This window comes from Miscanthus floridulus, chromosome 1 (assembly GCF_019320115.1).
Source record: "Miscanthus floridulus cultivar M001 chromosome 1, ASM1932011v1, whole genome shotgun sequence".
Classification (NCBI taxonomy): domain Eukaryota; kingdom Viridiplantae; phylum Streptophyta; class Magnoliopsida; order Poales; family Poaceae; genus Miscanthus; species Miscanthus floridulus.
Genome location: NC_089580.1, coordinates 89,010,532 through 89,154,710, shown reverse-complemented (window position 1 = coordinate 89,154,710; position 144,179 = coordinate 89,010,532). Strand labels below are relative to the sequence as shown.

At 44.2% G+C, this 144,179-nt stretch overlaps 1 protein-coding gene and 1 pseudogene across 1 annotated transcript; one reads left to right on the top strand and one right to left on the bottom strand.

Moving 5' to 3' along the window:
* Positions 1 to 46,243: 46,243 nt before the first annotated feature.
* Positions 46,244 to 47,428, bottom strand: LOC136460140 (uncharacterized). The gene has a single exon (XM_066459963.1). It carries the CDS (start codon positions 47,426 to 47,428, stop codon positions 46,244 to 46,246), a length of 1,185 nt encoding a protein of 394 aa, XP_066316060.1.
* A 26,361-nt stretch (positions 47,429 to 73,789) lies between these two features.
* Positions 73,790 to 140,227, top strand: LOC136460130 (probable clathrin assembly protein At4g32285; annotated as a pseudogene).
* The last annotated feature ends 3,952 nt before the right edge of the window (positions 140,228 to 144,179 follow it).

The following is a 144,179-nucleotide window of genomic DNA, read 5'->3' as shown; positions in this document are numbered from 1 at the left end:
TGAGGTGTCGTCCGCGGTTACTGTTCCAGGTAATTACCGAATTGCCACTCGATTTAAATCACAAATTACTCCCAAATTTGTATGGTAAGTCAATGTCGACGAAATATGGTCGGCTATCTACCTAGGGGTATGCCCAAGGTAGTAGATTATTGGCAGACAGATGCGCAAGCAACAAACAAGATGGTTATGCAAGACAGACACAAGGTTTTATCCAGGTTCGGCCGCCGTAAAGGCGTAATACCTACATCTTGTATCTGATTGTATTGCTGTATGTCAATGAGAGATGTTTTTTAGAGGGGTCCCCTACCCACCTTATATAGTCCAGGGGGCAGGGTTATAGATCTGGAAACTAATCCTAGCCAGTTACAATTGCCATAGGTGGCCGGATAAGGATTCCTATTCTAACCGACTAGGATCTTGCTTGATCTCCAAATCTGCCTTGGTTTCTTGCGCGGGATTCCGAACAGGTTGGTTGGGCCACGTGTCGTCTTCTAGTGGACCGGACCCCCTGATCTGGGCCGGCCCAAGCCTAGTAAGGGTATAGGGGTTAATACCCTCATAGCTAGTCCCCGAGCACCATGTATTATGCTACAACACACCGTTTGATCTCCTTCGGCTAATGCGATCCGTCTTCATGTCATCTCCAACTGATTGAAACATTGACCAATCGAATGTGCTAGCATTCTAGTTAGAACAGAAAGTAGTAGGCCACGATTATAGCCAAATATTCCGGTTGTCCGAAGAATGCATGGTGCTCTTAAAGAAAAAAGAAAAAGATTTCTTTCCTTATCAAGTGTGCCCACTTGTATTTCTGAAAAGAAATGTAAGTGACCCTTGGGCAATAGTAATTCTGGCAATCAGTCAAAGCATAAGGGTCGATAAGATAAACACATTCACCGCAAGGTGAAGTGTGCCCACTTAGTCCCTGAGCCTGGTAGTAGGTGACGTAGCACATGGTGCCAGGGTCTAAAAAGAATTTCAACCGAAGTTAAGAATCCAATCGTCGTACAAGCAATACGAGATGCACCGGCAGGCGCATCGTAACGATGTAGTCCCCGAGCTTGCTGGAAGGCGAAGTATAAGCCATGTAACTAGGTCCAAATAAATGCCTCTCGACTGTATGTAAGTACAAATCACATGTAGCCGAGGAGAGCGATCTCCAAGCAGTGGTCGGAACAGTCCCCGAGCACGGTAGTGGTCGGAGCAGTCTCCGAGCACGGTAGTGGTCTAGGCAGTCCCTGAGCACGATAGTGGTCTGGGCAGTCCCCGAGCACGGTAGTGGTCTGGGCAGTCCCCGAGCACGATAGTGGTCTAGACCATCCCTGAGCACGAGACGTGCGGCGAAGAACCAAATAACACATGTACTATTATTTGGTGTATTTATTTATCTTCTTACTCTGTCAAGTCCAATCTGACACGTCTGGTCAAAAAAGTGGACGGGTATAGCATGTCATACTACCTTCTTGTCCTTTCAAGCAAACAGTCACTTGGCACCTGTAAGGAGGTGTGTCAGTGTGGGCCCTCTCACACTGGTAACGAAGAGGCGCATACACTGATAACGAAGAGGCGCATATATTGGCATAGATCTCGAGGTTGTGAAAACAACCGTCTGCGGTGCGTGCGCATGTCTCCCAAGAATCTCGGGCAGACGAAATAGTGGAACTCTTGGTTACATATAGTATAGAATTGGTAAGTTATTTTTTACCGAGCCCCATTACCATTCGCCGCAGTAGCCTTCTTCTTCCTCTTGCCAACCCTAATACCTCCAAGATCATCGCCAATCACTCCTCCACCGTATCTGTTTTCATTAGCAAGGCAGGATTCATGGTGAAAAGTGACGCCTAGAAGAAACTGGAGTCATGGCGAAGGAGTGGTGGAAGTCAAGAAGCAACGAGCAGACCATCGAAGACCTCGTCATCATGGGAGTACTCCACAACAAGGAACTCGCGGGATGGCGTGCGCCAGAGGGCGAGGGGTACCCCGATCCACAACTAGGTGAGATTGTGGTTTTCGAAGATTTCTTCAAGCGGGGTTTTGGGGTTCCAGTGCACCCTTTCCTTCAAGGGCTCTGTCTGTATTACGAGATTGGGATTTGCAATCTGCATCTCAACTCATTTCTTCTTGTCTCCACCTTCATTCATCTTTGCGAAGCGTATGGCGGCTTGTAGCCCCATTTCAACTTCTTTCGCCATCTTTTCTGTCTGCGAAAGAAAGGAAGCGGCGGCTCGAAGATAGCCGGAGGTGTGTACCTCAACCTTTGCAACAGGATGAAGGCCCAGTACCTGCACTGCCCTTGGAACACGTCGCTTCATGACTGGTACAAGAAGTGGTTCTACATCTGCGAAGAGCCGAACATAATTACACTGTGCGACATGGGGTTCATTCTGGAGAAGAAGACCAGCTGGTCGGAGAAGCCCGAGCACCTAGAACAGATCCCAAAACTACTTGGGATGATCTCATGGAAGAAACTGGATGGTCTGAGCAAGGTCGGGAACTTCATCAGCCGAAGGATCTAGCCCTGATAGAGGAGGGTACATCCTAGCTACGAGTACCAAGGTAGCGCAGACCCAACGAGGACCAGGTAAGAGGCGCTTGACAAGATTGAAGTCAAAGCTAGAATTAGAGAGCTATTTAACTTAGTTGATCCAAATTATGTCAGATTGAGCGACATCGAGCACGCTTTCAAGCTCGCCCGACCTCCCCCAAAGGTAAATCATCCTGCCTTGTACTCGTAGTTTTATGTTGTAACAGAAACTTACTGTGTTATCTCCTTTGTGTTTCCCAGATTAATGGTCGGGATAGGGCAACAGTGTTCGTGTCTCCACCCCTTGGTGTAGATTGGCCTCAAATTGCTGGCCAAACCGCCCAGACCAGTGCCAGGATCGAAGACATCGATTGGGCCATGCTTGAAGTTGGGGAGGAGGTAGCGGCCAGAGCTACTGGTAAGCGGCCGGCAACCAGCAAGCGTCTTCAGGTGATCTTTACACTGTCAGACGATGAAACAGAGGATGCAGACATCTTTTGACTCGTCCCTTGAAAGAGGAGGCAACTAGAGTCGACAGAGCACGGTGGCTCCTCCGTGCCGATGGGACCCGCATCGCATACCACTGCAGTGCCGAGGACAAGCGGCGGAGGGGTCGAGCACCAAGCCCCAACATCGGTGCTAGTCGTAGAGGGAGACCATGTGTCACCCGCAGAGCACGTGGAGCAAGCACGACCGAAGAGACGCGCCTTCGCCACATCATTCCGTGCTTCCAACATGTAAGTATTTGTAACCTTGATGGAAGCTTACAATTTATATTGATTACTATTGCCTTCTGAACTTATCTCGGATATAATAGGTCGGCATCCACTGAAAATCCAGACCAACTAGCCGAGAGCAGCGTGGCTCCGCCAGCAATGTCAGAGAAGACTGCCCAGCAGCCGGCCATGGAGGAACCCATAGCAGAAAGTCCGCCAGAGCCTCAGCAGACAAGCGGCCAGACAACAGTCCCCGAGCAGGTGGTTGAGGGGAGAGCCGAGCCAAGTACAAGTGCTCTGAGCACCAACCCTACGGAGGGCAACACCTCAGCACCAGGGGTAACGGGTGAGACCGAGGAGCGGCGGCCGGAGTTGAGAGCACAGAGCACGCTTGTCGATGCTGAGACCCGTGGGAAGGCCATAGTTATCGCAGAAGCTGCCAACTCTGGACCAGCACCGGTACCTGAAGAAGAGGCCAAAGAGGACGAAGTAGAAGAGGTCCTAGGATGTCCACAGGACAGGCGACAACATGTATATGTGTCACGCTGGCGGAACGACCAATGGGTTGTTCATGAGGAAATCCCAGAGGTCGAAGAGACCATGAAAGTTGAACAGGCGGCAAAACGACTGGTGACAGAAGTCCAGGTATGCTTTGCTTGACCACCTGACCTTGCCATCTAGTCATACTGTCTTACTTAGCTTTTTGCATGCAGGACTAATGAAGACCGCAAGGTACCGCAAGAAGTGCTTCGACCAGATTGTGGGGATCACAACAAGCAATAAAGAACTGGCGGCCGAAGTGGAACGCTTGCGCCACTAACTTGAAGCCACCAACCATTAGAGGACGGAGCAAGAGGCGCAGAACCAGAACCTAGTCGTCCAGCTCAGTAACAAAGAGAAGGAAAAACAAGTAAGTAGTTACTTTATCACAACGATTGCATGACAAGGGTTGTTGCGTTGTTGGTAGTAACAGCCGTAGTGCAGGCTTAGAAGCCGAAGTAGTCCGTCTCCGAGAGGAGAATAGTCATGCGGTCGTAGAGTGTGATTGCCTGAAGGAGGACAACAGGAAACTGGTGCATGACCTGTCGCAGCTCCGGGACCACACAACCAAGATGAAAGAGGAACTGAAAAGTAAGTGTTCCTGACCCCTTTGCTCACTTTTGTTTCCCACCTTATCTTGTCGTGGTATCATGTTTTAATGTCTTGTGTGGTTTGTAGTTTTAAAAGTCAATGCCAAGAAGCATCTGGAAGCCGTGATGAAAGATCGTGATGGCTGGAAGGCGCGATGCCAAGAGATCACCGAGGATCGGGACACATGGAAAAGCTAGTGCCAGGATGTGGCAACGGGCATTTTGCTGGTCCTCAACCTCATCGACCCAACGCTTACGGAGGACGTGCCAAGGATGCCACAGCTCGGACTGGTCGATAGATGTTGAAAGGCATGGGGATGGTTCCAAGAGTTTGTGAAGGAGGCGGGTGAGTACACAAGCGCACATGTGCTAAGCATGGTACGTGCTCACTAGCCCTTGATCGATCTCAAGCGCCTGTAGGCTGGATACCCAAAGGAGGTAGATCCAGACAAGGCTGAGGAGCTTCAGATGACCCAGCTGGACTTGTCGGCAAAAATAATTGGCGACATTAACCTGTGTGGAGGTGGGACAGCACCTGTATAGGGTACGCCATCAACAAGTCAGCCAGAAGCGCCATCAGTTTTAAGCCAACCGGCAAAGCCTACGGTCTCGACCAGCCAGGCAACATCGAGGCCATCCTCTTCAGCTCGACCTATACAGGAGTCCCCGAGACTCGAGCAGGATGTCAGGAGCAGTGAGCAGCAGGTGCCGCGTGCCCCGACCAGCCAACAATACAGGCTATAGCTGTAGAAGAAGATGTAGTTGTGTTATTGTAAACTTGTACCTTTTTAGGCAAGCTTGTAATAACGTAACTGTAAATCATCATAAGCTTGTTTGTTTTGTATAAAATGTATTTAAGCTTGGAACTCGTGTTGGTGTAACTAAGTGAGAACATGTTAGCGTTCTATTTAGTTGTACCAGTTTAGTCGACACGTCATCCTGAAAGGTTTGTACGGCCCTAGTTTGCCATGTGGTCGGAGTGTGATGTGCGCGACCTATGCACACGTAGATGCAGACAAGTCAAACTAGAGGGGACATGCCGATCACCCGTAGCATAGAGAGCAGATCCCATGCACGCGTTGGGAGGAACCGGAGTCAGGGCCTGCTCTAAAAACCCAGGAAGGAATGGTGGTCGATTTTGACTAGTTGAGTTAGAATAACCATAGACTTCGAAGTGACACATTAGAGTGGCCGGAGAAATCATAATAGCTTTATTGAATTAAATCGAAAGTACAAGAGGAGTACATATCTTAGTAGTTAAGCATAGAAACGCCTAAGCTTGTCGATGTGCCATGAATTGGGTACGTCCGTACCGTCCAGGTGAGCTAACCTGTAAGATATAGGTCATGTGACTGCCTTGATCATGAAGGGCCCTTCCCATTGAGTTGCGAGTTTGTGGACACCAGCCTGATTTGTCTTCCACTTCAGGACCAGGTCCCCGACCACGAAGAACCGCTCCTTAACATTCTTGTTGTAGTACCTGCACAAAATAGCAAGGTATTTGGCTATACGTATGCAAGAATCAAGCCGCTTCTCTTCTACACTATTCACTTCTAGCTCCTACGCATCATTAGCCTTGTCTTCGTCGAAGTTCTCTACACGTGCTGATCTAAAGGCTATATCTGCTAGGAGCACTGCCTCATCGCTGTAAACCATAAAGTATGGTGATACGCCGGTATTGCGACTAGGCTAGGTTCTGAGGCCCCAGACCACGGCTGGTAACTCTTTGAGCCATCTTCCAGGAGCCTTGTCATTTTCTCTGTACGTCCTCTTCTTCAATGCGTCCAAGATCATACTGTTTGCCCGCTCGACCTATCCATTAGCTCTGGGATGTGCCACCAAGACATATTTTACTACTATGCTCCTTTCATCGCAGAAGTCCCAAAAAGCGTTCCCGGTGAACCAAGTACCCAGATCAGTGATGATGCTGTTGGGTATGCCAAAGCGTTGGATGACCTGGTCAATGAATGTGACAACCTTTTCCGAAGATGCCTGTACCAGAGGCATGTACTCTATCCACTTAGAAAATTTGTCAATCACCACAAAGACACATGTGAATTTCCTAGGAGCCAGTTTGAAGGGCCCGATCATATCTAGTCCCTAGCATGCGAAGGGCCAAGAGGCTGGTATTGTCTGGATCTCGTGTGCTGGTACGTGGATTCTCTTGGCGAAGAACTGACAACCCTCACAATGGCGGACTAGCTTCTCTGCATCGGCTACAGCTGACGGCCAATAGAACCCTACTCGGAAAGTCTTGCCAACCAATGTTCTCGAGGCCGCGTGGTTGCTGCAAGAGCCAGAGTGGATTTGGTCTAGGAGATGTTTGCCATCCTCCTGGGTTATACACTTCATCAAGATTTCCTCCTTTGCGTTCTTTCGCCATAATTTGCCATCGACGAGCAGGTACTGCTTACTATGACGCATCAGGTGTTCATTTTCTGTCTGATCAGTGTAACCGCTGCCATCTATCAGGTACTTGATGAAAGGTACTCTCTAGTTAGACTCATTGGTGGTCGAAGGTGGCTCAGTGGTGCTTGACGCCGGAACCGTAGCCACCAATAGCTGGTCTGGAAGCTTGTCGACCATGGGGTCTTCCTCTTCGATGGAAGGCATGAGCAGGTCTTGAACGAATACGACATGTGGGACTTTGGCTCGGGATGATCCTAACTTTGATAGCGCATCTACTGCTTGATTTTTCTCCCGGACCACATGTGTGTACTCGATGCTATAGAACTTGCCTTCCAGCTTTCTGATCGATTTGCATTATGCATCTACCTTTTTGCTGGTCGTGTCCTAGTCCTTGTTGAGATGGTTGATGACCCGAGCCTAGTCTTCATAGACATAGAGACGTTTGACACCAAGCTCGACCGCAATGCACAAACCATGTAGGCATGCTTCGTACTCGGCGGCGTTATTAGATGCTGGGAAATAAATCCTAAGGACGTACCGGAGCTACTCCTTGGATGGTGACACGAAAAGGACTCCTGCTCTTGCGCCGTCGATGTTGAGAGAGCCGTCAAAGTACATCTTCCAATACTCATCGGGCCCCTGAGAGGCGGGTGTGCTTAAGTCTGTCCACTCGACGATAAAATCGACGAGTGCCTGAGACTTGATTGTAGTACGGCTTGCAAATTCCAAGGAGAAAGGGCATAGCTCCATTGCCCATTTGACGATGTGCCCATTCGCATCCTTGTTGCGAATGATGTCTCCCAGAGGGTACTCAGTCATGACCACCACACAATATCCGTCGAAGTAATGTTTCAACTTTCGGGATGTTATCAGTATGGCGTAGATCAGTTTCTAAATCTATGGGTACCTGGTCTTGGATTCATTGAGTACCTCACTGATGAAATAGATTGGTCGCTGTACCTTGTAGGTGTGGCCAGGCTCATCACGCTCGACCACCATGGCAGTGGAGACCACTCGATTAGTTGCTGCAATGTAAAGTAGGAGAGTTTCATCTTCTCTGGGAGTAGTGAGGACCGGAGGTGATGTAAGGTATTGTTTTAGCTGTGTGAAGGCAGCATCTGCTTCCTCTGACCACTCAAACTTCTTGGATGCTTTGAGCAGCTTAAAAAACGGTAGTCCTTTCTCTCCTAATCTTGATATGAAATGACTGAGAGCAGCCATGCATCCGGTAAGCTTCTGGACATCCTTCACCTTTTTGGGCGGCTTCATGTCTAAGACAGCTTTGACTTTCTCTGGGTTAGGGCATATGCCATCGTGACTGATGATGTTGCCAAGCAGTATACCAGAAGGAACACCAAAGATGCACTTCTTTGGGTTTAACTTCCATTGGAATGTATTAAGGGCTACAAAGGTGCATGCCAGGTCATCAACAAGGGTATGTGCTTCCTTGGTCTTGACAACTACATCATCAACATAAGCCTCGATGAGGTCATCTTTTATCTCGTCTTTGAGGTAGGCCTGTATGGTGCGTTGATAGGTAGCCCCGGCGTTCTTGAGCCCGAACGACATGGTCGTGTAGCAGTAGGCGCCGAAAGGCGTGATAAAAGATGTCTTGATCTGGTCGTCCTTTTTTAGAGCGATCTGGTGATAACTAGAGTAGCAATCGAGAAAGGAAAGCAGCTCGTAACCGGCAGTTGAATCTACGACCTCGTCTATGCGAGGTAAGCCGAAGGGGTCTTTAGGGCAGTGTTTGTTGAGATCAGTGTAATCAACGCACATTCTCCATTCATTATTCTTTTTGCGTACAAGAACCGGGTTGGCTAACCACTCCGGATGATACACTTCTTTGATAAATCCGGCTACCAAAAGCCATGTAACTTCTACCCTAATCGCCTCCTTCTTGTCGTGAGTGAACTGTCGTAGCTTCTGCTTGATAGGTTTGGCCTTGCCGTTGACATTCAAGGAGTGCTCGATCAAGTTCTGAGGTACATCGGGCATGTCAACAGGTTTCCATGTGAACACAGCCACGTTGCTCCTCAAGAACCTGAGGAGCGTGTCTTCCTATTTGGGATCCAAGTTGGCCTCGATAAGGGCCGTTTTGCTGGGATCACTGTCGACCAGCTGGATCACCTTGTGCTCCTTGGACTTGATGTTCTTGCATGGAGCCTCAAGCTCTGGGATCTCCAGGTGGTCGGCTGAGGTCTTCTTGGCGTCGAGCATGGTCTCAGCCATGCAAATAGAGAGGTCGTGAGCCTCTGCTATTTTGAAGCTGTCGTCCTCGCAGGTGTAAGCTGCATATACATTGCCCCTGAGAGTTAGAACTCCTTTCTCGGTAGGCATCTTGAGCACCAAATACCTGTAGTGAGGTATGGCCATGAACTTGGTGAGCGATGGTTGACCAAGGATAGCATGGTAGGTGCTGTCGAAGTCAGCGACCACGAAGTTGACGTAGTCGGTGCAGAAGTGGTCTGGAGTACCAAACTGCACAGGTAGCATGATCTGCCCGAGAGGTGTAGAGCTCTGACTGGGGAGAACACCCCAGAACTGTGCCTCGTATGGTTTGAGATCCGCCTAGGTTATCTTTAGGGCTGGCAGACTGTTCTTGAACAGTATATCGATGGAACTGCCACCGTCAATCAGCACTATGTCGAACTAAACCTTGTTGATACAAGGATCGAGGACCAGGGGGAAATGTCCTGGCTTAGGTATTACCACCCATTGGTCCTTTCTGCTGAAAGAGATCTCGCGATGAGACCAAGGAGGGAGCCACGGATCAGCAACGAGGTTGTCGGTGTTGGCCACATTCAAGCAGGCGCGGGCGAGCAGCTTACGTTCTCGTTTGGTCTCGATGGACACTTTGCCTCCAATGATGGCATGGATGCGATCGGTTGGCTTGACATACTTGTGATGGGGATCTACGTCTTCATCATCGTTGTCTTCGTTGCGCTGTTCCCCTGCGTCGTTAGGCTTGTCGGACGTATCCGGAGCCTATTGACGCGTGTAGATAGACTTGAGAACGCGGCAATTCTCCATGGTATGGTTTGACTTGGGGTGGAGCTGGCAGGGCCCTTTCAATGCTTTGGCATAGTCTTCTTCGTAGTTACGACATCCGCCACCTTTTTTAACGGTGTTGACCTCGTCGTCGTCTTCCCGAGCACGCTTGCCCCTATAATCGTTATGGCGGTTACGCCGCTGATTATGTTGGTCGCGGTGGTCGTGAGAGTCGTTGCGCTGGTTGTGGCGGTCCAAATTGTCGTTCTGACCATGGTTGTCGTGGTAATCGTCGCGGTGTGGAGGGTGGTTGGAGCATGGAACCCTTGCTGCTTCTTCGATAATTATCTTTTTAGCGTCGTCGGCGTCCACATATTTCTTAGCAGTGGCCAGGAGTGCTGTGACCGATTCAGGTCTCTTACGAAGGAGCTTGTCCCATAGGGCATCGTGGAAGCGGAGACCAGTGATGAAAGCCTCGATTGCCTCATTATCGGAGGTTGACGGGACCTTGATACGTATCTCCGAGAAATGCCGAACGTACTCGCGTAGTGGCTCATTTTTTCCGGTCTCGAATCCGCTGTAGATCATATTTGTTGCCGGGTTGCTCGCAAGTAGCAATGAAGTTGTCGATGAAAGCTTGCTTGAGCTCTTGCTAAGAATCAAAGTAGTTCGCCGACAAGCTGACCAGCCATTGGTGACCTGCATGGTCGACAGCGACTGGGAAGTAGTTAGACATGACGTGCTCATCAGCCATGGCTGATCTACACATAGTTTCATAGAGCATGACCCATAATTCAGGGTTCTCCTTGCCATCGTACTTCTGAAGTTTTTCGAGCTTGAAGTTCTTGGGCCATATGACTTGGCGAAGGTGCGGAGTAAACTGCTTCAAACCCGGAGGGCCGTGGGCAGTATCATATTCCATACGGCGATAGCTTTCATGGGATGCACGATCGTTGGCTCTTTGGTTGATGCGATCACGCAGATCGCGTCCTTCGAGGTAATGGCGGATATCGTTGTTGCCATCATGGCGATCTTAGTTGCCATCCTGATTAACCCTGCGACCGTGGTTATCGCGGCGATTATCGCGGCGATTATCGCGGTTGTCTCGGCGGTTGTCCTCCCGACGGCGGTTGACGCCCCGACCACCATCATTGTAACACCTCTGGTGTTTTGACCTAGCACTAAAACTTGACATGCCATCATATGCATTGCAAAGCATTCATAAAGTAGAAAATTTTGAATGCATTCACTAAATAAGCTTTATTTCATAAGTTGTTATTTTATGTGTGATGTGATTCAAAACCCTAAATAAAGATCATGACCACAAGGGCCAAATTTCATGTGATCATGTGAGGCCATGTGTCATTTGACTCAAATAACCCTAATGGGCCATGTTACTGGTCAAAAATCAAAGTTAAAGTAAAAGGTAAACAAATCAAATTTGAATTCAAATTCAAATCATAAAAGTCCTTTTTGTCCCTTTTGTCTAATTCAAAATCCATTCAGAATTTGGGGTTGTGACAAAAAGCAAAGTTGAAGCTTATTTTATAAGGATCAACTTTGGTATTCAAAGTTTTTCAAGTTTACATATAAAATTTGGAGTAATTTTGAAATGATTCAAATGCTCAAATGCACCCCAAATTCAAATTTCAAAATGGAGGCAGAATTTGAAAATATTCCTTGAAGCAAAGTTGTAGAGTTTGAAAAGTTGAGCAACTTTCATTTTTCGAGATTTTCAACTTCTTTAGAAAATTTGTGAGTAATTTGCAAAATTAACACAGTGGCAATTCTGTAAATACTTCAAACATCAAAATCAGCCGAGCGCCACCTCTCTGCTTGCCGCCGGCGCCACGCAGTTGTCACCACCGATCGTTTTGCGCCGCTTCCTCGCGCGTTGACACACAGCAAGCTCCATGGCGAGCTCGTACGTGAGCTGTCGACGTCAGGCGCGCTCTCCCCGGCTATAAATAGGAGCACCGCCGCCGTCGCTCTCTGTTTTCCCCTCTGCTCTGCTCCGCCACCGAACAGCTCCGCCGCTCACCGTAGCCACCGTCTAACCGCGTTCGTCATGCCCAGCTACACTAACGCGATCGCCTCGACCTTGCGCTCCTCTTCGGCTTGCTCGCGTCGCTTGTGTTGGCCGAAATCTCCCGGCGCAACGCGTTCTTCCCCGAGACCGGCTGGAGCTCCGCCACCATTGACCTCGCCATGGCCAGGATGTTCCAGCCCGTCTCCGTCTTCACCAAGCACACCGGCGTGATCGTGGTGAGCTCCTGAGCGTGATGCTCGCTTCGCTTTAGACTCTACTGCATCGTTGCCGGGGTTACACCGTGCACCGTCGTGCCCGCGCCGCCATGGTCAGCGTGGAGCTCCCTTCGGTGCGCCTGCTGCCGTTTTGAGGGCTGGGATAGATTCGCGGGACGTTGTAGATCATGTAGGTGCGGTCTGCCTCACCAGAGCCTCACCGCCGGCGTGTTTTGGCCGACCAGTGATGGCAGCGCCACCGTGTTCTGTGTCTGTGTCACTGACAAGTGGGGTCTGGCTGTCAGTGAGAGCAAGAGAGAGAATAGTGAATTTTGATATTTTCTAGTTTTTAAATAGTGCTGAAACTTTGGGAATTTGTAGGAAAATAATCATAGCTCCAAAAATTCTGAAAAATTGTGTGTAGCTTCTATACATGCTCTAGTATGGTTTAAAAATATTAAACTTGAAATTTTCATTAATTTTTAATGTTCAAAAATCTAGACCATTAATTGATAAATGCAATTTCCATGATTTTTGTAAGCCACTGTATAATTCCAAAAATTATGAAATTTGTTTTGGTACACTAATTTGTCATGAGGAAGCTTACATAAAATTTTGAGGTCATTTGGAACAAGTTCATTTTTGGGCTTATTTCCAAATTAATTCAAAAATAAATAAAAGCAAACCTTAAGTGTTTGATTAGTGTTTAAACTTGTTTTGATCATGTTTTGTGACCAGTAGGGTTTCAAGATAAGTTTAGTCAAGTCACATGTGTGGTTCTTGACGGTAGAATTGCAAGTTGGTTTTGTTGGCTTGCAACTGTACCGTGAAAAACGGTTGTATTCGAAGTGTTGTTATATTTCATGTACCATGACAGCATTATGTTTACATTATCATCATGTTAAAGCATATGTTATCATTTCGTGTAGAACCCGAGAGTGAAACGATTCTAGTTGAGCAAGTTCTGGAAGAATCCCCGGTTGTCACGGGATTCGATAATTGTGGTACTGATCCGAAACCTGAGATCGTCAACGAAGGCAAGCCCCGGTTTATGCATTAAACCATTACCTTGTTTACTTTGAAAAGTTTATCACCTATGTTACCTATTGCATTAAGTTGATTTATTCAAATGTTACCTACTTGATGCATTGCCTACCTTGTTAATTGTTTACCATCCTTGAAGATGATTTCATTTACAAAGGCGTAGAATGCTTAGTATGCTTTATAGTAGGCTTTTAAAGTGAAAGTTTTGATACAATCAAAGATGGCATACTGGCCAAAGAAAGAAAGAAGATAGAATAAACTAGAGACTAGTCGGGTGACTTATCTTGAATGTTGGGTAATGTTGCCGACTATGTCGCTTAAAGGCCACTCATTGTGGATCTTCTAAACGAGACACTTTGTAGTACTGGTCACATACTCCGGTAAGCCTACTTCGGCTAATTCGATACTAAGACGAATGCCCACGCACTGGGAGTGGAGAGATGGCAGGAGTAGCGTGTACCCTCGTGGCTAGAATGTGGCCGGATTTGAGGTGTGTTGTGCTCTCGGGTGGCATGGAGACGGCTTAGTATGGGAGGATCTGATAGTGAGGTTGATATATGCAAGATTAAGTTCTACATATGTCGTGTGATAAGGAATCCCCAGCTAGGGCTTGAATCAATTCGAATTGCCGGTGCTCCGCGGATATGGAGACTCGATTCATTACAGAAGCAATGCAGGACTGGTGAATTACTAAAACATGAGAAAAGAATGGAATGAGAAGGATGGGAATATGGGAAATGCACATTTAGTTTGAGATAATGAACTAAAAGGACTTAGGGGTAAAATGTGAAAATAGGATGAAGAATAGTAAGCTTTTGGCAAAGAACTTTTGAATCTTGCTACATCCTTACCTTGCCCCAACCCCTGCATCTCTAAAAGTCTTACACCCCCTGTTACGTTGGGTTAGTCTTGTTGAGTACTTTTGTACTCAGGGTTTGTTAACCCTTATTGCAGGTGAGTCGCATGCGCAGGCTTATTTTGGTCCCTGCTGCATGTCTGTGTTTGAAGTCAATGATGATGAGGAATGATGAATGGCCTTTGGACAAGGCATTAGTTTGTATGATAAATAATGTTAATGTAATATTATCCCGCTACTATGGTTGTATGACACTTATGGTATTGTAAGTTTGAAAACAACTGGTTTGTAAACCATGTTATCTTAAGACTTTCGCTATTTTTTTACTCTAATGTATATGTTTGAATAAACTATTGTAATCAACAATGTCTGTGATTAGGATCCTGTTTGAAAAGAGAATTGTGGAAGATTTGGGTTTCCCGAGGACACCCGACAGACCTGTTGAGTTGTTGGGAACTCGTGTACGCTATCCGAGGTCTGTTAAGACAACGATAGGTGCACGTGGGCCCGATTTCTTAGGAGGTTCTACCACAGCTGGTATCAGAGCAGTTCCCATCTAAGATCATTGTAGGTTACTTTGGAAAACCTTCAAATTGATTTGGATCAAAGAAAGTAAACCTAATATTTTAAAGTTCAAATTTCTTTCTTTTTGCTTTTGATCTAGACTCAATCCTATCTTATTTGAAAGTTCGTGGCGGATAATATGATTAGGTTTGTGCTATGTACTAAAAATCTAGTACTTATGATTATATAAATCTTTTGTATCTAGATTCGTAAGATCGATTCATGCATCACGCTTGAGCACCTTGCATAATAATTCCCCTTAATAGTGGTTGGGTAAGTAATGTCAATCCCATTCTTGATAACCTCCTTTATCCTCAAGCTATTCTTATAGTCCTACCTTAAATCCTACAGGCTATGGCAAAGACCAAGGTAACTGCATGTAAGTCCACGGGACCTCATGGAGTCCCTCGTCACCAGTTGGCACCACGAAACCATGAGCTTGGTGAAGGAAGTTCCAAGAAACTAGGAGATGAAGGATCTTCAAGCAATCCCACCAACATCGAGAACCTTAACAAGGAGCTCAACACTCTTCGTCGAGCTCATGCCAAAGATCAAGAAGAGCTGGCGGAAATACAAAGGGGCATCACCATGACCATGGAGCTGCGGAATAAAGCCTGGACATGAGAGGATGTGGCCAATGAATGCGTCCATGAGTTGGAGTTCTACGTAGAAGACCTGGAGATGGACAATGCCATTCTTCATGAGAATGTCCACATGTTGTATGCTCAACTTCATCCTCCTCATGGAGATGGTGAAGTTATAGATGAAGAAATGATTGTAGATCTAGGAGAAGTCGAGAAAGAAGAAGAAAAGGAGGATCCTAAGGAGTTAGTGTACTTCTCAGATGAAGATGAGGTTTCGTCCGGTATGGGCACAGACACCGATGACTGAGAGCTCGGAGTAGTAATAGTTCCTTTACTGCTTTCGTAGTAAACTAGGGTTGTCTTGTGGGATACAAGACATGTAATTTAAATAAGTAACCCTTTGTAGCCTGAAACCTTTTAAAACGCTTTCAATAAAGAATAATGTAAGTAAACATGTTTCTCTAACAGATGCCTCGTCCTATCACCTGAGCTGGTGCTAGTGGCTCGCATGATGATGATGAGTACCCAAATCCTCCACCAATGCCTTCAACTATGGCAGATGCTATAGCCGCACTCGTCAATGCAATGGTAGAGAATGCTAGGTTGTTAAGGGAATTGGCACAGAACCAACAGGCACCATACCCTAATCGTGGCCATCATAATAATGGAAATGATGAGTCAACCTATGTTGATTTTACTGACACACGTTTGCCTGTGTTCTCTAAGGCAGAAGAGCCTTTGGAAGCTGAAGAGAAGGTTAAACTCATACGAGCTAATATGAAGGTAGCTCAATCCCGACAGAAAAGCTATGCTGATAAAAGGAGATGACCGCTAGAATTCAAAGTGGGAGATCATGTCTACCTCAAGGTATCATCGATGAAAGGAGTTCATCGTTTTGGGATTCAGGGAAAGTTGGTGCCCCGTTATGTCGGTCCTTTTCAAATCCAACAACAATGTGGACTGGTCGCCTATCGCGTCAAGCTACCAGATCACATGTCAGCTGTGCATGATATCTTCCATGTATCTCAGTTAAAGAAGTGTCTTCAAGTACCTGACCAAGTGATCGACTTTGGTGATGTAGAACTAGAACCTGATCTGACTTATGCTGAGTACCCTATTAGAGTCTTAGATCAGAAAGATCGAGTCACTCGAAGACGTACAATCAAGTTCTACAAAGTACAATGGAATCAATACACTGAAGATGAAGCTACTTGGGAGTCCGAGGATTACTTAGAAGAAAACTTTCCTAACTTCTTCGCTTCTATCTAGTTGCAATACCTTGTCTATATTGTAACTTGTCTCGTTTATCAATAGAATGGAAAACCCCCTCACTAGCCTTTTGAATAAAGTTATGATGTGTTAGCTTGACACATTTGCTTTTCCATTACTTAGCCTTAGGTTTTAAATCTCGGGACGAGATTTCTTTAAGGGGAAGGGTTGTAACATCTCTGGTGTTTTGACCTAGCACTAAAACTTGACATGCCATCATATGCATTGCAAAGCATTCATAAAGTAGAAAATTTTGAATGCATTCACTAAATAAGCTTTATTTCATAAGTTGTTATTTTATGTGTGATGTGATTCAAAACCCTAAATAAAGATCATGACCACAAGGGTCAAATTTCATGTGATCATGTGAGTCCATGTGTCATTTGACTCAAATAACCCTAATGGGCCATGTTACTGGTCAAAAATCAAAGTTAAAGTAAAAGGTAAACAAATCAAATTTGAATTCAAATTCAAATCATAAAAGTCCTTTTTGCCCCTTTTGTCTAATTCAAAATCCATTTGGAATTTGGGGTTGTGACAAAAAGCAAAGTTGAAGCTTATTTTATAAGGATCAACTTTGGTATTCAAAGTTTTTCAAGTTTACATATAAAATTTGGAGTAATTTTGAAATGATTCAAATGCTCAAATGCACCCCAAATTCAAATTTCAAAATAGAGGTAGAATTTGAAAATATTCCTTGAAGCAAAGTTGTAGAGTTTGAAAAGTTGAGCAACTTTCATTTTTGGAGATTTTCAACTTCTTTAGAAAATTTGTGAGTAATTTGCAAAATTAACGCAGTGGCAATTCTGTAAATACTTCAAAAATCAAAATCAGCCGAGCGCCACCTCTCTGCTTGCCGCCGGCGCCACGCAGTTGTCGCCGCCGATTGTTTTGTGCCACTTCCTCATGCGTTGACATGCAGCAAGCTCCGTGGCGAGCTCGTACGTGAGCTGTCGACGCCGGGCGCGTTCTCCCCGGCTATAAATAGGAGCACCGCCGCCGTCGCTCTCTGTTTTCCCCTCTGCTCTGCTCCGCCACCGAACAGCTCCACCACTCGCCGTAGCCACCGTATAACCGCGTTCGTCGTGCCCAGCTATACTAACGCGATCGCCTCGACCTTGCGCTCCTTTTGGCTTGCTCGCGTCGCTTGTGTTGGCCGAAATCGCCCAGCGCAACGCGTTCTTCCCCGAGACTGGCCGGAGCTCCGCCACCATCGACCTTGCCGTGGCCAGGACATTCCAACCCGTCTCTGTCTTCACCAAGCACACCGGCGTGATCGTGGTGAGCTCCTGAGCATGATGCTCGCTTCGCTTTAGACTCTACTGCATCGTTGCAGGGGTTACGCCGTGCGCCGTTGTGCCTGCGCTGCCATGGGCGGCGTGGAGCTCCCTCCGGTGCGCCTGCTACTGTTTTGAGGGCTGGGATAGATTCGCGGGACGTTGTAGATCATGTAGGTGCGGTCTGCCTCGCCGGAGCGTCACCGTCGGTGGGTTTTGGCCAACCAGTGATGGCAGCGCCGCCGTGTTCTGTGTCTGTGTCACTGACGAGTGGGGTCTGGCTGTCAGTGAGAGCAAGAGAGAGAATAGTGAATTTTGATATTTTCTGGTTTTTGAATAGTGCTGAAATTTGGGAATTTGTAGGAAAATAATCATAGCTCCAAAAATTCTGAAAAATTGTGTGTAGTTTTTGTACATGCTCTAGTATGGTTTAAAAATATGAAACTTGAAATTTGAATAAATTTTTAATGTTCAAAAATTTAGTCCATTAATTGATAAATGCAATTTCCATGATTTTTGTAAGTCACTGTATAATTCCAAAAATTATAAAATTTGTTTTGGTACACTAATTTGTCATGAGGAAGCTTACATAAAATTTTGAGGTCATTTGGAACAAGTTCATTTTTGGGCTTATTTCCAAATTAATTCAAAAATAAATAAAAGCAAACTCTAAGGGTTTGATTAGTGTTTAATCTTGTTTTGATCATATTTTATGACCAGTAGGGTTTCAAGATCAGTTTAGTCAAGTCACATGTGTGGTTCTTGACGGTAGAATTGCAAGTTGGTTTTGTTGGCTTGCAACTGTACCATGAAAAACGGTTGTATTCGAAGTGTTGTTATATTTCATGTACCATGATAGTATCATGTTTACATTATCATCATGTTAAAGCATATGTTATCATTTCGTGTAGAACCTGAGAGTGAAACGATTCTAGTTGAGCAAGTCTAGAAGAATCCCCGGTTGTCACGGGATTCGATAATTGTGGTACTGATCCGGAACCTGAGATCATCAACGAAGGCAAGCCCCGGTTTATGCATTAAACCCTTACCTTGTTTACTTTGAAAAGTTTATCACCTATGTTACCTATTGCATTAAGTTGATTTATTCAAATGTTACCTACTTGATGCATTGCCTACCTTGTTAATTGTTTACCATCCTTGAAGATGATTTCATTTACAAAGGCGTAGAATGCTTAGTATGCTTTATAGTAGTCTTTTAAAGTAAAAGTTTCGATACAATCAAAGATGGCATACTAGCCAAAGAAAGAAAGAAGATAGAATGAACTAGAGACTAGTCGGGTGACTTATCTTGAATGTTGGGTAATGTTGCCGACTATGTCGCTTAAAGGCCACTCATTGTGGATCCTCTGAACAAGACACTTTGTAGTACTGGTCACATACTCCGGTAAGCCTACTTTGGCTAATCCGATACTAAGACGAATGCCCACGCACTAGGAGTGGAGAGATGGCATAACACCCCAGGTGTTTGTCACCAGTTAAGCAATGGGTTTGAGCTCAAACATGACATGTCAAGTGGTAATCAAGGTGTCAAGATCAAATCTACATGATGGAGCTTCAACTTAAACTTGGGCCACACACATTTGCTTATATATGGACCCTTGTTAAGGTTATGCAAGAGTAATGCTAAACATGCTTCTTCTATGTACATTACATCCACATGCATCCATCTAGACCCGTGGAAAAGTTTTATGAAGTTTGGAATCAAAAAGTCACATGAAATGATAAGTCATATCTTTGTATGAATTGCTTTATCAAGTGGATGGAAACCTATGAAGTCAACCAAACCTTGGTACCTTGCTCAAACAACTCTACTTGCACTCATGAACAAATGTTATAAAGGGTTCATGTTGAGCAGGTGGCCAGAAAATGCTCCAATGGATCAAAAAGGATAATATAAGCTTCATCGTGATCCTATTTTGGTCAAAGTAGAACAGTAGGTTATATACCAGTTTTGAGGTTGGACCTTAAATGAAAGTTGTAGTCCATATCATGTAGAACAAACTTGGTTTTTGGACTAAGAGCTAGATCAGTTTGAAAGTAAGTCAAATCGAGGTCACAAGATCGAATTTGCTGTGGTTTTCAACACTTAGAATTATTCTAAGTCAGTTTCACTAAGCAACGACGTTGACATTCCGTGTTCTCCGAAATTCGCTAAGCAACTTGAGTTGGTCCAAAAATAAAAGTTGAAGGTTATGTTATGGCGAAGAGCATGCAAAAAGTTGGAACCCGTTTGGCTTCGTGTTGATGGTTAATTCTGAGTTTTTCCTAATCACCATCGTCACGCTGACAAACCAAAGTTTGGAGCACGTTATCTGCTAAACCATAACCCTAATGACCCTAAACCCTTAAGCAAAGTTGGAGAGCATCAGGTGTAGACCAAACTTCGTTTTGGGCCCATGGACCAATTTGGACCCGAGCCGGTCCAAAACGTCATCCCACCTTCTTCACTCCGGTGCACGCCACCTGTTCGCTGGATTGGCCGAACGGCGACGCGCGTCCAGGAGCGTGGCAACCATGCGCGAGCAGGGTGCCCCTGCCGCTGCCGCGTGCCTACCTCTCTGTCGCGCCGCCTCATGCCTTGCGCCTCCAAGACCGAGCGCCTGAGCTCTCCACTTCCTTCCTCACTCACTCCCTCGACCGCTGCTCTCTCCTCGCTTCGCTTCGCGCCGTGCGTGGCCGCCATTGATGGCCGAGCAAAGCTCGTTGCCGCAGTTGTTCTCGCCGCTCCCAGCTTTCTCACTCCCCACGAGCACCACCCTCAGCTTCGCCGCCATCTCCTTCACGCCGTGCTCGTGCTCGCCGTCACAACCCGCCACCCTAGCCGTGGAAGCTCAGGCCGCCGCCGCCACAGCCGGCGCCCGCACGTGGCCAAGCCGCCATGGGCCACATTGGGCTAAGCCGAGCAGCCTCACGGGTGCGCCAGGGCCCCCTGGTGCTCCCCCGCCCCTCAGCCGCCGACGGCATGGACTCCTCCGGCCGGAGCAGCGAGACCCCGGTGACCTCCCTGTGCAAATCTACGTCAGGGACCCTGTGCTTGAATTCGACAAAGTAAAGGGGCCTAACTGCGAAGTCAGTGACTCAAATGAATAGTGCTGATAAGGACCTATTTGCAGTAAATTTGCTGAATCTTTGGAAATTCATAGGAAATTCGTAAAATAGCAAATGAGGACTTTTTGGAATCCTTGTGAAATTCTCTATGCAATAGATCTATAATATTACATGTTTTACTTTAAAGTTTTAGCTGTAAAAATATATTTATGCAGCTAGGTTTGTAATGCTAGTGGTATTTGTCTTTTTCATAACTGTAGATCTAGGGCTCCAAATGAAGTGAAATTTTTGTGGCATGCCAATCATGTGATAGTTGATGTGTGGTAAAAATTTCATGAGTATTGGATGAAGTATGAGTGAGTTATTGGTTTATCTTGCTCTCACATGATTTCTTGCTTTAGCAACTTGTCTTTTTCATAGAGGGTGCTCTACATATTAAAATGGAGTGAAATTTGGACAGTAGACTATTGAGAGGATATGTGAGCCACTGTAATTTTTGTAGAATTTATTGTATACTTTTGGTATATGTTCCTTAAGTCACCTTGTTATCTAAAATAAATTAAGAAATGCATTAAAAGAATTTATTTGGTCATGGACCCTAGGTTTTCTGGTGTTCTTTAGTCATGTGTGACATGTTGGTAAAGTTGGTTTTGCCTAATTATGTGTTTGCAACATAAGTTAATATTTATTTTCTTGCAAATGTGGTTTCTGGACAGATCTAGGAACTTAGCAAAGTTCTTCATGATAAGGCACTTTGTTGTGAAACTTGTTTATACAAAAGTTGTAGATAATTTATGTATCTAGCTGTTGTTAAAATTTGGTATCATTTGGCCAAGTAGTTTGTGAGTTATGCCTGTTTAAAGTTGGGTTTCAGAAATGGCTGCTCTCTGTCAATTGTGGACCAGTTTCTTTAAATGTATAATTTCGACCTACTTAACTTGTGAATCATGCTATGATGGTTACATATGAAATGTAGATAATTTTATAAGCTTTCCAAAATGTCTTCTTGCAAGTCATTTGGATTTGTGTAACTCCAGCTATAGCTAAATCTTTTAGCTGTTGTTTGCATGCCCAGAAATTGACAGATTCCAATTATAGTTGTTTGCTTGTATATTGCTAAGTGTGGCTCAAACCTTTGATGATGGTTGAGTTAGAGTACCTGAGATCTTGGGAAACTTGTGTCATGCTTGGTGTTGTCGTCTTCTTTGCTATCGTGGGATGATAAATTGTGCGATATTTAAAGTAGGCAATGCGAAGTGCTTGTGCATGATTAATGTAACCTTGTGCTTGTCTTACTTACTGTATGCGATGCATTGTCTATTGCACTTCCATGTATTCATACACTTGCATATTGCATCTCATCTAGGTACGCTAGATGCACCACGTGAAGGATGCGATGTTGGAACCAAACCCGAAGACATCGTTTGATGGATCTATCCCGAAGATGGAAGGACTAAGCAAGTGCTAGGACCTGAGATGTCACTAGGACGGTGCAACCTAACTGAACTGACTTATGTCGGATCCCAGGCAAGCCCCAGAGCATATTAAGCCTCCTAATTTTCGAAATGCAGTTACAGTATTATTGTTACATATATATATTGTTGCATTAAGTTTAGGTGTTGGATGCAAACACTTGCTGCATTGGTTATCCAATCCTTGTCCAGATATTGATACCCTGAATCCTATGTAGCTCAGGCTCGTGTAGTGCTTAGCTCTGCTTAAACACGGTAGAAGTCAGGTGATTTCCTATCACCTGCGAGAGATAGGAAGATACATATGGCACAGTTGGCTATATTTGCTATCATGGAAAAGAACCAGTCTTAATTTGAAATGAAGACCGGACGGAGGCTTGCCGGTTTGCAGTGACTCTGTCTGTGTCGATTAAGGACTGAATCTTGGAGCCTTTCATGTTCATGTTGAACGCATGCCTCTCTCTTAGTTGGCCGGGTCTGGAGACCGACCACGAAGCCGAGTAGCTCACCTCAGGCCGGGAGTCGATAAGTATAAAGTGCGCCTCGGAAGGGAGCCGTAGGCGTGAGTCCAAGGGCAGGTGATTTAAAAGTCCTGATCATCCTAGCAGAAGGGTAATCCCTGAGAGTGCTGGCGCTGATCGAACCCGTGAATTTGGTTCCTGAGTTGTCCCAAAGGTGACCCATGGCTACCCTTGCAAAGTATGCCAGGGTGAGAGTTAGGAATACCCCCTCAGCTGAGTTGTAATTCGATTCGAGTCACCGTCTCTCCCGGTTAGTGAGAACTTGACGGGCTTATCTCCAAAGTAGATACACTAAATAACCTAATGGTTTAGAAATGATGATATGATGATGACAGCCTCATTATACCTGCTATGGTTAATATTGATTGCTCCTAATAAGTGAGTGCTCTAGTACAGGTGCTAATCTAGTGGACAGGTAAATGATGATAAGCTTGATGCTAAGTTTAACTTGGTCACTATATTCATAAGCTCTTTTATGCAAATGTGTCAAGCTAGCCCACTTCATAAGCCTTGCATGACCCTTGGTGTCCTTTATTTCTGGTTTTGACGGGTAAGTCTAGCTGAGTACCTTCTCGTACTCAGGGTTTATCCCACCATGTTGCAGGTGAAGTTCTCGGCCTGTTGAAGATGGTGGCTAACCGCCGATGGGCTCGGTGATTCTATAGTTACTTCTCATCTATATGCTTTTGTCGGATGATGTCACTTATGCTAGCAATGTATTTGGAACATATATTAATGTAATCTTTTGAAAGCTATGTTGTTTTCACTAATCAGTTTTGAAACCCAAACTTGTATTATTATTTGTGAATTCATTTGTAATATTATTTCCGCCGCAACCCTGTGTATGTGATGTGTATTTGCTTAATCACGCGATCTTGGTTGTGATGTTGATTTACCGAGGTCTTTCGGGACACTCGGCGGACTACCGGGTTTATATGAGTGAAAGTATGCGCGTGTCAACGTGTTAGCGGGGACAACCGTACTTGATCTTGTATAAAATGGGCGGTTCTGTTACAGCTGGTATTAGAGCCGACTCTCGCGGTTTCATGGGCACGTGTGTTGCAGTTGCGCAGGCATGGTGCGCATGGCTGGTGTGGATCCGGCATGGTCACACAGCATGGCACATGCGCTGGCTCTGGACACACGGATGTGGCCAAGAGAGGACGCTCCTGGCTTGGGATTGATCGACGAGGATGTCGATCTCTTAAGGGGGTGAGGATGTAACATCCCGGCCCAGGGCTTAACAGGATTAATAGGATACTCATATCAATAAGTTGCAACTTCTTTTCAGGAAGCCCATCTGCAAATAACTCCGAGGTTAAACGTGCTTGGCCTGGAGCGATGGGTGACCGACCGGGAAGTTCTTCCCGGGTGTGCACGAGTGAGGACAAAGTGCACAGAAAAGACCTGGGTTGGTCTGTGAGGGCAGTCTATATCCTAGAGAAGCTGTCAGATGTAAACGGGCCCGGCCTCGGAGAGACGGGACGTTATAGAATGGTATCAGAGCAAGATTAAGCATAATACTGTCATGTACATTGTTTTAAAAACAAAGTTTTAGTTTTAAAAAGCCTATTTTAACTAAAACTTTAGCTACAGTCAAATTTGCCAAAACTAATTTGCAAAACTATGCTAGCGACATCCTCCTTTATGTCCAGTTAAGGACTATTAGGTGGCTATCTAAGTACTAACATGGGGTTTTTACTTTCGTTGTCCATACGGCGTGCTATTGTATGGATGCCATCCGCTTGGGTGATAATGTATGGCTCAAAATGTCTCTACGCCCAGGTAAGTGTGAGTTGTGAGAGCATGACCGTCCCACTGTCGGTCTAGGGGAGAGTTAGCTTTGGTTACTGGAATATTTATATGTTACACACATGTATATATGAAGGTACTTAATTATGGGTATATCTGTTGGGTAGCTATGGATATCGAAGTATATACATCTGGGGATGCATATATGGAGAGTATCTTAGTTTACTGCTTTCATTGTGTGCTTATTTATCTCTTGTGGGGATGGGCTGCAATGAATTTGCCTGCAGGTACGCTAACCACGAATGCGTAGATTGAATATAGTTGACAACTAGCTATATATCAAGAGAGTACGTGTTATGCCACCGACATAGAACGTGATTGCCACCTTAGGCTGGCAATTTCGTGAGGACGAATAGGACGAGCATGCATCATGATTGTGCTTGTGCATAAATATGCTTTCCTCACCTTGTTCTAATGCTAAGTAACTTGTGATCAATGTGATGTCACTATTTTCCCTATGTGAAGCTAGCCAAAATGCCTTGTCCCATGCTGCTTGAATAGCTATGCTTGAAGTTAGTGTGTGATTAGCTTTGCCTCGTATGTTGGCTTCCAAAGGAAATAGATGACGAGTTAATAGTTAACAAAAAGTTCACCCTTTTGAAAACTAAATTGCTAAATGTAAGTAAAACTTGTTTTGTAGAGATATCCACCTACTCAGTAAAAAGGAAACAAAAGATAATAGTACCTTACCACCAGGTTCGCATGTTTATGTGTAGTGGTGTTACTGTAGGTGACTGCTTATTATGTACGAGCTTTGTGCTTAATAATAGTCGCTTAAGCTAATCGGATTGAGTGTTTCGAAATGCTCGCTTAAGACCATGATGTAGGCGTGGATGCTTGTTATCTTGGTAGTGCCGTAGTTGTCACCCTTTTGTCCTCGGTAAGCATACGAGTGTCAAATAGCTTTATCCTAAAACAACGCTCAAGTTATGTAATCGCATAGTTGTTGTCTCCAATTAGGTTCTCTCTTGGGAGCCTGAGCCTGTACACGTGGTTGCTAGCTTTGAACGTTGTGCTATGAAGACTTTATCTATGCCTTTGCTTGACCTTAGGCCCAAGCTTAGTTCCCTTGAATGCTTGCATGTTTCGTGGTTGTCCCGCTCCTGTGTGGGAGGACCCTACTGCAAAAATCCTTGTTAGATCTTATTGCTCCTTCTCCTACTGATAATCTGGTGCAACGATAATCGCTATCTGCCCTGGCTTTGGAACCTTCTACTCGCAGATCATGTCGTTGCTTTATCAACTGAATCTCTAGTCACTGCAATGGCTCTGTCCCTCAAATCTCATGTATTTTGTCTCCAACTCTTTCAAGTCTCTAGATGTTTATCAGTCTTGATCTCCTATTGCTGCTCGATAGGACCAAATCTCATGTTAATCTTTATCTGGTAATCACTTTGGTGGACACGAGGCGTATATGGAAATTAAGCAAGAGTCTCCTGCTTAGTTGCCTTCGGCAATTAGGCTATGTTCTTTTGCGCTGTGTTTTGATCTTCTGATCGCCCCCTTGTTGATTCCTAACCTTGTGACTATCCTTGTTGCTATCCCTCTTTTGCACAATGCTTGTTCTTACAATCTAATTGGTGCCACTAGAAATTTCACTTTGGCTGTTTGTCCAGTAATGGTGCCACGATTAGTGATCTACGGTGCCGCGACGGAACCTAGGGCCTCCTTGTGGGCGGCCGACGCATGGTTGTGCTGCTGGGTGCGCGCTGGTATCAAGGTTTCTAGTCATGATCCATTGCCGAACTACCCCGATGTGTTATTTTCATGTGAGCTCTTCCTTGGTTATCTCTCTATATCTTATCGAAGATCCATATATCAGACCAAAAGTAGTAGAGCTTCCAGTTGAAGTCACAAAAAGGATAACCTTTGAAGAATAGGTCACCGACATAAACATTAATAGACTACAAGAGGTGGTAGACAAGTGACTCCACTTGGTTGTCCCACCAGTATTGACGTCCGTCACCTAGTGAACAACTTATGTCATCATTTTTGGATCAGAAGGGCACACAACACTAATGTTGGAAAAGTTGTTAGTCAGATAAGAATCGAACGTAACATTATGATTATGACCTGGCTATCCAAGTCTTGATTATTATGTGCATGCTGATCGCACGGTCGAGATCAACAATCTCTAGTGTGACTCCTTGTCTGCAGACTTCGATGGCAACCGTCTGTTTGTGCCTCGATTGCAATTATTGTTGTGGTCAAGAGTAAGAATTTGGAATTTTGAGTGTTGAGAGACAACTGATTAGTTACCCATAGTAAGGTTAACCTCCAGCTAGGTGACAACTTTTGCTAATTACAAAGGCTATGTCTCGTAGAGCAATGTTAAGCAATGTAATAGCAAGCCGTTTAGCAATGCAACTACTGCTTTGTTTTCCAAAACCTGTGCTATCAAGTCAATTCCATCTTGGATAATCACACAGATAGTACAAAACGTTGTATCGGCTACGTAAGGAACTAGAGAAAGCATGTGCCTAGTTTCGATCAGCATCATTGTGCCCCTAGGTACCACAAACGGATTTGTTCAAGGTTCTATTGGACCAAGTACCAGAGAATATTCAAAAACGGTTCCTTGTCTCTGTAGGAATGCCCTACCTATGGAATACTGCCTTGTGCCCTGCGAGAATAGCCCACACTTCCAATGCTTGTGCATCATCAAGTTGGTGTCTAAATCAAACGATTTAAGTTGTTTCCTAAGAACCACATATGGAAAACCTTAGTCTACATCCTCAGAGAAAAGAGCTGCTGCTGCTACTGCTATACAAAGAGATCGAGAGTATAAATGTATAGAACACACACCACAATGTGTGAAGCAAAGAAAGAGAAGAACGAGAAATCTGTCTAGATTTTAAGGTACAGGACCGAACATCTTCAAGCCAACGATTAGTGACTCAAACGAAGTTGGATTGACCCCAAACTTGGTGATCTCATTCCTTGCTTAGGACCCTTCAATGTCTTAAGTTGGTTTGAGTATTGGTTGAGTAAAACATCGGATTTGAGAGATATCTTGTCGGCTTGGTTTGCTGCCATTTCAGAACACAGCAGTTTGGTAGATGAATTGTTTGGATGGTCAAACGATGTCCGGTTGAGTTGAATTTTGGTGAGTAGTTAGAAGACCCATGGATCTACATGCCCACCAAAATTTGTGCATATTGGAGCAGTAGTTTGTGAAATATGAATAGAAAACAAAAGGGTACAGAATCTGCAATTTCGCTATGACTGCGATCATCCTTTGCATTAGATGGTTGTGTTTGTAATTCATGCCAAGAAATTACAACTTTTAGGTGTATTGCTGTTAGACAACCCTCCATACCCTTGAGAAGACTAATTGCACCCCTATGTGCCTTGCTTTTGCCCTCTTAGATCAGCAATGCGTGAGCAGTCCAGGGTTCTAGAAGTCAAATTGTGCCCTTGCAATTCGAAAGTAATTGGAAAGGTGTCAAACCATAGATTTTTGGATTATGGTTTTTGAGATATTGATGGACCTAAGAATGGAAGCCTCGACGTCAAATATAGTTTAAGAAAGCTGGTTTTGCTACGATGCAAGTCAACCCAACTTGCTGTGCAACTACACCACGAAGGCAAATTGTACTTAACCTGCTTGGTAGTGAATTAGTCCCTAGTTTTGTGATTACTTGCAACTTGTGTTGCCCTCCAAGCCTCGCTAACATCCGTCTGCATCAATGGTTCTCCAATGCTGACATGCCTAAGGTGTCTTCAATGTGTTTTACCCAAGGGGTTGCCTCAGATACAACTCAGATAACTGTTGCCGTTTGGATACGAGAATTCTCTTAAATAATGGCCGTCGAAAACGCTGAGTCAACAGAGTCAGCTATCACATTCACCGCTCACTCAACTGGCTCAGGTAATACATTATTGTTATCAGAGAAAGAGCACTGCACACATGGAACATTATGTAGCTTTTCATCAGTTGACATATGAGTGAGTGCACCGCTACAACCAGTTTGGATATTGGTTAACTAGCTTCTCATGCCCTCAAAGGATGTTTACCCTGTCTATGATCACATCCTTTATGAGAAGTTGTGCTCAAGCCACTTTAGTAGAGAACTGCTTTTCAGACCTTAGGAGCCAATATAACACCGTTGTAAGGAATATCCGTCAACCGACTGTAATCTAGTGCAAAGTCCATAGGTCTATGCCATATCCACTAGAAAAGTAGATGTTACAAGTATTTAGTCTACGCTTGAATCACTCTTTGTGCATCGAGGACGAAGTACGTAGGACAGTGCTATCTTCGATTCCTTCCAATGTAATAATGCTTTATGGATGCCAAAGAAGGAAATTCTTTAGCCAACAACTTACGACGAAGAGCAAGTATCAAAAAGTGTTGTGACCAAATTAGCCTCTCTGATACTCCAAAGTTAAGTAGCCTAATGCTATCACTGATGTTGGAAACTGGATGACATGTTTCTCTTCCCTTAAAAGTCTTTCGCACTGAATCTCGGGACGCGATTCCTTTAAGGGGGGAGGGCTGTAACACCCCAGGTGTTTGTCACCAGTTAAGCAATGGGTTTGAGCTCAAACATGACATGTCAAGTGGTAATCAAGGTGTCAAGATCAAATCTACATGATGGAGCTTCAACTTAAACTTGGGCCACGCACATTTGCTTATATATGGACCCTTGTTAAGGTTATGCAAGAGTAATGCTAAACATGCTTCTTCCATGTACATTACATCCACATGCATCCATCTAGACCCGTGGAAAAGTTTCATGAAGTTTGGAATCAAAAAGTCACATGAAATGATAAGTCATATCTTTGCATGAATTGCTTTATCAAGTGGATGGAAACCTATGAAGTCAACCAAACCTTGGTACCTTGCTCAAACAACTCTACTTGCACTCATGAACAAATGTTATAAAGGGTTCATGTTGAGCAGGTGGCCAGAAAATGCTCCAATGGATCAAAAAGGATAATATAAGCTTCATCGTGATCCTATTTTGGTCAAAGTAGAACAGTAGGTTCTATACCAGTTTTGAGGTTGGACCTTAAATGAAAGTTGTAGTCCATATCATGTAGAACAAACTTGGTTTTTGGACTAAGAGCTAGATCAGTTTGGAAGTAAGTCAAATCGAGGTCACAAGATCGAATTTGCTGTGGTTTTCAACACTTAGAATTATTCTAAGTCAGTTTCGCTAAGCAACGACGTTGACATTCCGCGTTCTCCGAAATTTGCTAAGCAACTTGAGTTGGTCCGAAAATAAAAGTTGAAGGTTATGTTATGGCGAAGAGCATGCAAAAAGTTGGAACCCGTTTGGCTTCGTGTTGATGGTTAATTCTGAGTTTTTCCTAATCACCATCATCACGCTGACAACCCAAAGTTTGGAGCACGTTATCTGCTAAACCATAACCCTAATAACCCTGAACCCTTAAGCAAAGTTGGAGAGCATCAGGTGTAGACCAAACTTCGTTTTGGGCCCATGGACCAATTCGGACCCGAGCCGGCCCAAAACGTCATCCCACCTTCTTCACTCCGGTGCACGCCACCTGTTCGCTGGATTGGCCGAACGGCGACGCGCGTCCAGGAGCGTGGCAACCATGCGCGAGCAGGGCGCCCCTGCCGCTGCCGCGTGGCTGCCTCTCTGTCGCGCTGCCTCGCGCCTTGCGCCTCCAAGACCGAGCGCCTGAGCTCTCCACTTCCTTCCTCACTCACTCCCTCGACCGCTGCTCTCTCCTCGCTTCGCTTCGCGCCATGCGCGGCCGCCATTGATGGCCGAGCAGAGCTCGCCGCTGCAGCCGTTCTCGCCGCTCCCAGCTTTCTCACTCCCCATGAGCACCACCCTCAGCTTCGCCGCCATCTCCTTCACGCCGTGCTCGTGCTCGCCGTCGCAACCCGCCACCCTAGCCGTGGAAGCTCCAGCCACCGCCGCCGCAGCCAGCGCCCGCACGTGGCCAAGCCGCCGTGGGCCACCTTGGGCTAAGCCGAGTAGCCCCGCGGGTGCGCAAGGGCCCCCTGGTGCTCCCCCGCCCCTCAGCCACCGACGGCATGGACTCCTCCGGCCGGAGCAGCGAGACCCCGGCGACCTCCCTGTGCAAATCTACGTCAGGGACCCCGTGCTTGAATTCGACAAAGTAAAGGGGCCTAACTGCGAAGTCAGTGACTCAAATGAATAGTGCCGATAAGGACCTATTTGCAGTAAATTTGCTGAATCTTTGGTAATTCATAGGAAATTCGTAAAATAGCAAATGAGGACTTTTTGGAATCCTTGTGAAATTCTCTATGCAATAGATCTATAATATTACATATTTTACTTTAAAGTTTTAGCTGTAAAAATATATTTATGCAGCTAGGTTTGTAATGCTAGTGGTATTTGTCTTTTTGATAACTGTAGATCTAGGGCTCCAAATGAAGTGAAATTTTTGTGGCATGCTAATCATGTGATAGTTGATGTGTGGTAAAAATTTCATGAGTATTGGCTGAAGTATGAGTGAGTTATTGGTTTATCTTGCTCTCACATGATTTCTTGCTTTAGCATCTTGTCTTTTTCATAGAGGGTGCTATACATATTAAAATGGAGTGAAATTTGGACAGTAGACTGTTGAGAGGATGTGAGCCACTGTAATTTTTGTAGAATTTATTGTATACTTTTGGTATATGTTCCTTAAGTCACCTTGTTATCTAAAATAAATTAAGAAATGCATTAAAAGAATTTATTTGGTCATGGACCCTAGGTTTTCTGGTGTTCTTTAGTCATGTGTGACATGTTGGTAAAGTTGGTTTTGCCTAATTATGTGTTTGCAACATAAGTTAATATTTATTTTCTTGCAAATGTGGTTTCTGGACAGATCTGGGAACTTAGCAAAGTTCTTCATGATAAGGCACTTTGTTGTGAAACTTGTTTATACAAAAGTTGTAGATAATTTATGTATCTAGCTGCTGTTAAAATTTGGTATCCTTTGGCCAAGTAGTTTGTGAGTTATTTCTGTTTAAAGTTGGGTTTCAGAAATGGCTGCTCTCTGTCAATTGTGGACCAGTTTCTTTAAATGTATAATTTCTACCTACTTAACTTGTGAATCATGCTATGATGGTTACATATGAAATGTAGATAATTTTATAAGCTTTCCAAAATGTCTTCTTGCAAGTCATTTGGATTTGTGTAACTCCAGCTATAGCTAAATCTTGTATCTGTTGTTTGCATGTCCAGAAATTGACAGATTCCAATTATAGTTGTTTGCTTGTATATTGCTAAGTGTGGCTCAAACCTTTGATGATGGTTGAGTTAGAGTACCTGAGATCTTGGGAAACTTGTGTCATGCTTGGTGTTGTCGTCTTCTTTGCTATCGTGGGATGATAAATTGTGCGATATTTAATGTAGGCAATGTGAAGTGCTTGTGCATGATTAATGTAACCTTGTGCTTGTCTTACTTACTGCATGCGATGCATTGTCTATTGCACTTCCATGTATTCATACACTTGCATATTGCATCTCATCTAGGTACGCTAGATGCACCACATGAAGGATGCGATGTTGGAGCCAAACCCGAAGACATCGTTTGATGGATCTATCCCAAAGATGGAAGGACTAAGTAAGTGCTAGGACCTGAGATGTCACCAGGACGGTGCAACCTAACTGAACTGACTTATGTCGGATCCCAGGCAAGCCCCGGAGCATATTAAGCCTCCTAATTTTCGAAATGCAGTTACAGTATTATTGTTACATATATATATTGTTGCATTAAGTTTAGGTGTTGGATGCAAACACTTGCTGCATTGGTTATCCAATCCTTGTCCAGATATTGATACCCTGAATCCTATGTAGCTCAGGCTCATGTAGTGCTTAGCTCTGCTTAAACACGGTAGAAGTCAGGTGATTTCCTATCACCTGCGAGAGATAGGAAGATACATATGGCACGGTTGGCTATATTTGCTATCGTGGAAAAGAACCAGTCTTAATTTGAAATGAAGACCGAACGGAGGCTTGCCGGTTTGCAGTGACTCCGTCTGTGTCGATTAAGGACTGAATCTTGGAGCCTTTCATGTTCATGTTGAACGCATGCCTCTCTCTTAGTTGGCCGGGTCTAGAGACCGACCACGAAGCCGAGTAGCTCACCTCAGGCCAGGAGTCGATAAGTATAAAGTGCGCCTCGAAAGGGAGCCGTAGGCGTGAGTCCAAGGGCAGGTGATTTAAAAGTCCTGATCATCCTGGCAGAAGGGTAATCCCTAAGAGTGCTGGCACTGATCGAACCCGCGAATTTGGTTCCTGAGTTGTCCCAAAGGTGACCCACGGCTACCCTTGCAAAGTATGCTAGGGTGAGAGTTAGGAATACCCCCTCAGCTGAGTTGTAATTCGATTCGAGTCGCCGTCTCTCCCGGTTAGTGAGAACTTGACGGGCTTATCTCCAAAGTAGATACACTAAATAACCTAATGGTTTAGAAATGATGATATGATGATGACAGCCTCATTATACCTGCTATGGTTAATATTGATTGCTCATAATAAGTGAGTGCTCTAGTACAGGTGCTAATCTAGTGGATAGGTAAATGATGATAAGCTTGATGCTAAGTTTAACTTGGTCACTATATTCATAAGCTCTTTTATGCAAATGTGTCAAGCTAGCCCATCTCATAAGCCTTGCATGACCCTTGGTGTCCTTTATTTCTGGTTTTGACGGGTAAGTCTAGCTGAGTACCTTCTCGTACTCAGGGTTTATCCCACCATGTTGCAGGTGAAGTTCTCGGCCTGTTGAAGATGGTGGCTAACCGCCGATGGGCTCGGTGATTCTATAGTTACTTCTCATCTATATGCTTTTGTCGGATGATGTCACTTATGCTAGCAATGTATTTGGAACATATATTAATGTAATCTTTTGAAAGCTATGTTGTTTTCACTAATCAGTTTTGAAACCCAAACTTGTATTATTATTTGTGAATTCATTTGTAATATTATTTCCGCTGCAACCCTGTGTATGTGATGTGTATTTGCTTAATCACGCGATCTTGGTTGTGATGTTGATTTACCGAGGTCTTTCGGGACACTCGGCGGACTACCGGGTTTATATGAGTGAAAGTATGCACGTGTCAATGTGTTAGCGGGGACAACCGTACTTGATCTTGTATAAATTGGGTGGTTCTGTTACAACAGTAGTAGCATGTACCCTCGTGGCTGGAATGTGGTCGGATTTGAGGTGTGCTGTGCTCTCGGGTGGTGTGGAGATGGCTTCGTATGGGAGGATCCGGTAGCGAGGTTGATATATGCAAGATTAAGTTCTACATATGTCGTGTGATAAGAAATCCCCAGTTGGGACTTGAATCAATTCGAATTGCCGGTGCTCCATGGGTATGGAGACTCGATTCATTACAGAAGCAATGCAGGACTGGTGAATTACTAAAACATGAGAAAAGAATGGAATGAGAAGGATGGGAATATGGGAAATGTACATTTAGTTTGAGATAATGAACTAAAAGGACTTAGGGGTAAAACGTGAAAATAGGATGAAGAATAGTAAGCTTTTGGCAAAGAACTTTTGAATCTTGCTACATCCTTACCTTGCCCCAACCCCTGCATCTCTAAAAGTCTTACACCCCCTGTTACGTTGGGTTAGTCTTGTTGAGTACTTTTGTACTCAGGGTTTGTTAACCCTTGTTGCAGGTGAGTCGCATGCGCAGGCTTGTTTTGGTCCCTGCTGCATGTCTGTGTTTGAAGTCAATGACGATGAGGAATGATGAATGGCCTTTGGACAAGGCACTAGTTTGTATGATAAATAATGTTAATGTAATATTATCCCACTGCTATGGTTGTATGACACTTATGGTGTTGTAAGTTTGAAAACAACTGGTTTGTAAACTATGTTATCTTAAGACTTCCGCTATTTTTTTTACTCTGATGTATATATTTGAATAAACTGTTGTAATCTGCAATGTCTGTGATTGGGATCCTGTTTCAAAAGAGAATCATGGATGATTCAGGTTTCCCGAGGACACTCGATAGACCTATTGAGTTGTTGGGAACTCGTGTACGCTATCCGAGGTCTGTTAAGACAACGATAGGTGCACGCAGGCCTGATTTCTTAGGAGGTTCTGCCACAATCATGGTCACTATTTCTGCCTTGATAGTTGTCTGATGGGTCATTGTTGCGCGAGCCACGTTGGTTGGGTGGCTGTGAGCGACTTGAGTACTAGCGGCTGTGGCTTGATTCGACTGAGACAGATGGAGCCCGGGCTTGATTTATAATCTCTGTGGTCTAGGCCATAGCAGCCGTCAGGTAAGCTTATATATCATCATGAACTGCCTATGTTTCTGGGGTGTTGGGTAGTCGTTGCATCGTCGCCATAGCAACAGCTACATTGGCGCTTGGAGTCCTGAAGACCTGCTTGTCCCCCACCCTGTCAAAAGCATTGTTAAGGTCGCGTGGCTGGACCCTTATGCGTTGGGCCTCCTCTTCTTCCTCGGCTTCGATTTGTCAGCGATTAAATCGGTCAATATTGCGTGCTTCGCGTGCAAGCCTTTCTTGTTCTGCTTCGCCAACTGTCGGTGGTTCGTCATTACTGACAACATTGATCAAGTCCCCTCGCCTTGGTGGGAAAGACGGGAATTGTGGGAACCCTGGGGCATGGTCTGGGATATCCATATCATATTCAATGCCTTCATCGTCATGATTCTGGAGCTCGGTGTGGACGGAGGCATTAGATGCGATGCCCGACGAGGAGCTAGAGCCACCCTCTTGGACTGTGTGGACGGATCCTTCTCGATAATCCTCGATCCGAACCATGTTGACGAAGTTGCGCAGGCCGTAGGGCTAGGCCTAGTAGTTCTCCGTCGAGGCTTTGTACTCGGAGAGCCGGAGACCCATCGCGGAGGCCTACCGGTGATGAGCGGAGCACCCTTCAGGAGTAGATGTGACCACGAGATCCGTACCAAGTCATGCAGGACAACTGGCCCGAGTTGGTTGGGTAGATCTGTTGTGGGTAGCAGTTACCTGCTCATTAGGTTGACTTTGAATTGAACTTACCAGAGCTAGGGTTTCAGCAAGTTTGGTGCTGACCCGATCGATGGAGTCGAGCAGGTCGGTGTTGTCGATCTGCTTCCCTTTATAGCGAGGAAGCAGACGACGGGTTGTCGGCGTGGCTAAAGATGATGTGGGCATGGTCGGAGCCAGATCCACCATGGTTAGAGCCAGATCCACCGTGGTCGGAGACAGATCCACCATGGTCGGAGCCATACCCATCGTGGTCGGAGCCGTAGCCGATGTAGGTGAAGTAGTGGTCGACGCATATTGAATCCGCACCTCCTCCGTAGTCATGGCGATGAAGTCATCAGAGCCAGTGGTCCAGGTGATCTGGCCGACGGTGAACGTGAGGCCGTTCGGCGTGGCCATGGAGCCGGAGATGATGACCATCTTGTTCGCTTGGAGAGCAGTACGCACACCCCCTACCTGGCGTGCCATTGTCAACAAAATATGGTCAGCAGTCTACCTAGGGGTATGCCCAAGGTAGTAGATTATTGGCAGACAGATGCGCAAGCAACAAACAAGATGGTTATGCAAGACAGACACAAGGTTTTATCTAGGTTCGGCCACCGTAAAGGCGTAATATCTACGTCCTACGTCTGATTGTATTGTTGTATGCCAATGAGAGATGTTTTTTAGAGGGGTCCCTGCCTGCCTTATGTAGTCCGGAGGGCAGGGTTACAGATCTAGAAACTAATCCTAGCTAGTTACAATTGCCATAGGTGGCCGGATAAGGATTCCTATTCTAACCGACCAACATCTTGCTTGATCTCCAAATCTGCCTTGATTTCTTGCGCGGGATTCCGAACAGGTTGGCCGGGCCACGCGTCTTCTTCTAGTGGACCGGACCCCCTGATCCGGGCCGGCCCAAGCCTAGCCGTAAGGGTATAGGGGTTAATACCCCCACAGTCAAAAATCTCCAAAAATAAAAGTTGTTCCAAATTCAAAGTTCTACAACTTTGCTTTAATAACCATACTCTAATTCAGTCTACATTTTGAAATGAAAGTTTAAAATAAAAAGGGGACACTTTAAGTACATTTTGCCTTTTCAAATTACTTAAAATCTTATATAACAACTTTGAAAACTCCAAAAACAAACTTTGTACAACTTGACAAGCTATACACTTTTGCTTTTAGGCTCAACCACAAAATAGGCTTAGATTTTGAATTAGGTTTTCAGGGTAGAATTTAAATATAGAAAATTAGGGTTTTTGGAAATTCCAATTCAATACAATGATTTTGAACTTGATTCAAACCATACAAGTCAACACATATCATCATAAAAACAAACTTGTTTTAGTGGATGCATATCAAAGTTTTTCACTGACACATGAATGATGTGCAATGCATATGATGACATGGCATGTTTTAGGGTTTAAAACACCAGAGGTGTTACAATTCTTCCCCCTAAAAGAAATCTTGTCCCAAGATTTAAAGTCCGAGGGTAAGTAATGGAAAAGGAAATGTGTCGAGCGAACACATTCAAAACCTGTCCATAAAATAGCTAAGGTCTCTTTACAAAACATGATTTGTAACAATAGAGCACCACTAACATTATTCTATATTGACGCAAGAAACTCCAGAAACTTTTCTATCAAGTAATCTTCAAATTCCCAAGTAGCTTCTTCTTCGGAATGTTGATTCCATTGTATCTTGTAGAATTTGATTGTTCTCCTTCATGTGACATGGTCTTTCTAATCCAGAACTCGGATAGGATATTCGAAATAGGTCAAATCAGGTTCAAGTTCCACTCCTTCAACCTCAACATTCTGCTGAGGCACTCGAAGACACTTCTTTAATTGGGAAACATGGAACACATCATGTACAGCTGAGAGATGTTCTGGTAACTTCAAGCGATATGCCACCTTTCCATACCTCGCCAAAATTTGAAATGGTCCAATATAACGAGGTGCCAACTTGCCTTTAACACTGAAATGGGTAACTCCCTTCATTGGTGATACCTTTAGATATACAAAATTGCCCTTGTTAAACACCAATGGTCTACGTCGTTTATCCGCATAACTCTTTTGTCGGGACTGGGCTATCTTCAAATTACTTTGTATCTGCCTAACCTTCTCTTCTGTTTCTTTCATAAGGTCAACTCCAAAGAACCATCTTTCCCCGAGTTCAGACCAATTTAGCGATGTTCTGCATCTATGACCATAAAGTGCTTTAAACAGAGCCATCTTAATGCTCTCTTGATAACTATTGCTGTATGAGAACTCAGCCAAAGGCAAACATTCATCCCACTTATTGGAATAGTTAAGGACACAACACCTTAACAAATCTTCAAGTACATGATTTACCCTTTCTGTCTGACCATCAGTCTATGGATGATAAGCTATACTATACAGGAGTTTGGTACCCAACGAAGCGTGCAATTGTTTCCAAAAGTTGGAGACAAACTGTGTACCTCGATCCGACACAATGGTCTTTGGTATACCGTGTAAGCTCACGATTCTTGCTAAATACATCTTGGCATATTGGATAGTGGGATATATACTCTTGACTGAAAGAAAATGTGCTGACTTAGTTAGTCGATCTACAATAACCCATATTGAGTCAAAACCTTTAGATGTCTTGGGTAGACCGACGATAAAGTCCATACTAATATCCTCCCACTTCCAAGCTAGAATAGGCAATGGCTGTAACTCTCCAGCAGACCTCAAATGTATAGCTTTTACCCTTTGACAAGTATCACACTTGGCTATATACCGAGCAATCTCTATCTTCATTTTGGTCCACCAAAATCTCTGTTTCAAGTCATGGTACATTTTATTACTTCCCGAATGAATAGATAACTTGGTTGTATGTGCCTCTTCAAGAATTGACTGTCGCAACTCAGGAACCTTCGGTACCACTAGGCGATTCTTAAACCATAGCACACCTGCATCATCTATCCCGAAGCATGCTGCTTTTCCCTTCCTGACTCTTTCTTTGATATGGGCTATACCCTTGTTTTCTTTCTGAGCAGCAATAATTTGATCTCGAATAGTTGATTCAACAGTTATATTGGTCAAACTACCTTGTTGAAATATCTATACATTCAACTTCTCCATCTCTTGACATAAAGCCAGATCCATTATTTTTACTGTCAGACAATTGCAATGACTCTTACGACTGAGGGCATCTGCAACCACATTTGCCTTACCAGGATGGTAATGCACCTCCAAGTCATAATCTTTAATCAAATCTAACCATCTTCTTTGCCACATGTTCAATTCCGATTGAGTAAAGATATACTTTAAACTCTTGTGATCTGTATAAATATGGCATGTATTACCAAGCAGGTAATGCCGCCAAATCTTCAAAGCATGGACAACTACTGCTAACTCCAGATCATGAGTTGGATAATGTTCTTCATGTTGCTTAAGTTGTCTGGAAGCATAGGCAATGACTCGGCCTTCTTGCATTAGTACACATCTAATACCAATCCCAAAAGCATCACAATAAACGTCAAAGGACTTCTCGATATCTGGCTATGCTAACACTAGTGCAGTAGTTAATAATCTCTTCAAAGTCTGGAAAGCTTCTTCACATTCAGGTGACCAGACAAACTTGGCTTGGTTCTTCAACAATCCTGTGATGGACTTGGATATTCTAGAGAAATCTAGAATAAAACGATGGTAATAACCCGCCATTCCCAGAAAACTCAGAACCTGATGAACAGTGGTTGGTGGTTTATAATCTAGTATATCCTTAACTTTGCTTGGATCTACTACAACTCCTTCAGCGGACAAGACATGTCCTAAAAACTGTACTTCCTTTAGCCAAAAGTCACACTTACTGAACTTGGCATACAACTGATGTTCTCTTAGGCAGGTCAAAACAATTCTGAGATGTTCTGCATGTTCTTTCTTATTCTTGGAATATACTAAGATGTCATCAATAAACACCACTATAGACTTGTCTAGCTCAGGCATGAATACTGAATTCATCAGATACATGAAATGAGCTGGGGCATTCATCAAACCAAAAGACATTACCAGGTACTCAAATAATCCATATCTGGTGGTAAATGCCGTTTTGGGAATATCTTCAGGCTTAATTTTGATCTGATGGTAACCTAACCTTAAATCAATCTTGGAGAAAACCTTGGCTCCTACCAGTTGATCAAAAAGTAAATCTATCTGAGGTAAGGGATATTTATTCTAAATGGTCACTTCATTCAATGGACGATAGTCAACACATAATCTTAGGGTCTCATCTTTATTTTTCACAAAAATTGTAGGACATCCCCAAGGTGATGAACTAGGTTGGATAAACTCTTTATTAATCAGCTCTTGCAACTAAGTCTTCAACTCGGCTAATTCCTTGGGAGGCATCCTATAAGCTCTCCTAGAGATCGGAGCTATTCTGGGTTTTTGTCGACAGATTATCGTCGGCAGTCCTGCGAGGGGTATCCCACGAAGGTAGATTGATCGGTAGAGGAGCGCGAGATCAAGAACAAGAAGGCAACAGAGACACACGAGTTAGACAGGTTCAGGCCATCCGTATGACGTAATACCTTACTCCTATGGTCTGTTGGTTTGTATTAGCTATCATATGATATGCTGTGATTTTAGAGGGGGTCCCTGCCCGCCTTATATAGTCCGGGAGGCAGGGTTACAAGTCAGTTAGATCTAAGAGATAACCGGAAAGTAATAACTGATTACAGGAATCTTGGGATCATACATATCCTAATAGATCTCATAGTATCTTCAGGATATCTTCCTGATGTCTTGCGGAAGGTGCCGACCAGAGTCGTGCCTCGCAAGGCTTCTTCTTGTGGGCTGGGCCACCCCTAGGGGCGCAGCCCATGTGGTCTACCGTGGGTATCTGGGGTCGTACCCCCCATAGCTAGTCCTCGAGCACCTTGTACCCGTTGTGCAACGCCGCCTTGAGCTTGTCTGAGCAGTTGCGAATGATGCTGAGCAGTCAAGCCCATGGTCCAACCACCATGCTTAACTGTTGAGCAGCATGAACAGTCACCGAGCAGTATGAACCATTGCAGAGCAACACGACCTATCGCTGAGCAGCGTGAACCGTCGCCGAGCAGTGTGAAACGTTGCAGACCAACATGACCTGTCGCCGAGCAGTGTGACCCAAGTATGGCTTGCCATAAGGGTGTAAGGAGCTCAAGTATAGAATCAAAAATTTCTTCACAATGAACCAAGTGTGCCCACTTAGAGTCCAAACAAAATTGTAGGAGTCAATCTTCCTCTATAGTCATGTAGTCTTCGAGAAAAAATCCCGCACACCCACCACGAGGTGAAGTGTGCCCACTTAGTCCCCGAGCCTGCTAGCAGATGATGTAGTCTTGTGGTGCCAGGATCATAAACTAGAAGAAAAAATAGAAAACCAGTCGAGCAGGCAACCAGTCCCTGGGCGCGGCCCAAAAAGAAACACAGCACATTCACCGCAAGGTGAAGTGTGCCCACTTAGTCCCCGAGCCTGACAGTAGGTGACACAGTCACATGGTGCTAGGGTCAGAAACAGAAAAACAACCTAAAACCAATAGAAAAGACCACCAGTCCCCGAGCTGCAGGCAGAGTTATAGGAGTAATCCAACCGTGGAGAAAAAACCGTAGTAACAACTAGACAGTGTCAGTTACTGAGCCTCAATAAATGGTAGAGAAGTCGGTGATATTTAGGTGAGGAGCAACTGAAGGCAGCGACAAATGAGCGTCGTGGGCTGTGGTTTGCGTGGAAGCCCATGTAACGGCCCATTTGGCGCATCAGAGAAATCACAGCGGCACAGATCGCGGGAATGGTTTCCCAAAAACCCTTGAGTTATAAATGTGGGGAAACCGCGTTGTAATAGTACCGCCGCCCACCTTTGCCACTCCGCCATTTCATCTTCCATCTCAGCCACCACACCTCCAGATTCAAAGCCACAAACGCTGTCGATGCCAGACCATATCCAGATCTGAGCAATGGCGCCGTAGAGGAGAGCCGTGAACCCAAAGAAAACAAGCCCAAAGAAAGCAGGAGGCGGAGCCAGCCACAACGAAGAATGGTCGCCGTCACGCACCAGAGAAGCAGAGCTCAAAAGAATGGTGATGGCGGGCGTGCTTCCTAACTGCGTCACTAGCGGATGGCGTCCAGCCATTGGTGAGCCCTTCCCAATGCCTAACACCAATGAAGTTGTAGTCTTTGAAGATTATTTTTGGCATGGATTGGGGTTCCCTATTCATCCTTTCTTGCGAGATCTATTTGTATTTTGGTCGATCAGTCTATGCAATCTCCACCCTAACACTATACTACACATCTCGATCTTTATTCACTTCTGTGAGGCGTTTCTTGGGATTCTTCCGCACTTCAACCTCTTTAGACACTTATTTTGGTTAAAGAAGAAAGGCGACGACAGCTCCAAGGTGGTCGGCGGCATATATCTACAGCTCCAGGACAGAATGGCCAGTGATTATATTAGCGTACCACTAAACACTTCCTTGAAAGGGTGGAATGCTAAGTGGTTTTACATGAAACAGAACCACCCGGCCGTCCGCTGCGACGTCCACCATATCACAGAGAACCAAAGAAGCTGGTCGGAGAGACCAAGGAGTGTTGATATGGAGCAAGTGAAGGAGCTCCTTGAGTTGATTCAAAGGGTGGAGTTGAGAGGTGAACTTGTGGCAGCAAGCTTCATAGTACGTCGTGTCCAGCCCTGCAAGGAAAGGGCCTACCCTGCTTTTGACTATAAAGGCGACGACGATGGAACCCGGGACCTGGGTGCCTATCAAGGAAAGAAGTAATATGCCGCGCCACAGAACTATTCACCTCCAGCGCCTCATTTAGCTAGCCGAAAGAAACAAAGGCCTTCAACTGTACCAACCCACCTCCTTAGGTAATAATCTTGCCCTGCATTGTTCAATTGTCGATTCACCGAGCAGGGAACTGACTTACTTATGCAAAGATCCATTCACAGGACAGAGCAGTATACTTTTCTGACATGCCAAGAGCTAAATGGCCGCCAGCGGTGGACGTCCGACCAACAGAAAACCCTGAAGAAAGTTCTGTCGGTATCTCATTAGAATCCAGAGATTCGGATGTTGACCATATGGCGTGTCCCCCCCCCCCCCCCCCCGTTGTCAGAGAAATCTTGGGGAAAACGGGCAGCAGCAGACGAGTCAGCCCGGAAGAAGAGGAAAACGGCGGCGGCCGCTCCCCGCAAACCAGGCGGTATATCACTGGGCGGCGACCAGACCAGCCATCCGTAGAGGGCCGTGGTGATGGAGTGGTCTAATGACGACAAAAATACAGTTCCCCCTCCCCCCAGCGTGCAAACAACTTCACGCAGAACATGCGTGGAGGAGCAACCAAGGGGAAGCGACGAAGTCCCCGAGCAGCAGGCGACGGGAAGTCCCCGAGCATCAAATGGAGTGAAACCCGATGGTACAGGCAGAGCAAACACCAGAACAACAGGTGGAGCATAGGCCAACTGTAGAAGAGGACAGACCTCCACCCGATAACATGGAGGTCGACCCCACAGCCGCACCCGGGGGCTCGAACAGGCCTCACCGATTAAAAAAAGCACACCGGCAGACCAAGCGGTAAGTAACCTCGCATTGTTATTGTTTTGCTATTTGATCTCTGTTTTTTGGGCGATTGACCAAATGTTCGAATGCAGCGCAAAACACATGGAGGATCCGAAGTCATCCGCCTAGACTGATAAGTAGTCTCAAGCTGATGCCGAGGCAGAGGTAGCGCCTGCCGCCCCCATGTCAGGGTCCCCTAGTGCGCGGGGATTGGTAGAACAAACAACAGCCGCTACAAGTGGAGCTAGAGATGGTGAGGGACCGGCATCAGCAGAGGCCAGCTCGGCAATGATGCCCGAAGCAACATCGGGTAGCGCCGAACCCTCAGGAGCTGAACTGTAGTGGCCAGCGAGGCAGTAGAGTCTGGGTCAGCGAGACCAGGGGTGCCCAAGGAGCTAACAGTGCCCCTTGAAGGGTCGCATGTCATGCTCGGACCCACTGTCCGACCACGGAGCCCCCCTGCGGTGAGCCCTACTATAGCGGAAGAGGAGGACAAGGTCGAGGAGATCATTTGTGATGAGCCTCGAACCCAATCCCTTCAAATCCTTTGCAAGCGTGGTGACGAAGTGGTAGTTGTCGAGGAAGAGGACACCCCTAGAGAAATGAAGAGGCTGAAATCCGCCCTCGGCGGAGTAGTAAAACAAATCGAGGTTGATACTTAATCCCAAAAATTCTTTGTTGTCATTGTTTGTTTCATTCTATCATTGTCATTGTGCATTTCCAGGGGATAACTCGAACTGCCGAGCACCGTTACCAGTTGATTAAGAGGATGGAGCCCCTCGCTGAGGAGAACAAGAAACTCAAGGAGGCGATGAACCTTTCGGAGAAGAATATTCAAAGGGCCCAGCACGAGCGAGACCTTGCGGAGTCCAACGCGCGGGACCTAGAATACCAAAAGGGGGTCCTGTCTGGACAACTAGTGACTGTGAAAGAACAACTTTGGAGCAAGTCCGAGCAGCTGATCACTGCCTCTACACAACTGAAAGATGCTTCCGAGCAATTGGAAAAGCTACAAAAAGTCTCTAAGGAGAAAAGAGGTACGTTCGATCCACAAAAATGCCTCACTTAGCCAGATACGATTACTTTTGTTGATGAATGATGTACTTGTAGAACAAGACATGGAGCTCGGTTAGCTGCGCTAGGCCCTCGAACAACTTTGGGAGGAGAAAGCGAAGGAGACAGAGCGAGCGAACAAACTAACCAAGGAGCTAGACGGTAAGTACCCCATGGTCGGGTTTGCTACTGAGGTTAATGTCTTCTCTGATGTAACTTCAAAATGCATGCAGACTACTGTCGGAGGGTCAAGGCACAATTTGATGTGTTGGAGCAAGACGCCCATACCTAGAGGAACAAATTTGACAGCGTAGTTGTCGGAATCAGACCAGTGCTCGACTGCATCGAACCGGAAACTGCTCCTCATCCCGACGGCAGGCCACCTCGCTTGGATATTACCATCGAAAGATGCAAGACGGCATGGGAAAGCTTTAAAAGCTTCAACCGCGACGCCGTTGTTTCTACCGCTACCCACTCCCTTGCTGTTGTCCGATCCCACTATCCAGACACTGACCTAGAGGCGATAGGGGGCGGGTACGTTGAAGGGTTGAGCGAAGCGGAGACCCAGCAGCTTGAAGACGAGGTGGAGGATGCGGCGAAAAAGTTCGTCGGTGATATATACCTATTCGGAGAGAATGATGGTAGTGGCGAAGCATAATGATCTCCTCGATGGACATCATCTATAATATCTTGACAGTATGGTTAGAAAGCGCGAAAGCGCAAGAAACAAATACTTATCAAATATTTATCATTAGGTGCTTGTATATACAATATATGTAGTTTGCTTATAATTTGGCGAAATAATCTTCGAAGTTTCAAACCAGACGCGGTTATGCGTAGTTCAAGTAACATCCAACCAGTGAGTCTGCTAGTGGTCCCTATGGCCTTAGCTAGCCCATAGTCCATAACGTCGAGCGCGGAGCCCGTGCACGTGTAGGAGAAAATTGGTGGCTGAGTTTTTTTCCATAAAGAACAGCGCTGAACGTGTTCTGGTCGGCTATTGTTAAACGAACTCGGAGATAAAGGCAACACAAGCGGCGTCCGAGCAATATATTCTATGTTGAAATCTCAGCCTTGGCTGACCCATAATCCATAACATCAAGCGCGGAGCCCGTAGACATGTAGGAAAAACAGGTTTGACCAAAGGACCGTAGCCGACCACCCATAACGCAGAGCACAGAGCCCGTAGCACGTGTAGGGAGAAATCAAAGATTGGGTCTTCTTCGAAGAGAACAAAGAAAAAATGTTAATCTCCGATCAAAGAATGTTTTCGCTATATGGAAAACATGCTCTGCGATTTGGAAAAATCGAGGTTGGTGATTTGGAAAAAAACGTGGTCGGTGTTTTGGAGAAATCGTGTTCGGCGTTTTGGAGAAATCATGTTTGGCGTTTTGGAGAAATCGTGTTCGGCGTTTTGGAGAAATTGTTCGGCGATTTTGGAGAAATCGTTCGGCGATTTTGGAGATTTGGAGAACTTTATTTGGCGAAATCGTGGTCGGCAATTTGGAGAAATCGTTCGGCGATTTTGGAGATCGTTATGGAGTATCGTAATACTTTGGTGACCATACGCGGAGATCGAAAGTTAAAGGAGAAAAATGGAGACAAATTATGGAGACCAAAACTTTATTCATCATAAAATGGAGAGTACATATCTGGAGTGTTTCAAGTGTAGAAACATATAAGGTGCTCGATGTGCCATGAGTTTGGAACATTAATCCCATCTAGGTCACATAAGCGATAAGATCCTGGTCGGGTGACCTCTTTGATGATATAGGGCCCTTCCCAAGGGGAAGAAAGCTTGTGCAACCCTTCGGTCTTTTGTTTTCTGTGGAGAACGAGATCACCGACGGTGAATGAATGACCTTTTACATTGCGGTTATAGTACCTTCGTAGATCTTCTAGATACTTGGCTGTGCGGACGTAGGTGATCAGGCGTTCTTCCTCGGCCCGGTCAATGTCCTCTATCCGAACAGCCGTGGCCTGCTCTTCAACATAATTTTCCACCCTGGGTGCTCGGAAGGCAACATCTGCTGGTAGTATGGCCTTAGAGCCATTGACCAAAAAATATGGAGACACACCAGTACTGCGACTAGCTTGAGTGCACAGTCCCCAGACCATAGCCGGTAGCTCTTTGAGCCATCTGCCCGGATGCTTTTCTTCTTTCTGATATAGCCTCTTTTTGAGGGCGTCAAGGATCATACCATTAGCCCACTCAACCTAGCCATTAGCTCTAGGATGAGCAACAGAAACGTATTTAACGGAGATGCACCGGTCTTCATAGAAGTCCCAAAAATGATGGCCGGTAAACATGGTTCCGGGGTCGGTGATAATGCTGTTCGGGAGACCGAACCTGTGTATGATATCTTCAAAGAGGTCGACTGCTTTCTTTGTAGTAGCTGAAACAAGCAGTTTGTACTCGATCCACTTGGAGAACTTATCAATGGCAACATATACATACCTGAAACCTCCTGGCGCTGGCTTGAAGGGCCCAATCATGTCCAGTCCCCAGCATGCGAAAGGCCAAGAAGCTGGGATGGTCTGCAATTCCTGTGCCGGTACGTGTATTTGCTTGGTGAAGAACTGACATCCTTCATAGCGCCGGAAGAGGTCTTCTGCATCGAAGATGGCCATGGGCCAGTAGAAACTAGCTCGGAAAGCTTTGCCATCCAGGTTTCTCGAGGCCGCGTAATTGCCACAGGAACCAAAATGAATTTTGTGAAGCAGCTTCACTCCTTCGTCTTGAGGGACGCACTTCTGCAATACCCCTTCCTTGGCACTCTTCCTCATCGAGTTACCGTCTACCAACACGTAATGCTTACTTCGGCAGATTAGGCGCTCGGTGTCAGTCTTGTCGGCGGGTACTTCAGAGTTGTTGAGGTACTTGATGAATTGCTCCCTCCAATCGACGACCAACGAAGGCACCACAAGTACCAACTGCTCAGTAGGGGGAACCTCCTCAACTTCCTTTTCTTCTTTAATGGATGGCACTAGGAGATCTTGCACGAAGACCCCCGACAGAACCGCGGCGCGAGATGAACCTATTTTTGAGAGCTGGTCGGCTGGTTGATTTTGATCTCGTACCACGTGGCGGTACTCGATACCGTAGAACTTTCCTTCAAGCTTCCTGATTTTGGTGCAGTATGTGTCTATCTTCTCACTAGAATAGGAGCAGTCTTTGTTGAGCTGGTTGATAACCAACGTGGAGTCTCCGTACACCATGAGGCGTTTGATGCTGAGCGCAACGGCTATACGAAGACCATGGAGACATGCTTCATATTCCGCGGCGTTGTTGGAGGCCAGGAAGTGTATCCGAAGAACATAACGTAGCTTATCCTTGGTCAGCGTAATGAACAAAATGCCCGCACCGGCACCGTTGACATTAAGGGTGTTGTCAAAGTACATCACCCAGTGCTCGGAACAAGCGGCGGCGATGGGCTCTTGGATCTCGGTCCATTCAGCGACGAAATCAACGAGCGTTTATGACTTAATGGTAGGTCTGCTTCTGAATTCAATGGAATAGGTGCCGAGCTCAACAGCCCACTTAATGATGCGGCCATTGGCTTCTTTATTGCGAAGAATGTCCCCTAGGGGAAACTTAGTGACCACGACGATCTTGTAGTATTCGAAGTAATGCCAGAACCTGCGTGACATAATCAGATTTGTGTATAACAGCTTTTGTACCTAAGGATAACGAGTTTTTGGCTCATTGAGTACTTCACTGATAAAGTAGACCGGACGTTGCACCCTGTAAGCATGCCCGGCTTCCTCGCGTTCAATGACGATAGCTGTACTCACGACGCGAGAAGTGGTGGCGATGTATATGAGCAGAGTCTCATCTGGCCTTGGTGCTGTCATTATCGGCGGCTTTGTCAAGAACAACTTGAGCTGCTCGAAAGCTAAGTCTGCCTTCTCCGACCAGGAAAAGTGCTCGGATGCCTTGAGGAGCTTAAAGAAGGGTAACCCTTTTTCACCGAGGCGTGATATGAAGCGGCTTAAAGCAGCCATGCAACCTATAAGCTTTTGTATATCCTTAACACATGTTGGTCGTTTCATATTGGTGATGGCAGAGACCTTATCAGGATTAGGCTCGATGCCTTGAGCACTGATGATGTAGCCCAGCAGTATACCGGATGGAACTCCAAAGATGCACTTTGATGAGTTCAGCTTCCATCGGTACTTGTTCAGATTGGTGAAGGTTTCTTTGAGGTCGGCGATAAGCTTGTCGGTTGTCTTGGTTTTGACAACCACATCATCGATGTATGCTTCGACATTGCGGCTGATTTGCTAGTCGAGGCACATCTGAATGGCCCTTTGATAGGTAGCCCCAGCGTTCTTGAGTCCGAAGGACATAGTTTTGTAGCAGTATGCTCCAAAAGGTGTAATGAATGATGTCTTTACCTAGTCTTCTTCCTTGAGGGAGATCTAATGATAGCCGGAGTAACAGTCAAGGAAAGAGAGTAGTTCGCAGCCAGTGGTAGAGTCTACAACCTCGTCTATCCGAGGCAAGCCGAAGGGGTCTTTAGGGCAGTGTTTGTTAAGATCAGTATAATCAATGCACATTCTCCATTCTTTATTCTTTTTCAAACAAGAATAGGGTTTGATAACCAATCTAGATGATACAATTCTTTTATAAACCCAGCAGCTAAGAGCCATTTTATTTCTACCCTAATAGCCTCCTTCTTGTCTGGCGCGAATCGGCGAAGTTTCTACTTGATTGGTTTGGCGGTCGGTGAGACATTCAAGGAGTGCTCGATCTTCTCCTATGGTACCCCGGCATGTCTGCAGGTTTCCAAGCAAACACATCGGCGTTGGCATGTAGGAAGGAGACGAGCACGCTTTCCTATTTGGGGTCAAGGTGAGCCCCAATCTTCACGGTCTTGGAAGCGTCATTAAGGTCAAGGCCGACCTTCTTGATTTCCTTGGACTTGGCAGAGGCGTGGGGAAGCTCAAGCTCTGGAATCTCCATGTCATCGGTGGGTACTGTCCTGGCTTCGGTGACCACGCTAGCCATCTAGATGGAGAGGATGGTGGCATCGATGAGGGCGAGACTCTCTGTCTCGCAGGCGTAGGCGATGGAAAGGTTGGCCTGCAGAGCCAGGACTCCTGTAGGCGAAGGCATCTTCAACACTAGATACGCATAGTGTGGTATGGCCATGAATTTAGCTAGAGCTGGCCGGCCAAGTATGGCGTGGTAGGCGGTGTCAAAGTCGACGACATAGAAGTTGATATGCTTGATGCTGTAGTTGCTTGCTGTGCCGAACTATACTGGTAGGGTGATCTCTCCAAGTGGCCTGGATGCCCTCCCAGGTACCACACCCTAGAAGGAGGAGTCCGAGGGTGTGAGATCTGATATCGCGAGGCCCAACTCCCTTAGGGCTCCGGTGAAGAGTAGGTTCAAAGCACTGCCACCATCAACAAGGACTTTTCTGAATAGCACCTTCTAGATGGTTGCATCGAGGACCAGGGGGAAACACCCTGTATATGGTATGTCTGCCCACTAGTCGGCCCTATTGAAGGTGATGGGGATCTCAGACCATGGACGATAGCTGGGGTCGGTGGTAGTTTCTTCTGAAGCGATGGCGAGCACTCGTCGAGCGGCAAGATTCCATTCCCTTCGACTCTCAGTGGAGGCGAGGCCCCCGAAGATGGTGGCGACCACCTTATCGTGGTCCTGAAAGGCGTTGTTGTTGTTCCTAGGTGGTCGGCGACCTCCTATTCCATTGTTGGCGTCGTCGTTGAGCCTCTTGTCCTAGAACTCCCTAGCTAGACCAATGCAGTCCTTCATCTTGTGTTTGGCGTTCTTATGAAGAGGGCACGGGCCGCCGAGTATCTTTTGGTACTGCTCGTCATTGTTACGCTTGGCGCGAGGTTGACTAGCGGCGGTGAAGATGTGTTCTGGCCGGCGGCGGTGATTTTGGCCTGGCCTATGTCCTCCTGTTCGATCATGGCCGCTATCGCGATGATAGCTGCGGTCGTCGAGGCAGTGGTCATTGTGATGTCGGTCGTCGGGGCGATCGTCGTATCGGTGAGGTAGTCGCTGAGTGCCTGCATCCTCATTGAAGCGCACCATGGCTTCCTCTGCATCGGCGTACTGGTTGGTGGTAGTTATCATCTCGCCAATACCCGTCGGTGGCTTATGGTTCAATTTGGAGCGAAGCTCGCGATGGTGGAGTCCTCGGATAAAGGTGGTGATGACTTCAGCTTCTGTGATGTTGGGCATAGAGATCCTCATCTCGGAGAAACGCCGGATGTAGCTGCAGAGAAGCTCGGATGGCTTCTGGTTGATGCGGCTGATATCATGCTTCGTGCCGGGTCGAGTACACGTGGCTATATAGTTGTCGGTGAAGACTTTCTTCAACTCTTCCCACGAGCCAATGGAGTCTGGCGCAAGGCTAGTGAACCAGCTCATGGTGGGTGGTGTGAGCATGATGGGGAGATAATTTGTCATAATGCTGGTGTCTCCTCCGGTGGCACGGACGATAGTGGCATAAGCCTACAACCACTGAGTTGGGTTCATTCTTCCTTCGTAGGGCTCGACCCTAGTGATCTTAAAACCATGGGGCCATCGAAGCATTAGGAGTGCCCTTGTGAAATCCAGAGGCCCCTTAGGATTGTCGACGCCATAATCTACGGCATTGTGGTCGGGGATAGGCTCGAGGGCTGAGTCTGGGTTGCCGTACTCCTTTTCGTAATCCTGGCGGCGACGTACTTCGTCTTCATGGTGACCAAAGCGACGGTGCTCGATACGCCGCCGTGCATCCCGAAGGTTGCTAAGATGTACTCTGGCATCCTGTTCGACCTCCTCGTCATGTTGGTGATGGTGTTCGGCGCGATGCCCCCCGGGTACCCCTTGGAGAGGTAATGACTGGTTGGTGAAATGGCTTTGACTTAGGCGGCAATTGGACCTCGGCACAGCTAATCGGTGAATCGTGCTCATAGAGCACGAAGGTCTCTGATCCTCGTGGATCTCATTGACCTGATAGTGAGCCGCTTTAAGCATGGTGGTGATCTTGGTGAGCTCGGGCGTTTGAGGGAAACGAGAGTGCTCGTTGGCGGCTACTGCCAAATTGGGGCTTGGAGTCTTAAAGACGTCGTGGCCGTTGATGTGGAGAAATTCTTTGTCGAGGTCATGGTAGAGTGGGAGCGGTCTTCCTTGAGAGTCAAGCCGATTATTCTGAGCAGCCTCAGCCCTTGCGATGGCTGCCTCATTTTCTCGCCGCTGTGCGTGGTTGACATTTTGGTTCTCCCAAGCAGCACGCTCCTCCTCAGTTTTGCCATTCTGAGGAGGGCTGTCGATGCTGATGTTGAAGATTGCGCCACCCCAGAAGGGTGAAAGGAGAAATTGATCGAAGAAGGTTTCGGCGAGGGTCTCCATAGAGCCCTGAGACTTGGAGCTCGGAGTTTCTTCTAGAATGGTCTAGAGGTGTGCCTCGGGGCTCTAGCCTAAGTGTAGCGTGTTGACAACCAGCGGTAGCTAGATGGCGATCTGGTCAGCGAGTCTGCCCCTTAGGGCATGCTGGTAAGCGGTGGCGGTGTTGGAGAATCCAAAAGGTAGGGCCATAGCCCTTTTAGTTTCCCGAACACCCTTCGATAGATCTGGATCAGAGGGTGGTTGGCGCTGAACTAGAGTGTCCAGTGTTGATTCGGCGATGGAGAGACAATCGGCGAGCTTCAGTCCGACCCAATCGATGGATTCGATCAGATCATCGTTGTTGATCGGCCTCCTCTGGTAGTGAGGAAGCAGACGACGAGTTGTTGCCGAAAGAGACCTCAGAATCGTCTCCGAGATCGGATCTACAGTTGTAGGTACAGGGGTGGCCGGGGAAGAACCGATCTGCTCTAGCTCGAGGAGGTATCTGACTCCGTCAGCGTCGATGACCCATGAGATGGATCCAACCATGAAGATCTGGTCGGGCTGTGGAAGGGACGAAGAGCCTGCAGAAAAAGCCATCTTCTTCGACAAGGAAATAGCACACACAACCCCTACCTGGCGTGCCAACTGTCGATAGATTATCGTCGGCAGTCCTCTGAGGGGTATCCCACGAAGGTAGATTGATCGGTAGAGGAGCGCGAGATTAAGAACAAGAAGGCAACAGAGACACACGAGTTAGACAGGTTCAGGCCATCAGTATGATGTAATACCTTACTCCTATGGTCTGTTGGTTTGTATTAGCTATCGTATGATATGCCGTGATTTTAGAGGGGGTCCCTGCTCACCTTATATAGTCCGGGAGGCAGGGTTATAAGTCGGTTAGATCTAAGAGATAATCGGAAAGTAATAACTGATTACAGGAATCTTGGGATCATACATATCCTAACAGATCTCGTAGTATCTTCAGGATATCTTCCTGATGTCTTACGGAAGGCGTCGAGCAGAGTCATGCCTCGCAAGGCTTCTTCTTGTGGGTTGGGCCACCCCTAGGGGCGTAGCCCATGTGGTCTGCCATGGGTATCCGGGGTCGTACCCCCCATAGTTTTAGATCGATGTTAAACTGAACATCCCTATCGGTGGTAGACTGGGTAAATCTTCAGGAAAAACATCCAGGAATTCACAAACTACCGGGATATCTCTAGTCTCCTTGATGGAAGTTGCACAAACTTTTTCCACTGATCTCCTTAAGGTTGGAAGTTGGATAAGAAGCTAAGAATTACTATCTGGCAAACTCACCCTTATTGTCCTATTCAGAGTATCTACAACAGTTTTATGCTGACACATCCAGTTCATTCCCACGATCACATCTATGTCCTGATCCTTTAGAATAATCATGGTGGTGGGAAAAATGTGCCCACCCAGGTTTATAGGTACCTGGTACACTGTTTCCTTACTACATAGACATCCCCCGGGCGACTATATATAGAAACTTTCCTTTGTTTTCCCAATTAGAATTTCATGCTTTATGACAAAGGTTCTATTGATGAATGTATGAGATGCACCAGAATCAAAAAGCATAACTACAGGATGATCGGTGACAAGAAACATACCCAGCATCATGGGTTCCCCTTCTAGAATCTCTCCAGCTTGAATATAGAAAACCTGCCCTGTCTTCTTTTCAATTTTGCCCTTCTGAGCATTCTGGTTGTTGTTCTTGTCCTGAGCTTGACCCTGTTGTTGATTCCTAGGAGCCTTTTGGAAATTTGGATTATACTGCTTAGGATGCGAACATTCCCTCGAGAAATGACCTGACTTCCCACAATTGAAACATGGGTAATGGTGGCCTTGGGGTGTTGGAGCACGAACACCAGGAACATTTGATTGTTGTGAGTTTGGATAAGTCATGGCAGGATGAACATTTGGTTGTTGACCGGCTTGGAACTGCGGCGGGCGATAAGGAGGATGATAGTGATTCATCGAATGATAGATTATCTTCTGTCTCTTTTGATTGTCACTAAAAGACCTAGATGGCACACTCTTTTTCTTTTTAATCTCCTTATGCTGCCGATATTTCTCCTTGGATGCAATAGCAATGTTGACTGCCTCATGATATGTGACATTGGTGTAGGTAGTCATCATGGTCTGAAGTTTGGTATTTAGGCCACGCATGAACCACTTCTTCTTCTTGGCATCTGTGTTAACATGCTCAGATGCGTACTGGGAAAGGTGATTGAACTTGCCCACATACAGCATGACTGTCTGATCACCTTGCTTCAAAGCAAGAAACTCATCAAGCTTCATGGCCATAACTCCCTCCAGAATATAATGGGCACGAAAAGTAGTGTGGAACTCGGCCCAAGTTAACTAAATACCTGCTAGTTGCATAGCCACAAGGTTTGCCCACCAAGCACCTGCTGCACCTCTGAGCTATTGGGCAGCAAAAACAGGCTTCTAGAACTCAGTGCATGGAATAAGATCAAACTTTTGCTCCATGGTACGAAGCCAATCATCAGCTTCAAGTGGTTCGTCAGCCTTGGTAAATACTGGTGGTCATGTATCCGTGAAGTCAACATATGTAGCTTCTTGCCTATGATGATTATGACCACGGTTCCCTTGCATCATATTCTGATTGCTTTGAGCTAACTCCCGAAGCAATCGAGCATTCTCCACAGTCACATTGACCAGTGCTACGATAACATCAGCCAAACTTGGTGGAACTGGTGGGGGATTAGGAATACCATCCTCATCTTGTGAAGAACCAAGAACATTCGAACCCTGAGTACGACACATCTGTTCATGATAAACCAAACTTTATTCACAACCATTTATTGAACTGTTAAAAGAGCTTGCTACAAACGCATTACATAGGGCTCACTTATTTATACACAAGTCTGCACTTAAGCTAGACTACCCAACTAGACTAGAACTCACTATATTATAACTCTACTCTTCTCCTCGATCACCTCAAACCTCATGATCGGTATCCATTCCCAAAACATTTCCACGTTCCTCATCACTTTCGTTGACCATCACTACTTCTTCTGGATCATCTTCTTCTTCTTCCGCTTCATCATCATCTGCTCGATGACACCTAGGTCCATTGCATCAGCTTGAGGCTCATGATTTGGATTCAGGAGATTATTCAGCCTATGGACTTCTTCATGCATATTGGTATAATATTCTTCTAAGTCTTCTACATAGAACTCTAACTCATGAGCTCGGGCTCTAGCTACATCTTCTCTATGCCAAGCTTCATTTCTTCCTTCCACCATATGAACTAACATACGCTCACAGTTCTTATGAGCAGTGGTGCGACACCTCAATTGATCATATAACTTGCCCACCTAGATGGCATCCAAGGTTCTATCTCTAGTAGCCTATGCTAATTCTGTTGAAAGCCACTGTATCTCAGCCTAGGGATCAGGTCTAAAGCTGCTACTGCTAGCACCATCACTCCTAGGGGCAAGCTAGTGACGAGGAACTCCTTTGGGCCAACGGACTTATGGGGCGTTATCTTGGTACGAGCCATACTGTAGAAAGCAAAATTTCAAATAGTAAGATGATCTGATAAAAGTCTAAAAAGCAGCAAGGATGGATTACACTACTCAACCCAGACTCACTACTCAACCCAAACTTAGAGGGAAAGTAAGTAACAAATGGATTAATCATGATGCATGAATCGTCCTTACGAAACTTAAACATCAAAGCTCCTATAGTACATAAACAATAGTTCTTGTTATATAGGGCATAATAAGATTACTACTCCACCATATAAAGCCTTTTTAATCAAATAAGGAATGGCGAGAATGAATTAAGATAAGTCGGAAGTAATTTGGACCAAATTAACATGTTAAATTTATTTGTCCCAAATTGTTTTGAAGTTTTGTAAAACAATACTACAAAAACCTTGCAATGATCGCTCTGATACCACTCTGTGGCAGAACCTCCTAAATTATAGGGCCCACATGCACCAGTCACTGTCCATAGACCTCTGACGACTATGCATATGTTCCCGGTAACTTAAGAAGACTATCGGGTGTCCCCAGGGAACCCCAAATCATCCACGATTTTCCAAGCAGGATCCCATTATAGAGTCATTGTAGTATTACAATAGTTTATTCATTAATATACATCAGAGTAAAATAGCAGAAGTCTTACAATAGCTTAATTTACAAAATAGTTGTTTCATAAACTAAGTACGATTATTATTACAAACCATAGTAGTGGAGTGGCATTAGTATCATAAACATAACACACAAAGAAAGTGCCCTACCCAAGGGCCACATATTTACTTGGCTTCATCGATTTGAACAACCGTCATGCAGCACGGTCCAAGATAGACCTGCCCATGAGGCTCACCTGCAACAAGGGTTAACGAACCGAAGTACAAAAGTACTCAACAAGACTTAACCAAAGTAACAAAAGATAATACTCAAGAATGCAGGCTTAGGGATTCAAGGTAAGGCTTTAGCAATAAACAAGGTTCTTTTGCGTAAAAGCTCTTTTAAAAAGATTCTTTCTTTCAACATGTAACTGTTATCAAGATCATATATGAACCTGCCATGATCCGTATTGAGATCATGACCTTCATATCAAACCCTTTCTCAAATCTTCCTCAAGTTTTATTTATTAACTACGATGATGAACAGTGAGTTGAGTCTCCATAACCGAGGAGCAACGATGATTCAAACTGATTATAACCCAGCTGGGGATTCCCAACCACACAACATATGCAGGTCCCTGACCTACATATACCAACCCACCCTCAGATCCTCTAAAACAAGAACGGGTCCGCGCCACCCGAGAATACAGTACTCCACCATTCCAGCCCATTGCCACGTGGGTACACACTACTCTTACCATCTCTCCACTCCTAGTGCGCGAGTAGCCATTCTCGTAATAGAATAGCCAAGTTAAGGCTTACCAGAGTATGTGATGGGTACTACAAAGTCTCACCTCATGCAATTCAATAACGAACGTGTCTTAATCGACTCAGGCAGAAAGAACCCGCTCACAAGACCTCCATGTCTTGTGGCTCCCATACACCGAGTCTGCCCGGTCTAGATTTATTACTCCACATGCTCATATCTCATGATAACATAAATAACCAGTCATATCCAAGAAACCATTTATATCTCACAGGTCACCGGTGATCACCTGACTTGTACCGTTCTAAGCATGGCTAAGCATAAATAAGCATTCTCGAATTGAAACAGGTAACAAGGTTGATATTGAAAAACAAGGTTGGTAATGCACCAATTAGGTTTTCACTCAACTCCCAATCACTTAATGCAGTATTTAAAAGAAAAAGCAATATAAATTTGTAAAACACAAGGTAGGTTTAAATGCATCTGGGGCTTGCCTTGGTTGTCGGAATAATCAGGTTCCGAAGACGTTCCACAGGTATCAAATCCGACCTCAACAGACGGATTAATGTCCTCAACAACCTGATTGACTACCACGTTCTCACTTTCATTCACTACACGTAGTAACAATGCCATGTTTAATAGGATGCGAGATATAAAACATGATGCTTGACGATGGATGCAGAAATTAATAACTGGAATACAACTTTCCTTCGCGGTACAGTTGCGAACCAACAACTAACTAAACCTTTTCATAAACTCAAACACTTACTTTAAGTATCATGAATTATTTTATACTAATGACTCAAGGTCATCACTCAATCCAAAACTCAAACAAAACCTAAGTCATTAAGGTTCACTATTTGCTTTTATGAATTAAATATTTAATTCAAAATTATGAAATAAATCAACTTCTTCCAATTTAGCTCAAAAGTTTTGTGAAGACTCATCATATGATAACTAAGTGGTAAAACAATTTTCATAATTTTTGGATAATTATATAAACCTAGAAAAATCATGGAAACCCATTTATTAATTAATTTGAGCAATTTTTATCACATACAAAATATACCGAAAAATAACATTTAATATTTTTCCTAAATAGTTTACATTTGAGAGAGGTCACACAAAAAATTTCATATTTTTTGGAGCTCTAATTAATTCTATACAAAAATAACAAATCACAACACTATTCATTTAATTCTGTAAAATAGAAAAAAAATTCATTTTTCAAATACACAGTCACTGACAGGGTGACCCCACCCGTCAGTCTTCGCTGACCACGGCGGTGAGCCCTCGGACCAGCGATTTCTCGCCGACGGCGAGGTCTCCGGCCACGGCGAAGGTACTGCCACGTTCCCCATCACACGACGGTTCGGTTGGTGGCACAAGCTAGACCAATTGCAGCGAGGTTCGAGCTCGACGCCGGCCATGCCGGCCACGATGGCATGGCTGCACTACGCCGGTGAAACAAGGCCGGTAGCAGTTAAACAAAGTGCTTGGGAAGAATCAGGAGCTCACCCCAAACACACTCGAGCAGAAATCAGGACCGGAGGAGCAGCAGTGAAGCAGGTCGACGGTCACAGCAGTCACGGCGACGTAGGCTTCATCGGCGGTGGTGTTCCAGTGGCTGCGGTGGACAAAAGGCTCAATCAATAGGGCACAAAGTACCACGGCAACATGACGAAGCAGGAACTATGTTGAGCAAGAGCCGAGACGCACCGTGGATTGCCCACGGCGACGCGCACACGACGGTGGTGCTGCCGGCCGCGAGGAAGAAAGGCACGCACTGCAGTTTCTCGATGGAGTCAAGCTTCAAGAGCTAGTCGGCTGGGTGCGCAAGGAGCAAGCAGAGCTATGACGGGCTTTGCTATGACTGGTTGGCGCTACGGCGACGGCGCAAGCTCGACGGAGCAACGGCAACGGCGGCGGGAAAACAGGGGGGAAGAAAAGAGAAGAACGGCGACGGCACGAGCTTTATAGAGTGGCCAGGAAGCAAGGAGAAGCCATGCAACAACCTTCTCACATTAGCACGACATCAAAGATGGCCACGGATGCGACTGGAAGCCGTCGGAAGGTCGCCGACGGTGAGGTGTCGTCCGCGGTTACTGTTCTAGGTAATTACTGAATTGCCACTCGATTTAAATCACAAATTACTCACAAATTTGTATGGTAACTAAAAAATCTCCAAAAATAAAAGTTGTTCCAAATTCAAAGTTCTACAACTTTGATTTAATAACCATACTCTAATTCGATCTACATTTTGAAATGAAAGTTTAAAATAAAAAGGGGACACTTTAAGTACATTTCGCCTTTTCAAATTACTTCAAATTTTATATAACAACTTTGAAAACTCCAAAAACAAACTTTGTACAACTTGACAAGCTCTACACTTTTTCTTTTAGTCTCAACCCCAAAATATGCTTAGATTTTGAATTAGGTTTTTAGGGTAGAATTTAAATATAGAAAATTAGGGTTTTCGGAAATTCCAATTCAATACAACGATTTTGAACTTGATTCAAACCATACAAGTCAACACATATCATCATAAAAACAAACTTATTTTAGTGGATGCGTATCAAAGTTTTTCACTGACACATGAATGATGTGCAATGCATATGATGACATGGCATGATTTAGGGTTTAAAACACCAAAGGTGTTACAACAACGGGCGAAGAAGGCCACGGTGGACGAGGCCCTGTAGGCGCTGAGAGGTAATGTTGGATCTACACCACAGCCCCATTGAAACAATAGGAAAGGGGGTGGATGCGAGCTCAACGGTGGCTGCGATGCGGATGCGAGCTAGACGGCGGCTGCGATACGGGTGTGGGAGGCTCTGGCGATTGGCAGCAGAGGTTGTAGATACCAAGGCGAGGGGGCGAAGTATGGAACCCTAGGGACACCCTGTGGTTTTTTAGGGGTGATGGATGCGAGAAGAGCAACCGCCCACCTCGATCTCCAAGCCTACCATGACACACCGCCACGTCATATCGCGGAATACACACCCGCGATCCCTATCTTTCCCACCAAAATCGCGCCAGATGGTTCGCCTTCCCTAGCGGACCAGACTCTTTTCCCATAGAGGGGACAAGGATCAAAAAGCTTCTTCTCTTGCCCGCATGGGCCTAGGGGTCCAAGGGCCGGCCCAACAGTCTCAACGGTCGTCCCAATAAGGGATGGGCCCATGAGCGACCAGGACTCAGGTACACGAGCATCAGTGGGGCCTCGATCCGCAGTCAAGCCCCAGCTAGGCTGACCTTGGATGAAATCCCCGTGAATGGGATACCAGGGTTCCCTTAAAGCTATCTAGTTGATAAAAAACGAATCTCATAGCCCTACCCACGAAGGGCCCGAAATTACCCCCGGGCGATTCTGCCTGAATCACCTGGGGGCTTGGGGGCTACACCTGATGGGTGCGCTCGCGTGCACCCTCTGGCGAATCAAAATACTCCTCGGGTGATTCTACCCGAATCACCCGGGGGCTCACGGGCTACACCCGTCGGGTGCGCTCGCGCGCACCCTCTGGCAAGACGAAACACCCCCCGGGCGATTCTGTCTGAATCACCCGGGGGCTCAGGGGCTACTATCGGGGACCTAATACTGGGGTATCCAATGAGGTAGAACTAATAACCATCGAACGTTGACACTTCTGGTTAGACAAGAACGCTACTACGCTTCTTGCCCAAACGACGAAAGATTGGTTCCGCCTCGCCTGACCACTGAGGGCTAGACTCCGCCTCGCCCGACGTCCAAAGGGTGGGCTCCACCTCGTCCGACGTCTGAGGGCAGGCTCCGCCTCGCCCGATGGCTAAGGGCTAGACTCCACCTCGCTCGACCCCTAAGGGCTAGACTCCGCCTCGCCCGACCCTCAAGGGCTAGACTCCACCTCGCTCGACCCCCGAGGGCTGGGCTCCACCTCGCCCGACGGCTAAGGGCTAGACTCTGCCTCGCCCGACGACTACACCCTGATCCTTCATAAAGACGAGCACAGGGTACAACAGGACATTCGAGTCAACCGCGGTATCGAGGGTCATGCCCTATACGCCTGTGGGAAGGCACCGCCAGGATACGATGGAACGGGCGCTTTAAGCCCTTTCCAGCCTAACAGTGCCTGAACAGTGTTGTAGGCATTGACTTTTGTCCCGCAGTGTTGTGGGCGCCGCCATTAGTCCTCGGACGCAGATACTAATACAAGCATGCGACTACCACTACGATCAAAGGCAGAATTCACATCACCTATAGTGATGGACATAGTGTCACTTCCCCACCTACTCCCCGAAGGGTCGCAGCTTGGTCCTCTGACATGCCGCACCATCCGCCGATGAAGGATAGGACGCACCCACTTGCTGATAGAAGCCAGGGCATGGCCCTATAAGGATCAGTGAATACGCCATCTCTGACACGATCTGCCATGTTAGCAGGGCAGGCACATGAGAAAAGAAAGACTCGGCTCCCCCGAAGGACCTTCTCTACCTTTGGTTTTTTCCTCTTTCTCCCATCTGTAACCCCTGCTCCCCCTTGGTCTATAAAAGGGAGGGTAGGGCACCCCACTAAAGGGACCAACTTTTTGAGAGATCAGTTCAACACACAACACATCACTCATACAGCCAAGCAGCGACCGAGCTCTTAGCATCCTTTCGACCATTCCATCAAAGACTTGGGACCTGTCCCTCTCTCGACCGTTTGTACCCCCTACTATGAACATTTTCGGTACTAATAACATGAGCAGCAGCAGACTAGACATAGGGACATTCAGCCCGAACCAGTATAAACCTTGTGCCCTTTAGTGCACCATCCGGGCCTAATGCACAATAATTATAAATTTACTATCCGGTGTTTGTTCGAAACACCGATAGGACTATTCTGGAATAGCAGAGGTCTTCGCGACTTGGCTAAGTCAAAGTTTCTGTATAATACGACAAGGAAGTAGGAGCTAGACTTCATTGCTCTTTTGGAGACCGGCAAAAAGGATTTTTCACAGTCAAAGCTGGATAGGTTTTGTGGAGGGAAGAATTTTGTGTGGCATTGGAGATGTTTGTGATGTAGGGAGTATAGAGGAGGGGGACTTCTTTATTAAATTTCATCTTAGAAATAGGACTAATGATTTTCACTGGTGTTTAGTGGCGGTATATGGAGCAGCATAGTTGGAGTTTAAAGAAAAGTTTCTGACCGAGTTGGTTCAGGCTTGCAGGAAGGTCTCTCTACCTCAGTTGGTCAGGGGGGATTTTAACATCATTAGGAATCCAAGTGAGAAAAATAATGATAAGTTTGACAGTCGGTGGCCCTTTTTATTCAACGCCATTATTGATGGTTTGGATCTAAGGGAGATCGAAATGTCGGGAAGAAAATTCACTTGGGCCAACGCCAAGAGTGTACCGACATATGAAAAGCAAGATAGGGTGCTTGCCAGTATAGAATGGGAGCAAAAATTTCCTCTTGTCACTGTTGACACACTGAACAAGGAAATTTCTAATCACACTCCCTTACTTCTAAGCACCGGTGAGAAGGTACATGTGGGCAGCCAACATGAGTTTAAATTTGAGCATAGTTGGTTCCTTCAGGAAGACTTTTTCGAGAAGGTAGCCAAAATCTAGAATAGTGTGGATCACGGATCCACCCCAATGAAGAAGTGGCAAAACAAGATCTCGCGTGCCCTTAAACCCGGCTTGATCCGCTTCTTTTTTCATCCGGAACAGTGTTTTTCTCACACAAATTCCTCTAGAATTCCTCCAAACCATCCAAATTCCTCAAGAACCATACCATCCGAATGGGGCTAATTTTCTAAGAGGTTGGGCGAAGAATGTTAATGGGAAATACAAAAAAGAAATGGAGGAGCTGTTTAGGCGAGCAGGTGAACTTAATAGAAGAGCTGAAACCCAAACCCTTAGCCAATAAGAGGTGGACCTGAAGCAAAGTCTGAATGAAAGATTAGCACAGCTGCTTCACGAAAAAGAGATTAGATGGTTCCAAAGGGCAAACACCAAGGACCTATTAAAAGGAGATAATAATACCAGGTATTTCCAAATGGCGGCCAATGGCAAGAGAAGGAAAACAAGAATTTTTCAGTTAGAACAAAAAGGGAAAGTGATTGAGGGGTAGGAAAGCTTAAAAGTTTTCATAACAAAATATTATAGAGATCTGTTTGGATCATCCCAGAGAAATAACTTCTCTCTTGATGAATCACAAACAGATGATGTGCCTCAGGTTAATGAGGAAGAGAATGAGCTGTTAACAGATGAGTTTATGGAAAAGGAAGTAAGAGATGCCATTTTCTAGATGAAGCATAATAGGCCTCCAGGACCTGATGGTTTTCCGGCGGAGTTCTTTCAAGTTTTTTTAACTCTCATCAAGGATGACCTAATGGCCATGTTTAGAGAGTTCCACGTGGGTACCCCTCTTTAATCTGAATTTTGGCATAATTACTTTAATCCTGAAGCAAAAAGAAGTCAAGAAAATTCAGCAATACAGACCTATTTGTATGCTAAATGTTAGTTTCAAAATATTTACAAAGGTTTTGGCTAACAGGCTAATGATGGTTGCTGATAAAGTGGTGAGAAAGTCGCAGACAGCCTTTTTATCGGGGAGGAATATTTTGGAAGGAGTGGTGGTCTTGCATGAAACAATTCACGAGTTGTATAGGAAGAAAAAGGATGGGGTAATACTAAAGCTGGATTTCGAGAAGGCCTATGATAAAGTAAACTGGTCCTTTGTACAACAAACCTTGCGGATGAAAGGTTTTGCACCAAAGTGGTGCAAGTGGATTGAGGAGGTTGTCAATCGAGGAAGCGTAGGGCTTAAGGTGAATGAGGAAGTCGACCATAATTTTCAGACCAGGAAAGAGCTTAAACAAGGGGATCCTCTCTCGCCTATTCTCTTTAACTTGGTAGCTGATATGTTGGCTATCCTTATCTCGAGAGCTAAGAACAATGGCCAGTTTAAGGGTCTGGTACAAAATTTGGTAGATGATGGGTTATCCATTCTACAGTACGCAGACGATATGGTCCTATTTTTGGAGGATAACTTAGAGGAGGCCAAAAATTTGAAACTTGTTTTTGGTGCTTTTGAAAAGCTAGCAGGCCTAAAAATTAATTTCCATAAAAGCGAATTATTTTGCTTCGGTGTAGCAAAGGAGCAAGGTAAGGAATATGTGGAATTGTTTGGGTGTGTGGAGGGAACCTTCCCCTTCAGATACTTAGGAATCCCAATGCACTTCCGTCGGCTTTCAAAAAAGCACTAGAGTTCTGTAGAAGAACGCTTCCAGAAAAAAAACTTAGCAGCTGGAAAGGAAAGCTTTTGTCATCGGGTGGGAGGCTAGACTTGATTAATTCAGTTCTTTCTAGCTTACCGATGTTTATGATGTCCTTTTTTGCTGCCCCTAAAGGGGTACTAAAAAGATTTGATTATTATCGGTCTAGATTTTTTTTGGCAATGTGACGAACATAAGAAAAAATACAGGTTGACAAAATGGAGTATCCTTTGCAAACCAAGGTGCATGGGGGGCTTAGGGATCTTGAATTTAGAAGTTCAGAATACCTGTTTACTAAGTCCGTGGGTGTTTAAGCTTTTAAATGAGGAAGGCCTCTGGCAAGAAGTACTAAGAAGGAAGTATGTTAAAGACAAGTGTCTAACCCAGATTGAAAAGCGTCTAGGGGATTCACATTTTTGGTCAGGTTTAATGGGCGTGAAGGATATAATGCTTCAGTATGGAAGGTTTAAAGTCAGTAGTGGTGACCAAACAAGATTTTGGGAAGATACGTGGATTGGCCAACAACCGCTAATGCGGAAGTTCCCGGACTTGTATAGGATATTAAGGAAAAAGAGGGTATCAGTAGCCAGCGTGTTAAACTCTACCCCGCTGAACATTTTCGTTTAGGTGGGCAATAGTGGGTGAGAGGCTAAAAGAGTGGCTCAGACTAGTCTCTATAGTGCTGCCGGTATCACTAAATAGTGACAAGGATAGATTTATTTGGCTACTAAAGAAGAATGGAGTTTTCTCAACACATTCTCTATATAGTGAAATGATGAAGAAAGAGAAAACTGAGGGGAAAGTGGTGTTCTGGAAAGCAAAAATACCCTTAAAAATAAAAATTTTCTTGTGGTACTTAAAAGAGAGGGATAGTTTTAACAAAAGATAATTTACTGAAAAGGGGATGGAAAGGAGATTCTAAGTGCAAATTTTGTGGCTTAGAAGAAACTGTACATCATCTTTTCTTTGATTGTCGTATGGCTAGGTTCTTATGGAATTCTCTACTCATTGCTTTCAATGTTCAACCACCAAGAAATACAGCTCACTTATTTGGCCCTTGGATGAGGAGTTTTGCTCCCGGGCTAAGAGATCAAGTAATAGTGGGGATAGCTGCAATGTGTTGGGTCTTGTGGTTGAACAGAAATGATGTGGTGTTCCAAAGGACACAGACTAACTCTTGCTTGTAGGTCATTTTCAGGAGAACTTATTGGATAAGACAATGGTCCCTGCTGTCTAAAGAGAAAGCAAGAGGTTTGTTGAAAGAAGGATGCCGGAAGCTGGAAGTGGTGGTGATGCAATTTTTTGGAGGCCATGCTTTGAGAAACCAGAGGAGGATAGGAGAATAGCTTCCTAGGGCTTTTTTTGGTTGTTGAAAGTGGTTTGAACTTTGGGCTCTTTCGTGTCCGTCTAACGGAACTTGGTCTAAGTACACGTTATCTTGTATTGGTGGCCATAAGCATTCACTTGTGAATGTGAAGGTTGGAATATTTTTTATTCCTTAATCTAAAAATAAAATAAAATAAAAGATCGATTCGAGGTTGACAGCTCTACGTATGTACGCGTCGTCAGGACATCTTATAGCAGCCTACGGAGTAGTACTAGTTTATCGAAAGGGATCGATGCAGTAGGTCGTGGGCGTGTCTACCCCAGCACGCCGCCGCCTTGCTATGCTATATGCATGCATCATGCGCTACATTGGGGTTCTCAGCTACGCGCGCCGACGACGTGAGAACATGCCCCACAGAAAGATCTATTTCGAGGGGATAAAGAAAAGAAGCTTCCAATTGCCTCCTCCTCCTTCTAGCTGTGCACTTCTCTAATTTATTCTGACTTGGCCACTTGATAATACACATGGACTTACCTGCCTACTCTCTATTCTAAATTATAAATCGTTTTTCCTTAGCTACCTAGATATATGTCATATCTAGATACATAGAAATATATATAAGTATTGAACCAATTTATAATTTAGAATGGAGAAAGTGGTAAAAATCTGGTCATGGAACAATGAAATGTAACGCTGGCAGGAAATAAACTATTATACTCTCCATTCCAAATTATAGGATTTTTTTTGGTTTTTCTGGATCCCATTATTTTTACTATATGCTTAGATATAGTTTGTGTCTAAATGCATAGCAAAAACTATGTATCTAGAATTAGAAAAGTTAAACATCTTATAATTTGATGAGTATATATTTTTGTGTTGAAGGACATGGTCGGGCAAGCCAATAACATGCTACGGAGTAGCTAGAATGCAGGTCGGCAGGTGCATGTACATACATGGAGTATAGCTGTACAGCCTGTTCGCTGGTTGATTTTTAGGCTGATAAGTCTGACTAATACTGGTTTGTTGTGAGAGAAAAATACTGTACCATGCCTAATAAGCCCTAGCTAAAACCAACAAACGAATAGAGTGGTAGGCTGCGGCTCCAATAGATCCTAAGCTACCTAGTTGCACCGTTTCAAGGCGGCGCCAATCTGATGGATGCATGGTACGCCGCCCATAGCTATGCATATGCCAGCCGTTCTTTGCATTTGTTCCGTTCCCAGACATGGAAGAACCGTTCTGTAGACCTGCGTGTGCGTTGTACGTACGCCGGCGCATACCCATCCAGGAACCCTGCACGTGATGAGTGGACACGCTAGCTAGCAAAGTAGCAGTTGCCCTAGTAGTTAGGGGAAAAAAACAGAGTACCAGTAGCACAGTACTAGGCAAACTCCGATCCGAATTCGAATAATTAACCATGCATGCCTTTGCTTTCTTAAAAGCTGAGGTAAAACTGTCGTTAAAAAAAAAGATAATTAACCATGCATGCTTATATACCTCCAAATTCGAATAATTAACCAGGCAACCTCGTGATGGAGTTAGCAGATCGAGGAATCGAGCGCAGCCGCAATGAATATGGAGGAGTTCTGTTGTGTACATGCATGTTCACCATCATATGCATGCGTGTGCACGACGTACGACGCTATATATTTGTTGCTTATATTATCCTCCGATGCGTCGCGCTAGGTGCATGCTACCCCTCCTGCAAATGATCGGGCCCGTACCCACAGAGTCACATTTGGAAGAGATGGTATGCAACATGAATGCCAGCTAGCAGCCTTGCTCTTTTCGTTTATCTTATAATCTATTTTTTTAATTTTTTTAGTTAGAATCGTATTTTTTTTTTCATGACAAATCAGTGTTTTAAGTATTTTTTTAGCGAAGCGAAACAGGCCACGTGAACCTCAGCCATTAGAAAGAGAGAGACAGAGACAGAGATTGACGTACTCTGCTAACGACGCGACGTCTCGTATTATTACGCCCTTTACAAACAGGGCTTGATCAACTCCAGAATCGCAAATCTGAATCTGATCCCGTGTCCGTGGCCCGTGGGTCTCCGCTGCCTAGTTGGGCGCCTGCCAGCCTTTCCGTTTCCCTTGCGTCTTTTCCAGTTAAAATTGTCTGCATCGGGTCAGGCGCAGCATTCCGGGTCACTTGATTTGGTCATCACGCAGCTCCCCTTTTTTATTGTCCCCTTCTCAAAACAAATAACTTTCTGAAATTTAAATTTCTTCAAAAAATAAAATTCTATAAAAACAAGGACATTGTCTTTTATTGTAGAGCTAATTATGGATGTACGCAAGCGATAACTACTAAATGTAGAAGATATCGTCCGAAAAAGAGGATACAAGAGTACATACGTTTTTTTGCCAGTTTCTTTATTTTTTTTCTAAAAATTTTCATAAACTTATTTATTTTAAGACGGAGAAAGTATATACAATGTGCTGCCTCTATTTTCACTGCCTCCATCCTAAAAAGACATAGCTTTATATCTAAACAAAATTAATTATTTTAAATTTAACTAAGTTTTTAGAAAATGCAAGAGTAAGAGCATAGCCATGCTAGGTCCTCACCGAACCATCCATGGTTAGAGGGCAACTCAGAGGGACGTATTCGGCAAGGTGAGTACAGCCGATAATGAACTCGGAGCGCAAGATCCGATGACCAGTTAGAAGTGTCTTGACTATAGGGGTTGTTTGATTTCATGGACTAAAGTATTTTAGACTAAAATCTGCATTTTAGTTGGACTAAACAGCCAACCACTTGGACTAAAAGTGGATTAAAATCCTTTAGTCCACAAAACTGGACTAAAATGGACTAAAAGATGTTGGGGACACCCATGCCTCTCATTTATTGCCCTCTCTCTCCACTTTAGTCCATTTCAGTTCAAGGAATCAAACACCACTTTAGTCCACTTTTAGTTCATGAACTAAAGTAGACTAAAACTTTTAGTCCATGGACTAGAGAACCAAACATGGCCTAACAGATAAGTAAAGGGTCGACCCCCACCCCCCCCCCCCCCACCCCCCCCCGGACCTCGGGTCTGCACTGGATCGCATGGAATCGGATTCGAATATCACCTTTTACCATATTTTAATTCGAATATAAATACAGATACATATATTTTCGAATACAAATACAAAATAGAAGTCTCGGATTCGGATTTCTATTCGGATATTTACTCAACTCAACTCAACTCAGAGTCTATATTATTAAATTCAATATAACTGAATAAAATTTTACAGCTAAGTTCATCGTTAACCAAAGTGAACTAAATGAAAGTACACTTATAATAATCTCCAATGTCAAATTAAACTAAATTATAATAGATAATATTTAATAAAATAATAGGTCAAGTAAAGAAATTCAAATAAAATGGTAGAAAACAATAGCCATTTTGTTGTATCAATATTTTTGGAATTACAAAATTATTACACAAGTAGAGATTAAAGTATGAGCTTTTTACCTGAAAAATGCATTTTCTGTGTATGACCTCTTTTTTTGAACTTACCTGTATGGCCTCAAACCGAAACTCCCTTTCTTCTATAATCCTCCGTCTGTTTTCACTAGTAGAGAAACGACTTTTGATCCACTTCGAAATTTAGCTTTAGTCTCGGTATTTTTTGCGCCCGGGACTAGAGAGACCTTTAGTCTCGGTTTATAGCTCCAACCGGGACTAAAGGTCCCTGCCCAACGGCTACTACGACAGGCTTTTGCTACAGGGGACCTTTAGTCCCGATTGGAGCTACCAACCGGGACTAAAGGTTAACTTTTACTTCCGGTTGGTCCCTCTAACCGGGAGTAAAAGTCTACTCCCGGATGGAGGCTCCGTCCGAGACTAGAAAGGAACCTTTAGTCCCGGTTGGTGTCTCTAACCGGGACTAAAGGTCTCCTCCTATATACCTCTTCTTCCTCCCCGAGCCCGAGCCACTTCGACCTCAGTGTTCTTGCTTCATCGCCGGCCTCTCTTCTTCCTCATCGTCGGTAATCACAAGATTTCTTCGATTCCTTCATCGATTCTTGGGTTCTAAAGGTTACCAACTTTATACTCTCATGTTTCATCAGTAGCATATCTCATTTTGTGAACTAGATATATGTGGTTTTTTTTGGTGGATTTTTTTTATTTGTAAGCCATTTAAGCTCAAAATCACTTTAAAGTTTGCATATTTGGATGAAGGAAGGTTAAAGTAGTTATTCAAAACTAGTATTAAGCTTTTATTTCTAGCATGCATAGCACACTTCATGGTTTAGAGATATAGAGAATTTTAGAGTTTTTTAATTTTATTTGTTTATAAAATGAGAAATTTATATTATATTAAAAATGAGTATAGAGAGTAGATGGCAACCTTCCAGGTCCTCGACCTCTCATCGGATTCTAAAGCGACTGAGGCCGGACCTCCCTCTCATTGCATGCGGCAAGTGTGAGGAGAAGATTGTGATGGAGTACCGGGTAAGGAAGGAGTGTCCCAACAAGGACCGTATCTTCTACAAGTGTTCGAATCGCAATGTGAGTTATTTTGTCGTATTTGATGATTATGGTTAATTTATACTTATTTTCATGATGATTGTGATTAAAGTTCTAATTTTTGTTTTAATTTCAGTGGGATGGCACTGGATGTTTAGGCTGGTACTGGGATAAAGAGTATGTTCAACACGTGCAAAACTCTCTTGCACAGGCGGCTGATGAGGCAGTGATCCTATAGAAGAAGCCCATAGATGTTGAACAAACACATGATCTGTATGTTTTAGTTGGGATTGTTCGCGAAATCCTTATGCTGCTGAAGTGCATTTTAGCTTTAGTTTTTTTAGTGGTAGTTGGGATTGTCTATATTATAGCGAGACTTTCATAAATTAATACCTTGTGTGGTGGCATGCATGTCGTATAATTAACTAATTATGTTCTACATTTTAATATGGTATGTATGTCATGTAATGCAGATAAGCCGACATTGGATGTACAATGCTGATTGCCGCTCCCAAGAGTTCATTGAGGGCGTGCATTCTTTTCTTACGTGTGGCCGAGGCAAACAAACGTGACGGTTTCATGTGCTGCCCATGTGCCATATGTAAGAATTTGAAGGAATATGCTAGCTCAAGGAGTCTTCATTCACACTTGTTGAAGTCGGGTTTCATGCCAAACTACATTTGTTGGACGAAGCATGAAGAAATCGGGGTTGTAATGGAAGAAGGTGAAGAAGAACAATGGGACAATGATGACATTATTGCTGAATATGGTGTCTTCAATGATACTGCAATGGGGGAAGCTGAAGAAGAGGTAGGGGCAGAAGATGAGCCCGCTGATGATCTTGGTCAGGCCATTCATGACGCACAAAGAGAATACGAAAGTGAAAAGGAGAAGATCAGGTTCGGGCGCATGCTAGAGGATCACAAGAAATTGCTATACCCAACTTGTGATGCGGGGCAGAAAAAGTTGGGTACCACACTGGAATTGCTGCAATAGAAGGCAAACAATGATGTATCTGACAAGGGATTTGGGGAGTTAATGAAAATCCAAAAGAAGATGCTTCTGAAGGATAATGAATTGCCCGCCACTACGTACGAAGCAAAATAGGTAGTCTGCCCTTTGGGATTAGAAATCCAGAAGATACATGCATGTCCTAATGACTGCATCCTCTACTATGGCAAGGAGTACGATGTCGCAGAACCGACCAATTTATAAGAATACAAGTACAATGGCAATCCGCAAGCGGTCGCACTGTCATACTTGAACCCATATAAACCCGGTAGTCCGTCGAGTACCGCGACGGGTCTCGATAAACGATTTACAACAACCAAGATCGTACAGGATTCAACATACATGCCACATATTACATAAAGTTCACAGATACGTTTCATCATCAGAGTACGAATAGAAAGTTATTACAAACTAAGTTTGATAATTAAAGCGGAAGCAAATAAGTTCGAAGATAAAGTTGCCAACATAGTTTGATACAGTGCCATGCCAGATCACGATCCACAAAAGCAAAGATAGGAATTACTAAGGAAGCCTGCCCAAGGCTTACTCCTCATCCACAGCGGGATAGAAGCAACTCTTGCAATAACCATGATACACAGTGCCATCTGCAACAATGGGAAAATAAACCCTGAGTAAGAGAAGGTACTCAGCTAGACTTACCCGTCATGAACTAGAAATAAAATGACTCCAAGGATCATGCAAGGCTGTATAAGTGGACGTAACTGGACAACATTTTGCGTAAAAGGCAATTACCCGTTGTACAATTATGATTCCTTTATCAAGTTAATTATAACTAACCATTTCTAGATTAGCAACTATCCTGTGCCAAACATGTGGTATATTATTTAGAATCATACAATAGTAACCATAGCAGGTATTGTAATTCCATATTCATCCGAACCATCATGTTTCATAACACAGTTACTACGATGTTGGAGCTAGCCAAGTTTCTCACTATCCGGGAGAGACGGCGATTCGAATCGATTTCTACCAGCTGGGAATTTATTCCTAACACAAACCCAGATCTACCAGCCACGATAGTCTTAGGTCACCTTTGGTACAACTCAGGTACACATTTCGCGGGTCCGTATCGCGCCGCACAATCTGGAACACCAGATGCCAGGATGCTCAGGCCAAGCCTGCCCTTGGGCTCAGTCTGATCGTCCCCCGGAAGGAGCGCACAACAGAACGATTCCCGGCCTGAGTTGAATTACTCGGCTTCGCGGTCGGAACGAGTTATCCGGCCAGCTAAGTGAGAGGCATGCGTTCAATCTTGTCAGAAGTTCCAACAACGGTACGGTCCTTGATCGACACAGACGGGGATAGATCCACACCCAAGACCTCCATGCCTTGTTGCTTTTCTATCGATATCCCGCCCGGTCTCCATTTACATTAACCATGGTTCTTTTCCACGATAACCATTATAACCAAACGTGCTCCGGTATCCACCTACATCTCGCAGGTGACAGGAATCACCCGACTTCTACCGGTCTAAGCATGGCTAAGCATATATTCGATCCTGGACCTATACCGGTTAAAGGTGTAATTTCTGGACAAGGAATGTACATGCATCAAGTGGTTTCATTCAACTCTTATAACCTAATGCATCAATCATAAATACGTAAGTAAACAGTTGTAAATTACTGGGAGACTTATAATGCTCCGGGGCTTGCCTCGCAGAAAGGAAGTAGGGCGATGGTCAGGGCACTCCGGAAGCTCTTCAGGGTTCTGCTCCACGCCTTCGGGAGCTGCGGCTTGCGGATCCTCCTGCGGGTTCCCTTCCTCTGCTTCTTCGAATTCCAGCAACGTGATCTCTTCCTCCGATCCTAGATGCATGAGTATGGTATAAGTATTACGAATGCATATATGTTAACAAGTGCATCACGTCGTTTGAGTAGGTGCATATCTCTTCTCGCTTACTACTTAACTTACTTCTACAAAGCATCGACTATGCCATAAACAGTATCTACTTGTTTTACTCATAACTGGAGTTCTACAATTCCAAATCTAGTGATCCTGGACTTTCTAGAAAGCTTATCAAATTTTCTACAACTTTGTTATTAACCATTTTTACAGTCTACATCAGTTTCAACATGTAACTCCTCATACTCTAGAATCAGTCCGGAAATGATTTAACATGCAATATAAAGTAATAGCACTTCTACTTTATGTAATCATCCACAAATTGACAACCTAGAACCTACCAACAGTTTAAGCATACCAAACATAGTTAAGATAATATAATGGCAAAGCCCAAACTATTTATTAAATTGCCTTTATCATTTTATTTAGATATCTAGGTTAAATAATAAATATATATCAGATGTGCTTAATAAATTCTCAAAAATTTACAGAGCCTTACTAATGCTATCAAAGGACTACTATAAAAGTTTCATGTCATTTTACTAAGTAGAACATCCTATACAAAAATGATAAGGAAGCAAGGCTTGAAATAGCATAAATGGAAAATCCTATTGAAAAGTGTCAAGCAACAGATTTCTTATTTTTCCTAACATCCATATGGTACTAGTATCACCTCCAACAAATTTCATGAATTTTGGACTCATAATTAATTTATAAAAATTCATGCAAGGATTAACTATTTATAAAAGAAAAATCTATAACTATAGATCTACACATGCACTGGTCTTCAAATTTTTATCCAAGCTCATGTATGACAAGAATAGCCTACCAAAAAAATTTCATAATTTTTGGAGCACAGGAACTCTAGATATAAAATAAACAAATTTGAATGCATTCAAAAGCACATTTGAAATCCCTATTTAAATCTCTAGAAATATCTACTGTACAAGTCAAGAACATATTTTTCCTAAATACTACACTTCCTAAGCAACACAATCATATTTATTTCACCATTTTAGGAGCTACCAAACTAAGGATACAAAAATAACAAAAGAAATCAAAAACTGGATCAAATGAGCTATCCTTCACTACTGCTGTCGCTGACTGGTGGGACCCGCTGGTCAGGGGACCCCACGCGTCATCGACACAGAGCAGAGCAGCGGCGCTGCTTCGTCACGGCGCGGCGAGAACTCGACGACGGTGAGTTCGCCGGCGGTGACATCATCACCATACGACCTACATGACCTAGCGCGTTGATTGGTATACTTGGCCGGGCCTATGGTCGACTCTAGAGCTGCCGGCGGCGACCATGGCGGAACGGCGGAGCTGAACCACGGCAAAACGCCGGTGACGACCTCAGTGGCTCGATCTAAGGCTCGGACGAGCACCAGGGTACTACGGTGGACCTAGCGCGCTAGCTAACGGAGCGGGAGGAGGACTGTGGCGGCGTGGCCACGACGACGGGGCTCACGGCGGAACTCCGGCGAGCCTTTTCACGGCGCTGACGCTTACCGAACGCGAATGGCGGGCACGGGAAGAAGCTACGGGGTGCAGGGGAGACGGTGGTGCTATTGCGGTGGCGAAGGAGCAGCGAGGACGAGCTGGTGACGGCTATGGCGACGGCGGAGGTGCGGGCCGAGCTCGGCTGTCGCTGCGGCGAGGAAGAAGGGACGCCAGAAGGGAAATGGGAGCGCGGGGCGACTCGGGCGGGTGCTGGCGGTGATGAAGGCGCGCCCAGGCGCGGCGTGGCCTGCGCGGTCAGGGCGCTGGCGACGCGCGGCCACGGCGACCTCCACGCGGCGCGCGGTGACTGAAACCGGTCGGCCACTGAAGCCAACGCGCTGGACTTGATTCAGTTCGTCAGAACGCGATGGCCGAGCCTGACAGCGCGTTTTCAACTTGATTTACCGGCTAATCGGTGGCTCCTTCGTGCAAACTTACTGAATAGAATTTGTAGACCCATGTACCAGCTACCATTGTTGTTCAATGATCGAGTTCTAATTCGCAATAGATACGGAGTAATCTCGTGCCCAACCTTGGCTGTCAGTCGGTCGGTCGATCAACTACTTAGGAAAATTTGTTAAGTGTTGAAAACTGGATTTTGCTTGTTTTTGTGGGACCCATTCAAGCATGTTAGAAGCTAAATCAGTCCATGTCATAAAAATAAAAGTTGTTCCTTATGTCAAACACTACAACTTTGCTTTAGTGAACTCCTCCATGCAAGGTCCCTAACACCTAGTTCAACTTTAGTCAAACATGTCACTTTGAAAACATGCTACATACACAAACCATGACTAAATGACCAAACTAGCCTTAGCACTTAATACCAAAGTTGTTCATGATGATACTCTAAGCATGTTTAAACAATTTGCAAGGTTATTTAAGCTTTTCATGTAGTAGTCACTCATATAGCCATCCAGGTCAATCACATGAAATATCGCTTAAGTGCTTGATCATGAAATGTGGCCTTCATGAACAAGGTTCCTTTTGTTAGTCTAAGTGTAGCTAAGGTGTTGTAGTGACCAACATTACACACTAGCATTTATTTGCACATGATCATATGCATATGTTACAAGAAACACGAAATAACAAGCAATGTTTCATATGTTTCTATCAGATGTTTCAATTGTAAATGATGATTTATGAATGCTTGATGCTCATGCTCATGTTATGCAAGTCAAGTTATGCAAGGCTAACACCCGAGGTGTTACAGCCCCTCCCCCTTATAAAAATCTCGTCCTGAGATTTGCAAGACCTACCATTCTTGGAAAAAGGCGGGATAAACTTCTTGCAGATAATCTTCTCTTTCCCATGTAGCATCTTGTTCACTATGATTGTTCCACACCACCTTATAGAACTTAATGATCTTACTCCTTGTTACTCTCTCCATCACTTCTAATACTCGAATTGGCTTTTCTTCATAGGTCAGATCCGATTGAAGCTGCACGTTGGTGGGTGCAATAGCTTCTTCCGGTACTCGAAGACATTTCTTTAGCTGAGAAACATGGAACACATCAAAGATTGCACTCATCTCCGGTGGTAGTTGTAGCTTGTACGCAACATTTCCTTTTCGTTCCAAAATTTTGTATGGCCCTACATATCTTGGTGAAAGCTTCTTCTTCATCCCAAATCTCTTCACACCTTTCATGGGTGATACTCTCAAGTACACATAGTCACCTACTTCAAAAGTTAGTGGTCTTCTTCTTCTATCGGCATAACTTTTCTGTCTTGATTGAGCTGCCTTCATGTGTTGTTGGATGATACGTACTTGTTCTTCGGCTTCATTGACAAAATCAATACCAAAATATCTCCTTTCACCTGGCTCAATCCAATTCAATGGAGTTCTGCACTTTCTGCCATACAAGGCTTCAAATGGAGCCATTTTGATACTCGCTTGATAACTGTTGTTATAGGAGAATTCAGCTAAAGGTAACCATTTCTCCCATGAACCTTTTGAAGATATTACACAAGCCCTAAGTAAATCTTCTAGGATTTGGTTTACTCGCTCTGTCTGTCCTGACATTTGCGGATGATAAGCTGAACTCCTGATTAGCTTGGTTCCCAAAGCTTGGTGCAAGTGCTCCCAGAAACGAGCTATGAACTGTGGTCCTCTATCTGAGATTATGGTCCTGGGTACTCCATGCAATTTCACGATCTGGGCAACATATATTTCAGCGTATTTACCCGCGTGATATGTTGTGTGAACTGGTACAAAATGTGCTGACTTGGTGAGACGATCCACAATGACCCAGATTGAATCGTGACCTTGGGGCGTTGTTGGAAGGCCTGTGATAAAGTCCATGCTGATTTCCTCCCATTTCTATCCTGGAATAGGCAATGGCTGAAGTAATCCAGCGGTTTTCATATGGACGGCTTTCACTCTGCTGCAGTTATCACACCTAGCAACATAGGCTGCGATCTCTTTTTTCATCTTAGTCCACCAAAAACGGGTTCTTAGATCCTAATACATTTTACTACTACCCAGGTGGATAGACAATTTGGACGAGTGAGCTTCTTCTAAAATCTGATTCCTTAGCTCACGGTCTTTCGGCACCACTAGTCGGTCCTCAAACCATAATACACCTCTTTCGTCCAATCTAAAATGTTGGGTCTCTTGCTCTTGCATTTTTCTCTTGATGTGACTTATTCCTACATCAGTCTGTTGTAGCTCTATGATTTTGCCCTCAAGCGAACAACTGATTGTGATATTGTGTAGTACCGCAGGATGTAGCAAGTTGAATCCATCTTCCAATAGCGCTTCCATAGTGTTGCAATGGGACTTCCTACTAAGTGCATCGGCTACTACATTAGCCTTGCCCGGATGGTAATGCACTTCCAAATTATAGTCCTTAATCAATTCCAACCATCTACGTTGTCTCATGTTCAGTTCTGGCTGGGTAAAGATATACTTGAGGCTTTTGTGGTCAGTATAGATATGACATACATTGCCCAACAAGTAATGTCTCCATATCTTTAGTGCATGGACAACGGCTGCAAGTTCCAAATCATGTGTAGGGTAGTTGACTTCATGTTTTCTCAGTTGCCGAGAGGCATATGCAATTACTCTCCCTTCTTGCATAAGTACACATCCCAAACCTATTCCTGATGCATCACAAAATACATCAAAAGGCTTTTCAATGTCTGGTTGTGCTAGCACAGGTGCCGTAGTCAACAAAGTTCTGAGGGTGTGAAAAGCTGTTTCACATTCTGATGTCCACTGGTACTTCTCATCTTTCTGAAGTAGTCTGGTCATAGGCTTAGCTATCTTTGAGAAGTCTGGAATAAACCGACGATAGTATCCTGCTAACCCTAGAAAACTCCGAACTTCATGCACCGAAGTTGGGGCTTTCCAATCCATGACCTCCTGTACTTTTGATGGGTCTACTGAAATTCCATCTCTAGATAAAATGTGACCTAAGAAAGGCACTTTGCTCATCCAAAATTCACATTTGCTAAACTTAGCATATAGCTTATGCTCCCTCAATCTGGATAGGACAATCCTCAGATGCTCTTCATGATCTGACTCATTTTCTGAATAAATCAATATGTCATCGATAAACACGACCACGAACTTATCAAGTTCGGGCATGAATACCGAGTTCATTAGGTACATGAAATAGGCTGGAGCATTTGTTAGTCCGAAAGACATAACCAAGTACTCGTATAAGCCGTACCTAGTAGAGAAAGCCGTTTTAGGTATATCCTCCGGTCTGATCTTTATCTGATGGTAACCTGATCTTAAGTCAATTTTGGAGAATACTTTTGCCTTTGCTAGCTGATCGAACAAGATGTCGATGCGGGGTAACGGATATTTGTTCTTGATGGTCACAGCATTGAGTGGTCTGTAATCTACACACATCCTTAGTGACTTATCCTTCTTTTTCACGAACAATGCTGGGCATCCCCACGGGGATGAGCTAGGTTGGATAAGACCCTTGTCCAATAGATCTTGCAATTGAACCTTAAGTTCTGCTAACTCATTGGGTGGCATTCTATATGGCCTTCTGGATATGGGTGCGGTACCTGGCACTAATTCGATCTTAAATTCCACGTCCCTATCCGGTGGTAGACCTGGTAATTCCTCTGGAAATACATCCAGAAACTCACAAACCACGGGAATATCACATATGGTGGTGGCTTGGATAGCACAGGCTAAATGTTGGGGTTCGAAATCGCGGGAGAGTGGAACTAGAAAAGCATTCCCTCCCGTGGGTTCTCTCAACATGATGGTACGGGTGCTAGTGTCGATAAGAACACCATGATCCTTCATCCAATTCATGCCTAAGATTACACTTATCGACAATCCCGGCAATATTATCAAATCTGTTGTGTACTCCCTCCCTTGTATCAAAATGAGTACATTTTTGACTATCTTTTTGGTAGTAACAGTACCCCCTGCTGAACTTATGTTAAAACCCCCTTTACTTACTTCTATTATTTCTTGATCGTGTCTAGATGCAAATGCTTGACTCATGAATGAATGAGAAGCTCCCGAATCAAATAAAACAACAGCGGGGTGCTTGTTGACAAGAAACATACCAGCCGTGACAACTTCTCCGGCGGGCACTTCCTCCACAGCAGTATAGTGCACTTGTCCCTGACGTGCCCTGGCATTCACCTGCCTCTGATTGTTCTGCGTGGGGTTGCCATTCCTCTTGGGGTGGGGGCACTCCTTGGACCAATGACCTAGTTGGTTGCAGTTGAAACAAGGTTGATTACTTTTGAATCCGGCGGAGCTGTCCTGATTGCCATTTCCTTTTGGTAAGGCAATAGTAAACGCCTTACAAAATGGTTTCTGTGGCCTGTTATTCTGAGCTTTTGGTGGTGGAGGCCTGAACTTGGGTGCAGGTGGACGGAATTGTGGTCTAGCTGTGACAGGCGCTTTTGACTGGAAAGATCCGGATGCACCGGCCTCATATGCCCTCTTGCGACCTTTAGCAACTGCATGCATGTTGTTGTGATTTTCTTGGGTCAAGGCATCACTAATGAATTCATTGTACGTGGCACATCGGGAGTTTGCCATAGTCTTCATTAATTTGGTACCCAGACCTCGCTTGAAACTCTCAATCTTTTTCTCTTCAGTATCCACGAAACTGGGAGCATATCTTGACAAGTTGTTGAATGCGTGCATATATTCTGTGAGTGACTTTGTTCCCTGAGTGAGCCTCATAAATTCTGCTGCTTTCATGCGCATCAGGCCCGGGGGAATATGGTGTCCCCTAAAAGCCAACTTGAATTGATCCCAGGTCACTCTTGCATTAGCAGGCAGAGACGACAGAAAGTGCGTCCACCAGATTCCTGCTGGTCCTTGCAATTGATGAGAAGCATATTCTGCTTTCAGGTGTTCTGTGACTCTTAACAGACGAAATTTCTGCTCGATGGTATTCAGCCACTCATCGGCCTGCAGTGGTTCCTCAGCCACCTTGAAGATCGGAGGCTTCGTGTCCAGAAACTCCTTAAAGGAACTGTGCTGATTTGGCTCGGCCCCTGGTTGCTGTGGGTGGCCACGAGCAGTGTTTTGCGCGATAAGGCGCAAGGCTTCTTCCATTGTCCTCTGGCTACCCAGGAACTGGGCAAAGAACTCCTGAGCAGACGGCGGGGGTGGGGGTGGCAAGTCATCATGGTTGCCATCCTGGCTGCTACTAGCTCCTGCACGGGTGCGCGTCATCTGCGAAGTTGCAACAATAAGTGATTATTGGTTGATGCCAAGAGATTGCAGATGAATTAGATAATCATGCCAAACTGAAATTACTGGAGAAAATTCTCAAAATCACAATAAAAACAGAGGCATAATAATTCCTTCTCGCAACACGACATCACCAATTTGACCACTTATCGTGCTCATAACGCATGAAATTTTAAAGCGTGATTACCGACAAAGAACGGAAATTGCATTGACGTTCGTCCAAACATGCGATTAACATTACATGATAGTCTGGTTACTAATGCCAACTTCAACTACATGTCCATTACATAATTAGAGGTGATACATTAGTCCTTCCACTAAATGCGAAGCGATCTAATCCTCATCATGGTCACTATCGAGGTCAGACGCAGAATCATTTCCTTCCTCAGGTTCGACTTCCACTTCAGGTGCCACTTCTTCTTCTTCTTCCTCGTACCCCTCTAGATCCATTTCTGCGGCTCCAGGTGGTACATAAGGGTGGAGCTGATTGTGCAGTAGATGAACCTCTTCATGCAGATTATCATTGTATTCTTCCGCATTTGCCAGCTGCTGTTCCAGCTCAAACTGTCGAGCCCTCAGGACATCTTCTCGGGACCAAGCTGCATTTCGCTGGTGAGTTAACCTAGTCATCTCTTCAGTGAGCCTCTCAATCTCGATGTTGTGCTCCCTCTGAAGCTGACATCGGTCTTCACGGGCATGACCAAGAGCACTAGACACACGTCTGAGGCTACCCTCAACTCCATCTAACACTCTCATCGTTGCGAACATGGCGCTCATTGCAGGGTTATCACTGTTCTGCCCTTCTGCTGCACCAATTTCCAAAGATCTTCCTCTTGCCTGCTGCCATGAGTCAGTGGATGGGTTACCTCTGGGAAAGACTCCAACCAAGGCGGCTGCTAGCTCCTGAGGAAAACGATCCATGATATCCCTCAAGATTCCAAAGGCTGCCCTTCCAGCTGCTTCTTCAGTAGTCCTACCAGTTGACTCATAACACCAGCCTGTCCACTCAGAATCGTCACCTCGGGGACGAACAACGGCCTCCACAGTAACTAAGAGACCTTCTCCCAACCGCTCATTTGCCCAGAAGTAGCGGGGTTCCATTCCATCAGGATAGCCTACATAGCTGAGCACTCTCCATAAGAGTGTAGGCATCCCAAACTCTCCAAGGAACGTGTGACGTTGACAGGTATGTGGAGCAAGCTGACGGCTAGGAGCTCTCCCTCCGGTGGACTTGCGAGCAGTCTGCTTGGTGCGTGCCATCTGCACCATTAACATGTACCCTTGGTGAGACAATGCCATAATGGATAAGAGTTACATAACCGAGTAAGAATCTTTATAAGGGGAGGAACAAATGTAATTATGTGAATGGTATTTTAACATGATGCATGCTCGTGCCATACGTCCTCACAAACTTAGGAAAAAATTTGTTTCTAACGGTAGACACGGTGGCATACATACGTTCTCTCATAAATAGCGTAACTAGTCGAGCTACACGTTTCGTTGTTAGTGTACCTGCATAAAATTTTATTTCAGCCCTAAACCCATAATGAATATGCGGAATGTAATTGTAAATACTTCCATATATGTATACCCATACATATACTTCCATATCAATCTACCCGTTAAGAATTTAAACCCACAATTAAATACGTACCATATACACATGCAAGCATGTATACATAGCCGTACCAAAGCTAACTCTTCCCGACCGCATGCTCACATCTTGCAGTCATACACTCATCTTACCTTGGTGTAGAGGCATTTGATCCATACATTACCACTCAAGTGAATGGCATCCATACTATAGCACGCCGTATGGACGACGAAGTAAAAACCCCCATGTTAGTACTTAAATAGCCACCTAATAGTCCTTAATTTGGGCATAAGGAAAGTGATCAATGGCACACTTTAGATTTCAAATACCTATTATTTGACTATTAGTTGCTAGAGAAGGGTTTTTTGGAAAACAAAAACTTTTGTTTTAAATACACTTGTGACAATTAACGTTGAATCTTGCTCTGATACCAGCTGTCGCAGAACCGACCAATTTATAAGAATACAAGTACAATGGCAATCTGCAAGCGGTCGCACTGTCATACTTGAACCCATATAAACCCGGTAGTCCGTCGAGTACCGCGACGGGTCTCGATAAACGATTTACAACAACCAAGATCGTACAGGATTCAACATACATGCCACATATTACATAAAGTTCACAGATACGTTTCATCATCAGAGTACGAATAGAAAGTTATTACAAACTAAGTTTGATAATTAAAGCGGAAGCAAATAAGTTCGAAGATAAAGTTGCCAACATAGTTTGATACAGTGCCATGCCAGATCACGATCCACAAAAGCAAAGATAGGAATTACTAAGGAAGCCTGCCCAAGGCTTACTCCTCATCCACAGCGGGATAGAAGCAACTCTTGCAATAACCATGATACACAGTGCCATCTGCAACAATGGGAAAATAAACCCTGAGTACGAGAAGGTACTCAGCTAGACTTACCCGTCATGAACCAGAAATAAAATGACTCCAAGGATCATGCAAGGCTGTATAAGTGGACGTAACTGGACAACATTTTGCGTAAAAGGCAATTACCCGTTGTACAATTATGATTCCTTTATCAAGTTAATTATAACTAACCATTTCTAGATTAGCAACTATCCTGTGCCAAACATGTGGTATATTATTTAGAATCATACAATAGTAACCATAGCAGGTATTGTAATTCCATATTCATCTGAACCATCATGTTTCATAACACAGTTACTACGATGTTGGAGCTAGCCAAGTTTCTCACTATCCGGGAGAGACGGCGATTCGAATCGATTTCTACCAGCTGGGAATTTATTCCTAACACAAACCCAGATCTACCAGCCACGATAGTCTTAGGTCACCTTTGGTACAACTCAGGTACACATTTCGCGGGTCCGTACCGCGCCGCACAATCTGGAACACCAGATGCCAGGATGCTCAGGCCAAGCCTGCCCTTGGGCTCAGTCTGATCGTCCCCCGGAAGGAGCGCACAACAGAACGATTCCCGGCCTGAGTTGAATTACTCGGCTTCGCGGTCGGAACGAGTTATCCGGCCAGCTAAGTGAGAGGCATGCGTTCAATCTTGTCAGAAGTTCCAACAACGGTACGGTCCTTGATCGACACAGACGGGGATAGATCCACACCCAAGACCTCCATGCCTTGTTGCTTTTCTATCGATATCCCGCCCGGTCTCCATTTACATTAACCATGGTTCTTTTCCACGATAACCATTATAACCAAACGTGCTCCGGTATCCACCTACATCTCGCAGGTGACAGGAATCACCCGACTTCTACCGGTCTAAGCATGGCTAAGCATATATTCGATCCTGGACCTATACCGGTTAAAGGTGTAATTTCTGGACAAGGAATGTACATGCATCAAGTGGTTTCATTCAACTCTTATAACCTAATGCATCAATCATAAATACGTAAGTAAACAGTTGTAAATTACTGGGAGACTTATAATGCTCCGGGGCTTGCCTCGCAGAAAGGAAGTAGGGCGATGGTCAGGGCACTCCGGAAGCTCTTCAGGGTTCTGCTCCACGCCTTCGGGAGCTGCGGCTTGCGGATCCTCCTGCGGGTTCCCTTCCTCTGCTTCTTCGAATTCCAGCAACGTGATCTCTTCCTCCGATCCTAGATGCATGAGTATGGTATAAGTATTACGAATGCATATATGTTAACAAGTGCATCACGTCGTTTGAGTAGGTGCATATCTCTTCTCGCTTACTACTTAACTTACTTCTACAAAGCATCGACTATGCCATAAACAATATCTACTTGTTTTACTCATAACTGGAGTTTTACAATTCCAAATCTAGTGATCCTGGACTTTCTGGAAAGCTTATCAAATTTTCTACAACTTTGTTATTAACCATTTTTACAGTCTACATCAGTTTCAACATGTAACTCCTCATACTCTAGAATCAGTCCGGAAATGATTTAACATGCAATATAAAGTAATAGCACTTCTACTTTATGTAATCATCCACAAATTGACAACCTAGAACCTACCAACAGTTTAAGCATACCAAACATAGTTAAGATAATATAATGGCAAAGCCCAAACTATTTATTAAATTGCCTTTATCATTTTATTTAGATATCTAGGTTAAATAATAAATATATATCAGATGTGCTTAATAAATTCTCAAAAATTTACAGAGCCTTACTAATGCTATCAAAGGACTACTATAAAAGTTTCATGTCATTTTACTAAGTAGAACATCCTATACAAAAATGATAAGGAAGCAAGGCTTGAAATAGCATAAATGGAAAATCCTATTGAAAAGTGTCAAGCAACAGATTTCTTATTTTTCCTAACATCCATATGGTACTAGTATCACCTCCAACAAATTTCATGAATTTTGGACTCATAATTAATTTATAAAAATTCATGCAAGGATTAACTATTTATAAAAGAAAAATCTATAACTATAGATCTACACATGCACTGGTCTTCAAATTTTTATCCAAGCTCATGTATGACAAGAATAGCCTACCAAAAAAAATTTCATAATTTTTGGAGCACAGGAACTCTAGATATAAAATAAACAAATTTGAATGCATTCAAAAGCACATTTGAAATCCCTATTTAAATCTCTAGAAATATCTACTGTACAAGTCAAGAACATATTTTTCCTAAATACTACACTTCCTAAGCAACACAATCATATTTATTTCACCATTTTAGGAGCTACCAAACTAAGGATACAAAAATAACAAAAGAAATCAAAAACTGGATCAAATGAGCTATCCTTCACTACTGCTGTCGCTGACTGGTGGGACTCGCTGGTCAGGGGACCCCACGCGTCATCGACACAGAGCAGAGCAGCGGCGCTGCTTCGTCACGGCGCGGCGAGAACTCGACGACGGTGAGTTCGCCGGCGGTGACATCATCACCATACGACCTACATGACCTAGCGCGTTGATTGGTATACTTGGCCGGGCCTATGGTCGACTCTAGAGCTGCCGGCGGCGACCATGGCGGAACGGCGGAGCTGAACCACGGCAAAACGCCGGTGACGACCTCGGTGGCTCGATCTAAGGCTCAGACGAGCACCAGGGTACTACGGCGGACCTAGCGCGCTAGCTAACGGAGCGGGAGGAGGACTGTGGCGGCGTGGCCACGACGACGGGGCTCACGGCAGAACTCCGACGAGCCTTTTCACGGCGCTGACGCTTACCGAACGCGAATGGCGGGCACGGGAAGAAGCTACGGGGTGCAGGGGAGACGGTGGTGCTATTGCGGTGGCGAAGGAGCAGCGAGGACGAGCTGGTGACGGCTATGGCGACGGCGGAGGTGCGGGCCGAGCTCGGCTGTCGCTGCGGCGAGGAAGAAGGGACGCCAGAAGGGAAATGGGAGCGCGGGGCGACTCGGGCGGGTGCTGGCGGTGATGAAGGCGCGCCCAGGCGCGGCGTGGCCTGCGCGGTCAGGGCGCTGGCGACGCGCGGCCACGGCGACCTCCACGCGGCGCGCGGTGACTGAAACCGGTCGGCCACTGAAGCCAACGCGCTGGACTTGATTTAGTTCGTCAGAACGCGATGGCCGAGCCTGACAGCGCGTTTTCAACTTGATTTACCGGCTAATCGGTGGCTCCTTCGTGCAAACTTACTGAATAGAATTTGTAGACCCATGTACCAGCTACCATTGTTGTTCAATGATCGAGTTCTAATTCGCAATAGATATGGAGTAATCTCGTGCCCAACCTTGGCTGTCAGTCGGTCGGTCGATCAACTACTTAGGAAAATTTGTTAAGTGTTGAAAACTGGATTTTGCTGGTTTTTGTGGGACCCATTCAAGCATGTTAGAAGCTAAATCAGTCCATGTCATAAAAATAAAAGTTGTTCCTTATGTCAAACACTACAACTTTGCTTTAGTGAACTCCTCCATGCAAGGTCCCTAACACCTAGTTCAACTTTAGTCAAACATGTCACTTTGAAAACATGCTACATACACAAACCATGACTAAATGACCAAACTAGCCTTAGCACTTAATACCAAAGTTGTTCATGATGATACTCTAAGCATGTTTAAACAATTTGCAAGGTTATTTAAGCTTTTCATGTAGTAGTCACTCATATAGCCATCCAGGTCAATCACATGAAATATCGCTTAAGTGCTTGATCATGAAATGTGGCCTTCATGAACAAGGTTCCTTTTGTTAGTCTAAGTGTAGCTAAGGTGTTGTAGTGACCAACATTACACACTAGCATTTATTTGCACATGATCATATGCATATGTTACAAGAAACACGAAATAACAAGCAATGTTTCATATGTTTCTATCAGATATTTCAATTGTAAATGATGATTTATGAATGCTTGATGCTCATGCTCATGTTATGCAAGTCAAGTTATGCAAGGCTAACACCCGAGGTGTTACATACGAGAAGTTAGATGCATGCCCGATATGTCATGCATCGCGGTATAAGATCAGACGAGATGACCCTAGTGATGTTGAGGGCGAACGTCCCACAAAAAAAATCCATGCCAAGATTATGTGGTATGCTCCTATAATACCACGCTTGAAATGTCTGTTTAGAAACAAAGACCATGCAAAGTTGTTGCGATGGCACAAAGAAGACCATAAGGTAGACAATATATTGAGACACCCTGCTGATGGGTCCCAGTGGAGAGCAATCGATAGAGAATTCCCGGAGTTTGCAAATGACACAAGAAACTTAAGGTTTGCTTTAAGTACGGATGGTATGAATCCTTTCGAGGAGTAGAGCAGTAATCATAGCACTTGGCCTGTTACTCTATGTATCTACAACCTTCCTCCCTGGTTATGCATGAAGCGTAAGTTTATTATGATGCCAGTGCTCATCCAAGGCCCAAGGCAACCTGGCAATGACATCGATGTGTACCTGAGGGCAATAGTTGAAGAACTTCTACTTTTGTGGAACAGACCAGGTGTACGTGTGTGGGATGAGCACAAATAGGAGCACTTTGACCTGCGAGCATTGTTGTTTGTAACAATCAATGATTGGCCTGCTCTAAATAATCTTTCAGGACAATCAAACAAGGGATATAATATATGCACGCACTGTTTCAATGACATTAAAGGTATATTCTTGAACAAATGTCGAAAGGTCATGTACCTTGGCCATTGTTGATTTCTTCCTGCGAATCACCCCCTAAGAAAGAAAGGCAAGCATTTTAAAGGTAAGGCAGACCACCAGACCAAGCCGGGCAACCGAACTGGTGAGGATGTACTCAATATGGTCAAAGATGTGAAAGTAGTATTTGGAAAGGCACATGGCAGCGAACCTATTTCGAACGACGCTGGTGGTCATGCACCCATGTGGAAGAAGTCCATATTTTGGGAGCTACCCTATTGGCAAGTCCTAGAGGTCTGTAGCGCGATTGACGTGATGCACCTGACGAAGAATTTTTGTGTGAACCTGCTAGGCTTTATGGGTGTGTATGGAAAGCCTATGGACACACTTGAAGCACGACAGGACCTGCGGTGTTTGAAAGAACGAGACAACCTACATCTAGAGAAGACAGATGATGGATGCCATTACTTAAGTCCTGCCAGCTACACTCTTAGCAAAGAAGAGAAGGAAAGCATGTTTGAATGCCAAGCAAGCATCAAGGTACCATCTAGATTCTCCTCAAATATAAAGGGTATAATAAATGTGCTAGAGAAGAAATTCCTAAACTTAAAGTCCCATGACTGCCACGTGCTCATGACGCAATTGCTTCTAGTTGCATTAAGAGGAATTATACCTCCAAATGTACGTCTAGCCACCGTGAAGCTATGTGCATTCCTCAATGCAATTTCTCAGAAGGCAATCGACCCAATGGATCTAGCTAAACTATAGAATGATGTGGTTCAATGTCTTGTCAGCTTTGAGTTAGTGTTCCCTCCTTCCTTCTTTAATATCATGACACACCTCCTAGTTCACCTGGTCAAGGAGATTAGCATTCTCGGTCCTATGTTCTTGCACAACATGTTCCTCTTTGAGAGGTTCATGGGAGTCCTAAAGAAATATGTTCACAACCATGCTCGGCTAGAAGGAAGCATCGCCAAGGGCTATGGAACATAGGAGGTCATTGAGTTTTGTGTTGACTTTATTCCCGACCTTGACCTGATTGATGTTCCTGAATCACGACACGAGGGGAGACTAAGTGGAAAGGGGACACTAGGGAAGAAACCATATATTGGTACGCAGGATAATTATTTTAATAAAGCACACTACATAGTTCTACAAAACTCCTCCTTGGTGGATCCGTATATCAAGACACATAAAGAGTTGCTCTGATCCGAGTTTCCAAGGAAGTCTGAAGCTTGGATTACGCATCAGCACATGGAAACTTTCAGCGACTGGTTGCGAAAAGAATGTCAGGATGATGAGAGTATTGATGAGCAATTATATTTGTTGGCTAGGCAACCATCGTGGCATATCCTCACATACAAAGGGTATGAGATAAATGGGAATACATTTTACATAGTAGCCCAAGATAAAAGGAGCACCAACCAAAATAGTGGTGTCCGCATAGATGCCACCAACCCTAATGAAAATAAGCAAACATATTATGGCCGCATAGAGGAGATATGGGAACTAAACTATGCACCTACTTTTAAGGTACCTTTGTTCAAGTGCTAATGGGTAAAGGCGACTAGAGGCGGGGTAGCAGTCGACAACCAGTATGGAATGACAACCGTGGACCTCAACAATATTGGGTACAAAGATGAACTGTTCGTCCTTGCCAACGATGTGAATCAGGTGTTCTATGTCAAGGACATGTCTACAAAACCGAAGAGAGGGAAAAACAACAATGACCCTGAAAGCATCTAGGCCCCTAGTTGGGTTTCGGTGATTAATGACAAAACAAGATTACTATGACTAACATGTGTTTTGTAGAGACAAGTAAGTTAGGTCATGGTAATGGAGATCAATTGGGCAATCAAGGTTGTCATGCCCCTACGATGGAAATCATTTCGGTTTTCAAAGGATGGACGACAAGGTTAAGGATGACTAGTTCTAAGTGTCGATTGGAGTTGGAGTGACACTTAGAGTAGTTTAGGACTTTGTTTTTCCTTTGGCCGTACTATTAAGGGGGTATGAACGGGTAGCTTGACCTAGTTGAGTCTAGTGAGTTAGGTGTGGTGCACACTTGTTAAAACTAGCTCTAGGTAGCTCCTATGAATGCCTAAGATCCTTTGGAGCAAACTTCATTCACATATGATCAAGAGTTGGAAGTGAATGGAGGGTCAAATGCTGACCGGACGCTGGCCGCAGGGTCCGGTCAGTTCATTTGATCAAGCAGATTGCGTTCAGTGCGACCGGACGCTGGAGAGGTCAAGTGACCGGACGCTGAGAGGTAGCGTCTGGTCGACTCCAGTAAGGTTCTAGAGAAGAGAATCTGTGACCGGACGCGTTCGGTCAGTATTGACCGGACGCTGGAGGTTCAGCATCCGGTCGAGTACAGTAAGGTTCCAGTAAGGGTTTAATGCGACCGGACATGTCCAGTCAGTGGTGACCGGACCCTGCCAGCGTTCGGTCAACACATTTTCATTGGTTCGTGGGTTGAACTGACCGGAGCGTCTGGTCAGTACGACCGGAGCGTCCGGTCACCCCGCAGAAGCTCATAACAGTTCATTTTTCAGGCTGCCTTATAAATAGAAGCTCCACTCGTGTGTGGAGTTACTTTTGCTCATTCCAACAGCTGAGAAACACGTTTGTGAGTGCCAAGAAGAGCAAGGTCCTAGTGAGGTGTTTGAGATTTGAGAATCCAAGAGAGTAGCCTCATTAGTGAATCAAGAGTAGCTAAGTGTGCATCCATCTTCTCATTAGGCTTCGCATGGTCAAGTGAGAGTTTGTGCTTGTTACTCTTGATGATCGCCATCACCTAGACGGCTTGGTGGTGATTGGGAGCTTGGTGATCACCCGGCGGAGCTTGTGGGTGACCCAACTCAAGTTGTGAGCGGCTTTGGGTGATTCGCCATGACGGAGTGTCGAATAATCAACCCATAGAGAGCACTTGATCCTTGCGCAGATCAAGGGGGAGCTACACCCTTGCACGGGTGCTCCAACGAGGACTAGTGGGGAGTGGCGACTCTCCGATACCTCGGCAAAACATCGCCGCGTTCCTCTCTCTCTATTTACTTTGAGCATTTACTTTGAGCAATTCAATACTTGTTCTTACATTCATAGAATTGCCATGCTAGAGTAAGTTTGGAACATAGGTTGCAAGTCCGTTGTGCGTTACATTAATAGAAACACTTTTCTAGGTACAAGGGGTTAATTGGGCTAACCGTAGGATTTGATTATTACAAGAAAATTTAGAATTAGCCCAATTCACCCCCCCCCTCTTGGGCATCTTGATCCTTTCAATTGGTATCGGAGCCTCGTGCTCACATTTTTAAGCTTAACCGCTTAGAGCAAGATGTCTCACGGGGATGGACCTCCTCCTATCTTTGAGGGAGATGACTTTCCATATTGAAAAATCCACATGGAGGCGTACTTAGAAGCTCTAGACGTTGGTATTCTTAGAGCCGCCTCACAAGGCTTCCCAAAACCTCGGGATGCTACTAACCTACAAGACGATGAGGTTAATTATGAAAAATGGAATGCAAAGGCTCGCAACACCATCTTTAGAGGCCTTTGCAAATAATTGTTCAACCGTGTAAGGAACCACAAAGACGCCCATGCACTATGGTCGGACGTTTGTGCGCTCCATGAGGGAACCAAGAGTGAGCGTGAGGAATGCTATCATCTTGTGATTAAAAAGCTAAATTCATTTGAAATGCTTCCTAAAGAAAGTGCTAATGAGATGTATTCTCATTTAAATGTTCTTGTAGAGGAAGTCAATGGGCTTGGACTTACTCAAATGTCACCATCCGACGTTGTGAGAAAGATCTTGAGTGTCCTCCCCATTAACAAATATGGGCACATTGTGACCGTGCTACATCAAGGTGATCTTTCCGCCGCTACACCGACACAAATCTTGGGAAAGATCAATGCTCATGAGATGTACATGCACATCACGCCACAAGATGGCTCATCCTCTACAAAGAAGAAAGAGAAGGACTTAGCATTCAAAGCTAGCCAAGATAAGGGCAAAGCAAGACTTGAGTATGAGAGCTCAAGTGATGAAGAAGATGATGAAGAAAGTCTTGCTCTCATGGTGAAGAAGACCGCCAAGATGCTAAAGAAGCTAAACAAGAGTGGCATCAAGTTTGATAGCAAGAAGAAGTTCTTCACTAGCTTAAGAAGAAAGCCAATCTCCGAGATGGATTGCTACAATTGTGGGGAACTTGGCCATCTAGCTCATCAATGCACAAAGCCCAAGAAAGACAAGTTCAAGAACAAGAACAAGGGCAAGAAAGATGACTCAAGCAATGAAGATGAAGATGAGAAGAAAAAGAACAAGCCATACAAGAAGAGAGATGGCAAAAAGAGGGACTTCTACAAGAAGAAGAAGGGTGTGTTTGGTTGAGCTGTGGCTGTGGGAAAAAGCTGTTGTGGGCTGTGAGCTATGGAAAAGCTATTGTGGGCTGTGAGCTGTAGAAAAGCTAAAAGCTGTTTGGTTAAACAAGTATAAAATATACCTTTTATCTTTATCTCTCTTGAAACAACTATGGAAGAGCTTTTTATTCCACCAATTTCGAAAAGCAGAAAGCCAAAAGCCAAAAGCAGGGTCAACCCAGCTTTCAAAAATGAACTACGGAAAAGCAGCTGCTTCTAAAAAAGCACCCTCCAAAAGCAGCCCCTTTGGTTGGGCTTTTGGCTTTAGGGGCCAAAAGCCAAAGCCAAAAGCCCAACCAAACAGGGCCGAAGAGTGGAAAGGACTACATTGTCGGTGATTGGCTCACGGACATTGATTCATCAAGTGGATCATCCGATGATGGTAGTGACAATGAAAAGGTGGCCGCCATTGCTATTGATCTTGCAACTTCATCGCCACCATCGCCATCATCCTCTACACACCTATGCCTTATGGCCAAGGGTGAACACAAGGTAACTAAGAATGATGATAGTAGTGATGATGAGCAAGCTAGTGATGATGATAGCGACAGTGATGATGATGATTCACCTACATATGATGATCTTGTCAAAATACTAAGAAAATACACTAAGATCATTAGAAAGAGTAGAGCTACAAATGAAAAGCTTGATGCTAAAAATGATTCTCTCTTAGCTAAGTGCGATACATTGGAAAAGGCAAATGATGAGCTTAGAGAAACTAATGATGCTATATCATCCAAACTCAAGGAGCTCAAATCTTCTAAGAAAGATCTTAAAGATAAACATGATAAACTTGAGTGGGTGCACAATGAGCTCGTCACTAGTCACAACAAGCTAAAAGATGAGTATACAACTCTAAAGATCAATTATGATACTCTTGTTATTGCTCAAGAATTCTTACCAAATGAGCCACATGATGCTACTAACCATGTTGTTAAGATTGATATACCTACATCATGTGATGATTTGATTGATGACAGCATTGAGCATGGATCTAGTAGCAAAGGCAAGCAAGTGGTTGAGTGCAATGACTATGATGAGTATGTCAAGCTCAAGAGTGATAATGAGAAGCTCATGAAAGATCTTAAAGAAATGAAAAGCCACAACACCATTGTGCTAGAAACTCTTGATCATGACAAAGAGTTGATCCTTGAGAATGAGAAGCTTAAAGAAGAGAACAAGAAGCTCAAGGAAGAAAAGAACAATGAGGTTCTCAAGGAAGAGAACAAGAAGCTCAAGATGGAGAAAGAGCATCTCAAGGTGGGATTGAGCAAGTTTGCAAGAGGCAAGCATCTCCAAAGTGAGCTACTCATGAATACCGTCATGAAGATGGATAGAAGTGGCATTGGATATGTGGCAACTGTAGAGAAGAAGAAGGCTCAAGCTCAACAACAACAATCAAAGCCAAAGCCAAAGAGATGTTTTGAGTGTGGACAAGAAGGCCACTTTGCTCATGAGTGTCAAACTCCACCACCACAACCCTTGCCCAAGCACGCTAGACCCTTTGCCTTCAATGCTCACTACATGCTTAGAAAGGACTCTAGTGGAAAGATGAAAGTCATGTTCTTAGGTCCCCCTAACAAGAATAGGCCTAAGAAGATTTGGGTGGCTAAGTCACTTGTTCAGAAGGTGAAGGGCCCTCAACAAGTTTGGATTCCTAAAGCTTGAATCTCTTGTGTGTAGGTGAACTACAAGACCGGTGGAAGTCATTGGGTTATTGATAGTGGTTGCACTCAACATATGACTGGTGATCCTCGTATGTTCACCTCACTAGATGAAGAGGTAGATGGACAAGAGAAAATAACATTTGGAGATAACTCAAATGGCAAGGTTAAAGGATTGGGCAAAGTGGCAATATCAAATGATCATTCCATCTCCAATGTGTTCTATGTTGCTTCATTGAGTTTCAACTTGCTATCTGTTGGACAATTGTGTGATCTTGGCTTCCAATGCTTGTTCACCAAGAAGGAGGTTGTTGTATCCAAGGTAGATGACAATCAAGTAATATTCAATGGATTTAGATACAACAACTTATATCTAGTGGACTTCACCTCTGAAGATGCAAATTTGAAGACTTGCCTATTCACCAAAACAACACTTGGGTGGCTATGGCATAGAAGACTTGCTCATGTTGGGATGAGCTCACTCAAGAAGCTTATGAAGAATGATTTGGTGAGAGGGTTGAAGGATGTGAAGTTTGAGAAGGACAAGCTTTGTAGTGCATGTCAAGCCGGCAAGCAAGTTGCAAATACTCATCCAACCAAAGCTTTCATGTCAACCATAAGAGTGCTAGAACTCCTACACATGAATTTATTTGGACCAACAACATACAATAGTTTGGGAGGAAATCTCTATTGTCTTGTGATTGTTGATGACTATTCAAGGTATACATGGGTATTCTTCCTTCATGACAAATCCGAAGTTGCATCTTGCTTCAAGAAGTTTGCTAAGAGAGCTCAAAATGAATTTGAAGTGAAGCTCAAGAAGATAAGAAGTGACAATGGCAAAGAATTTGACAACACAAACATTGAAGCTTATTGTGATGAAGTTGGGATCAAGCATGAAGTCTCCGCAACTTATACTCCTCAACAAAATGGTGTAGTTGAGAGGAAGAACTGGACTTTGAACACTCTTGCAAGGACAATGCTAGATGAGTACAACACCCCCGAACCTCTATGGGCGGAAGCAATCAACACCGCACGTTATGCATCCAACCGCCTATTCCTTTAGAAATTCCTTGGCAAGACTCCGTATGAGTTGCTCAATGGGAAGAAGCCGGACGTCTCCTTCTTTAGGGTGTTTGGTTGCAAATGCTACATCTACTAGAAGCGGCAACACCTAGGGAAGTTCCAAAGACATTGTGATATTGGTTTTCTTATTGGTTACTCATCAAAGTTCAAAACATATAGAGTATTTAATCATGCCACTGGCTTGGTTGAAGAAACATATGATGTGGAATTTGATGAATCTAATGGCTCCCAAGGAGCACATGAGAATCTTGATGATGTAGGTGATGAACCATTGAGGGAGGCTATGAAGAATATTCTGGTGGGAGACATCAAGCCAAAAGATGATGAAGATGATGTACAAGTCATTGATCAACCTTCTTCATCAAGTGTGCCACAAGATGGTGAAAAAGATAGGAGAGTAGAAAATGAAGATACTCATATCTCCCATGAGCAAATGGTGGTACAAGCATAAGATGTTGATGCTCCACAACCTCCTCCTCAAGTGGTCAATAGAAGAAATACACCTCTCCTACAAGATCATCCACAAAATCTCATCATAGGGAGTCCATCAAAGGGTGTAATGACTCGATCTCAAAAACTTGCTTCATTTATTGCTTATCATTCTTTTGTCTCTTGCTATGAGCCTACCAAGGTAGAAGAAGCTCTCAAAGATCCGGATTGGATCAATGCCATGCATGAAGAGTTGAACAACTTCACTTGCAATGAAGTTTGGACACTTGAAGAGCGACCAAAAGGTGCAAGAGTCATTGGAACAAAGTGGGTGTTCGGCAACAAGCAAGATGATCAAGGTGTTGTTGTGAGGAACAAGGCAAGACTAGTTGCAAAGGGGTTCTCTCAAGTTGAAGGTTTAGATTTTGGAGAGACCTTTGCACCGGTTGCAAGATTAGAAGCCATCCGTATCCTTCTTGCATATGCATCACATCATGAAATGAAACTATATCAAATGGATGTGAAAAGTGCATTTTTAAATGGCTTTATTAATGAACTAGTCTATGTTGATCAACCTCCCGGGTTTGAAGACCCTAGATATCCTAATCACGTTTATAGGTTGTCCAAGGCACTATATGGGCTTAAGCAAGCCCTAAGAGCTTGGTATGAGCGCCTTCGGGACTTCCTCATTGAGAAGGGCTTCACTATTGGGAAGGTCGACACCACACTATTTACCAAGAAGCTCGATGGGCATATCTTCATTTGTCAAGTATATGTTGATGATATCATCTTTGGATCATCAAATGAAGACTCATGCAAAGAATTTGGTGAATTGATGTCGAAGGAGTTCGAGATGTCCATGATTGGTGAGCTTACATTCTTTCTTGGTTTTCAAGTCAAGCAAATGAAAGAAGGCATCTTCATCTCTCAAGAGAAATACACAAAAGATCTTCTCAAGAGATTCAAGATGGATGAATGTAAGCCAATCAAAACACCAATGCCTACAAATGGACATCTCGATCTAGATGAGAGAGGTAACCCGGTTGATCAAACTCTCTACTGTTCTATGATTGGTAGCTTGTTATATTTAACCGCATCTAGGCCCGACATCATGTTTAGTGTGTGTATGTGTGCTAGATTTCAAGCTAGTCCTAAGAAAACACATTTAATTGCCGTAAAAAGAATCCTTAGGTATCTTAAGCACACACCAAGCATTGGCCTTTGGTATCCCAAAGGAGCTATATTTGAATTAGTTGGCTATTCCGATTCGGATTATGCCGGATGCAAAGTGGATAGAAAGAGCACATCCGGAGGTGTAACACCTCTGGTGTTTTGACCTAGCACTAAAATTTGACATGTCATCATATGCATTGCAAAGCATTCATAAAGTAGAAAATTTTGAATGCATTCACTAAATAAGCCTTATTTCATAATGTTGTTATTTCATGTGATGTGATTCAAAACCCTAAATAAAGATCATGACCACAAGGGTCAAATTTCATGTGATCATGTGAGGTCATGTGTTATTTGACTCAAATAACCCTAATGGGCCATGTTACTGGTCAAAAATCAAAGTTAAAGTAAAAGGAAAACAAATCAAATTTCAATTCAAATTCAAATCATAAAAGTCCTTTTTGCCCCTTTTGTCTAATTCAAAATCCATTTGGAATTTGGGGTTGAGCCAAAAAGTAAAGTCGAAGATTATTTTATGTGGATCAACTTTGGTATTCAAAGTTTTTCAAGTTTACATATAAAATTTGGAGTAATTTTGAAATGATTCAAATGCTTAAATGCACCCAAAATTCAAATTTCAAAATGGAGGCAGAATTTGAAAATGTTCCTTGAAGCAAAGTTGTAGAGTTTGAAAAGTTGAGCAACTTTCATTTTTGGAGATTTTCAACTTCTTTAGAAAATTTGTGAGTATTTTGCAAAATTAACATAGTGGCAATTCTGTAAATACTTCAAAATTGAAAAGCAGCTGAGCGCCACCTCTGTGCTTGCCGCCGACGCCACGCGGTTGTCGCCGCCGATCATTTTGCGCCGCTTCCTCGCGTGTTGACACGCAGCCGGCACCGTGGCGAGCTTGGGCGTGCGCTGTCGACGCCGGGCAACCCCTTCCCAGCCATAAATAGCAGCAGCCGCCGCCGTCGTCCCCGTTTTTCCCCTCTGCTCTGCTCCGCCGCCAGCTAGCTCCGCCGCTCGCCGTAGCCACCGTCGAGCCGCGTCCGTCGTGCCTAGCTACGCCAACGCGATCGCCTCGACCTTGTGCTTCTCTACGGCTTGCTCACGTCGCTTGGGTTGGCCGGAATCGCTCGGCGCAATGTCTTCTTCCCCGAGACCGGCCGGAGCTCCGCCACCATCGACTTGACGTGGCCAGGCCGTTCCAGACCGTCTCTGTCTTCACCAAACGCACCGGCGTGATCGTGGTGAGCTACTGAACACGATACTCGCTTTCTTTTAGACTCTACTGCACCGTTGCCGGGGTTACATCGTGAGCCGTCATGCCCGAGCCGCCATGGCCGGCGTGGAGCCTTCTCCGGTGCGCCTTCTGCCAATCTAAGGGCTAGGATGGGTTCGTAGGTGTGTATACAGCATTTGGGTGCGGTCTGCCTCGCCGGAGCATCACCGTCATCGCATTTTGGGCCGGCCAGTGATGGCAGCACCGCCGTGACCTATATGTGTCACTGACGAGTGGGGTTGGGCTGTCAGTGAGAAAGAAGGAGAAGAATAGTGAGGTTTTATTATTTTCTGATTTTGAATAGTGCTGAATCTTTGGAAATTTGTAGGAAAATAATCATAGCTCCAAAAATTCTAAAATTTTGTGTGTAGCCTCTGTACATGCTCTAGTATGGTTTAAAAATTTGAAACTGGAAATTTGAATAAATTGTTAATGTTCAAATATTCAGTCCATTAATTAATAAATGCAGTTTCCATGATTTTTGTAGGCCAATGTATAATTCCAAAAATTATGAAATTTCTTTTGGTACACTAATTTGACATAAGGAAGCTTACATAAAATTTTGAGGTCATTTGGAACAAGTTCATTTTTGGGCTTATTTCCAAATTAATTCAAAAATAAATAAAAGCAAATCCTAAGTGTTTGATTAGTGTTGAATCTTGTTTTGGTCATGTTTTGTGACTAGTAGGGTTTCAAGATTCTTTTGGTCAAGTCACATGTGTGGTTCTTGATGGTAGGATTGCAAGTTGGTTTTGTTGGCTTGCAACTGTACCGTGAAGGAAAATCGTATTCGGGGTGTTTTTACATTTCATGTACCGTGAAAGCATCATGTTTACATTATCATCATGTTAAAGCATATGTTATCATTTCGTGTAGAATCCGAGAGTGAAACAATTCTAGTTGAGCAAGTTCTGGAAGAATCCCCGGTTGTCACGGGATTCGATAAGTGTGGTACGGATCCGGAACCTGAGATCGTCAACAAAGGCAAGCCCTGGTTTATGCATTAAACCCTTACCTTGTTTACTTTGAAAAGTTTATCACCTATGTTACTTATTGCATTAAGTTGATATGTCAAATGTTACCTACTTGATGCATTGCCTACCTTGTTAATTGTTTACCATCCTTGAAGATGTTTTCATTTACAAAGGCGTAGATTGCTTAGTATGCTCTATAGTAGGCTTTTAAAGTAAAAGTTTCGATACAATCAAAGATGGCATACTGGCCAAAGAAAGAAAGATGATAGAATGAACTAGAGACTATTCGGATGACTTATCTTGAATGTTGGGTAATGTTGTCGACTATGTCGCTTAAAGGCCACTCATTGTGGATCTTCTGAACGAGACACTTTGTAGTACTGGTCACATACTCTGGTAAGCCTACTTCGGCTAATCCGATACTAAGATGAATGCCCACGCACTGGGAGTGGAGAGATGGCAGGAGTAGCGTGTACCCTCGTGGCTAGAATGTGGCTGGATTTGAGGTGTGTTGTGCTCTCGGGTGGCGTGGAGACGGCTTAGTATAGGAGGATCCGGTAGCGAGGTTGATATATGCAAGATTAAGTTCTACATATGTTGTGTGATAAGGAATCCCCAGCTGGGACTTGAATCAATTCGAATTGCCAGTGCTCCGCGGATATGGAGACTCAATTCATTACAGAAGCAATGCAGGACTGGTGAATTACTAAAATATGAGAAAAGAATGGAATGAGAAGGAATGGAATATGGGAAATGTACATTTAGTTGAGTTAGTAAACTAAAAGGACTTAGGGGTAAAACTTGACAATAGGATGAAGAATAGTAAGCTTTTGGCAAAGAACTTTTGAATCTTGCTACATCCTTACCTTGTCCCAACCCCTGCATCTTTAAAAGTCTTACACCCCTTTACGTTGGGTTAGTCTTGTTGAGTACTTTTGTACTCAGGGTTTGTTAACCCTTGTTGCAGGTGAGTCGCATTCGCAGGCTTGTTTTGGTCCCTACTGCATGTCTATGTTTGAAGTCAACGACGATGAGGAGTGATGAATGGCCTTTGGACAAGGCACTAGTTTGTTTGATAAATAATGTTAATGTAATATTATCCCGCTACTATAGTTGTATGACACTTATGGTATTGTAAGTTTGAAAACAACTGGTTTGTAAACTATGTTATCTTAAGACTCCTGCTATCTTTTACTCTGATGTATATATTTGAATAAACTATTGTAATCTACAATGTCTATGATTGGGATCCTATTTGAAAAGAGAATCGTGGATGATTCGGATTTCCCGAGGACACCCGATAGACCTGTTGAGTTGTTGGAAACTTGTGAACGCTATCTGGGGTCTGTTAAGACAACGATAGGTGCACGTGGGCCCGATTTCTTAGGAGGTTCTGCCACAGCTGGTATCAGAGCAGTTCCCATCTAAGATCATTGTAGGTTACTTTGGAAAAACCTTCAAAACTGATTTAGATCAAAGAAAGTAAACTTGATATTTTAAAGTTCAAATTTCTTTCTACTTACCTTTGATCTAGACTCAATCCTGTCTTATTTGAAAGTTCGTGGCGGATAATATGATTAGGTTTGTCCTATGTACTAAAAATCTAGTACTTATGATTATATAAATCTTTTGTACTTAGATTCGTAAGATCGATTCATGCATCATGCTTGAGCACCTTGCATAATAATTCCCCTTAATAGTGGGTGGGTAAGTAATGTCAACCCATTCTTGCTAACCTCCTTTATCCTCAAGCTATTCTTATAGTCCTACCCTAAATTCTACAGGCTATGGCAAAGACCAAGGTAACCACACGCAAGTCCACCGGACCTCATGGAGTCCCTCATCACCAGTTGGCACCACGAAACCATGAGATTGGTGAAGGAAGCTCCAAGAAACTAGGAGATGAAGGATCTTCAAGCAACCCCGCCAACATTGAGAACCTGACCAAGGAGCTCAACACTCTTCATCGAGCTCATGCTAAAGATCAAGAAGAGCTGGCGGAAATGCAAAGGGGCACCCAAGACCATTGTCTCTGACAGAGGGTCATTGTTCGTATCCAAGTTTTGGAAAAGTCTACATGAGTCTTTGGGAACTAAACTTATCCATAGTTCTACTTATCATCCGCAAATAGATGGACAAACTAAGAGGGTAAATCAAATTCTTGAAGATATGTTGAGAGCATGTGTCCTTTTCTTTGGTGCTAAATGGGATGAATGCCTTCCCTTAGCTGAATTCTCATATAACAATGGCCATCAAGAGAGCATTAAAATGGCACCATTCGAAGCATTGTATGGCCGTAGATGCTAGACACCTTTAAATTGGTCAGAAGTTGGAGAACGTTGGTTCTTTGGGCCAGATATGGTCAAGGAAGCTGAAGAGAAAGTTAAACTCATACAAGCCAATATGAAGGTAGCTTAATCCCGACAGAAAAGCTATACTGATAAGAGGAGATGACCGCTAGAATTCAAAGTGGGAGATGATGTCTACCTCAAGGTATCACCGATGAAAGGAGTTCATCGTTTTGGGATTCGGGGAAAGTTGGCACCCCATTATGTAGGTACTTTTCAAATCCAACAACGGTGTGGACTGGTCGCCTATCGCGTCAAGCTACCAGATCACATGTCAGCGGTGCATGATATCTTTCATGTATCTCAGTTAAAGAAGTGTCTTCAAGTACCTGGCCAAGTGATCGACTTTGGTGATGTAGAACTAGAACCTGATTTGACTTATGCCGAGTACCCCATTAGAGTCTTAGATCAGAAAGATCGAGTTACTCAAAGACCTACAATCAAGTTCTACAAAGTACAATGGAATCAACACACTGAAGATGAAGCTACTTGGGAGTCCGAGGATTACTTAGAAGAGAACTTTCCTGACTTCTTCGCTTCTATCTAGTTGCAATACCTTGTCTATATTGTAACTTGTCTCGTTTGTCAATAGAATGGAAAACCCCCTCACTAGCCTTTTGAATAAAGTTGTGATGTGTTAGCTTGACACATTTCATTTTCCATTACTTAGCCTTAAGTTTTAAATCTCGGGACGATATTTCTTTAAGGGGGAAGGGTTGTAACACCTTTGGTGTTTTGACCTAGAACTAAAATTTGACATGTCATCATATGCATTGCAAAGCATTCATAAAGTAGAAAATTTTGAATGCATTCACTAAATAAGCCTTATTTCATAATGTTGTTATTTCATGTGATGTGATTCAAAACCCTAAATAAAGATCATGACCACAAGGGTCAAATTTCATGTTATCATGTGAGGTCATGTGTCATTTGACTCAAATAACCCTAATGGGCCATGTTACTGGTCAAAAATCAAAGTTGAAGTAAAAGGAAAACAAATCAAATTTGAATTCAAATTCAAATCATAAAAGTCCTTTTTGTCCCTTTTGTCTAATTCAAAATCCATTTCGAATTTGGGGTTGAGGCAAAAAGCAAAGTTGAATATTATGTTATGTGGATCAACTTTGGTATTCAAAGTTTTTCAAGTTTACATATAAAATTTGGAGTAATTTTGAAATGATTCAAATGCTTAAATGCACCGCAAATTCAAATTTCAAAATGGAGGCAGAATTTGAAAATGTTCCTTGAAGCAAAGTTGTAGAGTTTGAAAAGTTGAGCAACTTTCATTTTTTGAGATTTTCATCTTCTTTAGAAAATTTGTGAGTAATTTGCAAAATTAACGCAGTGGCAATTCTGTAAATACTTCAAAATTGAAAAGCAGCCGAGCGCCACCTCTGTGCTTGCCGCCGGCGCCACGCGGTTGTTGCCGCCGATCATTTTGCATCGCTTCCTCGCGCGTTGACACGCAGCCGGCACCGTGGCGAGCTCAGCCGTGCGCTGTCGACGCCGGGCAACCCCTTCCCGGCTATAAATAGCAGCAGCCGCCACCGTCGTCCCCGTTTTTCCCCTCTGCTCTGCTCCGCCGCTCGCCGTAGCCACCGTCGAGCCGCGTCCATCGTGCCCAGCTACGCCAACGCGATCACCTTGACCTTACGCTTCTCTACGGCTTGCTCACATCGCTTGGGTTGGCCGGAATCGCCCGGCGCAACGTCTTCTTCCCCGAGACCGGCCGGAGCTCCGCCACCATCGACTTGACGTGGCCAGGCCGTTCCAGACCATCTCCGTCTTCACCAAACGCACCGGCGTGATCGTGGTGAGCTACTAAACGCGATACTCGCTTTGTTTTAGACTCTACTGCGCCGTTGCTGGGGTTACATCGTGAGCCGTCATGCCCAAGCCGCCATGGCCAGCGTGGAGCCTTCTCCGGTGCGCCTTCTGCCGATCTAAGGGCTGGGATGGGTTCGTAGGAGTGTGTACAGCATTTGGGTGCGGTCTGCCTCGCCGGAGCATCACCGTCGTCGCATTTTGGGCTGGCCAGTGATGGCAGCGCCGCTGTGACCTGTATGTGTCACTGACGAGTGGGGTCAGGCTGTCAGTGAGAAAGAAGGAGAAGAATAGTGAGGTTTTATTATTTTCTGATTTTGAATAGTGCTGAATCTTTGGAAATTTGTAGGAAAATAATCATAGCTCCAAAAATTCTGAAATTTTGTGTGTAGCCTCTGTACATGCTCAAGTATGGTTTAAAAATTTGAAACTAGAAATTTGAATAAATTGTTAATGTTCAAATATTCAGTCCATTAATTAATAAATGCAGTTTCCATGATTTTTGTAGGCCAATGTATAATTCCAAAAATTATGAAATTTGTTTTGGTACACTAATTTGACATAAGGAAGCTTACATAAAATTTTGAGGTCATTTGGAACAAGTTCATTTTTGGGCTTACTTCCAAATTAATTCAAAAATAAATAAAAGCAAATCCTAAGTGTTTGATTAGTGTTGAATCTTGTTTTGGTCATGTTTTGTGACTAGTAGGGTTTCAAGATTCTTTTGGTCAAGTCACATGTGTGGTTCTTGATGGTAGGATTGCAAGTTGGTTTTGTTGGCTTGCAACTGTACCGTGAAGGAAAATCGTATTCGGGGTGTTTTTACATTTCATGTACCGTGAAAGCATCATGTTTACATTATCATCATGTTAAAGCATATGTTATCATTTTGTGTAGAATCCGAGAGTGAAACAATTCTAGTTGAGCAAGTTCTGGAAGAATCCCCGGTTGTCACGGGATTCGATAAGTGTGGTACGGATCCGGAACCTGAGATCGTCAACAAAGGCAAGCCCCGGTTTATGCATTAAACCCTTACCTTGTTTACTTTGAAAAGTTTATCACCTATGTTACTTATTGCATTAAGTTGATATGTCAAATGTTACCTACTTGATGCATTGCCTACCTTGTTAATTGTTTACCATCCTTGAAGATGTTTTCATTTACAAAGGCGTAGATTGCTTAGTATGCTCTATAGTAGGCTTTTAAAGTAAAAGTTTCGATACAATCAAAGATGGCATACTGGCCAAAGAAAGAAAGATGATAGAATGAACTAGAGACTATTCGGATGACTTATCTTGAATGTTGGGTAATGTTGCCGACTATGTCGCTTAAAGGCCACTCATTGTGGATCTTCTGAACGAGACACTTTGTAGTACTGGTCACATACTCCAGTAAGCCTACTTCGGCTAATCCGATACTAAGACAAATGCCCACGCACTGGGAGTGGAGAGATGACAGGAGTAGCATGTACCCTCGTGGCTGGAATATGGCTGGATTTGAGGTGTGCTGTGCTCTCGGGTGGCATGGAGACGGCTTAGTATAGGAGGATCCGGTAGCGAGGTTGATATATGCAAGATTAAGTTCTACATATGTCGTGTGATAAGGAATTCCCAGCTGGGACTTGAATCAATTCGAATTGCCAGTGCTCCACGGATATGGAGACTCAATTCATTACAGAAGCAATGCAGGACTGGTGAATTACTAAAATATGAGAAAAGAATGGAATGAGAAGGAATGGAATATGGGAAATGTACATTTAGTTGATTTAGTAAACTAAAAGGACTTAGGGGTAAAACTTGACAATAGGATGAAGAATAGTAAGCTTTTGGCAAAGAACTTTTGAATCTTGCTACATCCTTACCTTGTCCCAACCCCTGCATCTTTAAAAGTCTTACACCCCTTTACGTCGGGTTAGTCTTGTTGAGTACTTTTGTACTCAGGGTTTGTTAACCCTTGTTGTAGGTGAGTCGCATGCGCAGGCTTGTTTTGGTCCCTGCTACATGTTTGTGTTTGAAGTCAACGACGATGAGGAGTGATGAATGGCCTTTGGACAAGGCACTAGTTTGTTTGATAAATAATGTTAATGTAATATTATCCCGCTACTATGGTTGTATGACACTTATGGTATTGTAAGTTTGAAAACAACTGGTTTGTAAACTATGTTATCTTAAGACTCCGGCTATCTTTTACTCTGATGTATATATTTGAATAAACTATTGTAATCTGCAATGTCTATGATTGGGATCCTGTTTGAAAAGAGAATCGTGGATGATTCGGGTTTCCCGAGGACACCCGATAGACCTGTTGAGTTGTTGGGAACTTTTGAACGCTATCTAAGGTCTGTTAAGACAACGATAGGTGCACGTGGGCCCGATTTCTTAGAAGGTTCTATCACAGCTGGTATCAGAGCAGTTCCCATGTAAGATCATTGTAGGTTACTTTGGAAAAATCTTCAAAACTGATTTAGATCAAAGAAACTAAACTTGATATTTTAAAGTTCAAATTTCTTTCTACTTACCTTTGATCTAGACTCAATCCTATCTTATTTGAAAGTTCATGGCGGATAATATGTTTAGGTTTGTCCTATGTACTAAAAATCTAGTACTTATGATTATATAAATCTTTTGTACTTAGATTCGTAAGATCGATTCATGCATCATGCTTGAGCACCTTGCATAATAATTCCCCTTAATAGTGGGTGGGTAAGTAATGTCAACCCATTCTTGCTAACCTCCTTTATCCTCAAGCTATTCTTATAGTCCTACCCTAAATTCTACAGGCTATGGCAAAGACCAAGGTAACCACACGCAAGTCCACCAGACCTCATGGAGTCCCTCGTCACCAGTTGGCACCACGAAACCATGAGATTGGTGAAGGAAGCTCCAAGAAACTAGGAGATGAAGGATCTTCAAGCAACCCTGCCAACATTGAGAACCTGACCAAGGAGCTCAACACTCTTCGTCGAGCTCATGCTAAAGATCAAGAAGAGCTGGCGGAAATGCAAAGGGGCACCCAAGACCATTGTCTCTGACAGAGGGTCATTGTTCGTATCCAAGTTTTGGAAAAGTCTACATGAGTCTTTGGGAACTAAACTTATCCATAGTTCTGCTTATCATCCGCAAATAGATGGACAGACTAAGAGGGTAAATCAAATTCTTGAAGATATGTTGAGAGCATTGTCCTTTTCTTTGGTGCTAAATGGGATGAATGCCTTCCCTTAGCTGAATTCTCATATAACAATGGCCATCAAGAGAGCATTAAAATGGCACCATTCGAAGCATTGTATGGCCGTAGATCCTAGACACCTTTAAATTGGTCAGAAGCTGGAGAACGTTGGTTCTTTGGGCCAGATGTGGTCAAGGAAGCTGAAGAGAAAGTTAAACTCATACAAGCCAATATGAAGGTAGCTCAATCCCGACAGAAAAGCTATACTGATAAGAGGAGATGACCGCTAGAATTCAAAGTGGGAGATGATGTCTACCTCAAGGTATCACCGATGAAAGGAGTTCATCGTTTTGGGATTCGGGGAAAGTTGGCACCCCATTATGTAGGTACTTTTCAAATCCAACAACGGTGTGGACCGGTCGCCTATCGCGTCAAGCTACCAGATCACATGTCAGCGGTGCATGATATCTTTCATGTATCTCAGTTTAAGAAGTGTCTTCAAGTACCTGGCCAAGTGATCGACTTTGGTGATGTAGAACTAGAACCTAATTTGACTTATGCCGAGTACCCCATTAGAGTCTTAGATCAGAAAGATCGAGTTACTCGAAGACCTACAATCAAGTTCTACAAAGTACAATGGAATCAACACACTGAAGATGAAGCTACTTGGGAGTCCGAGGATTACTTAGAAGAGAACTTTCCTGACTTCTTCGCTTCTATCTAGTTGCAATACCTTGTCTATATTGTAACTTGTCTCGTTTGTCAATAGAATGGAAAACCCCCTCACTAGCCTTTTGAATAAAGTTGTGATGTGTTAGCTTGACACATTTCATTTTCCATTACTTAGCCTTAAGTTTTAAATCTCGGGACGATATTTCTTTAAGGGGGAAGGGTTGTAACACCTTTGGTGTTTTGACCTAGAACTAAAATTTGACATGTCATCATATGCATTGCAAAGCATTCATAAAGTAGAAAATTTTGAATGCATTCACTAAATAAGCCTTATTTCATAATGTTGTTATTTCATGTGATGTGATTCAAAACCCTAAATAAAGATCATGACCACAAGGGTCAAATTTCATGTTATCATGTGAGGTCATGTGTCATTTGACTCAAATAACCCTAATGGGCCATGTTACTGGTCAAAAATCAAAGTTGAAGTAAAAGGAAAACAAATCAAATTTGAATTCAAATTCAAATCATAAAAGTCCTTTTTGTCCCTTTTGTCTAATTCAAAATCCATTTCGAATTTGGGGTTGAGGCAAAAAGCAAAGTTGAATATTATGTTATGTGGATCAACTTTGGTATTCAAAGTTTTTCAAGTTTACATATAAAATTTGGAGTAATTTTGAAATGATTCAAATGCTTAAATGCACCGCAAATTCAAATTTCAAAATGGAGGCAGAATTTGAAAATGTTCCTTGAAGCAAAGTTGTAGAGTTTGAAAAGTTGAGCAACTTTCATTTTTTGAGATTTTCATCTTCTTTAGAAAATTTGTGAGTAATTTGCAAAATTAACGCAGTGGCAATTCTATAAATACTTCAAAATTGAAAAGCAGCTGAGCGCCACCTCTGTGCTTGCCGCCGGCGCCACGCGGTTGTTGCCGCCGATCATTTTGCATCACTTCCTCGCGCGTTGACACGTAGCCGGCACCGTGGTGAGCTCAGCCGTGCGCTGTCGATGCCGGGCAACCCCTTCCCAGCTATAAATAGCAGCAGCCGCCGCCGTCGTCCCTGTTTTTCCCCTCTGCTCTGCTCCGCCGCCAGCTAGCTCCGCCGCTCGCCGTAGCCACCATCGAGCCATGTCCATCGTGCCCAGCTATGCCAACGCGATCGCCTCGACCTTGCGCTTCTCTACGGCTTGCTCACGTCGCTTGGGTTGGCCGGAATCGCCCAGCGCAACGTCTTCTTCCCCGAGACCGGCCGGAGCTCCGCCACCATCGACTTGACGTGGCCAGGCCGTTCCAGACCGTCTCCGTCTTCACCAAACGCACCGGCGTGATCGTGGTGAGCTACTGAACATGATACTCACTTTGTTTTAGACTCTACTACACCGTTGTCGGGGTTACACCGTGAGCCGTCGTGCCCGAGCTACCATGGCCGGCGTGGAGCCTTCTCCGGTGCGCCTTCTGCCGATCTGAGGGCTGGGATGGGTTCGTAGGAGTGTGTACAGCATTTGGGTGCGGTCTGCCTCGCCGGAGCATCACCGTCGGTGCATTTTGGGGTGGCCAGTGATGGCAGCGCCGCCGTGACCTGTATGTGTCACTGACGAGTGGGGTCGGGCTGTCAGTGAGAAAGAAGGAGAAGAAAAGTGAGGTTTTATTATTTTCTGATTTTGAATAGTGCTGAATCTTTGGAAATTTGTAGGAAAATAATCATAGCTCCAAAAATTCTGAAATTTTGTGTGTAGCCTCTGTACATGCTCTAGTATGGTTTAAAAATTTGAAACTTGAAATTTGAATAAATTGTTAATGTTCAAATATTCAGTCCATTAATTAATAAATGCAGTTTCCATGATTTTTGTAGGCCAATGTATAATTCCAAAAATTATGAAATTTGTTTTGGTACACTAATTTGACATAAGGAAGCTTACATAAAATTTTGAGGTCATTTGGAACAAGTTTATTTTTGGGCTTATTTCCAAATTAATTCAAAAATAAATAAAAGCAAACCCTAAGTGTTTGATTAGTGTTGAATCTTGTTTTGGTCATGTTTTGTGACTAGTAGGGTTTCAAGATTCTTTTGGTCAAGTCACATGTGTGGTTCTTGATGGTAGGATGGCAAGTTGGTTTTGTTGGCTTGCAACTGTACCGTGAAGGAAAATCGTATTCGGGGTGTTTTTACATTTCATGTACCGTGAAAGCATCATGTTTACATTATCATCATGTTAAAGCATATGTTATCATTTTGTGTAGAATCCGAAAGTGAAACAATTCTAGTTGAGCAAGTTCTGGAAGAATCCCCGGTTGTCACGGGATTCGATAAGTGTGGTACGGATCCGGAACCTGAGATCGTCAACGAAGGCAAGCCCCGGTTTATGCATTAAACCCTTACCTCGTTTACTTTGAAAAGTTTATCACCTATGTTACTTATTGCATTAAGTTGATATGTCAAATGTTACCTACTTGATGCATTGCGTACCTTGTTAATTGTTTACCATCCTTGAAGATGTTTTCATTTACAAAGGCGTAGATTGCTTAGTATGCTCTATAGTAGGCTTTTAAAGTAAAAGTTTTGATACAATCAAAGATGGCACACTAGCCAAAGAAAGAAAGATGATAGAATGAACTAGAGACTATTCGGGTGACTTATCTTGAATGTTGGGTAATGTTGCCGACTATGTCGCTTAAAGGCCACTCATTGTGGATCTTCTGAATGAGACACTTTGTAGTACTGGTTACATACTCTGGTAAGCCTACTTAGACTAATCCGATACTAAGACGAATGCCCACGCACTAGGAGTGGAGAGATGGCAGGAGTAGCGTGTACCCTCGTGGCTGGAATGTGGCCGGATTTGAGGTGTGCTGTGCTCTCGGGTGGCGTGGAGACGGCTTAGTATAGGAGGATCCAGTAGCGAGGTTGATATATGCAAGATTAAGTTCTACATATGTCGTGTGATAAGGAATCCCCAGCTAGGACTTGAATCAATTCGAATTGCCAGTGCTCCGCGGATATGGAGACTCGATTCATTACAGAAGCAATGCAGGACTGGTGAATTACTAAAATATGAGAAAAGAATGGAATGAGAAGGAATGGAATATGGGAAATGTACATTTAGTTGAGTTAGTGAACTAAAAGGACTTAGGGGTAAAACTTGACAATAGGATGAAGAATAGTAAGCTTTTGGCAAAGAACTTTTGAATCTTGCTACATCCTTACCTTGTCCCAACCCCTGCATCTTTAAAAGTCTTACACCCCTTTACGTCGGGTTAGTCTTGTTGAGTACTTTTGTACTCAGGGTTTGTTAACCCTTGTTGCAGGTGAGTCGCATGCGCAGGCTTGTTTTGGTCCCTGCTGCATGTCTGTGTTTGAAGTCAACAACGATGAGGAGTGATGAATGGCCTTTGGATAAGGCACTAGTTTGTTTGATAAATAATGTTAATGTAATATTATCCCGCTACTATGGTTGTATGACACTTATGGTATTGTAAGTTTGAAAACAACTGGTTTGTAAACTATGTTATCTTAAGACTTCCGCAATCTTTTACTCTGATGTATATATTTGAATAAACTATTGTAATCTGCAATGTCTATGATTGGGATCATGTTTGAAAAGAGAATCATGGATGATTCGGGTTTCCCGAGGACACCCGACAGACCTGTTGAGTTGTTGGGAACTCGTGAACGCTATCCGAGGTATGTTAAGACAACGATATGTGCATGTGGGCCTGATTTTTAGGAGGTTCTGCCATAGAGGGTGCCATTTGCTTGATAGATCAGTTGTGTCTTGGTCCTCCAAGAAACAAAATAGTGTGGCTTTGTCCACCGCCGAAGCGGAATACATTGCCGCGGGTGCTTGTTGTGCACAAATTTTGTACATGAAACAAACTTTGCTAGACTATGGTGTAGTTCTAGAAAAAGTACCTCTTTTGTGCGACAATGAAAGTGCGGTAAAACTTGCAAATAATCTGGTTCAACACTCTCGCACCAAGCATATAGATATCCACCATCACTTTCTAAGAGATCATGTGGCTAAAAATGATATGTCACTAGAAGGTGTAAGAACCGAAGATCAATTAGCGGATATCTTCACTAAACCGCTAGATGAGGCTACTTTTTGTAGATTGCGGAATGAGCTCAATGTACTTGACTTTAGCAACTTCACTAAAAATTGAGCTTGTGTTGTCCCTTGCATTCATTGTAATATACAACATGTTTAATTTTTTTGGCAATGCATATAGGGCTTGTCTAACATGGCTAAGATAACCGCCGAAAAGCGTGTGAAGAAGCTTAACCTTGGATCAAACTTGACAAGCAACTAGATTTACTTACAAAGTGTTCCATATGCATGGATGTTGTTTTGTCGTTTTGTTCCATTTGCTCTCTTATTGCCTATTTTCTTCAAAAGAATTATAGCCTAAGGCAAAATATTTTGAAAAATATGAGGGTTTGAGAGAGGTCACTCACATTAGTCCCAATTGGTGTTTATTTGGATCTTATTCAAGTTGGGACTTAATTGGGAACAGGCAGCGCGAAGGAACTTTGAAGATTTGCTGGAAAAGGACCACCGGACGCTGTTGTCCAGCGTTCGGTCAGTTCACAGGAGGTGAACTGTTGCTGAAGGAGTGACCGGACGCTGCTTTTGAGCGTCCGGTCAGGAAGAGATCCAACGTCCGATCGTTTGAAGGAGGAACAGGCTGACCTGACCAGACCCTGCCTGCGTCCAGTCATGGACCACCGGACATGTCTGGTTGTGATTCGAGAGGAATTGGACCTCTCTGGAATCGACCGGACACTGGGTGGTAGCGTCCGGTCGCTACCACCGGAGCGTCCGGTCAGTGGATCTCGTGCGGCTTTAGGACTCTTTTCCGTTTCCTTTCTTGTCACATTGGGGGACCCTCATATAACCGGTTTCAATCCGTTTGACTTAACCCTAACCGCCGCTAATCCCAAATCTTCGAAGAACTCGCCGCGCTCGTTCCTGCCCACGCCGTCGTCTCCACACGCCACCACATCCACGCCTCCCATGCTAGCACCGCCATCCACTGCAGCCGTGCGCCACCACCGTCCGCCCCTGCTCTGTGCCCTTGCTAGCCACGCACACCACCGAGCCTCCTCGCGCGCTCAAGCCACCATGAGTCACCATCGCCATCCTCTGCTCCCGCGCGCCTCTCATAATCTAGTGCCGCCGGAGCCGAGCCTGTGCATCCGGTGCCTCCAGCCCACGAGCAGCTCCACCGCGTCGATCTGCCATGCCCTAGCCCTACCTTCACACCGGTAAGGCCCTTCTGCCAATTCATCAGATTACCTAGCGTCAGCGCAGCAACCCTAACTTCGTCATTGTCGCTGATCCCTGGCCGATTCTTTGCAGAGCTTCGAGAACCCTAACCCTAGCTGGTTCAGTGTTTCCACACGCGACGTCTCTTCTTTTCCTGGATCACTGATCATCTGGTAGCATGCCCATCGCTTCAATATTCGTACCTACATTGCTTGCTTCCTAGGTCTTTCGCATCTATTAGATATATTATATTTATTTGTATATCCATCTATTCCATCGTGCAGTGACTCGGTGCCGTTGAGGTTCTTGTGGCAGTTGTCAGACAACTTGGAGCTAAGCTCGTGAGTACGGATTGAGGCCAAGCCTCGGGAGTGTCAGTTTGACAGTTGATCTTTGTTAGTGGTAGTTCATCCTCTTGTTAGATCAGATGGCTCGCACAAAGAATGTTGGTGGTGGTCCAGGAGACGATGATCGGAGGCCCCCGCCTCGCCAGCCTACAGGATCGAAAGGCAAGGCAACGAAGCAAGTGACATCCAAGAAGCGCAAGTACCCCAATGCAGAGATAGCGAGAGCAGCAGCAGTCGCTGAGGCCGCAGAGCGTGCCAAGAGAGGAGGTGCCCGTAGTGGAGTTGTCATAGCAGATCATCTGGCACCAGACGCGCAGGGCAGACTGAGGGAGATTGAGCGACTTCATGGTAGTCCACCTAGGACTATCATGATGGTAGGACATCGTCTGGCTATTGAGGAGCCTCAGCGTCAAGGGGAGTCCAAGTAGGAGCCACAGTAGTAGCACCCACCAGTAGAGCCTCAGCCAGCTCAGGAGACTCAGGAGGGCCAGCAGGCCGAGGAGACCGAGCCGGCACCCCAGTTATGTCGCTCTAGTCGTACCAGTGCTACAGTCCACTGAGGCCAGCTACACAGCGTAGGGGTTCACGCCCACCGCCCAAACCACAGGGTCCGCCTCTAGTGGTACACCTTGACTTGAGGGCCACCACAGCCAGATAGGTTCACCAGCTGAGGTTTGTTGAGTTTGACATGTGGTTCCCTCCGAGGAGGGATGAGAGAGCAGCAGAGGGGTTCTACATGCCACTGTAGGAGGATTTCTACAATGCTTATCTCAACAGTGGAGCAGTGTTCAGATCTTAGAGAGTCTGCAGTATAGAGTCTATTGTAGCAGCAGTCGGAGAGCATATCCGCCCCTACTTGTCATATTTGCCGGGGCTCACAGATCTGATTGGCCAGACAGGAGTATATGTACCATCTTGGGTTCGGCAGTTCTACGCATCGCTCTATGTTGACCCACATCATAACTTCATTCACTTTGCATTCAATGGCAGAGATTACAGGGTGATGAGTTTCAGGGCCCGGGAGATACTGAGGCTATAGGATCAGCCTATCAGATTGCATGAGGTGTGTTATGGACAGCAGGAGCCTCCCAGGCATCCTCATGGAGGGTTGGTGCCCCCTACTGATCTTGTGCACCATTGCTTCAAGGAGCCCTTTGGTGAGGGGTCGAGGAGGAACCCCAGTGACCTGACTCCAATAGCTTGAGTACTAGAGGCTATCATTAGGAGGACACTACTTCCCAAGTTGGGATACAGAGAGGGTCTGACTCGCCTACAGCTCTGGCTCCTTAGTGCCCTGATGCAGCAGACCGTGTTCGACATTTGGGACCTCCTTCTATCAGAGATAGAGGATACTATAGCTGAGGGATTCAAGGGCCGTAGATAGCTTCCATATGCACATTGGATTACATTCCTGATGCTCCAGCCTATGTAGGTTAGGACCCCAGAGATGGTTGCTGAGTATAGAGGTGCCACCATAGAGTTTCTGGCTTATAACATGGCATAGAGGATCAAGCACAGCAAACCATAGGCACCCGCTCAGCCCAGCCGTCGTCCAGATGTTCCAGAGTCAGCAGCTCAGCAGGACGAGATCATCAGAGGCATAGCCGCTACTGAGGAGGAGCAGCTTGAGGCATAGCAGGAGATGACCGAGTCTAGTGACAGTTTGGATGATGACTATCAGCTGATTCCTCAGATTCCTCCACGCAGACACGATGCAGAGGCTGGCAGTTCCAACTCAGCTCCACCTGCACCGTAGATGGACCCCGCATTGATTGCCATTCTTGAGCGGATGCAGCAGGATCAGGCACGACAGGCTCAGGAGACCGCTGCCAACTTTGCACAGTTTCAGGCTCGTTAGGACGAGTTCCAGCGGCAGTAGCAGCAGCAGCAGATGCATCAGCAGCAGTTACTTATGCAGCAGCAGCTTATGTGATTCATGCAGCATGTAGTAACAGCACTTGGGGCCCCACAGCCACAGCCTTTGCCCCAGCTTGCTCAGCCGACCACCACCACCACGACTCTAGTTGTATAGCCCAGTGGGCTTCAGAGTCAAGGATAGCCTCCAGCTCCATTTGCTTCACCCACAGTTAAGGTGTCCCAGTGGTTGTCCTCACCATTGGTAGCCCCGCAATTCACTCCATATCACACGGGCTTCTCACCAGAGCAGTCACCCTCGCTTTTTGTTTCTGACACGTCAGTCTCCATGAGTCTTGGAGCATCTTTCAACCAGCTGACCGGCATGCCTACACCACCTCATATGCATACCGTCGGTCCTTCTACAGTAGCCCCAGTCACAGTGACTACTCAGAGGCTCCCCTAGTCTGTCGCCTCTTCAGATCCTATGACAGACGTCCCAGCAGCATCACAGGCAGCACCTGCCCTAGCTCAGACCCAGACCGCTTCAGAGACGCTTCCAGCCATAGAGGGTTAGTCAGTTTAGAGCTCAGGGTCAGATGATGATGGCACCCAGTTTCATCTTGCTCCACGTACTTCAGCGCCCGGCTCGTCCGCTGCAGGCCCATCGACCGACCCTTAGGTTTTGGTGTTTGACGCCAAAGGGGGAGAGGGTTCGAGTATGTAGACTCAGGGGGAGCGACTTTTAGGGGGAGCTAGTTATCTAGTATTAGCTTATTATATACATTTGGAGTTTTATCTGTGTGTACACTATTACTTTTATGCATTCGTGTGTTACTTTCATGCATATTATTATATCTATGTGATAGTGTTATCTACGTGATTGTGATATATGACATGTGTGCTCTCTACTTTACACTATTTATATGTCATATCACTTGTGTTATGCTCATTTGCCTTTGCTTCCGCTTTTAAACTCCGATGCAAATGAGCTTTGTTACTTGTACTCTTGCTTAATTCATATTCTTTGAGTACATCGTGTTGGCTTGGGTCATATAAGCTTGACTAACACTTTTTTTTCTTATCGATAAAAGCTTATATGAACCAAGCCCGTCAAAAACCTCACTCTTTCACATACTCAAGGTGGTATTGTCATCAATCACCAAAAAGGGAGAGATTGAAAGCATCTAGGCCCCTAGTTGGGTTTCGGTGATTAATGACAATACAAGATTACTATGACCAACATGTGTTTTGCAGAGACAAGTAAGTTAGGTCATGGTAATGGAGATCAATTGGGCAATCAAGGTTGTCATGCCCCTACGATGGAAATTGTTTCGGTCTTCAAAGGATGGACGACAAGGTTAAGGATGACTAGTTCTAAGTGTCGATTGGAGTTGGAGTGACACTTAGAGTAGTTTAGGACTTTGTTTTTCCTTTGGACGTACTATTAAGGGGGGTATGAACGGGTAGCTTGACCTAGTTGAGTCTAGTGAGTTAGGTGTGGTGCACACTTGTTAAAACTAGCTCTAGGTAGCTCCCATGAATGCCTAAGATCCTTTGGAGCAAACTTCATTCACATATGATCGAGAGTTGGAAGTGAATGGAGGGTCAAATGCTGACCGGACACTGGCCCCGGTGCGACCGGACGCTAGCCATAGGGTCCGGTCAGTTCATTTGATCAAGCAGATTGCGTTCGGTACGACTGGACGCTGGAGAGGTCAAGTGACCAGACGCTGAGAGGCAGCGTTCGGTCGACTCCAGTAAGGTTCCAGATAAGGGAATCTGTGACTGGACGCGTCCGGTCAGTGGTGATCGGACCCTGCCAGCGTCCGGTAAACACATTTTCACTGGTTCACGGGTTGAATTAACCGGAGCATCCGGTCAGTACGACCAGAGCGTCTGGTCACCCCATAGAAGCTCATAATGGTTCATTTTTCTGGCTGCCTTATAAATAGAAGCTCCACTCATGTGTGGAGTTACTTTTGCTCATTCCAATAGCTGAGAAACACGTTTGTGAGTACCAAGAAGAGCAAGGTCCTAGTGAGGTGATTGAGATTTGAGAATCTAAGAGAGTAGCCTCATTAGTGAATCAAGAGTAGCTAAGTGTGCATCCATCTTCTCATTAGGCTTCGCGTGGTCAAGTGAGAGTTTGTGCTTGTTACTCTTGGTGATCGCCATCACCTAGACGGCTTGGTGGTGATTGGGAGCTTGGTGATCACCCGACGGAGCTTGTGGGTGACCCAACTCAAGTTGTGAGTGGCTTTGGGTGATTCGCTGCGATGCAGTGTCGAATAATTAACCCATAGAGAGCACTTAATCCTTGCGTGGATCAAGGGGGAGCTACACCCTTGCGCGGGTGCTCCAACGAGGACTAGTGGGGAGTGGCGACTCTCCGATACCTCGGCAAAACATCGCCGCGTTCCTCTCTCTCTATTTACTTTGAGCATTTACTTTGAGCAATTCAATACTTGTTCTTACATTCATAGAATTGCCATGCTAGAGTAAGTTTGGAACATAGGTTGCAAGTCCGTTGTGCGTTAGATTAATAGAAACACTTTTCTAGGCACAAGGGGTTAATTGGGCTAACCGTAGGATTTGATTATTGCAAGAAAATTTAGAATTAGCCCAATTCACCCCCCCCCTCTTGGGCATCTTGATCCTTTCAATTGGTATCGGAGCCTCGTGCTCATGTTTTTAAGCTTAACCGCTTAGAGCAAGATGTCTCACGGGGATGGACCTCCTCCTATCTTTGAGGGAGATGACTTTCCATATTGAAAAATCCGCATGGAGGCGTACTTAGAAGCTCTAGACGTTAGTATTCTTAGAGCCGCCTCACAAGGCTTCCCAAAACCTCAGGATGCTACTAACCTACAAGACGATGAGGTTAATTATGAAAAATAGAATGCAAAGGCTCACAACACCATCTTTAGAGGCCTTTGCAAATAATTGTTCAACCGTGTAAGGAACCACAAAGATGCCCATGCACTATGGTCGGATGTTTGTGCGCTCCATGAGGGAACCAAGAGTGAGCATGAGGAACGCTATCATCTTGTGATTAAAAAGCTAAATTCATTTGAAATGCTTCCTAAAGAAAGTGCTAATGAGATGTATTCTCGTTTAAATGTTCTTGTAGAGGAAGTCAATGGGCTTGGACTTACTCAAATGTCACCATCCGACATTGTGAGAAAGATCTTGAGTGTCCTCCCCATTGACAAATATGGGCACATTGTGACCGTGCTACATCAAAGTGATCTTTCCGCCGCTACACTAACACAAATCTTTGGAAAGATCAATGCTCATGAGATGTACATGCACATCACGCCACAAGATGGCTCATCCTCTACAAAGAAGAAAGAGAAGGACTTAGCATTCAAAGCTAGCCAAGATAAGGGCAAAGCAAGACTTGAGTATGAGAGCTCAAGTGATGAAGAAGATGATGAAGAAAGTCTTGCTCTCATGGTGAAGAAGACCGCCAAGATGCTAAAGAAGCTAAACAAGAGTGGCATCAAGTTTGACGGCAAGAAGAAGTTCTTCACTAGCTTAAGAAGAAAGCCAATCTCTGAGATGGATTGCTACAATTGTGGGGAACTTGGCCATCTAGCTCATCAATGCACAAAGCCCAAGAAATACAAGTTCAAGAACAAGAACAAGGGCAAGAAAGATGACTCAAGCAATGAAGATGAAGATGAGAAGAAAAAGAACAAGCCATAAAAGAAGAGAGATGGCAAAAAGAGGGACTTCTACAAGAAGAAGAAGAGTGGAAAGGCCTACATTGTCGGTGATTGGCTCACAGACATTGATTCATCAAGTGGATCATCCGATGATGGTAGTGACAATGAAAAGGTGGCCACCATTGCTATTGATCTTGCAACTTCACTGCCACCATCGCTATCATCCTCTACACACCTATGCCTTATGGCCAAGGGTGAACGTAGGGTAACTAAGAATGATGATAGTAGTGATGATGAGCAAGCTAGTGATGATGATAGCGACAGTGATGATGATGATTCACCTACATATGATGATCTTGTCAAAATACTAAGAAAATACACTAAGATCATTAGAAAGAGTAGAGCTACAAATGAAAAGCTTGATGCTAAAAATGATTCTCTCTTAGCTAAGTGCGATACATTGGAAAAGGCAAATGATGAGCTTAGAGAAACTAATGATGCTATATCATCCAAACTCAAGGAGCTCAAATCTTCTAAGAAAGATCTTAAAGATAAACATGATAAACTTGAGTGGGTGCACAATGAGCTCGTCACTAGTCACAACAAGCTAAAAGATGAGTATACAACTCTAAAGATCAATTATGATACTCTTGTTATTGCTCAAGAATTCTTACCAAATGAGCTACATGATGCTACTAACCATGTTGTTAAGATTGATATACCTACATCATGTGATGATTTGATTGATGAGAGCATTGAGCATGGATCTAGTAGCAAAGGCAAGCAAGTGGTTGTGTGCAATGACTATGATGAGTATGTCAAGCTCAAGAGTGATAATGAGAAGCTCATGAAAGATCTTGAAGAAATGAAAAGCCACAACACCATTGTGCTAGAAACTCTTGATCATGACAAAGAGTTGATCCTTGAGAATGAGAAGCTCAAAGAAGAGAACAAGAAGCTCAAGGAAGAAAAGAACAATGAGGTTCTCAAGGAAGAGAACAAGAAGCTCAAGATGGAGAAAGAGCATCTCAAGGTGGGATTGAGCAAGTTTGCAAGAGGCAAGCATCTCCAAAGTGAGCTACTCCTGAATACCGTCATGAAGATGGATAGAAGTGGCATTGGATATGTGGCAAGTGTAGAGAAGAAGAAGGCTCAAGCTCAACAACAACAATCAAATCCAAAGCCAAAGCCAAAGAGATGTTTTGAGTGTGGACAAGAAGGCCACTTTGCTCATGAGTGTCAAACTCCACCGCCACAACCCTTGCCCAAGCATGCTAGACCCTTTGCCTTCAATGCTCACTACATGCTTAGAAAGGACTCTAGTGGAAAGATGAAAGTCATGTTCTTAGGTCTCCCTAACAAGAATAGGCCTAAGAAGATTTGGATTGCTAAGTCACTTGTTGAGAAGGTGAAGGGCCCTCAACAAGTTTGGATTCCTAAAGCTTGAATCTCTTGTGTGTAGGTGAACTACAAGACCGGTGGAAGTCATTGGGTTATTGATAGTGGTTGCTCTCAACATATGACCGGTGATCCTCGTATATTGACCTCACTAGATGAAGAGGTAGATGGACAAGAGAAATAACATTTGGAGATAACTCAAAGGGCAAGGTTAAAGGATTGGGCAAAGTGGCAATATCAAATGATCATTCCATCTCCAATGTGTTCTATGTTGCTTCATTGAGTTTCAACTTGCTATCCGTTGGACAATTGTGTGATCTTGGCTTCCAATGCTTGTTCACCGAGAAGGAGGTTGTTGTATCCAAGGTAGATGACAATCAAGTGATATTCAATGGATTTAGATACAACAACTTATATCTAGTGGACTTCACCTCCGAAGATGCAAATTTGAAGACTTGCCTATTCACCAAAACAACACTTGAGTGGCTATGGCATAGAAGACTTGCTCATGTTGGGATGAGCTCACTCAAGAAGCTTATGAAGAATGATTTGGTGAGAGGGTTGAAGGATATGAAGTTTGAGAAGGACAAGCTTTGTAGTGCATGTCAAGCCGGCAAGCAAGTTGCAAATACTCATCCAACCAAAGCTTTCATGTCAACCACAAGAGTGCTAGAACTCCTACACATGGATTAATAGAAACTCTTTTCTAGGCACAAGGGTTTAATCAGGCTAACCGTAGGATTTCATTATTACAAGAAAATTTAGAATTAGCCCAATTCGCCCCCCTCTTGGGCATCTTGATCCTTTCAGACCCAATCAATGAGCCAAAGCGCCACATAGTTCTTTCAGAGAAAAGAAACATCGTCGAAATTGAAGATAAGTCAGACATATCAGAAGATTATGAAAAGGATGACCGAATTCCACCCTTCACAGTAAACAAAGACCCAAGCATCCAGCTAAATGATGAGGACACTCCATGGTTACGACGCGATCATAACCAAGGGATATACGTTAAGAAGAAGTTCACTGCTGTGCCCGCTTGATATATATAGTGATGTTTAATAGTGTGTATTAGAGGTATTATGTAATAATTATGAATTCAGAGATGTTTATTAGGTGTTTCCTTTTCCTATGTTCAGATTAAATTTATGTTTCATAGTGGGATTTCCATGTCGCACAAAGCAAAAAGCAAAAGCAATGCATCTGATGTGAAAAAATTAGTGAAAAATTGTTTGTCCCAGCTTGATATGGTGATGTATTAGACCTATTATATAATAATTGTGACTTCAGATTTTTTTGTCGTGTTTTCATATGTTCCATGGTTTAAATGAATTTTCTACTTGACGGTGGATTTCCCGTGAAGAATCTATGATGAAAAACCAAATGATCAATGTTAATAAGATGTGAAAACTAATTTCCTGTCAAAAAGCAATAGTTTTAATAATTTTAATCAAGTAGTATATTTTTGTATGGTGCAAATTGTAATTATTATTTACACTATGTTAAATATTTATACAGTAAAACAAAATAGTTTAGGTTACAAATTTTTGTTGTGTATAATAATGCAAAACCAAGTCGAGGATTTTTTATAATTTTTTGGATAATATTTTTTTTATTAGGAAATTAATAACTCTCTGCATATTTATATAAAAGAAATATATAAAAAAATGAAAAACTTCTAGAAACTACCAGAAAGCCAACTTCAACCCACCTTTACTCCTGGGTGGATTAACCACCCAGGACTAAAGGTGGGCTATGTTTTCGTGGCCCGCCAAAAAATAACTTTAGTCCCGGGTCATGGCTGCACCCAGGACTAAAGGTTAGACCTTTAGTCCTGGTTCTTACCATCACCCAGGACTAAAGGTCCTTTAGTCCCAGGCCATGGATTCACCCGGGACTAAAGATCCCCTAAATATATATCGCCTCGTCTTCTTCTCTGCCTCCATCATCTTCATCCATCGCCCGAGAGCCACCATGCCGTCGTCGCTCCTCATCGGCTCCAACTGCCTCCACGCGCCTCTCCCATCTCTCGCCGTCTCTACTGGCGGCTTGGCTTATGCCTCTCCCATTCGAACACGGCGCTTAGACCCGAATCCATCACCATCATCCTCGCCCTCACCCAGATCTGATTTGGATCTACCACGCCCTCATCGCCATCATCGATCCCCGTCCTCGTCATCGCCAGCTTTGTCCCCGACTCCACACTCTCGCACGCCTTGCCGTGCGCTCATCGTCCCCTTCACCAGAGCGCTCGTCGCCGTCCCCTTTGTTAGTGCGCTCGTCGTCGTCCTCGTCGCCGCGCGCTCATCATCGTGCTTGTCCTCGCCATCGTGCTTGTGCTCATCGTGCTATATGTGAGCAACAGTGTGTGTATGAGTGTGTTTAGGGGTGGCCCTGAGGCACCTCCATTCTGCTTGTTCTACGCCGCGGTCCTTGGCTCCATCAAAATCTATCTGATGATAGATTGTTTTTTTCATCATAGCCTCGCTCGATCCTAAGGGAGCGAAACAAGTAGCTCGTCATCTAGATAGACAAGAGGTCAAGAGCCATTTTAATTAGCTCTCTCATGGAAGCAAGCGAAATCATCTCATCTCAACAAATCTGAAGATGCTCCGATTTGGTAAAGGAACCAAACATCGAGATTTGCTTGGAATCCTCGTTCAGCAACATAAATATATATGGTGTCGAGCAATAATGAAACTGAATACATATACCTACACTACACCCTTAGGGTCTGCTTGGTGTACGCGTAAGCAAGATGAATGTTTTAATTAGAGCCGGCAACCTCTTTTTCGGCGTGAATTAATCCTTTTTTACCTGGACCTGTCAAGTGACACATCAAAATCGTGTTACTCGATTCAGCATTAGTTCTTGTTATTTGTTAACTAAACTGAAGTAAATACACTACTATACACTGCTTCATCCCACCTTACATAAAAACATCAAATCATGCGGGAGCATGTATGGGAATCTTACCCCATGGCTTCTCCACCATGCCACCACGCCACCACGGCATGTAGATGTAGGCGATGACAATTGACAATGATGGACATCAAGCACAAGCACTAATAAAATTCATGTCACCCTAATTATTATTTGCATGGTACAATATATAGTTGTAGAAATATATTAGAATCTTTGTCATAATTGAAAAGATTGTTTTTATTAGTGCTATGAATTTGTTGGTATATATATCTAAATTTTGATATATTGACATTAATGTTGATATATATCCTAATATCCTAAGCTCCGCTCCAAACCCTAACCCGGCCGAGCTCCGCTCTAAACCCTAACAAAGGCGTAAATAATAACCTTGAATTCAATAGTTATATGTATTTGATTCTTCATAATTAGGGTGACATGAATTTTGATATATTTATATACACCAATGTAGATCAGGATATATAAAACCTAATATCCTGAACTCGGTCCTAATCCTAACCCGGCCGAGCTCCACTCCAAACTCTTATATATATATCCTAGTCAAGTTTCGCTCATGCAAACCCTAACCAGAGCTCGGCGTAAATAATAACCCTAAATTCTATAATTATTTAAGTTTAATCCCCTAGCTCTATCCATTAAATAGCATATGCATGACTAGTGTATGGTTTTCATTGTTATATATATATATATATATATATATATATATATATATATATATATATATATATATATATATATATATATATATATATATATATATATATATATATATATATATATATTTGTTATCCATATTAGAGAGTTTTAAATTTATATTGTTATATATAAAAATTTGTTATATATATATATCACTTGCCAATAAATATTTCTAGAAAATAAGAAATCAAAGTTATGCTTTGGAGACTTGAATTTCGAGTGTAGTTATTTAATTAATTTTAAGCACATGACTCGATCCATTTTATAGATATATAGTTTTTATTTTTTATAGATATATCTAGTGGTGTAAAAGCTAGATGGCTGCCCCGAGAGACAACATGGATGAAGAAATGATGGATATTATCAACACCGACACTCAATTTGTCGATGGTGACTAGCAGGATGTAGATGATGGGAGTCAATACCTGGCTCTTAAAAATAATCAAGAAAATATTGTGCAAGAAAATACTGGCGAGGTATATATATTTATATATATATTTGAATTTCTATCATCTATTATGTGTACACATGATATTTATTTATTCTATTTTTATACATAGCCCTCTGGATCGACGACCACAACAGCGAAAAGCAAAAATATTCAAGGCCTGAAAAAGCCATTGGAGGAGCGCTACATAATATCAGAATTCAATACCGAGACAGACGAACCACTTGGTCCACATGCAAGGAAATTCATGCAACACTGTGGGTACCTTATAAGGGACAGACTTCCGATTAGTGCCCGTGAATAGAAGCAAAAGATCAACGAGCCTCATGTTAGTTTTGTCTCTGATCTTGATAAGAATTTAATTTGGGATGATATCCTTCAACATTTCACGTTGCAAGCGGATGATTATGATGATATCAACGATGATGAATTGAAGCAGCTAGTTCGAAAGTGGGCTATGAAGAAGATGGCCACACAATTCCAGACTTGGAAGAAATCCCTATATACAAAATACGTTAAGAAGAACCTAACGCCCAATTTCAATACTAGGGGCCCGCTAGCGAAGTTGAGGCCCTACTAGAATGATTTTGTATAGTACAAGACATCGGAAGAGGGTGAAGAACGGGTGAGAAGGAACCAAGAGAATGCCCGATAGAAGGTATACCACCATGGCATGGGATCAGGTGGCTACGCGACTGCCATTCCCAAGTGGGAAAAAATGGAAGCAGACATTCTTGCCAAGGGTAGCACACCAGAATCACTCAATTGGCCCAAACGCGCAAAGAATTAGTTTTTCGCTCATGGGGGAAGACTGGACCTCAAGACCAGGAAGCTGGTTCATGGCCCAAAACTCGAAAGAGCAACACAAAGATTTTCTTATGCTCTACAAGCTAAAGCTATTGGTGCGTTCAGGCCCAATAGAGAGAAGAATGAACTGACGTATGCCATCGGGACTGCTAAACATAGTGGCCGAACGAGAGGTTTAGGATGGAACATTTCTTGGAAGCATGGTTTCCCTAACGACAGAGATGCCTACAGAAGCTAGTAGAGAAGGAAGGATGAGGAAGCAGCGCGGATCAGTAGGTTGGAAGAATATGTTCATGAGTCATAGGCGTTGCTTCAAGCACAGGAGCGCAAAAAAGACATGCAAACTAGAATGCAGGATAAAATCATAAAGTAAGTGCAAATAGCAATGAGTGCCCAAAGGCAGGCATCAGATCTAGGAATCAACATTAATATTAGCCCCCCTAGTCAGTTGAAAAGCAGCTGCGCTTCCACGGAGTTGCCAAATCAAGATGACATAATGCTATGTTTCCCCGCAGATGACATCACTGCACCGTTTACATCATATGAGCTACATATTCCCAAAGGAAATGCCACAATCATGATGGCTCTTGGTGTTTTTCTCCTCTAGATCCTACCAAGACACCAAGAATCCATGGGGCAATAATACCACCTGGATATGTTAGCGTCTTAGTGGATAGAGTTAACAAATGATTTAGTGATCCGGCTCTTGACATTTCAGGAGGTGATGGGGAGAAGACTCTAGGTGAAGCAGAGAAGATATTCATACTATGGTGCAAGCGCTACATCATTATTCATGGGGTCTCTAGTCCACCGCCGCTTCCTCAACTGCCAGACAATAGGTGCGGACAAAAGTGAATGAAACAATTTTTTCACTAATTTTCTATTGACATGTATGATTAATAATAACAATTTCATATACCTAATTATTCTTTTTTATACTCACACAGCAGGGCCTCCGCCAACCTAAGTCCAATTATTCAATCTCCAGATCATCATAGTGCTCCGGGCAATGATTATGCAACGCCGCCACCGTTGCCACCTCCAAGGAGGTCTCCAACGGCTGCCCCGCCTCCCTTGATGACCAAGAAGCAGCCAGCTCCTAAGAGGTCTGCTCCAGAAATGAAGCCATTGGCCCACCAGCTAGCAAAGAAGAAAGCCTCCTCTAATCCAGTTATTCCCCAAAAATTGTCTTACGAGAAAAGTGAAAAGAAATTAAATGCTGTAGTACAAAAAGATGTGAACAGTTTCTTCGAAAAAGTAAGAAAACAATGAGAAGCGAGGGAGAACCCGGAGAAACCGTACTTCTACCTACCTCCAGATCTTCTAAGAAAGAAGGTGGACCAGAAAAAGCGGGAATCTCAAAAGACCCTACCAAAATCGGACTATGACCGCTCTCTCACCAAGTCATTTGAGGTGGCACAGAAAAAGACTAGAGCAGGGAAAGGTGTTGCACAACTCAGACAACAATCACAACAATCAGTCCCCCCTCTTGTCATTCGTAATGAATATGGTTCAAACTTAGACTTACTGGACGTTGATTTTGAGGACCTGGTTCAGTTTTATGAGGATACTGGATTGGACCTTGCCCAAGTGTTCGCTGAAGGACCATCTTCTCCAAAAGTGGATCCTTGGAAGAAATTTGAACATGTGAAAGCTCTAGTTTGGTTTTGGTTAATTGATGAAACCCTAAGTGCTAACCTAGTTTATCAAAATGATTATAAGATAGGTAGCACTACTCCAAGTGATGAAGCAATGACGAAGATCATGACGATGGTGATGGCATGGTGATGATCAAATGCTTAAACTTGGAAAATGAGAAAGAGAAAAACAAAAGGCTCAAGGCAAAGGTAAAATTGTAGGAGCCATTTTGTTTCGGTGATCAAGACACTTAGCGAGTGTGATCATATTTAGGATCGATAGCCGTACTATTAAGAGGGGTGGAACTCGTATCGAAATGCGGTTATCAAAGTGCCACTAGATGCTCTAACTCATTGCATATGCATTTAGGATCTAGTGGAGTGCTAACACCCATGACAATATTTGTGAAAATATGCTAACACATGTGCACATGGTGATACACTTGGTGGTTGGCACATTTAAGCAAGGGTGAAGAAGATAGAGTTGAAAAGGAGTTAGTCGCGCTGGTTATAGAGCTACCAAAAGCGTCCGGTATGGTGACCAGACACATCCGGTATTTGGTGACGTACTCAGCGACCGGACACGTCCGGTCGCCACACCGGACATGTCCGATGTGAATCAGAAAAGGCAGTGTTTGGCAGAGCAGTCGATCGAACGCTGGCAACACCCGGTCCGGTGTGACCGGACGCGTCCGGTCGTTGGTGGGTGCTTACTGTACTTGACCAGACGCTGAGACTCAGTGTTCGGTCAGTTTCTAATAGATGCGTCCGGTCGGCCCTGGTGGCTTACTAGACTCGACCGGACTCGACGGCTCAACGTCTGGTTAATTGTGTTTGTGCGTCCAGTATGAGCGTCCGGTCGTCGGCGAATGGGCAGCAACGTCTAGGCTGGTTTGAATTGGACACATGGCAGTCTAGGAGCTATCGGACACGTCCGGTAGGCTGACCAGACACGTCCGGTATTCACGATCGGAGCATCCGGTGCTGCGTCTGGTGCATTGTGACTAGAGCGTCCGATCGATGCGCAGTCAGCCAAATATTTGAGCCAACGGCTCTATTTTGTGGGGGCTTCTATTTAAGCCCCATGGCCGGCTCAAGCTCACTCTCTTGCACATTTACATTGACATAGCAACCTTGTGAGCCTAGCCAAAGCCCTCCCACTCATCTCCATCCTTGATTCATCATCTTTGTGAGATTGGGAGAGAATCCAAGTGCATTGCTTGAGTGATTGCATCTAGAGGCACTTGGTGTTCGTGTTGCGCTGTGGATTTCACTCGTTACTATTGGTGGTTGCCACCACCTAGATGGCTTGGTGCAGCGGTGGAGGATTGGCACGAGTTGGTGATTGTTCGTGGCCGCCTTCGGTGATTGTGAGGGGAGTTGTACCTTCCCCGGTGGAGTGCCAAAAGGTAACTCTAGTAAATAGCTCATGTCATTGAGTTACCTCACTTGTGGGTAGGTTCTTGCAGTGTCCAATCATGTGGACGAGGTTTGTGAAACACCTCTTAGCTGCCGAACCACCAAGTGTTGGTCGACACAACGGGGACTAGCGTGTTGGCAAGCACGTGAACCTCATGAGAAAAATTGGTTGTTTCTTGCCATTTGATATTCTCCTGGTGATTGGTTTCATATACATCTTGTGATTGATTCATTCCTCTACACGGTGGTATAACCATCCTACTCACTCGTTTACATTCTTGCAAATTAGTTGTAGCAAGCTCTTTAGTGTAATTAGTTTTGAGAGCTTGCTTTGCTATTTAAGTTTGCTTAGTGGAGCTCTTTGGAGTAGAAAGATTGAGAGCTCTTATTGAGTAGTATCATAGCAAATTGTGTATCTAGCTATCATTGCAACTAGAATTGTTGGATAGGTGGCTTGCTACCCTTGTAGAGCTAGAGCAAGTTTACATTTGGATATTTGTCATACTAATCAAATTGCTCTAGTTGATTTGTAGATTTTCAAATAGGCTATTCACCCCCCCTCTAGCCATATTAGGACCTTTCAAGTGGTATCAGAGCCATGGTCACCGTTTAATTAAAGGCTTAACAACCTTGGTCTCAAATTATGGCTCAAGTTGTGTTCAACCATGTGGGGGGACAAACCACCGTTCTTTGATGGCACATGCTATGATTATTGGAAGAGAAAGATGAGGATGTATCTTGGTTCAATCAATGATCAAGTATGGGAAGTGACCGAGAATGACTATGCTATCATTGATCCCGATGATTCAACCAACCAAGATAAGATCAACAAGCAATGCAATACAATGGCTCTCAACACCATATACAATGCCATTGATTCCAAGGTGTTTGAGCAAATCAAGGATTGTAAAAGAGCAAATGAGGTGTGGAAGAGATTGGAGGAAACATATGAGGGCACACCAGCGGTGAAGAGTGCCAAGTTGTATATCCTCAAGGATAAATTGACAAGCTTCAAGATGAAGGAAGATGAGAGCATTTTGGAGATGTTCCATTGTTTGCAAGTGATTGTCAATGATTTGAAGGCATTTAGAGAGAAGATCAAGGATGATGATGTCTCTCATCGGTTCTTGATGTGCCTACCTCCAAGATTTGAGATGTTGAGATTGCTCATCATAAGAGGAGGATTGAAGGAGATTACCCCCAACCAAGTATTAGGTGATGTCATGACCCAAGAGACATACCGTGTGGAAAGGGAGGGGGATGACAAGGATGACAAGAAGGAAGAAGAAGACAAGAAGAAGAAGAGTATAGCATTCAAGGCTAGCTCATCATCATCCAAGAACAAGGGCAAGTCCAAGAAAGAATCAAGCGATGATGATGATCTTAGTGATATTGATGATGAAGCTATGGCCCTATTTGTCCACAAGATGGGAAAATTCATGAAGAAGAAGGGCTATGGTGCAAGAAAGAGAAGAGATCACACCAAGAGCAAAGAGTATGTGAGAAGATGCTACAATTGCAAGAGCCCCGATCATGTTGTAGCAAATTGTCCCTACAATAGTGATAATGATGAAGATGAGAAGACGAAGCACAAGAAAGATAAGAATGAAAAGATGGAGAAGAGAATGACCTTCCAAAAGAAGAAGGATGGAGGCTATGTAGTCACTTGGGATAGTGATGGTTCCTCGGATGGTGATAGCTCTAGTGATGATGACAAGAAATCCATCAAGAGAGCACTAGCAAGCATCGCCATCAACAAGAAGCTCTCCATCTTCGACACTCCATCGACATGTTTCATGGCAAAGCCTACCAAGGTAAAATATGATGAATGTGAAAGTGACTCTTGTAGGAATGATGATGATGAGAATGAGGAGTACACCAAGGAGGAGCTCTTGGACATGTGTGAGCAAGTGCACGCTTGCAATGAGATGAGCAATCTTTTGATGAGCTCAATGCTACTCATGAGAGGCTAATGGAAGCCCATGAGAAGCTTGGCAAAGCTCACTCTAAGCTTGAAAAGGCTCACTCCTCTCTTATTGAGCAAGTCAAAGTGGAGGAAGCCAAGAAGGAGCAAGTGATCATATCACGTGATGTGGGACTAACATGTGATCTTATTGATGAATCTATTTTTGTTGCTCCCACTAACACTTCTTGTAGCACTACCACTTCCACTTCACCCTTGAGTGATGGTCTCACTTATGAAAACTCACGAAAAGTGGAAAATGAGACCCTCAAGAAGGAGGTGAATGAGCTCACTCGTGCCTTAGGCAATGCCTATGGTGGAGATGCCCGCTTGCTAAAGTGCTTGGGTAGCCAAAGGTTTTCTCTCAACAAAGAGGGATTAGGCTATACCCCTAAGAAAGGCAAGGCGGCCTTTGTCACTCCCAAAGCTAGCTTTGTGAAGGGCAATGGTCGGTTTTGCAATAGATGCAAGCAAGTTGGGCATATAGAGCAAAATTGCAAGACTAACAAGAACAAGCTACCTAATGTATCCTCAATCAAATTTGATTCTTGTTACATGCTTTATAAGGGTGCCAATAGTGTGAAGGCTAAGTTCATTGGTACACCAATTGTGGGCCCAAAGAAGAAGGCCATTTGGGTACCAAAGACCTTGGTAACTAACCTACAAGGACCCAAGCAAGTTTGGGTACCTAAAAAGAATTGATCTTATTTTATAGGTAAATTATAAAGCCAGAGGAAGGCATTGGGTGCTTGATAGTGGGTGCACACAACACATGACTAGTGATCCAAGAATGTTCAATTCAATCAATGAAAACAAGAGCAATGAGATTGATAGTATCACATTTGGTGACAATGGCAAAGGCAAGGTCAAAGGGCTTGGTAAGATTGCAAAATCCAATTACTTGAGCATTTCCAATGTGCTACTAGTAGAGAGCTTGAACTTCAACCTATTATCGGTAGCTCAATTGTGTGATCTTGGTTTCAAGTGCATATTTGGTGTGGATGATGTAGAGATCATAAGTGTAGATGGCTCTAACTTGATATTCAAAGGATTTAGATATGAGAATCTATACTTGGTTGATTTCAATGCTAGAGAAGCTCAATTGTCAACATGTTTGATCACTAGGTCTAGCATGGGTTGGTTATGGCATAGAAGGCTTGGTCATGTTGGAATGAAACAATTGAACAAATTGATTAAGCATGACTTAGTTAGAGGCTTGAAAGATGTCACATTTGAGAAGGATAAGCTATGTAGTGCATGTCAAGCCAGAAATCTAGTTGGTAACACACATCCTAAAAAGAGCATGATGAGCACATCTAAGGCATTTGAGTTGATGCATATGGACTTGTTTGGACCAACCACATACACTAGCATTGGTGGAAACAAATATGGATTTGTAATTGTGGATGATTTCACTAGATACACATGGGTGTTCTTTCTTGTTGACAAGAGTGATGTGTTTGCAACATTCAAATCATTTGTCAAAGGTATTCACAATGAGTTTGAAACAATAATCAAGAAAGTTAGAAGTGACAATGGAAGTGAATTCAAGAACACTAGAATTGATGAGCTATGTGATGAATTTGGAATTAGAAATCAATTCTCGGCCAAGTATACTCCTCAATCAAATGGGCTAGTTGAAAGAAAGAATAGAACATTGATTGATATGGCAAGATCAATGTTGAGTGAGTACAATGTGAGTCATTCATTTTGGGCCGAAGCAATCAACACGGCTTGCTACTATAGCAATCGACTCTATTGTCACCCCTTGATGGAGAAAACACCTTATGAGCTTTTAAATGGAAGAAAGCCCAACATAGCATACTTCTGGGTTTTTTGTTGTAAATGCTATATATTGAAGAAAGGCACTAGATTGAGTAAGTTTGAAAAGAAATGTGATAAAGGTTTTGAAGGGACCGAGACGCCTAAGAGGGGGGGGTGAATTAGGCAACTTAAAATTCTAACTCTAAACTATGGCCTCTTTTTCTAACCCTAGCAAAACCTATGCAATAGATAAGCTATCTAGATGTGCAACTATGATTTTGCTAGTGTGTTGCTATCTCTACCGCAAATGTAGTAAAGTAATCAATGTTAATGCGGAAGCTAAAGAGCAAGGTAGAGATATGCAAACTCCCGTCGACGACTCTGGTATTTTTATCGAGGTATCGAGAAGCGCGCAAGCTTCTCCCTAGTCCTCGTTGGAGCCCCTCGCAAGGAATCCCTCACAAGGGCCAAGCTCCTGGTCGGGTAACTCCGTGGATAGCCTCGGGCCTTCCCCACGCGCAAGTGGGTCTCCGATGTGCCTCTTGGCAAGCCTCTCCTAGATGCTCCCCGTCGTCTTCACTATCAAGCTTTCGGCCGAAACGCCGCGGGCCTTGTTCCCTCTGGTACATGGTGGCGGCCACACCACAAACGCGGTTGGTGTGATCTCGCAAGACTTCAAGGCCCTTTGATGTACAACACTTGTTCTCGCAAGCATAGGGTGGCAAGAGGTATGCAAACCTCACTAAACACTAGGCATAAACCTAGAGCAAGCACATAAGCGGTGGTCTAATCAACCTAAGCACTTTGCAAAGCACTTATGCTAATCACCTAATAAAACACTAAGCACTATGCATGTGGAGATCACTAAAATGGTATATCAACACCCTTGGTATGTTTCCTCAGCTCCACACACCTCAAATGGCCGGTTGGGGGTTGTATTTATAAGCCCCACTGAGAAAGTAGCCGTTAGGGTCGAATTCTAGCGAAAGTGCTACTGACCGGACGCTGAATCGTCCTGACCGGATGTGTTCGTTCGTCCCGACCGTTGAGCCAGCAATATACTGATCGAACGCTGGCTAGCGTCCGATCACAGATGTGCTGCTCTAGAACCTTACTGTAATCGATCAGACACTCATGTCCTGCGTCCGGTCGGTTGCCGCCAGCGTCCGGTCCAGTGTCCGGTCGCCTGTCTGCCGAGCCACTCGCCCAGCGTCCGGTCGTAGCGTCCGGTCACCTGTCCAGCGTCTGGTCCTGCATTCGGTCACCACAGTGAGCTCATTTCTTCACGATCTTGCGTGCGGCTTGGTTCCAATCTTCATGCTTGGACTTTGCTTGTTCTCTTGGGTCTTTTCTTGTGCTCCTAAGGTCTTGCTTGATGTGTTGATCATTGGATCATCACGTCGCCTTCGTCCAAGTTACGTCTTGCACCCTATTGAACTACAAAACAAACACTTGCAAATTCATTAGTGCAATTTGGTTGTGTTGGTCATCAAACACCAAAATCCAAAGTAAATGGGCGAAGGGTCCATTTTCCTTACAATCTCCCCCTTTTTGGTGATTGATGCCATAACGACCAAGGCAAGCAAATAATAAGAATTTGGAAGTTAAAAACTACCTACTTGCTAGGATGCAATGCAAAAGGGCAAGTTTATTTGATACTTAAAGATACCAATTGAAATCAAATAAGATATTTAGGGATACCAATTGAAGTCAATTGTAAGATGCCAATTAAAACTTTTACTTAAAAGCTTGTCTTGCCCTTGCAAATGTCCCCATGTGATATTATGGATTAAAGCCTAGCTTTCTAAAAAAATTTCTCCCATTACTTAGACTAATCCATAATTCACTTTCCTCCCTTTCTCGGACCATTACCACTTGTAGACATCAACTTGATGCTTGCCTTTGTTCCTTCAAATTCTCCCCCTTTGGCATTAAACACCAAAAAGGAAGACATTAGTAGCACAAGTGAGGGTCAAACTTCATGATCCTTTGTGTAGAGAGTGAAATAAATCATAAATTTTGACTTTCACATTATATAGACTAAGCTCCCCCTAAATATATGCATACATATGGTAGAAAGCAAGGCATATGCATAATTAGCAATTTATTGTACAAGAGAGTTTGATCTATATAATGCATGGAGAAAGCATATAAAAATGAAATGAAATCAACATGATGATGCCAATTGAAGAATGATGCTTAACTCTGGGGACTCCAATTTCCTTACAATGAGACTATTACACATGTGATAGGTTTGGAAAAAAAAAGATACCATTTGAAAAAAAGTTAGTCTCAAAGCATCCAAGGTGTAGAAATGCTCCCCCTAAATATGTGCACACAAATGTGGAACACTTTGTAGGAATTATGCACATTGATTTTAGAGTCAAAATACCACTTGAAAGATGACTTCTCATGAATGTGAGAATCATTTTCAAAAATGATATTTAGGAGAGATTATCTACAATTTGGACATTGGCACATATTAGATAAATAATTGTAAAACAAACTATGTGCCGTGCTCCTAAACAATTTTAAACCATGTAGGTTTGCTCCAAGGGTTGATAATGAAACCGAGCAAGCCTACCATATGATATACCTATTGAATGCATGACAAAAGATTTAAGCATGTAAATGCAAACATAGGCATGAAAGATAACTAGATGCTTTAAGAGTATATCAATTGAAAAGCAATGCCAATTGAAATGAATACTAAAAGAAAGTAATGACATCTAGTTACCTAACATGGGAAGGGGAATTTGGGTCCATTGTATTCACTAACCTACTTGGCAATTACTTTGTCCATCATGATGCACCCCATGAAATGCACTCAAACTTTGCCAAGTCTCCAAATTTCCCGATGTCCGACGGACTTCTCACTTCCCTTTTGGGATCCAAACCTTCTTGGTGCTCTTCATGTTTGAAATGATTTCCTTTGGCACCCAAAAGCATTTGACCCCGTTGTTGGCTTGCTTGTTCACCTTGATGGCCACCACCTTGTCATTTTTCTTCTTCTTCAAGAAATAAGGTGTGGAGGCCTTCTTGTCCACCATGTTGGTGTAGGTGTTGGAGAACTTGCTTGTTTGCTTTTTCTCCTCCTTCTTTGCTCCTCCCCCATTCCTCACCTTGCACTCATAGGACTTGTGGCCTTCCTTGTGGCACACGTAGCAAACCACGGTTTGTCCTTCATCAAGCTTCTTCACTCCCTTGACGGTGTTATCTTGATGAAGTTGAGCTTGCTTCGCCTTGCCTTTTACTTGAGTCAAGTCCTTGGTGAGGCGAGCTACTTCTTGCTTAAGTTCCTCATTTTCCTTTGCAACCTCTTGTGTGCATGTATCTACAATAACTTTCTCAACACAAACTTGGTTGCACAAAGGTGAGTCTAAACATAAATCATTGCAAGAAGTAGAGGCGTCCCTTTTAATGATAGAACTTTTCTTTTTAGGTGCCTTGGTGGGGGTATTTTTGACGGCTTCAAGATTAGCAACTTTATTAGTTAGCTCATCACAATGTTTGCACATGATTTCCAATTTAGCAAGCAAACTTTGATAATCATTTTGTGAGCTAGCTAACTTTTCTTTTAATTTTTCATTTTTCTTTTCAAGTTGCTTATCATTGATTGTGCATTCATTTGTTGTTGCACTAGCCTCAAGTTGCTCAATTTTAGTAGATAGTTCAACATTGAGATTTGCAAAGTTTTCATATTGTTCAAGCAAATTCTTGTATGCTTCTTGTGAACTACCTAGCTCTTCTTTTAAATTTTTGAGCTTCTTTTGTTGACTAGTGCAAACTTTAGCATATTTACGATTTTGTTGCACAATTGTATTATAAGAAGGCAAATCATCATCACTATCGCTCTCACTAGAGGATGAGCTTTCATTACCTCGTGCCATAAGGCACACACGAGAAGAGCTTGATGATGAGTGCTTGTGCCCTCGCCTCTTGTGATGATCATCTTCACTTGAAGAATCATCCCATGACCTTATTGATGTGAGGGCTTTGTTCTTGCACGCCTTCTTCTTTGCCTTGGGTGTGGGCTTGTTTGGACAAACTTCCACAAAGTGCCCCAACTCGCCGCATCCATAGCATCCTCTCTTTCTTTGCTCGTTTCTTTGATTAGTGAAAACGAGGTCTTGAATTTGGATGGGCACACCCTTGACATTGAGCCTTACAATCATCTTCTCCACCTTTTTGATAAGTTTGATTGATTCTTCATCAAGGTCAGAGGTGGAGGAGGAAGATTGATCATCATCACTTGATTCTTGTTCATCATCATCCTCATCTTCTTCTTCTTCACTTGAGGAGCTTGAGCTTGAGCTTGACTCAACTTTCTTGGCCTTCATCTTTTTCTTCTCGCTACAAGCGAGAGCTTTGCCTTTGCTTGATGAAGATACTTCTCCTTGACCCATCTTATGTGATATTTCAAATGCCACTAGCTTGCCAATGACAATGCCCGATGCTTGCATATTTCTTTTATGGTAGAACGGAGATGATCTTCCTCACGATGTCCGCATCATCTAGCTTTAATAATCCTATTGAATGGAGCTCATTGATAATTAGATTCAATCGAGAATACATATCACGAACAAGCTCATCATCATTCATAGCAAAGGAATCATAATTTTGCTTAGCTAGACAATGTTTTTGCTCATGGACATTACTTGTGCCGTCATGGAGCTCTTGGAGTTTTAACCAAATTTCATGTGCCGTATTTAAGGTGAACACTTGGTTAAACACATCCATGCTAAATGATTCAAACAAGCAATTCTTAGCTCTAGCATTGAAATGCATTTCTTTTTCGTCACTCTTTGTGGGCTTTTTGGGATTCTTAATGGGTTTCATCCCGTCACGAGTGACTCTCCATACACCTAAATCAACCGCCTCAAGGTGGCAACCCATTCTAGCCTTATAGTAGAGGAAGTTAGTGCCATCAAATTGAGGAGGCCTAGCGGTATCCATCCCAACCACTTTACAATAGCATCGGCTCAACGACGGTTAAGCCAAAGGTCCAAATTTGAGCCAATCGGCTCTAATACCAATTGAAGGGACCGAGACGCCTAAGAGGGGGGGGGAATTAGGCAACTTAAAATTCTTACTCTAAACTATGGCCTCTTTTTCTAACCCTAGCAAAACCTATGCAATAGATAAGCTATCTAGATGTGCAACTATGATTTTGCTAGTGTGTTGCTATCTCTACCACAAATGTAGTAAAGTAATCAATGTTAATGCAGAAGCTAAAGAGCAAGGTAGAGATATGCAAACTCCCATCGACGACTCTGATATTTTTACAGAGGTATCGAGAAGCGCGCAAGCTTCCCCTAGTCCTCGTTGGAGCCCCTCGCAAGGAATCCCTCACAAGGGCCAAGCTCTCGGTCGGGTAACTCCGTGGATAGCCTCGGGCCTTCCCCACACGCAAGTGGGTCTCTGATGTGCCTCTTGGCAAGCCTCTCCTAGATGCTCCCCGCCATCTTCACTATCAAGCTTCCGGTCGAAACACCGCGGGCCTTGTTCCCTCCGGTACACGGTGGCGGCCACACCACAAACGTGGTTGGTGTGATCTCACAAGACTTCAAGCCCCTCCGATGTACAACACTTTTGCTCGCAAGCACGGGGTGGCAAGAGGTATGCAAACCTCACTAAACACTAGGCATAAACCTAGAGCAAGCGCATAAGCGGTGGTCTAATCAACCTAAGCACTTCGCAAAGCACTTATGCTAATCACCTAATAAAACACTAAGCACTATGCATGTGGAGATCACTAAAATGGTGTATCAACACCCTTGGTATGTTTCCTCAGCTCCACACACCTCAAATGGCCAGTTGGGGGTTGTATTTATAAGCCCCACTGAGAAAGTAGCCGTTGGAGTCGAATTCCCACGAAACTGCTACTGACCGGACGCTGAATCGTCCTGACCGGACGCATCCGGTCGTCCTAACCGTTGAGCCGGCAATATACTGATCGGACGCTAGCCAGCGTCCAGTCGTAGATGTGCCGCTCTAGAACCTTACTATAATCAATCAGACGCTCATGTCCTGCGTCCGGTCGGTTGCCGCCAGTGTCTGATCGCCTATCTACCGAGCCACTCACCCAGTGTCCGGTCGCAGCGTCCGGTCGCCTGTCCAGCGTCTGGTCCTGCATTCGGTCACCACAGTGAGCTTATTTCTTCACGATCTTGCGTGCGGCTTGGTTCCAATCTTCATGCTTGGACTTTGCTTGTTCTCTTGGGTCTTTTCTTATGCTCCTAAGGTCTTGCTTGAGGTGTTGATCATTGGATCATCACGTCGCCTTCGTCCAAGTTATGTCTTGCACCCTATTGAACTACAAAACAAACACTTGCAAATTCATTAGTCCAATTTGGTTGTGTTGGTCATCAAACACCAAAATCCAAAGTAAATGGGCCAAGGGTCCATTTTCCTTACAGGTTTCTTGCTTTGTTACTCCACTACTAGCAAGGCTTATAGAGTTTGGAATTTGGCTAGTGGTACTCTTGAGGAGGTTCATGATGTGGAATTTGATGAAACAAATGGTTCCCAAGAGGAAGATGAGAATCTAGATGATGTAAGAGGCACTCAATTGGTCAATGCAATGAAGAACATGGACATTGGTGATATAAGGCCTAGAGTGGTGATAGATGTTGAGGATGACAAGAATCAAGTGCTCTCTAACTCAAATGTGCAAGCTAGTGGTTCTCATGATCAAATCCAAGTAAGCACTAGTGATGGCAATGTGCAAGATCAACAAATGGCTAGTTCATCATCTCAACCAAGTGATCAATCAAATGTTAGCAATCAAGTGCAAGTGCTTCAACCAACCAATGTTGCAAGAGATCATCCATTGGACACTATCATTGGTGATATTTCAAGAGGTGTGCAAACAAGGTCAAGATTGGCTTCATTTTGTGAGCATTTCTTATTTGTGGCATCCATAGAACCTAAGAAGATAGATGAAGCTTTGAGGGACGTTGATTGGGTCAATGCTATGCATGAAGAGCTAAACAACTTCACAAGAAACCAAGTATGGGATTTAGTTGAGAGGCCTAAGGATCATAATGTGATTGGAATCAAGTGGGTCTTTCAGAACAAGCAAGATCAAGATGGGATAGTAATAAGGAACAAAGCAAGATTAGTGCCTCAAGGTTACACTCAAGTTGAAGGTCTTGACTTTGGAGAAACATATGCCCCGGTTGCAAGATTGGAAGCAATTAGGATCTTGTTAGCCTATGCTTGTGTCCACAACATCAAGTTGTACCAAATAGATGTGAAGAGTGCATTTCTCAATGGGTACATCAATGAGCTTGTGTATGTTGAGCAACCTCCCGGTTTTGAAGATGAAAAGAAACCCAACCATGTTTACAAGTTGAGAAAGGCTTTGTATAGATTGAAGCAAGCACCTAGAGCATGGTATGAGAGATTGGGGATTTCCTACTCTCTAAGGGATTCAAGATGGGAAAGGTTGACACCACTCTCTTCACCAAGAAGCTTGGAAATGACTTGTTTGTAATGCAAATCTATGTTGATGATATCATCTTTGGATCAACAAATCAAGAATTTTGTGAGGAGTTTGGCAAGATGATGGTAAGTGAGTTTGAGATGTCTATGATTGGAGAGCTTAGTTACTTCCTTGGTCTTCAAATCAAGCAAATGAAGAATGGCACATTTGTGAGTCAAGGAAAGTATATCAGGGACATGCTCAAGAAGTTTGAAATGGATGAGAGTAAAGCTATTAGTACACCAATGGGGACAAGTGGAAGCTTAGATAGTGATGCTAGTGGCAACATGGTGGATCAAAAGATGTATCGGTCTATGATTGGAAGTCTACTCTATGTGACCGCATCAAGGCCGGATGTGATGTTTAGTGTATGCATGTGTGCTAGATTTCAAGCCTCACCAAGAGAAAGTCATTTGAAGGCAACTAAGAGAATATTGAGGTACTTGAAGCATACACAACATGTTGGATTATGGTATCAAAAAGGAGCAAGATTTGAGTTGATTGGATATTTGGATTCCGATTATGCAGGATGCAAAGTTGAGAGAAAGAGCACATCGGGCATATGTCAACTATTGGAAAGATCACTTGTGTCTTGGTCATCAAAGAAGCAAAATAGTGTAGCACTTTCAACCGCCGAAGTGGAGTACATTTCGGCCAGTAGTTGTTGTGCTCAATTACTTTGGAAGAAGGCTACCTTGAGTGACTTTGGAATCAAGTTTAAGCAAGTGCCATTGCTATGTGACAATGAAAGTGTTGTAAAGCTCACCAACAACCCGGTTCAACACTCAAGAACAAAGCATATAGATGTCCATCATCACTTCATAAGAGATCACCAACAAAAAGGGGACATTTGCATAGAGAGTGTGGGCACCGAAGATCAACTTGCCGACATATTCACCAAGCCACTTGATGAGAAGAGGTTTTGCAAGCTAAGGAATGAATTGAACATACTTGACTTCTCCAATATGTGTTGATGCACCCCCACTATATGACATGCCTCTCCTTCAAGCAAGCAAGGTAAAGTTGATTGACATGTCATCCATCCATTGCTAAGGACTTGTTTAGTGCATCTAGTCATTCCTATCATGTTCTAGGCTCATTTATGAAAATCAAATGAATTTGATGCTTGTGTGGTACCACTATTGCTTGTATGTTTGAAATGATCTAGTGGTAGCATATGACATGTTTGTGGGCTTGTAAACCTAGTGTTTGATTTAGAAAATGAGCTATAAGTGTTTAACTCAACATGGTACAAGATAAGGTGTGAAGAAGCTTGTCCTTGGATCAAACCGAGTTAAATATCTTTTGCAAGTAATCTAGATTGAACCAAATTGGGAAAATAATCCTCATTTCATATGGTTTCACCCCAACCTATCTATAATTTGAGCTCACCTTTTGTGCTAATTGTTGACAAAGGGGGAGAGAAACAAAGATATGACATAAGGGGAGAGATATGATAAAGGAAAGGGATCAATTAAAATTTTTTATCACACAAGTAGGGGGAGCAAGCTCATAAACTTGTATGATGCATTTGAATGAACATTTCATATAATTGCTTGCATGGTACAAGTTCTTAATTTCAAGGGAATATTGTGTTCTTGCCCCCACTTTGATGTCCAATTATGATTTTACCCTTGTTTTTGTCATCGTTGTGATTTTACCCCTGCTTTATAACTACTGATACTCAGTTTACCCTTACTTTTAACTCTGTTAGCTTTATCTAGAATAAAACAAAATAAAAAAAACAAAACCCTTCACAGTAAGACCAAAAGACAGTAATACCCCTTATCCACTCTTACCCTCCCAATCCCCCAATCCTCTACCGTGTCCTCTCTGTCTCTCTCATTCCCCATCCCCAAGACCCCAATAGGAAGAGCACCGAAAGCAGCAGCAGGCCGGCGCCCGGCCCGGCCGCTGCCATATCCATCCGCAAGGCGCTGGGAGGTGCTCCGCCTTGCGTCCACCACGGGTGACCAGGCGACCATCGGCATCGCGCGGGTGACGGCCGCCGTGGCGCTGGACCTCGACGTGGCCATCGTGCACGCCACCTCCCACGACGACGGGACCCCGGACGACCGCCACGCGCGGGAGGTGCTCCGCCTCGCGTTCGCCACGGACACGGCGCCCGCCTGAGTCGCCTCCATCGCCCGCCGCCTCTCCAGGACCCGCTACTACGTCGTCGCCGCCAAGTGCCTTGCGCTCCTGCAATGCCTCGCCGCCGCCGATGCCGACCCCGACCCTACCGAGGACGCCGACGGAGAGGGCCGCATGTGGTTCCTCCACGAGCTACTCTACCCCACCCTCACCGGCCATCGTGCGGGGGAGCCCGTGCTCGCGCTGCTCCTCGACTTCCGTGACGAGGCGCACATGGCATCGTGGGACCACTCTGCCTTCGTCCGCGCCTACACCACCTACCTCCTCGACCGCGTCCGCTTCCTCGTCCTGCTCCTCCCCGCGCCGCGCTTCGCCGACGACCACGTTAGGGGACCACCGCACACGGCGGCGGCGGCGGCCGACATGGACACGGAGGCGCTCTTGGGCCGCGCGCGCCACCTGCGGCACCTGCTGGACCGCCTTCTCGCGTGCCGCCCCGCGGGCTCCGCCGGGGCCAGCCGCGTCGTGCGCGCCGTGCTCCACCCGCTGCTCAGCAACAGCTTCAGAGTCTACGAGGACGTCGCGCTCGTCCTCGCGCTCCTCCTCGATCGCTTCTTCGACATGGACTACCCCGAGTGCGCCAAGGCCTTCGAGACCTACGTCAGCACCGCCAAATAGATCGACGCGCTCTGTGCCTTCTACGCCTGGTGCGACGACGCCGGCATCGTGCGCTCGTCCAACATTGCCGACGTCAGGCGCATCGACGACAAGCTCCTCGAGACCATGGAGCAGTTCCTGAGGTAGTGCAGCCAGGCGGGACGCGCCTCGCCGCCACGATCGGCGCGCGAGTCTGCTGTCGGTAAAACAAGGGTAAAATCACAGTGTATTCAGATAAGCAGAGGTAATTTCACAGGGGCAAACTTGTCTTATTGAGCCTATTTGACACTGTTACCTGCTGTTCATGGAATAGGGGTAAACTTAAGCTTCGTTTTCAAAAAACAGGGGTAAAATCACAATGATGACAAAAGCAGGGGTAAAATCACAACTAGACATCAAAGTAGGGGCAAGAACGCAATAGCCCCTAATTTCAATATCCATGCTTGTGTGGTGTATGCTAGTTATAGGTTTGAATGATGAAATGAAAAACTAGCATGCATAGGCTAAGTAACTAGACTTATGTCCATTCTATGGAAACTAGACCCTTGCATGTAATGTTGATCTCATGGGGTATTCTAGTTTTTGTGTATATCTAGTTACTTATAGTGCTAAGGATGGTATATTGGTGCACTCCGATTGGTATCATGCTTCAAAGGTCCATCTCTTATACCTTAGCATCATTTGGTAGAAATTGACTCCTATATTTCATATCTAAGCATATGTGTAAGCTACAATCCAAACTCTTAGCACATATGTAGGGGGAGTAATTACTACCATTTGAAATTCATGAAACTTATCCATACACTTTTACACATGGTAGATATGCTTTGGCAAGCAACATAAATTCAATTAAATCTCAATTCATATCTTTGTGAAAGGGTTGTCATCAATTACCAAAAAGGGAGAGACTCAAAGCTCTAGTTTGGTTTTGGTTAATTGATGAAACCCTAAGTGCTAACCTAGTTTATCAAAGTGATTATGAGATAGGTAGCACTACTCCAAGTGATGAAGCAATGACGAAGATCATGACGATGGTGATGGCATGGTGATGATCAAATGCTTAAACTTGGAAAAGGAGAAAGAGAAAAACAAAAGGCTCAAGGCAAAGGTAAAATTGTAGGAGCCATTTTGTTTCGGTGATCAAGACACTTAGCGAGTGTGATCACATTTAGGATCGATAGCCATACTATTAAGAGGGGTGGAACTCGTATCGAAATGCGGTTATCAAAGTGCCACTAGATGCTCTAACTCATTGCATATGCATTTAGGATCTAGTGGAGTGCTAACACCCTTGACAATATTTGTGAAAATATGCTAACACATGTGCACATGGTGATACACTTGGTGGTTGGCATATTTAAGCAAGGGTGAAGAAGATAGAGTTGAAAAGGAGTTAGTCGCGCTGGTTATAGAGCTACCAGACATGTCCGGTATGGTGACCGGACACGTCCGGTATTTGGCGACGTACTCAGCGACCGAACGCGTACTCAGCTACCAGACGCGTCCGGTATGGTGACCGAACACGTCTGGTATTTGGCGACGTACTCAGCGACCGAACGCATCCGGTCGCCACACTAGACATGTCCGGTGTGAATCAGAAAAAGCAGTGTTCGGCAGAGCAGTCGATCGGACACAGGCAGCGTCCGGTCCGATGTGATCGGACGCGTCCGGTCGTCGGTGGGTGCTTACTGTACTCGATCGGACGCTGAGACTTAGTGTCTGGTCAGTTTCTAATAGACGCGTCTGGTCGGCCCTAGTGGCTTACTGGACTCGACCGGACTCGGTGGCTCAGCATCCGGTCAATTGTGTTTGTGCATCCGGTATAAGCGTTCGGTCATCGGCGAATGGGCAGCAACGGCTAGGCTAGTTTGAATTGGACACGTGGCAGTCTGGGAGCTACCAGACACGTCCGATAGGCTGATCGAACGCGTCTGGTATTCACGACCGGAGCGTCCGGTGCTGCGTCCGGTGCATTGTGACCGGAGCGTCCGGTCGATGCGCAGTCAGCCAAATATTTGAGCCAACGGCTCTATTTTGTGGGGGCTTCTATTTAAGCCCCATGGTCTACTCAAGCTCACTCTCTTGCACATTTTCATTGACATAGCAACCTTGTGAGCCTAGCCAAAGCCCTCCCACTCATCTCCATCCTTGATTCATCATCTTTGTGAGATTGGGAGAGAATCCAAGTGCATTGCTTGAGTGATTGCATCTAGAGGCACTTGGTGTTCGTGTTGCACTATGGATTTCACTCGTTACTCTTGGTGGTTGCCACCACCTAGATGGCTTGGTGCAGCGGTGGAGGATCGGCATGAGTTGGTGATTGTTCGTGGCCGCCTTCGGTGATTGTGAGGGGAGTTGTACCTTCCCCGGTGGAGTGCCAAAAGGTAACTCTAGTAAATAGCTCATGTCATTGAGTTACCTCACTTGTGGGTAGGTTCTTGCGGTGTCCAATCATGTGGACGAGGTTTGTGAAACACCTCTTAGCCGCCGAACCACCAAGTGTTGGTCGACACAACGGGGACTAGCGTGTTGGCAAGCATGTGAACCTCAGGAGAAAAATCGGTTGTTTCTTGCCATTTGATATTCTCCCGGTGATTGGTTTCATATACATCTTGTGATTGATTCATTCCTCTACACAGCGGTATAACCATCCTACTCACTCGTTTACATTCTTGCAAATTAGTTGTAGCAAGCTCTTTAGTGTAATTAGTTTTGAGAACTTGCTTTGCTATTTAAGTTTGCTTAGTGGAGCTCTTTGAAGTAGAAAGATTGAGAGCTCTTAGTGAGTAGTATCATAGCAAATTGTGTGTCTAGCTATCATTGCAACTAGAATTGTTGGATAGGTGGCTTGCAACCCTTGTAGAGCTAGAGCAAGTTTGCATTTCGCTATTTGTCATACTAATCAAATTGCTCTAGTTGATTTATAGATTTTTAAATAGGCTATTCACCCCCCTCTAGCCATATTAGGACCTTTCAACATGGAAAGAGTCTATACAACCCTGAGGCCTTAGGTGAACTGGGTACGCAAATGTACCTGCTAAACAAGTGGTACATGGCGGCATGTGAACGGGGAGAGACCTTTGTTTCTGTCAGAGTTAGAAACCAACATTACTTCCATGGCGATGACGTTATATATGTCGAGTTTTCAGAATTACACCAACTATGCCACCTGGACTCTCTCGACAAGTCTCATTAGCTGCTATTGTCTGTAAGTGTGATTATTTTCTACTATTAAAGTGTGTATATATAAAGCTACATATATATATATACATATATAAATTCTATATCCTCACACTATATTTTTATATATGCAGATATGAGATGACAGCACTCAGAAAGAGAAAGGATAATGATGTTGGTTTCGTTGATCCAAATGTCATATTCAAACACCCTAATCCCCCGCCTCAATGGAAAGCTGAACTCGAAAAAAATCTCATGAGGTTCTTAGTGAACCAACAAAACAAGGACATACTCTTCCCCTACAACTTCAAGTGAGTATTAAATAATTAATGTCGATCATATGGACATTTGTTCAATTATTTGCTTACTAGCTAAGCTATCTCCCATATATATATATATATATATATATATATATATATATATATATATATATATATATATATATGTTGACTCTAGTTAATGTCGATCATATTTGTGTATAAAAACATATGCAGCAATCACTGGATATTGATGGTCATCGATATGGCCAATAGTTGGTTGAGCATCTTAGACTCGTTAAGAAAAGAGCAAACAGAGTAACAAGACTTGATAGATATTATCCAAAGGTAGTTTGGTCTCTCTAGCAACTATATATACCCCGATCTCTTAACTGCAACAATTATTAAAGGCCAAATTAATTTTTTATTTTATTGGGCGCAGTGTTTGGAAAAGTTTCATTGAGGAACACCACATGAAACATTACAAAGCGCCACTGGATGTAATCGCACACAAAGTAAGTACTAGCTACATTTATATATATAATTCAATTAACACCATGCATGCTTTCAATTCACCGGATCTTTTTTCTCGTAAAAGTGGGTTTTGAGGCAAGAACAAGGGACCAACTACTGCGGATACTATGTTTGCGAGTTCATCATGGCATACGCAAAAAGAACTCCTGAAGAGATCCTCAAAGTACGTTATATAAATATATTCATATATTCACAATTTCTTTTATTGCTCATATATATAAGTAATCACGTGGCCAACACATATATATATATATATT

Bases quoted from the DNA above. Each gene is read 5' to 3' on its own strand.
- LOC136460140 (XM_066459963.1), bottom strand. From the start codon at position 47,428: ATGTACTTTGACAACACCCTTAATGTCAACGGTGCCGGTGCGGGCATT.